The sequence below is a fragment of the Ranitomeya imitator genome, chromosome 3, assembly GCF_032444005.1.
Source record: "Ranitomeya imitator isolate aRanImi1 chromosome 3, aRanImi1.pri, whole genome shotgun sequence".
Taxonomy (NCBI): Eukaryota; Metazoa; Chordata; class Amphibia; order Anura; family Dendrobatidae; genus Ranitomeya; species Ranitomeya imitator.
In genome coordinates this window covers 451086644-451230822 of record NC_091284.1, presented here as the reverse complement: position 1 = coordinate 451230822, position 144179 = coordinate 451086644, and positions in this window count along the sequence as shown.

The following is a 144179-nucleotide window of genomic DNA, read 5'->3' as shown; positions in this document are numbered from 1 at the left end:
TAGAGATGGCTGTCAATACATCTTCAATAAATGCACAAGTTTATGTTGATATTTTGGACACTTTTCTTATCCTATCAATTGAAAGGATGTTTGGGGATGATGAAATCATTTTTCAAGATGATAATGCATCCTGCCATATAGCAAAAACTGTGAAAACATTCCTTGAAAAAAGACACATAAGGTCAATGTCATGGCCTGCAAATAGTCCGGATCTCAATCCAATTGAAAATCTTTGGTGGAAGTTGAAGAAAATAGTCCATGGCAAGGCTCCAACCTGCAAAGCTGATCTGGCAACAGCAAACAGAGAAAGTTGGAGCCAGATTGATGAAGAGTTCTGTTTGACACACATTAAGTTCATGCCTCAGAGACTGCAGGCTGTTTATAAAAGCCAGAGGTGGTGGATCAAAATACTTGTGATGTTTTGGAGTGTTTTTTTGTTTGTTTTTCATGATTCCATAATTTTTTCCTCAGAATTGAGTGATTCCATAATTTTTCTGACTACCACATTTTTTTGTTCTTGATTCTTGATTTCTTTTAGTGTTTCTTAAAGCCAGAAAGTTGCCATTTGAAATGAGTTTAGTTTTGTGCCATGTTTGTGAGCTGCTTTTTTTCTACAAAAATTAAACAACTGAATGAACATCATCCAAGGCCGGTGATTCCATAATTTGTGCCAGGGGTTGTATACATATAAATAAAGGTAATTTTATTTGAATTTTCAAGTTGTCCGATATATTTTCTTGGGTACTATGTTTTTGGGATATTCTTGTTTAGTCCAAACATAACAAAGTATACACTATTGCCAGGAGATCTAAAATATACTTTATTACTTTTTGTATTACAAAAAGTAAAGTAAATTGTGAATTTTTTTACCTATCACCTTTTAGGTTTGCATGATATTTTATGACTGCATAGAAAAAAAAGTTGCACTTCACCTCTATGAGCTCCATACCACTGAGGACCCCTGGAAAGCACAAAGCTGCCATTGTTTTGTCTCAAATTGGTCCTTTCATAATAAAACTGAGCCTCTAAAAATAATGTTCACAGCAGGGAATGGAATGGGTGCACAAACTGTATAGAGATGAGCAGCATTTCAATTTCCTTCTATGGGGAATAGATATGACCAGCGGAATAAAAGATTTGTGACTTATTTTTAGAACTTTCCATTTGATCTAAAATGTGCAGAATAAAACATTTAAATTGGCAGCCAGATTTCTTTTGTAGAAAATGTTCAGATAGCGTAAATGTGGAAATAAGCAAATGAAGTCAAACTAAAACGCATATGTCAAGCAGAAAAGTGATTTGAAAAACATATTTATGAAGTCCTAAAGTCCCTGCACCACTTTAAAATAACTGGGCAAGTTTTTTATGTCACCCAGTGTGTACCTCTAATCATTGCTAGAAAAGCTTCAGAAAACACTTCCAGGTCTGATTTTCCATTCATCAAGTGGGGCTTGTTGCTCATTTGCTGGAGTAATAATTGCATATTACAAAAATGTTCCTTATGTAAGTATTAAGGTTCACGCTATTAGAGACATTTAGCACTATTGGCACTTTATGAATGCATTTATGGTACTGTTAATATAATTCTGAATTTGTAAGCACTGGAGTTGAAATCAGAGTTTTGCATGTCCATGGTCCAGCAGTTACGTCAAAAGTCCATGCTAGAGCATTGCAAAGTTTCTTCTACCTGCAACTTTCCCTAGTCCTCTTCTGATTAGCAAGCCACAGTGATCTCATGTGTGCAACATGTGCAATTTAATTAAGTTGTGGCAGCCTACTTATCAGAAAAGAAGACCGGAGGGTTCATAGTGCTATTGTCTGGTGGCCATAGACTACAAAGTTAGCCTTTGGATCAGGGTCATGTGAATCCTTTAGCTCAATTCTAGTACTGTAAGTTTGGTCTAAAAATGTAATGTAAATGTAAATATATTAATACAGATGTCCTTAAAAATCAGATTTTATTTTATTTAACCGTTTAATTTTGTGGTAGTATTTACAGGGATTCTGTCATGCACTCTGCATGGTACTTACAGACTAGCCCGGTGCGAGTGCCCAGAATGAATGATTCTGGGGTCAGTTTAGGATGCCAGAGATGTGAAGCAGCAGTGGCGAAGAGATGTGCTTCAGGCAGACAGACGGAGCACCAGAGAGCTAGGTTACAATGGGGAAAGAAGGAGAGCTGTCAGACAGGTGGAGGTCTCAACCAGAAGACGACAGCTTTACCAGAGGAGACAATCAGGGATGTAATCAGGGCCATGCTGGGGTCAGAACCAGAGATATCATAGTGGTACCAGAGGGGAAAGAGAGCGGGTAGTCAAAAAGCCAGGCAAAAGTCAATATACCAAATGAGCAAGCAAACTGTACCGAGACAGAATAACAAATCATAAACAAAGGGGCAAACCGGGTCAGAGCCAAAAGATCAAGCACAAGAGCAGTCACAAAGCACAGGCACATGAGGGTCAACGCACTCAGCCGAGGGCGTAAGCATAACTGACAGGTAACCTAAGCCTGGTGTGGGTATATATGTCCCTCCCAGATCCAAAAGGAGGCCAAAGAAAATTAACCCTGTGAGGAATGGGAGAGAACCCAGACCACAACCATGACAGTACCCCCCTTTCAATGAGGTGCCACCGGACCCCCATGCTTCTCCGGATGCCTGGCATGAAAAGCCCAGAACAGTCGATCAGCATGCACTGAACTGGCCGGAACCCAAGACTGATCTTCAAGAGCATACCCCTTCCAATGTACCAAATACTGGAGATGCCGGTGCACTACCCAAGAATCAATAATGCTACCCACCTTATACTCCAGCTGCCCCTCCACCAATACTGGTGGAGTACCGGACAAGGGATCTTCCTCGACTGTCCCCACCGTTTTTAAGAGAGACCTATGAAAGACACCATAGGGTACCCAGCTTCATCGAGGGTACCTTGAGTTTGATATTGTGAGTGGACAACCACACCTTATCCCCCACAATGAATGCTGGACCTGACCCCCTCCTCCTATCTGCAAACCATTTGTATCTTTCCTAGTCCTGGGGGATGTTACTCTGAACTTCCCTCAAAAGAGTTCTCAAATGTTGAACCATACCCTCAGCCCCAGAACAACCAGAATCCATACGAGAAAATTCCACAAAATGTGGGTTGAACCCATAGTTGACCAGAAAGGGACATTTCCCCATAGACTGACACAAATTCTGACAGGGGTAATACCTCACACCAGTCCTCCTGTCTGGCAGAGGTTAGGCATTTTAGAATTTGCACCATGGACTGATTTGTGCCTTCAGTCTGTCCATTGGACTCCGGGTGATAGTAACCACATATATAACAGGAGCCTGAGCAAAATGCTGAAGACAGAAGCTAGGGAGAGGCAACCTTGAGAACACCTTGGAGCAGCAGACACCGTCTCTACAACCCAGAACCAACTTGTAGGCCTAATGCAGTGTCGTATCAACAACTCCTTAACAAGAGCTATAAGATAGAAGCTAGGGAGAGGCAACCTTGAGAACACCTTGGAGCGGCAGACACTATCTCTAGAACCCAGACCCAACTTGTAGGCCTAATGCAGTGTTGTTTCAACAACTACTTAACGAGAGCTTGAAGATAGAAGCTAGGGAGAGGCAACCTGGAGAACACCTTGGAGCGGCAGACACCGTCTCTAGAAACCAGACCCAACTTGTAGGCCTAAGGCAGTGTTGTTTCAACAACTACTTAACGAGAGCTTGAAGATAGAAGCTAGGGAGAGGCAACCTGGAGAACACCTTGGAGCGGCAGACACCGTCTCTAGAAACTAGACCCAACTTGTAGGCCTAATGCAGTGTTGTTTCAACAACTACTTAACGAGAGCTTGAAGATAGAAGCTAGGGAGAGGCAACCTGGGGAACACCTTGGAGCGGCGGACACCGTCTCTAGAACCCAGACCCAACTTGTAGGCCTAATGCAGTGTTGTTTCAACAACTACTTAATGAGAGCTTGAAGATAGAAGCTAGGGAGAGGCAACCTGGAGAACACCTTGGAGCGGCAGACACTGTCTCTAGAAACCAGACCCAACTTGTAGGCCTAATGCAGTGTTGTTTCAACAACTACTTAACGAGAGCTTGAAGACAGAAGCTAGGGAGAGGCAACCTTGAGAACACCTTGGAGCAGCAGACACCGTCTCTACAACCCAGAACCAACTTGTAGGCCTAATGCAGTGTCGTATCAACAACTCCTTAACAAGAGCTATAAGATAGAAGCTAGGGAGAGGCAACCTTGAGAACACCTTGGAGCGGCAGACACTATCTCTAGAACCCAGACCCAACTTGTATGCCTAATGCAGTGTTGTTTCAACAACTACTTAACGAGAGCTTGAAGATAGAAGCTAGGGAGAGGCAACCTGGAGAACACCTTGGAGCGGCAGACACCGTCTCTAGAAACCAGACCCAACTTGTAGGCCTAAGGCAGTGTTGTTTCAACAACTACTTAACGAGAGCTTGAAGATAGAAGCTAGGGAGAGGCAACCTGGAGAACACCTTGGAGCGGCAGACACCGTCTCTAGAACCCAGACCCAACTTGTAGGCCTAATGCAGTGTTGTTTCAACAACTACTTAACGAGAGCTTGAAGATAGAAGCTAGGGAGAGGCAACCTGGGGAACACCTTGGAGCGGCGGACACCGTCTCTAGAACCCAGAACCAACTTGTAGGCCTAATGCAGTGTCGTATCAACAACTACTTAACAAGAGAAGATATGGGAGGTATGTGTAACAGGGATGGATGCTCCCTGCAATGCAACCCGTAGTATTTTGACTTTAGTGCACGTGAGCACTAAGGACATAATTTATTGCACCTGGGTCTGGGTTGCGGGTAGCTATGAGAGATGGGAGGGTCTGGATACCAACATACCTCACTCTGAGTGGGGGTGCTCACTGTACCCTTTTCCCTGCAGGAGTTTGAGGACCTGCAGTGATGTCATAATCACGTTACAGTGCATGTGATGTTGCCTCACCTGTGGGTGTGGTTTTAGGCTACCTAATAGAAGTGTGTTTGGCACACGTTAGTGAGTGTTTGGGAGTCTGCCAGTGTGGACAGACTTCCATGTGTCCAGGCTGGACACTACAGAGTGGTCTGTATATTCAGAGGGAGAAGCCCTTCTGTGTCTGTGGCTTCAGATAGAGCCTGAGTGCTGGACATTGCACAGCCTGTGTGCCTTCAGGCCTGAGAAAGCAGAGCTCTTCTATGGACATTAATGCTGTGTCAGCCTGATGTACGGACAGTTTACCTTTTTGCTGCTGCCTTGGTGGTTTATGGAGCAAATAAACCCACATGGACATTGAAGAGAATGTGTCTCCTGTTTCCTCCTATGCATCTGAGTGAGTAGAATCCTTACAGTATGTATGGATGTAGTGTATTGCACGTATGTTGTATGTGTGTAGTATGTTGTGTGTAGTATGTATGTAGTATGTAGTATGTATGTATGTATGTAGTATGCATGTAGTATGTTGTATGTATGAATGTAGTATGTATGTAGTATGTAGTATGTATGTAGTATGTATGTATGTAGTATGTATGTAGTATGTAAGTTGTATGTATGTAGTATGTATGTATGTAGTATGTTGTATGTAGTATGTAGTATGCATGTAGTATGTATGTAGAATGCAGTTTTTTGTTTTTTTACATTCAACACATTAGCCGGATGATGGGACTACTACTGTCCCATCATTGGCTAATGTGTCAGTCACTGCTATTGTAGCAGGCATAGCCCAATGGGACTTGTAGTCCCATTGGACGATGCCTGCACACAAACACAAAGACCCCGGCAGGCCGCACAGACCCCCGAGAGGCCCGTACAGACCCCTGGCAGGCCGCACAGACCCTAAGAGGCCCGTACAGACCCTCAGCAGGCCGCACAGACCCCCGGCAGGCCGTACAGACCCCCGGCCATCCGCACAGACCCTTGAGAGGCCTGTACAGACCCCCGGCAGGCCGCACAGATCCCCGGCAGGCCGCACAGACCCCCGAGAGGCCCATACAGACCTCCGGCAGGCCCGCACAGACCCCACCACGGGCCCACACAGACACACAGTCTCCGCCCACGTACCTCCCACACTCTCCCCCCCCCCCGGAACAGGATGTACAATGAAAGAAAAGGCTTATTTTCATTCCGATATTTGTGTTCCATTGACTTGCATTGGTTTCCGGTATCGGTATCGGTATCGGCGATATCCGATATTTTTTGGATATCGGCCGATACAACCTGGTCCCGATATTTCCGAATATCGGAAGGTATCGCTCAACACTACGTATGGCCCTTAGTAACAGATATTAAATGTCTGCTGTCCAGCTCTTTTCTCTCCGCCGTCATCTCCTTTCTCATCTCCATTCTCTTGACCATAGTCCAGAGCTTGACCGCATCAAGTACGGAACTGACTGCAGTTTATAAAGTTGTCATCATCACGACCTTATGATGCGCAGTAAGCTCTAGTATGGAAGCAGTTGGAAGTACTGGCCTCTAATAAAGAGGTGGGAAATGTTATGCGCCCAGCTATGGATAAAAGAAGACAGGACATTAATGGTAAAATTAATCTATAATAATACTCACCTTTTTTGCCCTATTTTATCCACAGTCACATGCTGCATCTCCAAGGCTCCTAACCACGTTCAAACCACAGATGTCACTGCATGGCATAAGGATGATGACAAGCATGCAGATGAGCTTCCCTGAGACAGTTTCTGATAGTTTGTGCAGAAATTAATTGGTTCTTCAAAACGATACTATTGTTGCAGCATCAGTCCAGGTGGATGGTGTCAGAAGATCTTGGAGGTGAAGATGCTGGATATTTTAGAGTGGCCCTTAATTGTGGCCAGAATAATCGTGTGTCTAATCTGCTTCTTGACATGCCACACCTGTGAGATGGATAGATTATCTCGGCAAAGGGAAGTGCTCACTAACACAGTTTTAGACAAATTTTTGAACAATATTTGACAGAAAAAGGCCTTCTGCATTCTCAGAAAATGTCTTCGATGTTTTAGTTCAGCTCATGAAAAATGCGAAAAAATCAAATGTGTTGTTTTTATTTTTGTTCAATGTATTTGAAACTAGAAGTCTACATACCCTATATAAAAAAGATGCATATACACGTTTTTCTCAATATCTGACATGAAATCAGAATAAACCTTTCCCATTTTAGGTCAGTTAGGATTATTATAATTGTTAATATTTACCAAATGCCAGAATAATGAGAGAGAGAGAATGTTTACAGCATTTTTATTACCAACTACAAAATCAAAAGTTTACATACACTAAAATTACTATGCTTTTAAAAAATTTGGGACTGCCCATATGATGATGTCATGCGCTTGGAAGCTTCTAATTAGAGACACACCTGTGGATGTGTTTTAATGCACACCTGAAATGCACTGTTTCTTTGTGTAGCATCATGGGGAAGTCTAAAGAAATCAGTAAAGATATCAGAGAAAGAATTGTGGGCTTGCACAAGTCTGGCTTATCCTTGGGAACAATTTCAATATACCTGAAGGTGCTTCTTTCATCTGTAAAAACAATTATACACAAGTACAAACAATATGGTAATGTACAGTCATCATGCCAAACAGGAAGGAGATGGGTTCTCTATCCCAGAGATAAACGTGATTTTGTCTGACATGTGCATATCAAACCAAGGACAAAAGCAAAAGACCTTGTGTCGATGATGGGAGAAGCTGGATAAGATTTTGTCAATATCCACTCTGAAACAAGTACTGTATCAACATGGGCTGAAAGGCCACTTAGCAGGAAGAAGTGATGACTCCAAAAGTAACATAAAAAGCCAGATTATTGTTTGCAAATGCACACAGGAACAAAAACATTAATTTTGGGAGACATGTCCTGTGGTCTGAAATTGTGAAACTAAAATTGAATCGCTTGGGCATAATGACCATCTATACGTCTGAAGGAAAAAGGGAGACGCTTGGAAGCATAAGAACATCATCCCAACTGTGAAACACGGGTGTGGCAGTATCATGTTGTGGATTTATTTTGAAGCAGGAGTGACTGGTGCACTTCATAAAATAAATAACATCATGAGAAAAGAAGATTATGTGGCAATACTGAAGCAACATCTCAAGACATCAGCCAGGAAGTTAAATCCTGGGTGGAAATGGGTCTTCTACATGGACAGTGACCCAAATTATACTGCCAAAATGGTAACAAAGTGGCTTAAGGATAAGTGGAGTGACCATCACAAAGCCTGATCTTAATCCTATTGAAAATTTATGGGCAAAGCAGGTGCGAGCAAGGCAACCTACAAACTTGGATCAGTTACACCAAAATTCAGGCCCAAATTCCAACCAAGTGTTGTGAGAAGCTGGTGGAAGGGTATCCCAAACGTTTGACCAAAGTCATTCAGTTTAAGGGCAATGGTACCAAACACTAATGAAATGTATGTAAACTTTTAACTTTTCAGTAAGTAATTAAAATGCTTTAAAACATTCTTTCATTATTCTGGCATTTGGCAAATATTAATAATTAAGGTAATCCTAATTGACCTAAAACGGGAAAGGTTTTTTCTAATTTCATGTCAGATATTGAGAAAAACATGCATATGTGTCTGTTTATACAGTGTATGTATACTTCTAGCTTCAACTGTATATATACTGTATGCACTCACACAGACACCTGCACATAATTTATACTATATTACACATACACACTACATATATTATTTAAAGACAATATGTAATATGTACACACAATTTGCACTAGCTATGCACAATTTACATTACATATAAACAATATATACGTTATACATATCATTGTCACAACATAAAGACATTACATACTATATACACACAACTTTATCTTAGGCGTGTTGCCATCAGTTTGCACTTAAGTTATGTTTTTCTGATTCAATTGATTTTTCAAAAATGAACCTTTTGAAGGAGAACAATGCTGTGTTAGGATGGCATGCACATTTTAATATTGGACTTCCAGATAAAAAAAAGGTGTGCAAAAAATGTTTAACTACACTCACACTTTGAGGTAGACCGTTGATTTTAAAATTATGGATTCTAAAAATTTGTAGTTTGCTTTAAAAAAAATAAAAATAATAAATATATATATATGAAGAATAAAAAATATGCTTACATTGAGGTGCTGTTATTTCTTGACTTGTCCTCATCTTTTAATTTGGCTGTGATATTTTGTGTTGATTAGCTGTGGTAGACTGTGCGACCACTCTTGACTTCAATAGTCTTTTCTGCAACTCTTTAAAAGTGAGTTAAATAGTGGCGGCCTTTTTAACTTTGCCCGACCGGCTTTAGTCAAATTGAAAACTATTATTCGAATTCGGAAGGAACTGCAAATTTTGGCAAATTCGAATTAATACAGTTTTCCACGCATTAATTCAATCATCTGTTCTCTATTTATTAAGGGAATGGGCTTATAATGACAGAAAAAAATAGATCTCTGTTGGAAGGGATGATGCTTTGCTAATGAAAAGTGACTTTAACACTTTTCTTGTTAGTTCAATAAAATGTTCACTCTTTAATGAATATCATGACTAATTAATTAAACAGCTGTTTAATGACATTATGTAAGCAATAGCATATACACTGTATATATATTTGCTTGCCTGATTATTAATTCATTAGTCTTGTTGGTTTTAGAAATGTTACATCTTTGCAAACTAATTTTCCTTGCTTGTACTAAATACGATACAAATGAGCTTTGACAAAACAAATCTGGAGTTTTGCTCTTGAAGGACATTTATACTATTATTGGTTTTTACTGCATTGAATTAACTTTTTTTTTACTTTTTCTATGGTTTTACAAATCTAACATCTTATAAAAAACAGTAATTTGTTCCATTTACCCTATATACTGTAGGTCAGGGGTGTCAAAATGCATTCCTCGAGGGCCGCAAACCATGCGTGTTTTCAAGATTTCCCTAGCTTTGCACAAGGTGCTGGGATCCTTATGTGTGTAGGTGATTAAATTATCACCTGTGCAGTACAAGGAAATCCGACCTGTTTGGGGCCCTTGAGGAATGCAGTTTGACACCTCTGCTGTAGGTCACCAAGATAACAACACAGCTAGCAAAATTAGCAAAGTACTATTTAGCACTTCTATAATAACAGTGCAATCTAAGTCATCAGTGTATTCGGAAACAAAAATATATACTAAACTAAGACACATACATAAAGGATGACACTTTAAACCTTGAGCTGTCTTTTATTTATTATCTATTCATGTGTCCAAATGAGACTGGAGCCAATTTAGGGCCACAGTTGACTATCTCACCTCAGGTTAAAGTATCTCTTATGTTTTGGCAGCAGGGTAATGTCTCCTGGCTATCATATAGATAAGAAATGCATTGGCGAGCAATGCATCACTACTTTATGTGGAAAAAACTCTCAAGCATATAACACAGTATTGCTCTATTTTTATTATTATTTATTTATACAGCACCATTAATTCCATGGTGCTGTACATGAGAAAGGGGTTACATACAGAGTTATAGATATCGTTTACAATAAACGAATTTCAATGACAGACTGGTACAGAGGGGAGAGGACCCTGTCCTTGTGGACTTACATTCTATGGGATAATGGGCAAGAAGGTCAAGGGTGCAGCAGCTCTGGTGGTGGTGAGACGGCAGCTCGGGTGGTGGTGAGAGAGCAGAATGATTATTGCAAGCTGCAGGCTTTCCTGAACAGATGGGTTTTCAGGTTCTGTCTGAAGGATCCGAGGGTGGTGGATAGTCGGACGTGTTGAGGCATGGAATTCCAGAGGATGGGGATATTCAGGAGAAATCTTGGAGGCAGTAACATAATGTTCTAGCTGGACAATGACCAGAAGCATAAGTCGATAATGGAACAGGAATGATTTAATGACAGTAGAGGTGCTGGATTGGCCCCCATAGTCCCCAGTCCTCAACACAGAAAAAGGTCACACTATCAGTATTTGGTAAGTATTTTACATCAGTATTTGTAAGCCAAATCCCGGAGTGGGTGATAAATGCAGAAGTGGTGCATATGTTTCTATTATACTTTTCCTCTAATTGTTCCACTCCTGGTTTTGGCTTACAAATACTGATGTAAAATACTGACCAAATACTGATAGTGTGACGGCAGCCTTTTTCTGTGTTGAGGACTGGGAACTATGGGGGCCAATCCAGCACCTCTATTGTAATTAAATCATTCCTGTACCATTATCGACTTATGCTTCTGGTCATTGTCCAGCTAGAACATTATGTCGTCCTTTTCATACCCATAGTACTCCAGTGTGTGAAGTAAGTCTTCTGGTAGGATACTAACATATAGCTTAGCATTAAAGGGAACCTGTCACCCCAAAATTGAAGGTGAGCTAAGCCCACTGGCATCAGGGGCTTATCTACAGCATTCTGAAATGCTGTAGATAAGCCTCGATGTAACCTGAAAGATGAGAAAAAGAGGTTAGATTATACTCACCCAGGGGCGGTCCCGCTGTGGACTGGGTCCGATGGGTGTCGTGGTCCTGGTTCGGCGCCTCCCCTTTTCATAGGATGACGTCCTCTTCTTGTCTTCACGCTGCAGCTCCGGTGCAGGCATATTTTGTCTGCCCTTTTGAGTGCAGAGCAAAGTACTGCAGTCCGCAGGCGCCGGGCTTTTCTGACCTTTCCTGCTGACTGTGCACAGCAGTACTTTGCTCTGCTCTCAACAGGGCTAACAAAGTACATCTGTGCCGGAGCCGCAGCATGAAGACAAGAAGAGGACGTTATTGTAAGAAGATGGGAGGCCCTGGACCGGACTGCAATGCCCATCAGACACGGACTGCAGCGGGACCGACCCTGGGTGAGTATAATCTAACCTCTTTTTCTCATGTTTCAGGATACATCGGGGGCTTATCTAAAGCATTCCAGAATGCTGTAGACAAGCCCCTGATGCCGGTGGGCTTACCTCACCTTCGATTTTGGGGATGACAGGTCCCTTTAAGACCACCACCAATCCTGGTCAAGGATCCAACGCCTTGGCTGACAAACAACCACATATCATCAGGCTTCCTCCACCAAACTTGAAAGTTCCTTCACTTTCTCAATCTGTTAGCCTCTTTTTCCTTTGCTTATTCCAGACCTATTTGCACACATCAAAGCCTACTCTATTGACTTTTGTGTCAATGCCCCAAATCACTCATTTCCAATCTTCTACTGTCCACTTTTCATACATTTTTGCAAACTCCAGTCTACGCTTCTTATGACCAAATTGAAGTCAAGGCTTCTCCACTTTTTTTCGGGCAACTATTACAAACTTGTGTAAAGTGTGTATCGCAGCGCTTGCATGGATGTCTGTGATCTTATTATTACGAACAAATGAGCGAACTCCACTGCGGTGTTTGTCACACCAGAACTGATAGACCTTGTGATGAGTCGACTTGTTAACTCAGATATTTTGCTTTGGAAGTCAACCTCTTTGCTTTTAAATGGATGGACGGACTTCATTTTCTTTTCAACTTTCATAGCACTCATGTGATGCAGTTGGCAATTTTCTTGGTTGAGAGACCACTATCGATGAGCTGGATGATATGGTTTCTCTTTTCCTGTGATATCTTTTTCCTTGCTACTCCTCTATTCAAACCAGTGACCTTTGGGAATCAAACTAATAACATTTACTATTTTGGAATGTGAGAACAGGCTGTAATTTGTAGTATACAGGAAGAAAAAGATTTTTTCACCACCAGGAACAAAACAGTAACAATGGAGTGACATACAGTGGGCACAGAAAGTATTCAGACCCCATTCAATTTTCACTCCTTGTTTCATTGCAGCCATTTGGTAAATTCAAAAAAGTTTATTTTTTCACATTAATGTAAACTCTGTGGTAGGACTGGCGGAACGCACCAAGTTTAAGATGAAATAATATTAGGTGCGTTCGCAGTCCGGGCTCCATCGTGCAGGTGAAAACCTGCTGCTAGTAAATGGCAGCGCTATATGGCGGTGGAAGCGAACCCTGTTAAGTCACAGGACCGCAATACCGCACTTAAGAGCACAAGCTAAGGCTGCTGTCACACTTTCAGTATTTGGTCAGTATTTTACATCCGTATTTGTAAGCCAAAACCAGAAGTGGAACAAATAGAGGAAAAGTATAATAGAAACATATGCACCACTTCTGCATTTATCACCCACTCCTGGTTTTGGCTTACAAATACTGATGTAAAATACTGACCAAATACTGCTAGTGTGATAGCAGCCTAAGAGTCACCAAACTCAATCCCTAGACTCGGGGTTGAAGTCCGTACAGACTAATTACATACAACACCGCAACAGGGTGTATTAGGTAACTAATAGAAATAGTTTTGGAGAGCACCGAAGTCCGAACTGTGCCGTACTGGCAGACACCACCAAGCACACAGACGTGGGTTAGGAAGCGCACTACTGGTGCGTGGTGCCGCACTGGCGGTCACAGCAATGGACGCTGATTCGTGTGTATCACGTTGTGAGGATAGTCGGGTCTGGATAGCAGCCATACACCTTAGGCGGACAGTCATACAATAGGGTGGGTTATTTAAAGGATGACTTGCACTCATCAACACACACACGTATACAATAGTACACTAGCGCATGGCCGTGCGGTCATGCGAAGCTTATATAGCTGCTGTACGTATAGGACCTTCCAAAAAAGGACCAATGGGAACCGCAGCAGCATCTGAGCATGTGACCCTCGATCTCAAATGGAAGATCTCTGCCTGGGCATGCTCAGAAGGTAAAAAGCAGGACTTAGTCCCAAAAGCGTCTGCTCGCCGCTGCCCAGCACTGGCTTTAATGGCAAAAGCTGAAGAAGCAACAACAAGCCTAAGCACAGAGTGAGACTGAGCCAGACACAAGGACCGACATCTCCGCTGAGAAGGTTCCACTGCGGCAGGAGAAGAATGGGAGACCGCAGCAGAAACGGCCCGAGATTCCCCCTGTGCAGAAGCGGCAACTCGACCCCTAACACTCTGCACCCCATCTTGACTGAAAAAAGCAGAACTGTAGACATTTTTTGCAAATTTAATCAAAAAGAAAAACTCAAATATCACATGGTCATAAGTATTATGACCCTTTGCTCAGACACTCCTATTTAAGTCCCATGTTGTCCATTTCCTTGTGATCCTCATTAAGATGGTTCTACTCCTTCATTGGAGTCCAGCTGTGTTTAATTAAACTGATAGGACTTGATTTTGAAAGGCACACACCTGTCTATATAGGACCTCACAACTCACAGTGCATGTCAGACTAAATGAGAATCATGAGATCAAAGGAACTGGCCAAGGAGCTCAGAGACAGAATTGTGGCAAGGCACAGATCTGGCCAAGGTTACAAAAGAATTTCTGCAGTATTCAAGGTTCCTAAGAGCACAGTGGCCTCCATAATCCTTAAATGGAAGAAGTTTGGGACCACCAGAAGTCTTCCTAGACCTGGCCGTCCAGCCAAACTGAGCAATCGTGGGAGAAGAGCCTCGGTGAGAGAGGTAAAGAAGAACCCCAAGATCACTGTGGCTAAGCTCCAGAGATGCAGTAGGGAGATGGGAGAAAGTTCCACAAAGTCAACCATCACTCCAGTCGGGCCTTTATGGCAGAGTTGCCCTACGGAAGCCTCTCCTCAGTGCAAGACATATGAAAGCCTGCATAGAGTATGCTAAAAAACACAAGAAGGACTCCCAGACTATGAGAAATAAGATTTTCAGGTCTGATGAGATGAAGATAGACCTTTTTGATGATAGTTCACTGCTCATCACCTGCCCAATACAATCCCACCAGTGAAACAAGGTGGTGGCAGCATCATGGTATGGGGTGTTTTTCAGCTGCAGGGACAGAAAGAGTAGTTGTCATTGAAGGAAACATGAATGCGGCCCAGTACAGAGATATCCTGGATGAAAACCTCTTCCAGAGTGCTCTGGACCTCAAACTTAGCCAAAGGTTCACCTTCCAACAAGACATTGACTCTAAGCACACAGCTAAAATAGCAAAGGAGTGGCTTCAGAACAAATCTGTGACCATTCTTGACTGGCCCAGCCAGAGCCCTGACCTAAACCCAATTGAGCATCGCTGGAGAGACCTGAAAATGGTTGTCCATCAACATTCACCATCTAACCTGACGGAATTGGAGAGGATCTGCAAGGAAGAATGGCAGTGGATCCCCAAATCCAGGTGTGAACTTGTTGCTTCATTCCCAAGAAGACTCATGGCTGTACGAGCTCAAAAGGGTGCTTCTACTCAATACCGAGCAAAGGGTCTGGATATTTATGACCATGTGATAGTTCAGTTTTTCTTTTTTAATAAATATGCAAAAATTTCTACATTTCTGTTTTTTTCTCAGTCAAGATTGGGTGCAGAGTGTACATTAATGGGAAAAAAATAACTTTTTTGAATTTACCAAATGGCTGCAATGAAACGAAGAGTGAAACATTCAAAGGGGTCTGAATACTTTCCGTGCCCACTGTAACTAGAATCTGCACAACTAATCATATGCAAAATAGTAGCAAGTCAAATTTATTTATGAGATAGCGAAGATGATTGGTTATAAAATGATGGTAATCACATGTTTGAATCTGTAGTGGATGGGGAGATATGGAGCCTGACAGTTCAAAACATTGTTACCTTTTAACTCATCATTTTACATTTTTTCATTTTAATTTCTTCCTCCCCTTCTTCTAAGAGCCATAACATTTTTTTCAGTCAACCATAAAAAAGGGTATTTTGTCATTTTGATTTTTTTTCAGGCTATGCTGTTTACGGATCAGATGAATTCATTTTATATTTTGATAGACCAGACATTTCTGAATGCAGTGATACCAAATATGTGCATTTTTATTATTTTTTAATTTTCTTATTTTCAATGGGGCAAAAGAGGGGTGATTTGAACTTTTGTTTTATTTTTATTCATATTTTTTAAACTTTTTTTTACTTTTTACTTTATTTAATAGTCCTTTTAGAAGACTTGAAGCTGTGATTTTCAGATTGTCTATGTATAGCAGAAATCATGATGTCATATGAAAGTCGACAACGAGGCAGTATTCACAGGAGAGTCATAAGGACAGGCACGGCGATTTTAAGCACACCACTAGCTACCATGACCCGAGATCACCAGACAGGGGTGTCAATGGGCAGGATTAATGAAGCTCCACCCATGGCTGTTAAATGCACGAGTCATCATGTGAGTTGAAAAATGCAGACTCAGCATGTAAGCCTCCATCAAAGGCAGGGAAATGACATATGACATACGTCATATGTTGTGAAGGGGTTAAACATTTTTCATTATTTTTAGTATGGGTTGGAAAAGTATGGGCCCTTACAATATTCAGGCATGCCACACACTTGTCACATGGCTTACAATTACAACCCAAACTGGGTTTAAAACTGGATAAAAAGGAAGTGGAGTCATTTGTATAGTGGCTCTTAACAAGTTGATCACTTAGATTCTTGGACCTCCTAAATGTAATACTTGGTTTGGCCCCAATATATTGTGATACAATTAGGTCATCTTGTAGAATCGACCAAGAAATAAACGTATTAAGTGAGAATGCCCATGATATTGGGTAATGTATCTGACCAATTTCTTTGAGGTCGGTGGTTTGGTGGAATAAAGGGCTTGATGCTGGATAGTATGCCGGATTATCTCCATCTAAACATACATACCTCCTTTTTCTTATTATCTATTTATTAATTTCATGCCAAGTTTTTTCTTCCATCTAATTTATGTTATGTAGTTATGGTCCTTTCATAAGCGCAAGATCGAAAATACTCTAAGTATATTCCCATGGTTTCCCAGTACCATTACCTTATATGTTGCACATGTGTGTCCTGCGCTGTGAGCATGCACCTCCTGTGTCTCGTTTTGTGAATTCTGTGGCAGAGCTCCCTCCTGTGGTCACAAGTGGTACTTCGGCTGGTTCTCTCTGTGAGCTTCCGTTGGTGGAGGAAAGTGGTACTGCGGCTTCTGAGTTTCCTTCCTCAGGTGATGTGGTGAAGTCGTTAGGTGCTGCTCTATTTAACTCCACCTAGTGCTTTGATCCTGGCCTCCAGTCAATGTTCTAGTATTGGACCTGTTTCCTCCTGGATCGTTCCTGTGGCCTGCTGCTCTGCATAGCTAAGTTCCTCTTTGCTATTTGTTTGCTGTTTTTTTCTGTCCAGCTTGTCAATTTGTTTTTTTCTGCTTGCTGGAAGCTCTGGGACACAGAGGGTGTACCTCCGTGCCGTTAGTTCGGTACGGAGGGTCTTTTTGCCCCCTTTGCGTGGTTTTTGTAGGGTTTTGTGTTGACCGCAAAGTTACCTTTCCTATCCTCGCTCTGTTCAGAAAGTTAGGCCTCACTTTGCTAAATCTATTTCATCTCTACGTTTGTCTTTTCATCTTAACTCACAGTCATTATATGTGGGGGCTGCCTTTTCCTTTGGGGTATTTCTCTGAGGCAAGGTAGGCTTATTTTCTATCTTCAGGCTAGCTAGTTTCTCAGGCCGTGCCGAGTTGCATAGGGAGCGTTAGGCGCAATCCACGGCTGCCTTTAGTGTGGTTGGAGAGGATTAGGGATTGCGGTCAACAGAGTTCCCACGTCTCAGAGCTCGTTCTTGTTTTTTGGGTTATTGCCAGGTCACTGTATGTGCGCTGACCTCTATGTCCATTGTGGTACTGAATTACCTTTCATAACAGTACTGGAGGCCCAAAGTACTAATGATTCCCAATAGAGGGAAAAAAGAAGTTCTGAGACCATTTTTCTTTCTTTGCACTGTGTTTTGCCTTTTTTTTCCCCTAGACATTTGGGTGGTTCAGGACACAGGTGTAGCAATGGACATTAAAGGTCTGTCTTCATGTTTGGATCAGCTCACGGCAAGAGTACAAAGTATTCAAGACTTTGTGGTTCAGAATTCTATGTTAGAACCGAGAATTCCTATTCCTGATTTGTTTTTTGGAGATAGAACTAAATTTCTGAGTTTCAAAAATAATTGTAAACTATTTCTGGCTTTGAAACCTCGCTCCTCTGGTGACCCAGTTCAACAAGTTAGGATCGTTATTTCTTTTTGCGTGGCGACCCTCAGGACTGGGCATTTTCTCTTGCGTCAGGAGATCCTGCATTAAGTAATATCGATGCATTTTTCCTGGCGCTCGGATTGCTGTATGATGAGCCTAATTCTGTGGATCAGGCAGAGAAGAATTTGCTGGCTCTGTGTCAGGGTCAGGATGAAATAGAGGTATATTGTCAGAAATTTAGAAAGTGGTCCGTACTCACTCAGTGGAATGAAGGTGCGCTCGCAGCTATTTTCAGAAAAGGTCTCTCTGAAGCCCTTAAGGATGTCATGGTGGGATTTCCTATGCCTGCTGGTCTGAATGAGTCTGTGTCTTTGGCCATTCAGATCGGTCGACGCTTGCGCGAGCGTAAATCTGTGCACCATTTGGCGGTATTACCTGAGCTTAAACCTGAGCTTAAACCTGAGCCTATGCAGTGCGATAGGACTTTGACCAGAGTTGAACGGCAAGAACACAGACGTCTGAATGGGCTATGTTTCTACTGTGGTGATTCCACTCATGCTATCTCTGATTGTCCTAAGCGCACTAAGCGGTTCGCTAGGTCTGCATGGTGATGTCCCATTTCTGACTATTTCGTCATCCACCCCTTCTGAGGTTCCAGAGTTCTTGTCTGATTACCGGGATTTATTTGATGAGCCCAAGTCCGATACCCTACCTCCGCATAGGGATTGTGATTGTGCTATCGATTTGATTCCTGGTAGTAAATTCCCAAAAGGTTGACTGTTTAATTTATCTGTGCCTGAGCACGCCGCTATGCGGAGTTATGTGAAGGAGTCTTTGGAGAAGGGGCATATTCGCCCGTCATCGTCGCCGTTAGGAGCAGGGTTCTTTTTTGTAGCCAAGAAGGATGGTTCACTGAGACCTTGTATAGATTACCGCCTTCTAAATAAGATCACGGTTAAATTTCAGTACCCCTTGCCATTGTTATCTGATTTGTTTGCTCGGATTAAGGGGGCTAGTTGGTTCACCAAGATAGATCTTCGTGGTGCGTATAATCTTGTGCGTATTAAGCGAGGCGATGAGTAGAAAACTGCATTTAATACGCCCGAGGGCCATTTTGAGTATCTAGTAATGCCATTCGGACTTGCCAATGCTCCATCAGTGTTTCAGTCCTTTATGCATGACATCTTCCGAGAGTAACTGGATAAATTCCTGATTGTGTACTTAGATGACATTTTGATCTTCTCGGATGATTGGGAGTCTCATGTGAAGCAGGTCAGAACGGTGTTTCAGGTCCTGCGTGCTAATTCTTTGTTTGTGAAGGGATCAAAGTGTCTCTTTGGTGTTCAGAAGGTTTCATTTTTGGGGTTCATCTTTTCCCCTTCTACTACCAGGAGAAGGCTCAACGTTTCGCTAATCGCAGATGCTGTGTGGGTCCCCGAATTCGGGTTGGGGACTTGGTTTGGTTATCTTCTCGTCATATTCCTATGAAGGTTTCCTCTCCTAAGTTTAAACCTCGTTTTATTGGTCCGTATAGGATTTCTGAGGTTTTTACTCCTGTGTCTTTTCGTCTGACCCTTCCAGATTCTTTTTCCATACATAACGTATTCCATAGGTCATTGTTGCGGAGATACGTGGCACCTATGGTTCCATCTGTTGATCCTCCTGCCCCGGTTTTGGTGGAGGGGGAGTTGGAGTATATTGTGGAGAAGATTTTGGATTCTCGTGTTTCAAGGCGAAAACTCCAGTATCTGGTTAAGTGGAAGGGTTATGCTCAGGAAGATAATTCCTGGGTCTTTGCCTCTGATGTCCATGCTCCCGATCTTGTTCGTGCCCTTCATATGGCTCATCCTGGTCGTCCTGGGAGCTCTGGTGAGGGTTCGGTGACCCCTCCTCAAGGGGGGGCACTGTTGTGAATTCTGTGGCAGAGCTCCCTCCTGTGGTCACAAGTGGTACTTCGGCTGTTTCTCTCTGTGAGCTTCCGTTGGTGGAGGAAAGTGGTACTGCGGCTTCTGAGTTTCCTTCCTCAGGTGATGTGGTGAAGTCGTTAGGTGCTGCTCTATTTAACTCCACTTAGTGCTTTGATCCTGGCCTCCAGTCAATGTTCTAGTATTGGACCTGTTTCCTCCTGGATCGTTCCTGTGGCCTGCTGCTCTGCATAGCTAAGTTCCTCTTTGCTATTTGTTTGCTATTTTTTTCTGTCCAGCTTGTCAATTTGTTTTTTTTTGCTTGCTGGAAGCTCTGGGACGCAGAGGGTGTACCTCTGTGCCGTTAGTTCGGTACGGAGGGTCTTTTTGCCCCCTTTGCGTGGTTTTTGTAGGGTTTTGTGTTGACCGCAAAGTTACCTTTCCTATCCTCGCTCTGTTCAGAAAGTTGGGCCTCACTTTGCTAAATCTATTTCATCTCTACGTTTGTCTTTTCATCTTAACTCACAGTCATTATATGTGGGGGCTGCCTTTTCCTTTGGGGTATTTCTCTGAGGCAAGGTAGGCTTATTTTCTATCTTCAGGCTAGCTAGTTTCTCAGCAATCCACGGCTGCCTTTAGTGTGGTTGGAGAGGATTAGGGATTGCGGTCAACAGAGTTCTCACGTCTCAGAGCTCGTTCTTGTTTTTTGGGTTATTGCCAGGTCACTGTATGTGCGCTGACCTCTATGTCCATTGTGGTACTGAATTACCTTTCATAACAGTCTCGGCTCCTTGCTGCTTGTGTCCCGTGTCCTTGGTAACGTCGGGTACTCCGACCCCGTGTGTCTGTTCATGTGATGTGGCAGCTTGGATTTCCAGGTCCTCCTGGCAGCGCATGCGCAATGTGAGCCCTGGACACCATTATCGGTTTCACACATTCACCGTATATAAACCACTTGATTCTACACAGCTGACACCCCCTGACGAAGGAAGCAACTCCAAAACACGTGTTGGAGAGTGCTCAGTGCGGGCAATCAGACGGACCTTAAAGGTACTGTATATGCCATGGATATTGATCCCATTTGTGTGATATCCATTCCTTGACACTGTTTATTTTTACCAGCCTTTTGTATAGCACTACAAATTGAATTTCTAATTAGCACTATGACACTTTGTTTTTTGCTATTGTTGGGACCTCCTTATTCACTTTGCACTTGCATGTGTCCCTATTATATATTTTTTCACATTTCATCTTTTGAATTTTTAAATATTCAATACATATATAATTTAAGATTTTTTTTTTACCTGAATTAAATAACATGAGTGGTTGATTAATTCTTACTTCCTCGGTCCGTCATATAAGAATATTATATTTATCATATTTAATTTTTATTAACCCCTTCCCGACCCATGACGCCACGTAGGCGTCATGAAAGTCGGTGCCATTCCGACCCATGACGCCTATGCGGCGTCATGGAAAGATCGCGTCCCTGCAGATCGGGTGAAAGGGTTAACTCCCATTTCACCCGATCTGCAGGGACAGGGGGAGTGGTAGTTTAGCCCAGGGGGGGTGGCTTCACCCCCTCGTGGCTACGATCGCTCTGATTGGCTGTTGAAAGTGAAACTGCCAATCAGAGCGATTTGTAATATTTCACCCATTATAACGGGTGAAATATTACAATCCAGCCATGGCCGATGCTGAAATATCATCGGCCATGGCTGGAAATACTAGTGTGCCCCCACCCCACCCCTCCGATCGCCCCCCCACCCCCCCGATCTGGCCGGTACACTGCTCCGGCTCCCCTCCGCCCTGTGCTCCGCTCCCCCCCGTGCTCGTGTCCGCTCGCCCCGTGCTCCAATCACCCCCCCGTGCTCCAATCACCCCCCCTGCACTCCGATCCACCCCCCCGTGCTCCGTTCCACCCCCCCGTGCTCCGTTCCAGCCCCCCCGTGCTCCGTTCCACGCCCCCCGCGCTCCGTTCCACCCCTCCCGCGCTCCGATTCCCCCCCCCGTGCTCCGATCCCCCCCCCCGTGGTCCCCCCCCACCCTATCATACTTACCGATCCAGCCGGGGTCCCGTCCGTCTTCTCCCGGGCGCCGCCATCTTCCAAAATGGCGGGCGCATGCGCAGTGCGCCCGCCGAATCTGCCGGCCGGCAGATTCGTTCCAAAGTGCATTTTGATCACTGAGATATAATCTATCTCAGTGATCAAAATAAAAAAAATAATAAATGACCCCCCCCCTTTGTCACCCCCATAGGTAGGGACAATAAAAAAATAAAGAAATTTTTTTTTTCCCACTAATGTTAGAATAGGGTTAGGGTTAGGGGTAGGGGTAGGGTTAGGGTTAGGGGTAGGGTTAGGGGTAGGGTTAGGGTTAGGGGTAGGGGTAGGGTTAGGGTTAGGGGTAGGGTTAGGGTTAGGGGTAGGGCTAGGGTTAGGGCTAGGGTTAGGGTTAGGGTTAGGAATGTGCACACGTATTCTGGTCCTCTGCGGATTTTTCCGCTGCGGATTTGATAAATCCGCAGTGCTAAACCGCTGCGGATTTATGGCGGATTTACCGCGTTTTTTTCTGCGCATTTCACTGCGGTTTTACAATTGCGATTTTCTATTGGAGCAGTTGTAAAACCGCTGCGGAATCCGCACAAAGAAGTGACATGCTGCGGAATGTAAACCGCTGCGTTTCCGTGCAGTTTTTCCGCAGCATGTGTACAGCGATTTTTGTTTCCCGTAGGTTTACATTGAACTGTACACTCATGGGAAACTGCTGCGGATCCGCAGCGTTTTCCGCAGCGTGTGCACATACCTTTAGAATTAGGCTATGTGCACACGGTGCGGATTTGGCTGCGGATTCGCAGCAGTGTTCCATCAGGTTTACAGTACCATGTAAACATATGAAAAACCAAATCCGCTGTGCCCATGGTGCGGAAAATACCGCGCGGGAACGCTGCGTTGTATTTTCCGCAGCATGTCAATTCTTTGTGCGGATTCCGCAGCGTTTTACACCTGTTCCTCAATAGGAATCCGCAGGTGAAATCCGCACAAAAAACACTGGAAATCCGCGGAAAATCCGCAGGTAAAACGCAGTGCCTTTTACCCGCAGATTTTTCAAAAATGGTGCGGAAATATCTCACACGAATCCGCAACGTGGGCACATAGCCTTAGGGTTAGGGTTGGAATTAGGGTTGTGGTTAGGGTTAGGGGTGTGTTGGGGTTAGTGTTGTGGTTAGGGGTGTGTTGGGGTTAGGGTTGTGATTAGGGTTATGGCTACAGTTGGGATTAGGGTTAGGGGTGTGTTGGGGTTAGTGTTGGAGTTAGAATTGAGGGGTTACCACTGTTTAGGCACATCAGGGGTCTCCAAACGCAACATGGCGCCACCATTGATTCCAGCCAATCTCGTATTCAAAAAGTCAAATGGTGCTCCCTCACTTCCGAGCCCTGACGTGTGCCCAAACAGTGGTTTACCCCCACATATGGGGTACCAGCATACTCAGGACAAACTGCGCAACAATTACTGGGGTCCAATTTCTCCTGTTACCCTTGTGAAAATAAAAAAATGCTTGCTAAAACATAATTTTTGAGGAAAGAAAAATGATTTTTTATTTTCACGGCTCTGCGTTGTAAACGTCTGTGAAGCACTTGGAGGTTCAAAGTGCTCACCACATATCTAGATAAGTTCCTTGGGGGGTCTAGTTTCTAAAATGGGGTCACTTGTGGGGGGTTTCTACTGTTTAGGCACACCAGGGGCTCTGCAAACGCAACGTGACACCCGCAGACCATTCCATCAAAGTCTGCATTTCAAAAGTGACTACTTCCCTTCTGAGCCCCGACGTGTGCCCAAACAGTGGTTTACCCCCACATATGGGGTATCAGCGTACTCAGGAGAAACTGGACAACAACTTTTGGGGTCCAATTTCTCCTGTAACCCTTGGGAAAATAAAATATTCTGGGCTAAATAATTATTTTTGAGGAAAGAAAACGTATTTATTATTTTCACGGCTCTGCATTATAAACTTCTATGAAGCACTTGGGGGTTCAAAGTGCTCATCACACATCTAGATAAGTTCCTTTCAGGGTCTAGTTTCCAAAATGGGGTCACTTGTGGGGGGTTTCTACTGTTTAGGCACATCAGGGGCTCTGCAAACGCAACGTGACGCCCGCAGAGCATTCCATCAAAGTCTGCATTTCAAAACGTCACTACTTCAATTCCAAGCCCCGGCATGTGCCCAAACAGTAGTTTACCCCCACATATGGGGTATCACCGTACTCAGGAGAAACTGGACAACAAATATTGGGGTCAAATTTCTCCTGTTACCCTTGGGAAAATTAAAAAATTCTGGGCTAAATAATTATTTTTGAGGAAAGAAAACGTATTTATTATTTTCACGGCTCTGCATTATAAACTTCTATGAAGCACTTGGGGGTTCAAAGTGCTCACCACACATCTAGATAAGTTCCTTTGGGGGTCTAGTTTCCAAAATGGGGTCACTTGTGGGGGGTTTCTACTGTTAAGCCACATCAGGGGCTCTGCAAACGCAACGTGACGCCCACAGAGCATTCCATCAAAGTCTGCATTTCAAAACGTCACTACTTCACTTCCGAGCCCCGGCATGTGCCCAAACAGTGATTTACCCCCACATATGGGGTATCAGCGTACTCAGGAGAAACTGGAAAACAACTTTTGGGGTCAAATTTCTCCTGTTACCCTTGGGAAAATAAAAAATTGCAGGCTAAAAGATCATTTTTGAGAAAATAATTTTTTTTTTTATTTTCATGGCTCTGCGTTATAAACTTCTGTGAAGCACTTGGGGGTTCAAAGTCCTCACCACACATCTAGATTAGTTCCTTTGGTGGTCTAGTTTCTAAAATGGTGTCATTTCTGGGGGATCTCCAATGTTTAGGCACACAGGGGCTCTCCAAACGTGACATGGTGTCCGCTAATGATTGGAGCTAATTTTCCATTTAAAAAGCCAAATGGCGTGCCATCCCTTCCGAGCCCTGCCGTGCGCCCAAACAGTGGTTTACCCCCACATATGGGGTATCAGCGTACTCAGGACAAACTGGACAACAATATTTGGGGTCCAATTTCTCCTATTATCCTTGGCAAAATAGGAAATTCCAGGCTAAAAAATCATTTTTGAGGAAAGAAAAATTATTTTTTATTTTCATGGCTCTGCGTTATAAACTTCTGTGAAGCACCTGGGGGTTTAAAGTGCTCAATATGCATCTAGATAAGTTCCTTGGGGGGTCTAGTTTCCAAAATGGGGTCACTTGTGCGGGAGCTCCAATGTTTAGGCACACAGGGGCTCTCCAAACGCGACATGGTGTCCGCTAACAATTGGAGCTAATTTTCCATTCAAAAAGTCAAATGGCGCGCCTTCTCTTCCGAGCCCTGCCGAGTGCCCAAACAGTGGTTTACCCCCACATATGAGGTATCGGCGTACTCGGGAGAAATTGCCCAACAAATTTTATGATCCATTTTATCCTACTGCCCATGTGAAAATGAAAAAATTGAGGCGAAAAGAATTTTTTTGTGAAAAAAAATTACTTTTTCATTTTTACAGATCAATTTGTGAAGCACCTGAGGGTTTAAAGTGCTCACTAGGCATCTAAATTAGTTCCTTGGGGGGTCTAGTTTCCAAAATGGGGTCACTTGTGGGGGAGCGCCAATGTTTAGGCACACAGGAGCTATCCAAACGCGACATGGTGTCCGCTAACGATGGAAATAATTTTTCATTCAAAAAGTCAAATGGCGCTCCTTCCCTTCCGAGCCTTACCATGTGCCCAAACAGTGGTTTACCTCCACATGTGAGGTATTGGTGTACTCAGGAGAAATTGCCCAACTCATTTTAGGATCCATTTTATCCTGTTGCCCACGTGAAAATGAAAAAATTGAGGCTAAAAGAATTTTTTTGTGAAAAAAAAGTACTTTTTCATTTTTACGGATCAATTTGTGAAGCACCTGGGGGTTCAAAGTGCTCACTATGCATCTAGATAAGTTCCTTGGGGCGTCTAGTTTCCAAAATGGGGTCACTTGTGGGGGAGCTCCAATTTTTAGGCACACGGGGGCTCTCCAAACGTGACATGGTGTCCGCTAAAGAGTGGAGCCAATTTTTGATTCAAAAAGTCAAATGGCGCTCCTTCCCTTCCAAGCCCTGCCATGCGCCAAAACAGTGGTTTACCCCCACATATGAGGTATCAGCGTACTCAGGACAAATTGGACAACAACTTTCATGGTTCAGTTTCTCCTTTTACCATTGGGAAAATAAAAAAATTGTTGCTAAAAGATAATTTTTGTGACTAAAAAGTTAAATGTTCATTTTTTCCTTCCATGTTGCTTCTGCTGCTGTGAAGCACCTGAAGGGTTAATAAACTTCTTGAATGTGGTTTTGAGTACCTTGAGGGGTGCAGTTTTTAGAATGGTGTCACTTTTGGGTATTTTCAGCCATATAGACCCCTCAAACTGACTTCAAATGTGAGGTGGTCCCTAAAAAAAATGGTTTTGTAAATTTCGTTGTAAAAATGACAAATCGCTGGTCGAATTTTAACCCTTATAACTTCCTAACAAAAAAAAATTTTGTTTCCAAAATTGTGCTGATGTAAAGTAAACATGTGGGAAATGTTATTTATTAACTATTTTGTGTCACATATCTCTCTGGTTTAACAGAATAAAAATTCAAAATGTGAAAATTGCGAAATTTTCAAAATTTTCGCCAAATTTCCGTGTTTATCACAAATAAACGCAGAATTTATTGACCTAAATTTACCACTAACATGAAGCCCAATATGTCACGAAAAAACAATCTCAGAACCGCTAGGATCCGTTGAAGCGTTCCTGAGTTATTACCTCATAAAGGGACACTGGTCAGAATTGCAAAAAACGGCAAGGTCTTTAAGGTCAAAATAGGCTGGGTCTTGAAGGGGTTAAACTGTCTATCCGAGCACAGGCACTTGCTTTTAAAATGTAGTGCTACTGTTTGCCATATACAACCCCTGACAAAAATTATGGAATCACGAGCCTTGGAGCATGTTTATTCAGTTGTTTAATTTTGTAGATAAAAGCAGATCACAGATATGGCACAAAACTACTGTCATTTCAAATGGCAACTTTCTGGCTTTAAGAAACACTAAAAGAAATTAAGAACAAAAAATGTGCTAGTTAGTAATGGTTACTTTTTTTAAGCAAACACAGGGGAAAAATTATGGAATCACTCAATTCTGAGGAAAAAATTATGGAATCACCCTGTAAATTTTCATACCCAAAAATAACACCTGCATCCAATTAGATCTGCTCATTAGTCTGCAATCTAAAAAGGAGTCATCACACCTTGGAGAGCTGTTGCACCAAGTGGACTGACATGAATCATGGCTCCAACACGAGAGATGTCAATTGAATCAAAAGAGAGGATTATCAATCTCTAAGAGGGTAAATCATCACGCAATGTTGCAAAAGATGTTGGTTGTTCACAGTCAACTGTGTCTAAAATCTGGACCAAATACAAAAAGCATGGGAAGATTGTTAAAGGCAAACATACTGGTAGACCAAGGAAGACATCAAAGCATCAAGACCAGAAACTTAAAGCAATATGTCCCAAAACAGGAAATGCACAACAAAACAAATGAGGAACGAATGGGTGGAAACTGGAGTCAACATCTGTAACTGAACTGTAAGAAAACGCCTAAAGGAAATGGGATTTACATACAGAAAAGCTAAATAAAAGCCATCGTTAACACCTAAACAGAAAAAAAAACAAGGTTACCATTAGCTAAGGAAAAGGAATCGTGGACTGTGGATGACTGGATGAAAATCATATTCAGTGATAAATCACAAATCTGCATTGGGCAAGGTGATGATGCTGGAACTTTTGTTTGGTGCCATTCCAATGAAATTTATAAAGATGACTACCTGAAGAGAACATGCAAATTTCCACAGTGATTGATGATATGGGGCTGTATGTCAGGTAAAGGCATTGTAGAGATGGCTGTCAATACATCTTCAATAAATGCACAAGTTTATGTTGATATTTTGGACACTTTTCTTATCCTATCAATTGAAAGGATGTTTGGGGATGATGAAATCATTTTTCAAGATGATAATGCATCCTGCCATATAGCAAAAACTGTGAAAACATTCCTTGAAAAAAGACACATAAGGTCAATGTCATGGCCTGCAAATAGTCCGGATCTCAATCCAATTGAAAATCTTTGGTGGAAGTTGAAGAAAATAGTCCATGGCAAGGCTCCAACCTGCAAAGCTGATCTGGCAACAGCAAACAGAGAAAGTTGGAGCCAGATTGATGAAGAGTTCTGTTTGACACACATTAAGTTCATGCCTCAGAGACTGCAGGCTGTTTATAAAAGCCAGAGGTGGTGGATCAAAATACTTGTGATGTTTTGGAGTGTTTTTTTGTTTGTTTTTCATGATTCCATAATTTTTTCCTCAGAATTGAGTGATTCCATAATTTTTCTGACTACCACATTTTTTTGTTCTTGATTCTTGATTTCTTTTAGTGTTTCTTAAAGCCAGAAAGTTGCCATTTGAAATGAGTTTAGTTTTGTGCCATGTTTGTGAGCTGCTTTTTTTCTACAAAAATTAAACAACTGAATGAACATCATCCAAGGCCGGTGATTCCATAATTTGTGCCAGGGGTTGTATACATATAAATAAAGGTAATTTTATTTGAATTTTCAAGTTGTCCGATATATTTTCTTGGGTACTATGTTTTTGGGATATTCTTGTTTAGTCCAAACATAACAAAGTATACACTATTGCCAGGAGATCTAAAATATACTTTATTACTTTTTGTATTACAAAAAGTAAAGTAAATTGTGAATTTTTTTACCTATCACCTTTTAGGTTTGCATGATATTTTATGACTGCATAGAAAAAAAAGTTGCACTTCACCTCTATGAGCTCCATACCACTGAGGACCCCTGGAAAGCACAAAGCTGCCATTGTTTTGTCTCAAATTGGTCCTTTCATAATAAAACTGAGCCTCTAAAAATAATGTTCACAGCAGGGAATGGAATGGGTGCACAAACTGTATAGAGATGAGCAGCATTTCAATTTCCTTCTATGGGGAATAGATATGACCAGCGGAATAAAAGATTTGTGACTTATTTTTAGAACTTTCCATTTGATCTAAAATGTGCAGAATAAAACATTTAAATTGGCAGCCAGATTTCTTTTGTAGAAAATGTTCAGATAGCGTAAATGTGGAAATAAGCAAATGAAGTCAAACTAAAACGCATATGTCAAGCAGAAAAGTGATTTGAAAAACATATTTATGAAGTCCTAAAGTCCCTGCACCACTTTAAAATAACTGGGCAAGTTTTTTATGTCACCCAGTGTGTACCTCTAATCATTGCTAGAAAAGCTTCAGAAAACACTTCCAGGTCTGATTTTCCATTCATCAAGTGGGGCTTGTTGCTCATTTGCTGGAGTAATAATTGCATATTACAAAAATGTTCCTTATGTAAGTATTAAGGTTCACGCTATTAGAGACATTTAGCACTATTGGCACTTTATGAATGCATTTATGGTACTGTTAATATAATTCTGAATTTGTAAGCACTGGAGTTGAAATCAGAGTTTTGCATGTCCATGGTCCAGCAGTTACGTCAAAAGTCCATGCTAGAGCATTGCAAAGTTTCTTCTACCTGCAACTTTCCCTAGTCCTCTTCTGATTAGCAAGCCACAGTGATCTCATGTGTGCAACATGTGCAATTTAATTAAGTTGTGGCAGCCTACTTATCAGAAAAGAAGACCGGAGGGTTCATAGTGCTATTGTCTGGTGGCCATAGACTACAAAGTTAGCCTTTGGATCAGGGTCATGTGAATCCTTTAGCTCAATTCTAGTACTGTAAGTTTGGTCTAAAAATGTAATGTAAATGTAAATATATTAATACAGATGTCCTTAAAAATCAGATTTTATTTTATTTAACCGTTTAATTTTGTGGTAGTATTTACAGGGATTCTGTCATGCACTCTGCATGGTACTTACAGACTAGCCCGGTGCGAGTGCCCAGAATGAATGATTCTGGGGTCAGTTTAGGATGCCAGAGATGTGAAGCAGCAGTGGCGAAGAGATGTGCTTCAGGCAGACAGACGGAGCACCAGAGAGCTAGGTTACAATGGGGAAAGAAGGAGAGCTGTCAGACAGGTGGAGGTCTCAACCAGAAGACGACAGCTTTACCAGAGGAGACAATCAGGGATGTAATCAGGGCCATGCTGGGGTCAGAACCAGAGATATCATAGTGGTACCAGAGGGGAAAGAGAGCGGGTAGTCAAAAAGCCAGGCAAAAGTCAATATACCAAATGAGCAAGCAAACTGTACCGAGACAGAATAACAAATCATAAACAAAGGGGCAAACCGGGTCAGAGCCAAAAGATCAAGCACAAGAGCAGTCACAAAGCACAGGCACATGAGGGTCAACGCACTCAGCCGAGGGCGTAAGCATAACTGACAGGTAACCTAAGCCTGGTGTGGGTATATATGTCCCTCCCAGATCCAAAAGGAGGCCAAAGAAAATTAACCCTGTGAGGAATGGGAGAGAACCCAGACCACAACCATGACAGTACCCCCCTTTCAATGAGGTGCCACCGGACCCCCATGCTTCTCCGGATGCCTGGCATGAAAAGCCCAGAACAGTCGATCAGCATGCACTGAACTGGCCGGAACCCAAGACTGATCTTCAAGAGCATACCCCTTCCAATGTACCAAATACTGGAGATGCCGGTGCACTACCCAAGAATCAATAATGCTACCCACCTTATACTCCAGCTGCCCCTCCACCAATACTGGTGGAGTACCGGACAAGGGATCTTCCTCGACTGTCCCCACCGTTTTTAAGAGAGACCTATGAAAGACACCATAGGGTACCCAGCTTCATCGAGGGTACCTTGAGTTTGATATTGTGAGTGGACAACCACACCTTATCCCCCACAATGAATGCTGGACCTGACCCCCTCCTCCTATCTGCAAACCATTTGTATCTTTCCTAGTCCTGGGGGATGTTACTCTGAACTTCCCTCAAAAGAGTTCTCAAATGTTGAACCATACCCTCAGCCCCAGAACAACCAGAATCCATACGAGAAAATTCCACAAAATGTGGGTTGAACCCATAGTTGACCAGAAAGGGACATTTCCCCATAGACTGACACAAATTCTGACAGGGGTAATACCTCACACCAGTCCTCCTGTCTGGCAGAGGTTAGGCATTTTAGAATTTGCACCATGGACTGATTTGTGCCTTCAGTCTGTCCATTGGACTCCGGGTGATAGTAACCACATATATAACAGGAGCCTGAGCAAAATGCTGAAGACAGAAGCTAGGGAGAGGCAACCTTGAGAACACCTTGGAGCAGCAGACACCGTCTCTACAACCCAGAACCAACTTGTAGGCCTAATGCAGTGTCGTATCAACAACTCCTTAACAAGAGCTATAAGATAGAAGCTAGGGAGAGGCAACCTTGAGAACACCTTGGAGCGGCAGACACTATCTCTAGAACCCAGACCCAACTTGTAGGCCTAATGCAGTGTTGTTTCAACAACTACTTAACGAGAGCTTGAAGATAGAAGCTAGGGAGAGGCAACCTGGAGAACACCTTGGAGCGGCAGACACCGTCTCTAGAAACCAGACCCAACTTGTAGGCCTAAGGCAGTGTTGTTTCAACAACTACTTAACGAGAGCTTGAAGATAGAAGCTAGGGAGAGGCAACCTGGAGAACACCTTGGAGCGGCAGACACCGTCTCTAGAAACCAGACCCAACTTGTAGGCCTAATGCAGTGTTGTTTCAACAACTACTTAACGAGAGCTTGAAGATAGAAGCTAGGGAGAGGCAACCTGGGGAACACCTTGGAGCGGCGGACACCGTCTCTAGAACCCAGACCCAACTTGTAGGCCTAATGCAGTGTTGTTTCAACAACTACTTAATGAGAGCTTGAAGATAGAAGCTAGGGAGAGGCAACCTGGAGAACACCTTGGAGCGGCAGACACTGTCTCTAGAAACCAGACCCAACTTGTAGGCCTAATGCAGTGTTGTTTCAACAACTACTTAACGAGAGCTTGAAGACAGAAGCTAGGGAGAGGCAACCTTGAGAACACCTTGGAGCAGCAGACACCGTCTCTACAACCCAGAACCAACTTGTAGGCCTAATGCAGTGTCGTATCAACAACTCCTTAACAAGAGCTATAAGATAGAAGCTAGGGAGAGGCAACCTTGAGAACACCTTGGAGCGGCAGACACTATCTCTAGAACCCAGACCCAACTTGTATGCCTAATGCAGTGTTGTTTCAACAACTACTTAACGAGAGCTTGAAGATAGAAGCTAGGGAGAGGCAACCTGGAGAACACCTTGGAGCGGCAGACACCGTCTCTAGAAACCAGACCCAACTTGTAGGCCTAAGGCAGTGTTGTTTCAACAACTACTTAACGAGAGCTTGAAGATAGAAGCTAGGGAGAGGCAACCTGGAGAACACCTTGGAGCGGCAGACACCGTCTCTAGAACCCAGACCCAACTTGTAGGCCTAATGCAGTGTTGTTTCAACAACTACTTAACGAGAGCTTGAAGATAGAAGCTAGGGAGAGGCAACCTGGGGAACACCTTGGAGCGGCGGACACCGTCTCTAGAACCCAGAACCAACTTGTAGGCCTAATGCAGTGTCGTATCAACAACTACTTAACAAGAGAAGATATGGGAGGTATGTGTAACAGGGATGGATGCTCCCTGCAATGCAACCCGTAGTATTTTGACTTTAGTGCACGTGAGCACTAAGGACATAATTTATTGCACCTGGGTCTGGGTTGCGGGTAGCTATGAGAGATGGGAGGGTCTGGATACCAACATACCTCACTCTGAGTGGGGGTGCTCACTGTACCCTTTTCCCTGCAGGAGTTTGAGGACCTGCAGTGATGTCATAATCACGTTACAGTGCATGTGATGTTGCCTCACCTGTGGGTGTGGTTTTAGGCTACCTAATAGAAGTGTGTTTGGCACACGTTAGTGAGTGTTTGGGAGTCTGCCAGTGTGGACAGACTTCCATGTGTCCAGGCTGGACACTACAGAGTGGTCTGTATATTCAGAGGGAGAAGCCCTTCTGTGTCTGTGGCTTCAGATAGAGCCTGAGTGCTGGACATTGCACAGCCTGTGTGCCTTCAGGCCTGAGAAAGCAGAGCTCTTCTATGGACATTAATGCTGTGTCAGCCTGATGTACGGACAGTTTACCTTTTTGCTGCTGCCTTGGTGGTTTATGGAGCAAATAAACCCACATGGACATTGAAGAGAATGTGTCTCCTGTTTCCTCCTATGCATCTGAGTGAGTAGAATCCTTACAGTATGTATGGATGTAGTGTATTGCACGTATGTTGTATGTGTGTAGTATGTTGTGTGTAGTATGTATGTAGTATGTAGTATGTATGTATGTATGTAGTATGCATGTAGTATGTTGTATGTATGAATGTAGTATGTATGTAGTATGTAGTATGTATGTAGTATGTATGTATGTAGTATGTATGTAGTATGTAAGTTGTATGTATGTAGTATGTATGTATGTAGTATGTTGTATGTAGTATGTAGTATGCATGTAGTATGTATGTAGAATGCAGTTTTTTGTTTTTTTACATTCAACACATTAGCCGGATGATGGGACTACTACTGTCCCATCATTGGCTAATGTGTCAGTCACTGCTATTGTAGCAGGCATAGCCCAATGGGACTTGTAGTCCCATTGGACGATGCCTGCACACAAACACAAAGACCCCGGCAGGCCGCACAGACCCCCGAGAGGCCCGTACAGACCCCTGGCAGGCCGCACAGACCCTAAGAGGCCCGTACAGACCCTCAGCAGGCCGCACAGACCCCCGGCAGGCCGTACAGACCCCCGGCCATCCGCACAGACCCTTGAGAGGCCTGTACAGACCCCCGGCAGGCCGCACAGATCCCCGGCAGGCCGCACAGACCCCCGAGAGGCCCATACAGACCTCCGGCAGGCCCGCACAGACCCCACCACGGGCCCACACAGACACACAGTCTCCGCCCACGTACCTCCCACACTCTCCCCCCCCCTGGAACAGGATGTACAATGAAAGAAAAGGCTTATTTTCATTCCGATATTTGTGTTCCATTGACTTGCATTGGTTTCCGGTATCGGTATCGGTATCGGCGATATCCGATATTTTTTGGATATCGGCCGATACAACCTGGTCCCGATATTTCCGAATATCGGAAGGTATCGCTCAACACTACGTATGGCCCTTAGTAACAGATATTAAATGTCTGCTGTCCAGCTCTTTTCTCTCCGCCGTCATCTCCTTTCTCATCTCCATTCTCTTGACCATAGTCCAGAGCTTGACCGCATCAAGTACGGAACTGACTGCAGTTTATAAAGTTGTCATCATCACGACCTTATGATGCGCAGTAAGCTCTAGTATGGAAGCAGTTGGAAGTACTGGCCTCTAATAAAGAGGTGGGAAATGTTATGCGCCCAGCTATGGATAAAAGAAGACAGGACATTAATGGTAAAATTAATCTATAATAATACTCACCTTTTTTGCCCTATTTTATCCACAGTCACATGCTGCATCTCCAAGGCTCCTAACCACGTTCAAACCACAGATGTCACTGCATGGCATAAGGATGATGACAAGCATGCAGATGAGCTTCCCTGAGACAGTTTCTGATAGTTTGTGCAGAAATTAATTGGTTCTTCAAAACGATACTATTGTTGCAGCATCAGTCCAGGTGGATGGTGTCAGAAGATCTTGGAGGTGAAGATGCTGGATATTTTAGAGTGGCCCTTAATTGTGGCCAGAATAATCGTGTGTCTAATCTGCTTCTTGACATGCCACACCTGTGAGATGGATAGATTATCTCGGCAAAGGGAAGTGCTCACTAACACAGTTTTAGACAAATTTTTGAACAATATTTGACAGAAAAAGGCCTTCTGCATTCTCAGAAAATGTCTTCGATGTTTTAGTTCAGCTCATGAAAAATGCGAAAAAATCAAATGTGTTGTTTTTATTTTTGTTCAATGTATTTGAAACTAGAAGTCTACATACCCTATATAAAAAAGATGCATATACACGTTTTTCTCAATATCTGACATGAAATCAGAATAAACCTTTCCCATTTTAGGTCAGTTAGGATTATTATAATTGTTAATATTTACCAAATGCCAGAATAATGAGAGAGAGAGAATGTTTACAGCATTTTTATTACCAACTACAAAATCAAAAGTTTACATACACTAAAATTACTATGCTTTTAAAAAATTTGGGACTGCCCATATGATGATGTCATGCGCTTGGAAGCTTCTAATTAGAGACACACCTGTGGATGTGTTTTAATGCACACCTGAAATGCACTGTTTCTTTGTGTAGCATCATGGGGAAGTCTAAAGAAATCAGTAAAGATATCAGAGAAAGAATTGTGGGCTTGCACAAGTCTGGCTTATCCTTGGGAACAATTTCAATATACCTGAAGGTGCTTCTTTCATCTGTAAAAACAATTATACACAAGTACAAACAATATGGTAATGTACAGTCATCATGCCAAACAGGAAGGAGATGGGTTCTCTATCCCAGAGATAAACGTGATTTTGTCTGACATGTGCATATCAAACCAAGGACAAAAGCAAAAGACCTTGTGTCGATGATGGGAGAAGCTGGATAAGATTTTGTCAATATCCACTCTGAAACAAGTACTGTATCAACATGGGCTGAAAGGCCACTTAGCAGGAAGAAGTGATGACTCCAAAAGTAACATAAAAAGCCAGATTATTGTTTGCAAATGCACACAGGAACAAAAACATTAATTTTGGGAGACATGTCCTGTGGTCTGAAATTGTGAAACTAAAATTGAATCGCTTGGGCATAATGACCATCTATACGTCTGAAGGAAAAAGGGAGACGCTTGGAAGCATAAGAACATCATCCCAACTGTGAAACACGGGTGTGGCAGTATCATGTTGTGGATTTATTTTGAAGCAGGAGTGACTGGTGCACTTCATAAAATAAATAACATCATGAGAAAAGAAGATTATGTGGCAATACTGAAGCAACATCTCAAGACATCAGCCAGGAAGTTAAATCCTGGGTGGAAATGGGTCTTCTACATGGACAGTGACCCAAATTATACTGCCAAAATGGTAACAAAGTGGCTTAAGGATAAGTGGAGTGACCATCACAAAGCCTGATCTTAATCCTATTGAAAATTTATGGGCAAAGCAGGTGCGAGCAAGGCAACCTACAAACTTGGATCAGTTACACCAAAATTCAGGCCCAAATTCCAACCAAGTGTTGTGAGAAGCTGGTGGAAGGGTATCCCAAACGTTTGACCAAAGTCATTCAGTTTAAGGGCAATGGTACCAAACACTAATGAAATGTATGTAAACTTTTAACTTTTCAGTAAGTAATTAAAATGCTTTAAAACATTCTTTCATTATTCTGGCATTTGGCAAATATTAATAATTAAGGTAATCCTAATTGACCTAAAACGGGAAAGGTTTTTTCTAATTTCATGTCAGATATTGAGAAAAACATGCATATGTGTCTGTTTATACAGTGTATGTATACTTCTAGCTTCAACTGTATATATACTGTATGCACTCACACAGACACCTGCACATAATTTATACTATATTACACATACACACTACATATATTATTTAAAGACAATATGTAATATGTACACACAATTTGCACTAGCTATGCACAATTTACATTACATATAAACAATATATACGTTATACATATCATTGTCACAACATAAAGACATTACATACTATATACACACAACTTTATCTTAGGCGTGTTGCCATCAGTTTGCACTTAAGTTATGTTTTTCTGATTCAATTGATTTTTCAAAAATGAACCTTTTGAAGGAGAACAATGCTGTGTTAGGATGGCATGCACATTTTAATATTGGACTTCCAGATAAAAAAAAGGTGTGCAAAAAATGTTTAACTACACTCACACTTTGAGGTAGACCGTTGATTTTAAAATTATGGATTCTAAAAATTTGTAGTTTGCTTTAAAAAAAATAAAAATAATAAATATATATATATGAAGAATAAAAAATATGCTTACATTGAGGTGCTGTTATTTCTTGACTTGTCCTCATCTTTTAATTTGGCTGTGATATTTTGTGTTGATTAGCTGTGGTAGACTGTGCGACCACTCTTGACTTCAATAGTCTTTTCTGCAACTCTTTAAAAGTGAGTTAAATAGTGGCGGCCTTTTTAACTTTGCCCGACCGGCTTTAGTCAAATTGAAAACTATTATTCGAATTCGGAAGGAACTGCAAATTTTGGCAAATTCGAATTAATACAGTTTTCCACGCATTAATTCAATCATCTGTTCTCTATTTATTAAGGGAATGGGCTTATAATGACAGAAAAAAATAGATCTCTGTTGGAAGGGATGATGCTTTGCTAATGAAAAGTGACTTTAACACTTTTCTTGTTAGTTCAATAAAATGTTCACTCTTTAATGAATATCATGACTAATTAATTAAACAGCTGTTTAATGACATTATGTAAGCAATAGCATATACACTGTATATATATTTGCTTGCCTGATTATTAATTCATTAGTCTTGTTGGTTTTAGAAATGTTACATCTTTGCAAACTAATTTTCCTTGCTTGTACTAAATACGATACAAATGAGCTTTGACAAAACAAATCTGGAGTTTTGCTCTTGAAGGACATTTATACTATTATTGGTTTTTACTGCATTGAATTAACTTTTTTTTACTTTTTCTATGGTTTTACAAATCTAACATCTTATAAAAAACAGTAATTTGTTCCATTTACCCTATATACTGTAGGTCAGGGGTGTCAAAATGCATTCCTCGAGGGCCGCAAACCATGCGTGTTTTCAAGATTTCCCTAGCTTTGCACAAGGTGCTGGGATCCTTATGTGTGTAGGTGATTAAATTATCACCTGTGCAGTACAAGGAAATCCGACCTGTTTGGGGCCCTTGAGGAATGCAGTTTGACACCTCTGCTGTAGGTCACCAAGATAACAACACAGCTAGCAAAATTAGCAAAGTACTATTTAGCACTTCTATAATAACAGTGCAATCTAAGTCATCAGTGTATTCGGAAACAAAAATATATACTAAACTAAGACACATACATAAAAGATGACACTTTAAACCTTGAGCTGTCTTTTATTTATTATATCTATTCATGTGTCCAAATGAGACTGGAGCCAATTTAGGGCCACAGTTGACTATCTCACCTCAGGTTAAAGTATCTCTTATGTTTTGGCAGCAGGGTAATGTCTCCTGGCTATCATATAGATAAGAAATGCATTGGCGAGCAATGCATCACTACTTTATGTGGAAAAAACTCTCAAGCATATAACACAGTATTGCTCTATTTTTATTATTATTTATTTATACAGCACCATTAATTCCATGGTGCTGTACATGAGAAAGGGGTTACATACAGAGTTATAGATATCGTTTACAATAAACGAATTTCAATGACAGACTGGTACAGAGGGGAGAGGACCCTGTCCTTGTGGACTTACATTCTATGGGATAATGGGCAAGAAGGTCAAGGGTGCAGCAGCTCTGGTGGTGGTGAGACGGCAGCTCGGGTGGTGGTGAGAGAGCAGAATGATTATTGCAAGCTGCAGGCTTTCCTGAACAGATGGGTTTTCAGGTTCTGTCTGAAGGATCCGAGGGTGGTGGATAGTCGGACGTGTTGAGGCATGGAATTCCAGAGCATGGGGATATTCAGGAGAAATCTTGGAGGCAGTAACATAATGTTCTAGCTGGACAATGACCAGAAGCATAAGTCGATAATGGAACAGGAATGATTTAATGACAATAGAGGTGCTGGATTGGCCCCCATAGTCCCCAGTCCTCAACACAGAAAAAGGTCACACTATCAGTATTTGGTAAGTATTTTACATCAGTATTTGTAAGCCAATCCCGGAGTGGGTGATAAATGCAGAAGTGGTGCATATGTTTCTATTATACTTTTCCTCTAATTGTTCCACTCCTGGTTTTGGCTTACAAATACTGATGTAAAATACTGACCAAATACTGATAGTGTGACGGCAGCCTTTTTCTGTGTTGAGGACTGGGGACTATGGGGGCCAATCCAGCACCTCTATTGTAATTAAATCATTCCTGTACCATTATCGACTTATGCTTCTGGTCATTGTCCAGCTAGAACATTATGTCGTCCTTTTCATACCCATAGTACTCCAGTGTGTGAAGTAAGTCTTCTGGTAGGATACTAACATATAGCTTAGCATTAAAGGGAACCTGTCACCCCAAAATTGAAGGTGAGCTAAGCCCACTGGCATCAGGGGCTTATCTACAGCATTCTGAAATGCTGTAGATAAGCCTCGATGTAACCTGAAAGATGAGAAAAAGAGGTTAGATTATACTCACCTAGGGGCGGTCCCGCTGTGGACTGGGTCCGATGGGTGTCGTGGTCCTGGTTCGGTGCCTCCCCTTTTCATAGGATGACGTCCTCTTCTTGTCTTCACGCTGCAGCTCCGGTGCAGGCATATTTTGTCTGCCCTTTTGAGTGCAGAGCAAAGTACTGCAGTGCGCAGGCGCCGGGCTTTTCTGACCTTTCCTGCTGCCTGTGCACGGCAGTACTTTGCTCTGCTCTCAACAGGGCTAACAAAGTACATCTGTGCCGGAGCCGCAGCATGAAGACAAGAAGAGGACGTTATTGTAAGAAGATGGGAGGCCCTGGACCGGACTGCAATGCCCATCAGACACGGACTGCAGCGGGACCGACCCTGGGTGAGTATAATCTAACCTCTTTTTCTCATGTTTCAGGATACATCGGGGGCTTATCTAAAGCATTCCAGAATGCTGTAGACAAGCCCCTGATGCCGGTGGGCTTACCTCACCTTCGATTTTGGGGATGACAGGTCCCTTTAAGACCACCACCAATCCTGGTCAAGGATCCAACGCCTTGGCTGACAAACAACCACATATCATCAGGCGTCCTCCACCAAACTTGAAAGTTCCTTCACTTTCTCAATCTGTTAGCCTCTTTTTCCTTTGCTTATTCCAGACCTATTTGCACACATCAAAGCCTACTCTATTGACTTTTGTGTCAATGCCCCAAATCACTCATTTCCAATCTTCTACTGTCCACTTTTCATACATTTTTGCAAACTCCAGTCTACGCTTCTTATGACCAAATTGAAGTCAAGGCTTCTCCACTTTTTTCGGGCAACTATTACAAACTTGTGTAAAGTGTGTATCGCAGCGCTTGAATGGATGTCTGTGATCTTATTATTACGAACAAATGAGCGAACTCCACTGCGGTGTTTGTCACACCAGAACTGATAGACCTTGTGATGAATCGACTTGTTAACTCAGATATTTTGCTTTGGAAGTCAACCTCTTTGCTTTTAAATGGATGGACGGACTTCATTTTCTTTCCAACTTTCATAGCACTCATGTGATGCAGTTGGCAATTTTCTTGGCTGAGAGACCACTATCGATGAGCTGGATGATATGGTTTCTCTTTTCCTGTGAAATCTTTTTCCTTGCTACTCCTCTATTCAAACCAGTGACCTTTGGGAATCAAACTAATAACATTTACTATTTTGGAATGTGAGAACAGGCTGTAATTTGTAGTATACAGGAAGAAAAAGATTTTTCCACCACCAGGAACAAAACAGTAACAATGGAGTGACATACAGTGGGCACAGAAAGTATTCAGACCCCATTCAATTTTCACTCCTTGTTTCATTGCAGCCATTTGGTAAATTCAAAAAAGTTTATTTTTTCACATTAATCTAAAACTCTGTGGTAGGACTGGCGGAACGCACCAAGTTTAAGATGAAATAATATTAGGTGCGTTCGCAGTCCGGGCTCCATCGTGCAGGTGAAAACGTGCTGCTAGTAAATGGCAGCGCTATATGGCGGTGGAAGCGAACCCTGTTAAGTCACAGGACCGCAATACCGCACTTAAGAGCACAAGCTAAGGCTGCTGTCACACTATCAGTATTTGGTCAGTATTTTACATCCGTATTTGTAAGCCAAAACCAGAAGTGGAACAAATAGAGGAAAAGTATAATAGAAACATATGCACCACTTCTGCATTTATCACCCACTCCTGGTTTTGGCTTACAAATACTGATGTAAAATACTGACCAAATACTGCTAGTGTGATAGCAGCCTAAGAGTCACCAAACTCAATCCCTAGACTCGGGATTGAAGTCCGTACAGACTAATTACATACAACACCGCAACAGGGTGTATTAAGTAACTAATAGAAATAGTTTTGGAGAGCACCGAAGTCCGAACTGTGCCGTACTGGCAGACACCACCAAGCACACAGACGTGGGTTAGGAAGCGCACTACTGGTGCGTGGTGCCGCACTGGCGGTCACAGCAATGGACGCTGATTCGTGTGTATCACGTTGTGAGGATAGTCGGGTCTGGATAGCAGCCATACACCTTAGGCGGACAGTCATACAATAGGGTGGGTTATTTAAAGGATTACTTGCACTCATCAACACACACACGTATACAATAGTACACTGGCGCATGGCCGTGCGGTCATGCGAAGCTTATATAGCTGCTGTACGTATAGGACCTTCCAAAAAAGGACCAATGGGAACCGCAGCAGCATCTGAGCATGTGACCCTCGATCTCAAATGGAAGATCTCAGCCTGGGCATGCTCAGAAGGGAAAAAGCAGGACTTAGTCCCAAAAGCGTCTGCTCGCCGCTGCCCAGCACTGGCTTTAATGGCAAAAGCTGAAGAAGCAACAGCAAGCCTAAGCACAGAGTGAGACTGAGCCAGACGCAAGGACCGACATCTCCGCTGAGAAGGTTCCACTGCGGCAGGAGAAGAATGGGAGACCGCAGCAGAAACGGCCCGAGATTCCCCCTGTGCAGAAGCGGCAACTCGACCCCTAACACTCTGCACCCCATCTTGACTGAAAAAAGCAGAACTGTAGACATTTTTTGCAAATTTAATCAAAAAGAAAAACTTAAATATCACATGGTCATAAGTATTATGACCCTTTGCTCAGACACTCCTATTTAAGTCCCATGTTGTCCATTTCCTTGTGATCCTCATTAAGATGGTTCTACTCCTTCATTGGAGTCCAGCTGTGTTTAATTAAACTGATAGGACTTGATTTTGAAAGGCACACACCTGTCTATATAGGACCTCACAACTCACAGTGCATGTCAGACTAAATGAGAATCATGAGATCAAAGGAACTGGCCAAGGAGCTCAGAGACAGAATTGTGGCAAGGCACAGATCTGGCCAAGGTTACAAAAGAATTTCTGCAGTACTCAAGGTTCCTAAGAGCACAGTGGCCTCCATAATCCTTAAATGGAAGAAGTTTGGGACCACCAGAAGTCTTCCTAGACCTGGCCGTCCAGCCAAACTGAGCAATCGTGGGAGAAGAGCCTCGGTGAGAGAGGTAAAGAAGAACCCCAAGATCACTGTGGCTAAGCTCCAGAGATGCAGTAGGGAGATGGGAGAAAGTTCCACAAAGTCAACCATCACTCCAGTCGGGCCTTTATGGCAGAGTTGCCCTACGGAAGCCTCTCCTCAGTGCAAGACATATGAAAGCCTGCATAGAGTATGCTAAAAAACACAAGAAGGACTCCCAGACTATGAGAAATAAGATTTTCAGGTCTGATGAGATGAAGATAGACCTTTTTGATGATAGTTAACTGCTCATCACCTGCCCAATACAATCCCACCAGTGAAACAAGGTGGTGGCAGCATCATGCTATGGGGTGTTTTTCAGCTGCAGGGACAGAAAGAGTAGTTGTCATTGAAGGAAACATGAATGCGGCCCAGTACAGAGATATCCTGGATGAAAACCTCTTCCAGAGTGCTCTGGACCTCTAACTTAGCCAAAGGTTCACCTTCCAACAAGACATTGACTCTAAGCACACAGCTAAAATAGCAAAGGAGTGGCTTCAGAACAAATCTGTGACCATTCTTGACTGGCCCAGCCAGAGCCCTGACCTAAACCCAATTGAGCATCGCTGGAGAGACCTGAAAATGGTTGTCCATCAACATTCACCATCTAACCTGACAGAATTGGAGAGGATCTGCAAGGAAGAATGGCAGTGGATCCCGAAATCCAGGTGTGAACTTGTTGCTTCATTCCCAAGAAGACTCATGGCTGTACTAGCTCAAATGGGTGCTTCTACTCAATACCGAGCAAAGGGTCTGGATATTTATGACCATGTGATAGTTCAGTTTTTCTTTTTTAATAAATATGCAAAAATTTCTACATTTCTGTTTTTTTCTCAGTCAAGATTGGGTGCAGAGTGTACATTAATGGGAAAAAAATAACTTTTTTGAATTTACCAAATGGCTGCAATGAAACGAAGAGTGAAACATTCAAAGGGGTCTGAATACTTTCCGTGCCCACTGTAACTAGAATCTGCACAACTAATCATATGCAAAATAGTAGCAAGTCAAATTTATTTATGAGATAGCGAAGATGATTGGTTATAAAATGATGGTAATCACATGTTTGAATCTGTAGTGGATGGGGAGATATGGAGCCTGACAGTTCAAAACATTGTTACCTTTTAACTCATCATTTTACATTTTTTCATTTTCATTTCTTCCTCCCCTTCTTTTAAGAGCCATAACATTTTTTTCAGTCAACCATAAAAAAGGGTATTTTGTCATTTTGATTTTTTTTCAGGCTATGCTGTTTACGGATCAGATGAATTCATTTTATATTTTGATAGACCAGACATTTCTGAATGCAGTGATACCAAATATGTGCATTTTTATTATTTTTTAATTTTCTTATTTTCAATGGGGCAAAAGAGGGGTGATTTGAACTTTTGTTTTATTTTTATTCATATTTTTTAAACTTTTTTTTACTTTTTACTTTATTTAATAGTCCTTTTAGAAGACTTGAAGCTGTGATTTTCAGATTGTCTATGTATAGCAGAAATCATGATGTCATATGAAAGTCGACAACGAGGCAGTATTCACAGGAGAGTCATAAGGACAGGCACGGCGATTTTAAGCACACCACTAGCTACCATGACCCGAGATCACCAGACAGGGGTGTCAATGGGCAGGATTAATGAAGCTCCACCCATGGCTGTTAAATGCACGAGTCATCATGTGAGTTGAAAAATGCAGACTCAGCATGTAAGCCTCCATCAAAGGCAGGGAAATGACATATGACATACGTCATATGTTGTGAAGGGGTTAAACATTTTTCATTATTTTTAGTATGGGTTGGAAAAGTATGGGCCCTTACAATATTCAGGCATGCCACAGACTTGTCACATGGCTTACAATTACAACCCAAACTGGGTTTAAAACTGGATAAAAAGGAAGTGGAGTCATTTGTACAGTGGCTCTTAACAAGTTGATCACTTAGATTCTTGGACCTCCTAAATGTAATACTTGGTTTGGCCCCAATATATTGTGATACAATTAGGTCATCTTGTAGAATCGACCAAGAAATAAACGTATTAAGTGAGAATGCCCATGATATTGGGTAATGTATCTGACCAATTTCTTTGAGGTCGGTGGTTTGGTGGAATAAAGGGCTTGATGCTGGATAGTATGCTGGATTATCTCCATCTAAACATACATACCTCCTTTTTCTTATCTATTTATTAATTTCATGCCAAGTTTTTTCTTCCATCTAATTTATGTTATGTAGTTATGGTCCTTTCATAAGCGCAAGATCGAAAATACTCTAAGTATATTCCCATGGTTTCCCAGTACCATTACCTTATATGTTGCACATGTGTGTCCTGCGCTGTGAGCATGCACCTCCTGTGTCTCGTGTTGTGAATTCTGTGGCAGAGCTCCCTCCTGTGGTCACAAGTGGTACTTCGGCTGGTTCTCTCTGTGAGCTTCCGTTGGTGGAGGAAAGTGGTACTGCGGCTTCTGAGTTTCCTTCCTCAGGTGATGTGGTGAAGTCGTTAGGTGCTGCTCTATTTAACTCCACCTAGTGCTTTGATCCTGGCCTCCAGTCAATGTTCTAGTATTGGTCCTGTTTCCTCCTGGATCGTTCCTGTGGCCTGCTGCTCTGCATAGATAAGTTCCTCTTTGCTATTTGTTTGCTGTTTTTTTCTGTCCAGCTTGTCAATTTGTTTTTTTCTGCTTGCTGGAAGCTCTGGGACGCAGAGGGTGTATCTCCGTGCCGTTAGTTCGGTACGGAGGGTCTTTTTGACCCCTTTGCGTGGTTTTTGTAGGGTTTTGTGTTGACCGCAAAGTTACCTTTCCTATCCTCGCTCTGTTCAGAAAGTTGGGCCTCACTTTGCTAAATCTATTTCATCTCTACGTTTGTCTTTTCATCTTAACTCACAGTCATTATATGTGGGGGCTGCCTTTTCCTTTGGGGTATTTCTCTGAGGCAAGGTAGGCTTATTTTCTATCTTCAGGCTAGCTAGTTTCTCAGGCCATGCCGAGTTGCATAGGGAGCGTTAGGCGCAATCCACGGCTGCCTTTAGTGTGGTTGGAGAGGATTAGGGATTGCGGTCAACAAAGTTCCCACGTCTCAGAGCTCGTTCTTGTTTTTTGGGTTATTGCCAGGTCACTGTATGTGCGCTGACCTCTATGTCCATTGTGGTACTGAATTACCTTTCATAACAGTACTGGAGGCCCAAAGTACTAATGATTCCCAATAGAGGGAAAAAAGAAGTTCTGAAACCATTTTTTTTTCTTTGCACTGTGTTTTGCCTTTTTTTTCCCCTAGACATTTGGGTGGTTCAGGACACAGGTGTAGCAATGGACATTAAAGGTCTGTCTTCATGTTTGGATCAGCTCACGGCAAGAGTACAAAGTATTCAAGACTTTGTGGTTCAGAATTCTATGTTAGAACCGAGAATTCCTATTCCTGATTTGTTTTTTGGAGATAGAACTAAATTTCTGAGTTTCAAAAATAATTGTAAACTATTTCTGGCTTTGAAACCTCGCTCCTCTGGTAACCCAGTTCAACAAGTTAGGATCGTTATTTCTTTTTGCGTGGCGACCCTCAGGACTGGGCATTTTCTCTTGCGTCAGGAGATCCTGCATTAAGTAATATCGATGCATTTTTCCTGGCGCTCGAATTTGCTGGCTCTGTGTCAGGGTCAGGATGAAATAGAGGTATATTGTCAGAAATTTAGAAAGTGGTCCGTACTCACTCAGTGGAATGAAGGTGCGCTCGCAGCTATTTTCAGAAAAGGTCTCTCTGAAGCCCTTAAGGATGTCATGGTGGGATTTCCTATGCCTGCTGGTCTGAATGAGTCTATGTCTTTGGCCATTCAGATCGGTCGACGCTTGCGCGAGCGTAAATCTGTGCACCATTTGGCGGTATTACCTGAGCTTAAACCTGAGCCTATGCAGTGCGATAGGACTTTGACCAGAGTTGAACGGCAAGAACACAGACGTCTGAATGGGCTGTGTTTCTACTGTGGTGATTCCACTCATGCTATCTCTGATTGTCCTAAGCGCACTAAGCGGTTCGCTAGGTCTGCCACCATTAGTACGGTACAGTCAAAATTTCTTCTGTCTGTTACCTTGATCTGCTCTTTGTCATTGTATTCTGTCATGGCATTTGTGGACTCAGGCACTGCTCTGAATTTGATGGACTTGGAGTATGCTATGCGATGTGGGTTTTTCTTGGAGCCCTTGCAGTGTCCTATTCCATTGAGAGGAATTGATGCTACGCCTTTGGCCAAGAATAAGCCTCAGTACTGGACCCAGCTGACCATGTGCATGGCTCCTGCACATCAGGAGGTTATTCGCTTTCTGGTGTTGCATAATCTGCATGATGTGGTCGTGTTGGGGTTGCCATGGCTACAAGTCCATAATCCAGTATTAGATTGGAAATCCATGTCTGTGTCCAGCTGGGGTTGTCCTATGTACATGGTGATGTCCCATTTCTGACTATTTCGTCATCCACCCCTTCTGAGGTTCCTGAGTTCTTGTCTGATTACCGGGATTTATTTGATGAGCCCAAGTCCGATACCCTACCTCCGCATAGGGATTGTGATTGTGCTATCGATTTGATTCCTGGTAGTAAATTCCCAAAAGGTCGACTGTTTAATTTATCTGTGCCTGAGCACGCCGCTATGCGGAGTTATGTGAAGGAGTCTTTGGAGAAGGGGCATATTCACCCGTCATCGTCGCCATTAGGAGCAGGGTTCTTTTTTGTAGCCAAGAAGGATGGTTCACTGAGACCTTGTATAGATTACCGCCTTCTAAATAAGATCACGGTTAAATTTCAGTACCCCTTGCCATTGTTATCTGATTTGTTTGCTCGGATTAAGGGGGCTAGTTGGTTCACCAAGATAGATCTTCGTGGTGCGTATAATCTTGTGCGTATTAAGCGAGGCGATGAGTGGAAAACTGCATTTAATACGCCCGAGGGCCATTTTGAGTATCTAGTAATGCCATTCGGACTTGCCAATGCTCCATCAGTGTTTCAGTCCTTTATGCATGACATCTTCCGAGAGTACCTGGATAAATTCCTGATTGTGTACTTAGATGACATTTTGATCTTCTCGGATGATTGGGAGTCTCATGTGAAGCAGGTCAGAACGGTGTTTCAGGTCCTGCGTGCTAATTCTTTGTTTGTGAAGGGATCAAAGTGTCTCTTTGGTGTTCAGAAGGTTTCTCTTTTGGGGTTCATCTTTACCCCTTCTACTATCGAGATGGACCCTGTTAAGGTCCAAGCCATCCATAATTGGACTCAGCCGACATCTCTGAAAAGTCTGCAAAAGTTCCTGGGCTTTGCTAATTTTTATCGTCGCTTCATCTGCAATTTTTCTAGTATTGCTAAACCATTGACCGATTTGACCAAGAAAGGTGCTGATTTGGTCAATTGGTCTTCTGCTGCGGTGGAAGCTTTTCAAGAGTTGAAGCGTCGTTTTTCTTCTGCCCCTGTGTTGTGTCAACCAGATGTTTCGCTTCCGTTCCAGGTCGAGGTTGATGCTTCTGAGATTGGAGCAGGGGCTGTTTTGTTGCAGAGAAGTTCTGATTGCTCGGTGATGAAACCATGCACCTTCTTTTCCAGGAAGTTTTCGCCTGCTGAGCGAAATTATGATGTGGGCAATCGAGAGTTGCTGGCCATGAAGTGGGCATTCGAGGAGTGGCGTCATTGGCTTGAAGGAGCTAAGCATCGCGTGGTGGTCTTTACTGATCATAAGAACTTGACTTATCTCGAGTCCGCCAAGCGGTTGAATCCTAGACAAGCTCGTTGGTCGTTGTTTTTTGCCCGTTTTGACTTAGTGATTTCATACCTTCCGGGCTCTAAAAATGTGAAGGCGGATGCTCTGTCTAGGAGTTTTGTGCCCGACTCTCCGGGTGTATCTGAGCCGGCGGGTATCCTCAAAGAGGGAGTAATTGTGTCTGCCATCTCCCCTGATTTGCGGCGGGTGCTGCAAAAATTTCAGGCTAATAAACCTGATCGTTGCCCAGCGGAGAAACTGTTTGTCCCTGATAGGTGGACGAATAAAGTTATCTCTGAGGTTCATTGTTCGGTGTTGGCTGGTCATCCTGGAATCTTTGGTACCAGAGAGTTAGTGGCTAGATCCTTTTGGTGGCCATCTCTGTCGCGGGATGTGCGTACTTTTGTGCAGTCCTGTGGGATTTGTGCTCGGGCTAAGCCCTGCTGTTCTCGTGCCAGTGGGTTGCTTTTGCCCTTGCCGGTCCCGAAGAGGCCTTGGACACATATCTCTATGGATTTTATTTCAGATCTTCCCATCTCTCAAAAGATGTCAGTCATTTGGGAGGTCTGTGATCGCTTCTTTAAGATGGTCCATTTGGTACCCTTGTCTAAATTGCCTTCCTCCTCTGATTTGGTGCCATTGTTTTTCCAGCATGTGGTTCGTTTACATGGCATTCCAGAGAATATCGTTTCTGACAGAGGTTCCCAGTTTGTTTCGAGGTTTTGGCGAGCCTTTTGTGGTAGGATGGGCATTGACTTGTCTTTTTCCTCGGCTTTCCATCCTCAGACTAATGGCCAGACCGAATGAACCAAACAGACCTTGGAAAGATATCTGAGATGCTTTGTTTCTGCTGATCAGGATGACTGGGTGTCCTTTTTGCCTTTGGCTGAGTTCGCCCTTAATAATCGGGCCAGCTCGGCTACCTTGGTTTCACCGTTTTTCTGCAACTCTGGGTTCCATCCTCGTTTCTCTTCAGGGCAGGTTGAGTCTTCGGACTGTCCTGGTGTGGATACTGTGGTGGACAGGTTGCAGCAGATTTGGACTCATGTAGTGGACAATTTGACTTTGTCCCAGGAGAAGGCTCAACGTTTCGCTAATCGCAGATGCTGTGTGGGTCCCCGACTTCGGGTTGGGGACTTGGTTTGGTTATCTTCTCGTCATATTCCTATGAAGGTTTCCTCTCCTAAGTTTAAACCTCGTTTTATTGGTCCGTATAGGATTTCTGAGGTTCTTAATCCTGTGTCTTTTCGTCTGACCCTTCCAGATTCTTTTTCCATACATAACGTATTCCATAGGTCATTGTTGCGGAGATACGTGGCACCTATGGTTCCATCTGTTGATCCTCCTGCCCCGGTTTTGGTGGAGGGGGAGTTGGAGTATATTGTGGAGAAGATTTTGGATTCTCGTGTTTCAAGGCGAAAACTCCAGTATCTAGTTAAGTGGAAGGGTTATGCTCAGGAAGACAATTCCTGGGTCTTTGCCTCTGATGTCCATGCTCCCGATCTTGTTCGTGCCCTTCATATGGCTCATCCTGGTCGTCCTGGGAGCTCTGGTGAGGGTTCGGTGACCCCTCCTCAAGGGGGGGGTACTGTTGTGAATTCTGTGGCAGAGCTCCCTCTTGTGGTCACAAGTGGTACTTCGGCTGGTTCTCTCTGTGAGCTTCCGTTGGTGGAGGAAAGTGGTACTGCGGCTTCTGAGTTTCCTTCCTCAGGTGATGTGGTGAAGTCGTTAGGTGCTGCTCTATTTAACTCCACCTAGTGCTTTGATCCTGGCCTCCAGTCAATGTTCTAGTATTGGTCCTGTTTCCTCCTGGATCGTTCCTGTGGCCTGCTGCTCTGCATAGCTAAGTTCCTCTTTGCTATTTGTTTGCTTTTTTTTTCTGTCCAGCTTGTCAATTTGTTTTTTTCTGCTTGCTGGAAGCTCTGGGACGCAGAGGGTGTACCTCCGTGCCGTTAGTTCGGTATGGAGGGTCTTTTTGCCCCCTTGCGTGGTTTTTGTAGGGTTTTGTGTTGACCGCAAAGTTACCTTTCCTATCCTCGCTCTGTTCAGAAAGTTGGGCCTCACTTTGCTAAATCTATTTCATCTCTACGTTTGTCTTTTCATCTTAACTCACAGTCATTATATGTGGGGGCTGCCTTTTCCTTTGGGGTATTTCTCTGAGGCAAGGTAGGCTTATTTTCTATCTTCAGGCTAGCTAGTTTCTCAGGCCATGCCGAGTTGCATAGGGAGCGTTAGGCGCAATCCACGGCTGCCTTTAGTGTGGTTGGAGAGGATTAGGGATTGCGGTCAACAAAGTTCCCACGTCTCAGAGCTCGTTCTTGTTTTTTGGGTTATTGCCAGGTCACTGTATGTGCGCTGACCTCTATGTCCATTGTGGTACTGAATTACCTTTCATAACAGTACTGGAGGCCCAAAGTACTAATGATTCCCAATAGAGGGAAAAAAGAAGTTCTGAAACCATTTTTTTTTCTTTGCACTGTGTTTTGCCTTTTTTTTCCCCTAGACATTTGGGTGGTTCAGGACACAGGTGTAGCAATGGACATTAAAGGTCTGTCTTCATGTTTGGATCAGCTCACGGCAAGAGTACAAAGTATTCAAGACTTTGTGGTTCAGAATTCTATGTTAGAACCGAGAATTCCTATTCCTGATTTGTTTTTTGGAGATAGAACTAAATTTCTGAGTTTCAAAAATAATTGTAAACTATTTCTGGCTTTGAAACCTCGCTCCTCTGGTAACCCAGTTCAACAAGTTAGGATCGTTATTTCTTTTTGCGTGGCGACCCTCAGGACTGGGCATTTTCTCTTGCGTCAGGAGATCCTGCATTAAGTAATATCGATGCATTTTTCCTGGCGCTCGAATTTGCTGGCTCTGTGTCAGGGTCAGGATGAAATAGAGGTATATTGTCAGAAATTTAGAAAGTGGTCCGTACTCACTCAGTGGAATGAAGGTGCGCTCGCAGCTATTTTCAGAAAAGGTCTCTCTGAAGCCCTTAAGGATGTCATGGTGGGATTTCCTATGCCTGCTGGTCTGAATGAGTCTATGTCTTTGGCCATTCAGATCGGTCGACGCTTGCGCGAGCGTAAATCTGTGCACCATTTGGCGGTATTACCTGAGCTTAAACCTGAGCCTATGCAGTGCGATAGGACTTTGACCAGAGTTGAACGGCAAGAACACAGACGTCTGAATGGGCTGTGTTTCTACTGTGGTGATTCCACTCATGCTATCTCTGATTGTCCTAAGCGCACTAAGCGGTTCGCTAGGTCTGCCACCATTAGTACGGTACAGTCAAAATTTCTTCTGTCTGTTACCTTGATCTGCTCTTTGTCATTGTATTCTGTCATGGCATTTGTGGACTCAGGCACTGCTCTGAATTTGATGGACTTGGAGTATGCTATGCGATGTGGGTTTTTCTTGGAGCCCTTGCAGTGTCCTATTCCATTGAGAGGAATTGATGCTACGCCTTTGGCCAAGAATAAGCCTCAGTACTGGACCCAGCTGACCATGTGCATGGCTCCTGCACATCAGGAGGTTATTCGCTTTCTGGTGTTGCATAATCTGCATGATGTGGTCGTGTTGGGGTTGCCATGGCTACAAGTCCATAATCCAGTATTAGATTGGAAATCCATGTCTGTGTCCAGCTGGGGTTGTCCTATGTACATGGTGATGTCCCATTTCTGACTATTTCGTCATCCACCCCTTCTGAGGTTCCTGAGTTCTTGTCTGATTACCGGGATTTATTTGATGAGCCCAAGTCCGATACCCTACCTCCGCATAGGGATTGTGATTGTGCTATCGATTTGATTCCTGGTAGTAAATTCCCAAAAGGTCGACTGTTTAATTTATCTGTGCCTGAGCACGCCGCTATGCGGAGTTATGTGAAGGAGTCTTTGGAGAAGGGGCATATTCACCCGTCATCGTCGCCATTAGGAGCAGGGTTCTTTTTTGTAGCCAAGAAGGATGGTTCACTGAGACCTTGTATAGATTACCGCCTTCTAAATAAGATCACGGTTAAATTTCAGTACCCCTTGCCATTGTTATCTGATTTGTTTGCTCGGATTAAGGGGGCTAGTTGGTTCACCAAGATAGATCTTCGTGGTGCGTATAATCTTGTGCGTATTAAGCGAGGCGATGAGTGGAAAACTGCATTTAATACGCCCGAGGGCCATTTTGAGTATCTAGTAATGCCATTCGGACTTGCCAATGCTCCATCAGTGTTTCAGTCCTTTATGCATGACATCTTCCGAGAGTACCTGGATAAATTCCTGATTGTGTACTTAGATGACATTTTGATCTTCTCGGATGATTGGGAGTCTCATGTGAAGCAGGTCAGAACGGTGTTTCAGGTCCTGCGTGCTAATTCTTTGTTTGTGAAGGGATCAAAGTGTCTCTTTGGTGTTCAGAAGGTTTCTCTTTTGGGGTTCATCTTTACCCCTTCTACTATCGAGATGGACCCTGTTAAGGTCCAAGCCATCCATAATTGGACTCAGCCGACATCTCTGAAAAGTCTGCAAAAGTTCCTGGGCTTTGCTAATTTTTATCGTCGCTTCATCTGCAATTTTTCTAGTATTGCTAAACCATTGACCGATTTGACCAAGAAAGGTGCTGATTTGGTCAATTGGTCTTCTGCTGCGGTGGAAGCTTTTCAAGAGTTGAAGCGTCGTTTTTCTTCTGCCCCTGTGTTGTGTCAACCAGATGTTTCGCTTCCGTTCCAGGTCGAGGTTGATGCTTCTGAGATTGGAGCAGGGGCTGTTTTGTTGCAGAGAAGTTCTGATTGCTCGGTGATGAAACCATGCGCCTTCTTTTCCAGGAAGTTTTCGCCTGCTGAGCGAAATTATGATGTGGGCAATCGAGAGTTGCTGGCCATGAAGTGGGCATTCGAGGAGTGGCGTCATTGGCTTGAAGGAGCTAAGCATCGCGTGGTGGTCTTTACTGATCATAAGAACTTGACTTATCTCGAGTCCGCCAAGCGGTTGAATCCTAGACAAGCTCGTTGGTCGTTGTTTTTTGCCCGTTTTGACTTAGTGATTTCATACCTTCCGGGCTCTAAAAATGTGAAGGCGGATGCTCTGTCTAGGAGTTTTGTGCCCGACTCTCCGGGTGTATCTGAGCCGGCGGGTATCCTCAAAGAGGGAGTAATTGTGTCTGCCATCTCCCCTGATTTGCGGCGGGTGCTGCAAAAATTTCAGGCTAATAAACCTGATCGTTGCCCAGCGGAGAAACTGTTTGTCCCTGATAGGTGGACGAATAAAGTTATCTCTGAGGTTCATTGTTCGGTGTTGGCTGGTCATCCTGGAATCTTTGGTACCAGAGAGTTAGTGGCTAGATCCTTTTGGTGGCCATCTCTGTCGCGGGATGTGCGTACTTTTGTGCAGTCCTGTGGGATTTGTGCTCGGGCTAAGCCCTGCTGTTCTCGTGCCAGTGGGTTGCTTTTGCCCTTGCCGGTCCCGAAGAGGCCTTGGACACATATCTCTATGGATTTTATTTCAGATCTTCCCATCTCTCAAAAGATGTCAGTCATTTGGGAGGTCTGTGATCGCTTCTTTAAGATGGTCCATTTGGTACCCTTGTCTAAATTGCCTTCCTCCTCTGATTTGGTGCCATTGTTTTTCCAGCATGTGGTTCGTTTACATGGCATTCCAGAGAATATCGTTTCTGACAGAGGTTCCCAGTTTGTTTCGAGGTTTTGGCGAGCCTTTTGTGGTAGGATGGGCATTGACTTGTCTTTTTCCTCGGCTTTCCATCCTCAGACTAATGGCCAGACCGAATGAACCAAACAGACCTTGGAAAGATATCTGAGATGCTTTGTTTCTGCTGATCAGGATGACTGGGTGTCCTTTTTGCCTTTGGCTGAGTTCGCCCTTAATAATCGGGCCAGCTCGGCTACCTTGGTTTCACCGTTTTTCTGCAACTCTGGGTTCCATCCTCGTTTCTCTTCAGGGCAGGTTGAGTCTTCGGACTGTCCTGGTGTGGATACTGTGGTGGACAGGTTGCAGCAGATTTGGACTCATGTAGTGGACAATTTGACTTTGTCCCAGGAGAAGGCTCAACGTTTCGCTAATCGCAGATGCTGTGTGGGTCCCCGACTTCGGGTTGGGGACTTGGTTTGGTTATCTTCTCGTCATATTCCTATGAAGGTTTCCTCTCCTAAGTTTAAACCTCGTTTTATTGGTCCGTATAGGATTTCTGAGGTTCTTAATCCTGTGTCTTTTCGTCTGACCCTTCCAGATTCTTTTTCCATACATAACGTATTCCATAGGTCATTGTTGCGGAGATACGTGGCACCTATGGTTCCATCTGTTGATCCTCCTGCCCCGGTTTTGGTGGAGGGGGAGTTGGAGTATATTGTGGAGAAGATTTTGGATTCTCGTGTTTCAAGGCGAAAACTCCAGTATCTAGTTAAGTGGAAGGGTTATGCTCAGGAAGACAATTCCTGGGTCTTTGCCTCTGATGTCCATGCTCCCGATCTTGTTCGTGCCCTTCATATGGCTCATCCTGGTCGTCCTGGGAGCTCTGGTGAGGGTTCGGTGACCCCTCCTCAAGGGGGGGGTACTGTTGTGAATTCTGTGGCAGAGCTCCCTCTTGTGGTCACAAGTGGTACTTCGGCTGGTTCTCTCTGTGAGCTTCCGTTGGTGGAGGAAAGTGGTACTGCGGCTTCTGAGTTTCCTTCCTCAGGTGATGTGGTGAAGTCGTTAGGTGCTGCTCTATTTAACTCCACCTAGTGCTTTGATCCTGGCCTCCAGTCAATGTTCTAGTATTGGACCTGTTTCCTCCTGGATCGTTCCTGTGGCCTGCTGCTCTGCATAGCTAAGTTCCTCTTTGCTATTTGTTCGCTTTTTTTTTCTGTCCAGCTTGTCAATTTGTTTTTTTCTGCTTGCTGGAAGCTCTGGGACGCAGAGGGTGTACCTCCGTGCCGTTAGTTCGGTACGGAGGGTCTTTTTGCCCCCTTGCGTGGTTTTTGTAGGGTTTTGTGTTGACCGCAAAGTTACCTTTCCTATCCTCGCTCTGTTCAGAAAGTTGGGCCTCACTTTGCTAAATCTATTTCATCTCTACGTTTGTCTTTTCATCTTAACTCACAGTCATTATATGTGGGGGCTGCCTTTTCCTTTGGAGTATTTCTCTGAGGCAAGGTAGGCTTATTTTCTATCTTCAGGCTAGCTAGTTTCTCAGGCCGTGCCGAGTTGCATAGGGAGCGTTAGGCGCAATCCACGGCTGCCTTTAGTGTGGTTGGAGAGGATTAGGGATTGCGGTCAACAGAGTTCTCACGTCTCAGAGCTCGTTCTTGTTTTTTGGGTTATTGCCAGGTCACTGTATGTGCGCTGACCTCTATGTCCATTGTGGTACTGAATTACCTTTCATAACAGTCTCGGCTCCTTGCTGCTTGTGTCCCGTGTCCTTGGTAACGTCAGCTACTCCGACCCCGTGTGTCTGTTCATGTGATGTGGCAGCTTGGATTTCCAGGTCCTCCTGGCAGCGCATGCGCTATGTGAGCCCTGGACACCATTATCGGTTTCACACATTCACCGTATATAAACCACTTGATTCTACACAGCTGACACCCCCTGATGAAGTAAGCAACTCCAAAACATGTGTTGGAGAGTGCTCAGTGCGGGCAATCAGACGGACCTTAAAGGTACTGTATATGCCACGGATATTGATCCCATTTGTGTGATATCCATTCCTTGACACTGTTTATTTTTACCAGCCTTTTGTATAGCACTACAAATTGAATTTCTAATTAGCACTATGACACTTTCCTTTTTGCTATTGTTGGGACCTCCTTATTCACTTTGCACTTGCATGTGTCCCTATTATATATTTTTTCACATTTCATCTTTTGAATTTTTAAATACTCAATACATATATAATTTAAGATTTTTTTTTAACCTGAATTAAATAACATGAGTGGTTGATTAATTCTTACTTCCTCGGTCCGTCATATAAGAATATTATATTTATCATATTTAATTTTTATTAAACTGTCTATCCGAGCAGAGGCACTTGCTTTTAAAATGTAGTGCTACTGTTTGCCATATACAACCCCTGACAAAAATTATGGAATCACGAGCCTTGGAGCATGTTTATTCAGTTGTTTAATTTTGTAGATAAAAGCAGATCACAGATATGGCACAAAACTACTGTCATTTCAAATGGCAACTTTCTGGCTTTAAGAAACACTAAAAGAAATTAAGAACAAAAAATGTGCTAGTTAGTAATGGTTACTTTTTTTAAGCAAACACAGGGGAAAAATTATGGAATCACTCAATTCTGAGGAAAAAATTATGGAATCACCCTGTAAATTTTCATACCCAAAAATAACACCTGCATCCAATTAGATCTGCTCATTAGTCTGCAATCTAAAAAGGAGTCATCACACCTTGGAGAGCTGTTGCACCAAGTGGACTGACATGAATCATGGCTCAAACACGAGAGATGTCAATTGAATCAAAAGAGAGGATTATCAATCTCTAAGAGGGTAAATCATCACGCAATGTTGCAAAAGATGTTGGTTGTTCACAGTCAACTGTGTCTAAAATCTGGACCAAATACAAAAAGCATGGGAAGATTGTTAAAGGCAAACATACTGGTAGACCAAGGAAGACATCAAAGCATCAAGACCAGAAACTTAACGCAATATGTCCCAAAACAGGAAATGCACAACAAAACAAATGAGGAACGAATGGGTGGAAACTGGAGTCAACATCTGTAACTGAACTGTAAGAAAACGCCTAAAGGAAATGGGATTTACATACAGAAAAGCTAAATAAAAGCCATCGTTAACACCTAAACAGAAAAAAAAACAAGGTTACCATTAGCTAAGGAAAAGGAATCGTGGACTGTGGATGACTGGATGAAAATCATATTCAGTGATAAATCACAAATCTGCATTGGGCAAGGTGATGATGCTGGAACTTTTGTTTGGTGCCATTCCAATGAAATTTATAAAGATGACTACCTGAAGAGAACATGCAAATTTCCACAGTGATTGATGATATGGGGCTGTATGTCAGGTAAAGGCATTGTAGAGATGGCTGTCAATACATCTTCAATAAATGCACAAGTTTATGTTGATATTTTGGACACTTTTCTTATCCTATCAATTGAAAGGATGTTTGGGGATGATGAAATCATTTTTCAAGATGATAATGCATCCTGCCATATAGCAAAAACTGTGAAAACATTCCTTGAAAAAAGACGCATAAGGTCAATGTCATGGCCTGCAAATAGTCCGGATCTCAATCCAATTGAAAATCTTTGGTGGAAGTTGAAGAAAATAGTCCATGGCAAGGCTCCAACCTGCAAAGCTGATCTGGCAACAGCAAACAGAGAAAGTTGGAGCCAGATTGATGAAGAGTTCTGTTTGACACACATTAAGTTCATGCCTCAGAGACTGCAAGCTGTTTATAAAAGCCAGAGGTGGTGCATCAAAATACTTGTGATGTTTTGGAGTGTTTTTTTGTTTGTTTTTCATGATTCCATAATTTTTTCCTCAGAATTGAGTGATTCCATAATTTTTCTGACTACCACATTTTTTTGTTCTTGATTCTTGATTTCTTTTAGTGTTTCTTAAAGCCAGAAAGTTGCCATTTGAAATGAGTTTAGTTTTGTGCCATGTTTGTGAGCTGCTTTTTTTCTACAAAAATTAAACAACTGAATGAACATCATCCAAGGCCGGTGATTCCATAATTTGTGCCAGGGGTTGTATACATATAAATAAAGGTAATTTTATTTGAATTTTCAAGTTGTCCGATATATTTTCTTGGGTACTATGTTTTTGGGATATTCTCGTTTAGTCCAAACATAACAAAGTATACACTATTGCCAGGAGATCTAAAATATACTTTATTACTTTTTGTATTACAAAAAGTAAAGTAAATTGTGAATTTTTTTACCTATCACCTTTTAGGTTTGCATGATATTTTATGACTGCATAGAAAAAAAAGTTGCACTTCACCTCTATGAGCTCCATACCACTGAGGACCCCTGGAAAGCACAAAGCTGCCATTGTTTTGTCTCAAATTAGTCCTTTCGTAATAAAACTGAGCCTCTAAAAATAATGTTCACAGCAGGGAATGGAATGGGTGCACAAACTGTATAGAGATGAGCAGCATTTCAATTTCCTTCTATGGGGAATAGATATGACCAGCGGAATAAAAGATTTGTGACTTATTTTTAGAACTTTCCTTTTGATCTAAAATGTGCAGAATAAAACATTTAAATTGGCAGCCAGATTTCTTTTGTAGAAAATGTTCAGATAGCGTAAATGTGGAAATAAGCAAATGAAGTCAAACTAAAACGCATATGTCAAGCAGAAAAGTGATTTGAAAAACATATTTATGAAGTCCTAAAGTCCCTACACCACTTTAAAATAACTGGGCAAGTTTTTTATGTCACCCAGTGTGTACCTCTAATCATTGCTAGAAAAGCTTCAGAAAACACTTCCAGGTCTGATTTTCCATTCATCAAGTGGGGCTTGTTGCTCATTTGCTGGAGTAATAATTGCATATTACAAAAATGTTCCTTATGTAAGTATTAAGGTTCACGCTATTAGAGACATTTAGCACTATTGGCACTTTATAAATGCATTTATGGTACTGTCAATATAATTCTGAATTTGTAAGCACTGGAGTTGAAATCAAAGATTTGCATGTCCATGGTCCAGCAGTTACGTCAAAAGTCCATGCTAGAGCATTGCAAAGTTTCTTCTACCTGCAACTTTCCCTAGCCCTCTTCTGATTAGCAAGCCACAGTGATCTCATGTGTGCAACATGTGCAATTTAATTAAGTTGTGGCAGCCTACTTATCAGAAAAGAAGACCGCAGGGTTCATAGTGCTATTGTCTGGTGGCCATAGACTACAAAGTTAGCCTCTGGATCAGGGTTATGTGAATTCTTTAGCTCAATTCTAGTACTGTAAGTTTGGTCTAAAAATGTAATGTAAATGTAAATATATTAATACAGATGTCCTTAAAAATCAGATTTTATTTTATTTAACCGTTTAATTTTGTGGTAGTATTTACAGGGATACTGTCATGCACTCTGCATGGTACTTACAGACTAGCCTGGTGCGAGTGCCCAGAATGACAGATTCTGGGGTCAGTTTAGGATGCCAGAGATGTGAAGCAGCAGTGGCGAAGAGATGTGCTTCAGGCGGACAGACGGAGCACCAGAGAGCTAGGCTACAATGGGGAAAGAAGGAGAGCTGTCAGACAGGCGGAGGTCTCAACCAGAGGACGACAGCTTTACCAGAGGAGACAATCAGGGATGTAATCAGGGCCATGCTGGGGTCAGAAACAGAGATATCACAGTGGTACCAGAGGGGAAAGAGAGCGAGTAGTCAAAAAGCCAGGCAAAACTCAATATACCAAATGAGCAAGCAAACTGTACCGAGACAGAATAACAAATCATAAACAAAGGGGCAAACCGGGTCAGAGCCAAAAGATCAAGCACAAGAGCAGTCACAAAGCACAGGCACATGAGGGTCCACACACTCAGCCGAGGGAGTAAGCATAACTGACAGGGAACCTAAGCCTGGTGTGGGTATATATGTCCCTCCCAGATCCAAAAGGAGGCCAAAGAAAATTAACCCTGTGAGGAATGGGAGAGAACCCAGACCACAACCATGACAGTACCCCCCTTTCAATGAGGTGCCACCGGACCCCCATGCTTTTCCGGATGCCTGGGATGAAAAGCCCAGAACAGTCGATCAGCATGCACTGAACTGGCCGGAACCCAAGACTGATCTTCAAGAGCATACCCCTTCCAATGTACCAAATACTGGAGATGCCGGTGCACTACCCAAGAATCAATAATGCTACCCACCTTATACTCCAGCTGCCCCTCCACCAATACTGGTGGAGTACCGGACAAGGGATCTTACTCTACTGTCCCCACCGGTTTTAAGAGAGACCTATGAAAGACACCATAGGGTACCCAGCTTCATCGAGTGTACCTTGAGTTTGATATTGTGAGTGGACAACCACACCATATCCCCCACAATGAATGCTGGACCTGACCCCCTCCTCCTATCTGCAAACCATTTGTATCTTTCCTGGTCCTGGGGGATGTTACTCTGAACTTCCCTCAAAAGAGTTCTCAAATGTTGAACCATACCCTCAGCCCCAGAACAACCAGAATCCATACGAGAAAATTCCACAAAATGTGGGTTGAACCCATAGTTGACCAGAAAGGGACATTTCCCCATAGACTGACACAAATTCTGACAGGGGTAATACCTCACACCAGTCCTCCTGTCTGGCAGAGGTTAAGCATCTTGGACTGATATTGCACCATGGACTGATTTGTGCCTTCAGTCTGTCCATTGGACTCCGGGTGATAGTAACCACATATATAACAGGAGCCTGAGCAAAATGCTGAGACCAACGTCTGTGCTAAACAGCAGACCCAGTGGCTGGGCCTGAATGTGAGACCAGAGCAACAAACAATGACTGCAATACATCCCACCTGGCAGGGAAGCCCCAGCCTCTAACATTACCCTTCTGCTAAGATCTCCACTGTTGAAGTTTGCAAAGCTTGAAAGCCGCATGCTCCACATGCTGGGAGGCAGGGGAGAAGTTTTTCTTGATGGACAAAGCTTTCCTTTCCTCCAACTGTACTTCTGCCATAACTAGCCAGATCCTGGTGCTAGTGTACTGTTAGGTAGGCGGATTGCACAAAGAAAAATAAATAACAAATAAGGTGCCATCGCAACCCGGGGTCCACCGTGCAGAAAGCTGCTGCTAGTATGAACAAGACAGATTAAAAACTTGCATGAGTTCCTCCTTAACCACACTGAGTTAACTACACACAGTGTGAATGGAACACAGAAAACAAAACCCAAATACAACTCAGAGGCGCACAGGTATAGGAGCACCTACTCAGCTAACCACTGAAAGGTACAAGGACAGTAAGTACCAGCTCAGCTAACCACCGAGGGGTACAGGGAAGCTGAGTAGAGACCCAGCGGCCAGGCCAGAATGGGAGACCAGAGCAAGAAACAGCGCCTGCGATGCATCCCACCTGGCAGGGAAGTCCCGGCCTCTAACAACTACATGCATATTGTGAGCTAAGCAGTCAATGGGGCAGTCCAAATAAGTTTTTGACAGCTATCCACTTTTTGCAAAATAGCAAGTCTGTCAATCACAGACACGGCGGCACGGTGGCTCAGTGGATAGCACTGCAGCCTTGCAGCGCTGGAGTCCTGGGTTCAAACCCCACCAAGGACAACATCTGCAAAGAGTTTGTATGTTCTCTCCGTGTTTGCGTGGGTTTCCTCCGGGCACTCCGGTTTCCTCCCACATTCCAAAGACATACTGATAGGGAATTTAGATTGTGAGCCCTATCGGGGACAGTGATGATAATGTGTGCAAAATGTAAAGCGCTGCGGAATATGTTAGCGCTATATAAAAATAAAGATTATTATTTATTATTATTAAGACCACTCCCTTTGTTGCTACGCCCAGAATGAGAATTTAGTGTTCATTGCAAATGTTCAAATTGTCTTTTTTTAACATCGTAATTTAATAAAATAAGACTGCATTACATTATAGACCCAAATCTGAGGCTACCAGCAGATGCTCATGATATATAGAGTACACATTTCTAGACAGTAAAAAAAAATGAAAGAAGATTGTAGAAATTTGTACATATTACGTGGATGGCAATTTGAATCCAAGCAGACACATTGGAGCTTGAGACACAAGTAATTATAGATGTTAGATGTTGTGAGGAGCTGGCTACTTACTAAAGACTATTGGACAAATAGACGTAAAGTGAAGTCCACGGCTCTAAGGAATGTAGACTTTTCACAGATGTTTAAAAGGATGATATTAAATATTGATTACATATTTAATGTACATTAATTGACTTTTCAGAAAGTTCTTCTGGTGGGTATGCCATTAGATTTTTTTTGTCTTATGCACTTTCAGTTAATGAATATACTTGTAAATGACTGAAAATTTGTAATCTGTACGTATGCAGAATTCATGTCTCTAAATTCCTAGAATGAGGAGTTTAGGACCTGAGAATGACGTCGCGGCTTCTGATTCGTCGCGTGGCGGTCACATGAGCGGCACGCGACTAGTGTTGAGCATTCCGATACCGCAAGTATCGGGTATCGGCCGATATTTGCGGTATCGGAATTCCGATACCGAGATCCGATATTTTTGTGATATCGGGTATCGGTATCGAATCAATAGGGATGTGGAAAATAAAGAATTAAAATAAAAAATATTGATATGCTCACCTCTCCGGCGGCCCCTGAACTTCACGCTGCTATCCGGGAGGCTTCTTTGTTTAAAAAGCGCACCTTTCGGACTGGTGAATGACGTCCCGGCTTCTGATTGGTCGCGTGCTGCCCATGTGACCGGCACGCGACCAATCAGAGGCCGCGACGTCATTCGCAGGCCCTCAATTCCTATAATTAGCAGTTTTGTGAATGAGAATGACGTCGCGGCTTCTGATTGGTCGCGTGCCGCCCATGTGACCGGCACGCGGCCAATCAGAAGCCGCGACGTCATTCTCATTCACAAAACTGCTAATTATAGGAATTGAGGACCTGCAAATGACGTCGCGGCCTCTGATTGGTCGCGTGCCGGTCACATGGGCGGCACGCGACCAATCAGAAGCCGGGACGTCATTCACAGGTCCGAAAGGCGCGCTTTTTAAACAAAGAAGCCTCCCGGTTAGCAGCGTGAAGTCCAGGGGCCGCCGGAGAGGTGAGCATATCAATATTTTTTATTTTAATTCTTTATTTTCCACATCCCTATGGATCCCAGGGCCTGAAGGAGAGTTTCCTCTCCTTCAGACCCTGGGAACCATGAGAATACCTTCCGATACGTGATGTCCCATTGACTTGTATTGGTATCGGATATCGGTATCGGCGATATCCGATATTTTTCGGGTATCGGCCGATACTATCCGATACCGATACTTTCAAGTATCGGACGGTATCGCTCAACACTACACGCGACCAATCAGAAGCCGTGACATCATGGAAGTCCCTAAACGCGCTCATTTTAAACAAAGAAGGCTGCCGGTTACCAGCGGTGATGTCCAGGGGCCTCCGGAGAGGTGAGCATATCAATATTTTTTATTTTAATTCTTTATTTTACACATTAATATGGATCCGATACCGATTCCCGATACCACAAAAGTATCGGAACTCGGTATCGGAATTCCAATACCGCAAGTATCGGCCGATACACTAGAATTGTGGCAAAAATAACACTCTTTTGGCCTCCATTGGGTAAATGGGAGCCAATGACTACATTTGGCATATGCACAAATTACTATTCTGGTGCCTGTGCCGAGTGAGTTCAAAATGTAATTAACGAAAGCTCTACTCATATCACATTATGTGAAGTCTTTAAAAGCAATGCACAATGCATCAGTATTCAAGCATTAAGTGGTGTATTTGGTAGATTTATTATGTACCATCATAGCTGGGTTAACAAAAATTACATAATGCAGTTAAATTTAGGTTGCACATCATTGAATGCTGAATGTGGTTCTTCTCATCATAGAGTTTAGTGGAAGTACACTGTAGGCTATGATTATGTAACAAAGTACACATCTTCCGCTTATGAAGGGATCAGAAGCATGTGAATGAGCTTTTATTTAACCTTCAAGTGGCATAGCTTAAAAGAGCCTTAATGACAAATCATTTTTTTTTTATCTCTTCTCTTTTAGCAACCATATATATTTTTTATTTTAATTTTTTCTCTGACGTGGCTGCATTAGTCATGCTTTTATATAGGACAAATTGTATTATTTTTCCACTCTGTTCTGGTGTGCATATAAAATACTACAGAGGAAAATAGCTCTCCTTTGCGATAAATGGCACAGGCAGAGCTAATCTGCATCTGCTAGGACTCAGAATATTGGCTATGTTGGGGAGAGTGCTGTCGATTATATATTCTCCCAGCTCTAGAGCAGTATTGGCAGCTCAATGACGAGCTGAGATCTCAGTCCGCGCACGTGCCGACATTGAGCAGAGATCTAAATCCGGGTATGAGCAGTGTTTGGTAGCTATTTTCTTGAAGCCCACCACCGGGAAATTAGTTGGCAGAGGGGGGACTCTGCTCTTGCCTCACTGCCGACATCTTGTTGATGCCCAGGGCCCACAGCCTCCACCTCCGGGACAACCCCTCCATCTAGCCCATAGCCAGCAACCTCACCCCACCCCTGCAGCTTCCTGCAGCAGCGACCCTGCCTCCTCTGACCCTACTCTACCACCGCCGACATCCCCACCTTGGTAAGCTACATTAGGACAAAAGATGAGCGAATATTTCAATGTTCGTTTCTGATTGCGATCACAGAATTTACAATATTCGCCAATTAATTCGTTGAATATTCACCGAACATAAATGAATTTCCTTACAGTCAATGGAAGGCAAAAACGAATGCATGCACAACACCGTATAATCCCCCAAATGCTACCAAAACACATTAAATGAGGGACAGACACCAGGAAAGTGGCCTCAATTCACCCACAGTACAAATTTTAGCACGGCACTGCAGCAATCAGCCAAGCATGAAGTATCGGGGTCTGGGACCGCATTTAGAGCTTTCAATTGAGCGTCACAGTAAGACGAGGTAGGTGTACATCTCCTTTGCTGGGAGCTCTGATACCGCATGCAACACCACTACCTGCTTTCATGCTGAGCCACACTCGGAGGCCTACTGCTACAGGCATCAAACATGTTGTAGGACACTCCAAAAGATTCTATAGTACCAAAAAAAAGGCCAGAATTTTCTGTGCACTCACATCCGATGCCTGGGACAAAAAAAATGTTTTACATTGATAGATTTTCACGCTCTTGTATTGAAATGACCTGGCTGTAGTCTGCAGTGTGACCATGCAAATAACTGTAGAAAAAAGGGGGCCATGTATTGCTTTGTAATAAAATTAGCATGTATAAGGTGCAAAAAATACTAGCCACGGATACCTGCAGAAAGGTATATATAAAATACGCAGCAGCTGACAGTAATGGAGCCTTTTGATGTTTCCAGTAAGATCTATATACTTCAGCTCCTATCGCCTCCAGCTCAAAAATATCTCCGTCCTTTCCTCAACTGTCAATCTACTAAAATGTTTGTGCATGCCCTCATCATCTCCCGCCCTGACTACTGCAACATCCTTTTCTGTGGCCTCCCTGCTAACACCCTTGCACCTCTCCATTCCATCCTTAACTCTGCTGCCCGACTAATTCATCTCTCTCCTCGCTACTCCTCCGCTTCCCCCCTCTGAAAATCTCTTCACTGGCTCCCATTCCCTCAGTGCATACAGTTCAAATTTCTTATATTAACTTACAAAGCCATCCATAACCTGTCTCCTCCATATATCTCTGAACTAATCTCCCGATATCTTCCCTCACTTAATCTCCAATCCCCCCAAGACCTCCTTCTCTCCTCCACACTTTTGCTCCTCACCCAACTGCCTCCAAGACTTCTCCCAAATATCCCCCATCCTCTGCAATTCTTTGCCCCAACACGTTCTACTATCAACCACATTCGGATCCTTCAAACGGAACCTCAAAAACCCACCTCTTCAGGAAAGCTTACAGCCTGCACTGACCCTGCTGCCTCCTCACCACTATCGACGCTACCGCCTCACCAACACTGGAGCTCCTGCAACCCTCAACCTACTGTCTCCTTCCACACCATCCTGTAGAATGCAAGCCCGCAAGGGCAGGGTCCTCTCACCTCTGTACCAGTCTGTCATTGTTAGTTTGTTTACTGTAAGTGATATTTGTATTTTGATGTAACCCCTTCTCATGTACAGCACCATGGAATCAATGGTGCTATATAAAAAAATAATAATAACATACAGTACCTGCATGCCTTGCACTGATGTGTATATGCACACATAGACTCCCCTGCCTACCTAGCACTGCAATCTATGTACCCCCGAATTAGCCATAAAAAGGACTGTTGGTTTATCAGTGTTTGTGGATTGTACACTAGTAGACCCACACTAATAAAAGAACAAATCTGACCCTATCTCACCAGCAGCTCTCCCTTCACTAGCTGAGTTCAGAGCAGAATGCACCGAGTACGGTGGCGTCAGGTCTCTTATTGACCTGATGGTGATGTGTGTGTCCAACCAATCACTGGAATACCACAGCAAAGATGGCTGCGGTACTACAGTGCATGGCAGACAATCCCTGCATGTTCATTGGTGCTCTAAAAGTCACCAAAATTTAAAGGCCGTGACCCACTGCCAGGATCCGGAGCAGCATCTCTTTGCTGTTTCAGTGTCAAAATGGCACTAAAACAAGATGTCCGCTCTTTACATGGAAAGGAACATGTGATTTCAGCAGCCAATGACACAAGCCGTTGTGTCAGGACAATGTGGGTGTTTCCTGTGCCCTGATTGGCTAGACGCAATGTGCACCCATAAAGTTAGGGGAAAAAATTACTGTTTACAAGAACTCCACGCCTCTGAGCTCTGCAAACCCCCTTCCCTCATCAAACACATTCCAAACGCTGATGATATACCACCATTATCATTGCTAAAGTGCTGAAAATACTTTTGTAGCAACGCAAGTATTGTTCCCCACTTTTTACTGAATGTTACTGATTTTTTCCGATTTTATAAAATTTGGCTCGTGTTTCCGATCACGAATTCAAACGTGCCATATTTGTGCCGAATTTATGTTTGGTGAACGTTTTCTGAACAAATTCGCTCATCACTAGAAGTTACGACTATAAGATGCACCCCCACTTTCCTCCCAAACTTTGGAGTCAAAAGTGCTTTTAATAGTCTGAAAAATATTTTACTGTTCAAATGCAATTTTTTATTTTCATTTGAACACCAACATTTTACAGACCATTTTTGCGCATATCTGCAATAATGAATCATGGAATGATCTAATGTTGTTAGAGTTGGAAGGGACCTAAAGGGTCATTATGACTTACCACCTGCTCAGTTCAACACAGGTTTCACTAAACCATCTCTGACAGATGACCGTCCAGCCTCTGTCTGAAAACTTCCATTGAAGGAGAACTCACCACCTTTCATCCCAGCTTATTCCACTCATTGATCACCCTCACTGTCAAAAGTTTTTTTCTAATATCTAATCTGTACCTTCTCCCTTTCAGTCTCATTCCATTGCTCCTCGTGTTTCCATGTGCAAATGAGAATAAGGACGATCCCTCTACACTGTGACATCCCTTTAGATATTTGTAAAGAGCTATTAAGTCTCCTCTTAGCCATCTTTTTTTGCAAGCTAAACATTCCCAGATTCTTTAACAGTTCCTCATAGGACATACTTTGCAGTCCGCTCACCATTCTGGTATATCTTCTCTGAACTTGCTTCAGTTTTTTAAGATATTATATTGATATAGTATTCCAGATGAGGCATGACCAAGGGTGAGTAAAGGGGGATTACTTCACATTATCTAGTCTTTATGCTTCTCTTAATACATCTTAGAACTGTGTTTACTTTTATTGCTGCTGCATCACACTGTTGATTCATGTGCAGTCTATGATCTATTAGTATACCTAAATATTTTTCACAGGTGCCATTACTTAGTTCTATTCCTCCCATTCTGTAGATGTTATTTTCATTTTTTGGCCCAGATGTAGAATCTTTCATTTCTCCCTGTTAAATACCATCCTATTAGTCAATGCCCATTATTATCTAGATCCTACTGAATCCTTTATCTGTCATATCTATTGTTAGCTATCCCTCTTAGCTTTGCATCATCTGCAAACTTGATCAGTTTACTATCAGTTCCCTTATCTAGATCATTCATAAAAATGTTGAACAACACTGGGGCCAGGATAGAGCCTTGTGGTACCCCACTTGAAATACTGTTCCATTTGCATGTACAACCATTTATTACCACTCTTTGAGTATAATCACAGAGCCAGTTATAGATCCAACTTACCGTATCCTTTTCAATACTTTGTCATTTTTTCAATAAGGATAGTATGATATACTTTATCAAATACTTTGCTGAAGTCGAGATATACTGTATCTACCGCATTTCCCTTAACCACTGTATTTTTATCCAAGTACTTACATGCTGTTTAATAATTTGTTCATAAATCTTTCCTGGTAAGGCTCACTGGCCTGTAATTTCCTGTCTCCGTCTTTCCGTATTTGAAGAGGGGAAAAACATTTGACCTTTTCTAATCTTCTGGGACTTCCCAAGTTTTGCGGGATTTTTAAAATATTCTGGCTAGTGATTCTGTAGTTTCGTCTGCTAACTTTACAATTACTCTAGCATGTAATTCATCTGCACCAGGAGATTTAAATTCATTTAAATTAGTTAAGTGTTCCCTCACCATCTCTCTGTTTATAGATAGTGTGGGTTCTTTTTTTCCTTCAATAGCACCATGATAATCAGTTGATGTTACAATTGCCTACATAGAGAACACAGATGCAAAATAGGAAATTAAAACTTTGGCCTTCTCAACATAATTTTTTTCCAATTTATCCTGTAAAAATCCTATAATAGTATATCTTTTACATTTGTCCTGCATTCCCTGCAAACAAAACTGTACTCTACTTTAGATATGCTCCCCTCTTTCCATTTGATATGCATTTTTTTTTCCTTTTTAACAAGTTATTAAGTTCGGTGTTTATCCATTCTTGTCTCTTTCAAAATATTTAGAATTGAGAGTCCTCAGTGGTTGATACCTTTTAATGGCTAACTGAAAAGATGGTAACAAATTGCAAGCTTTCGAGACTACACAGGTCTCTTCATCAGGCAAAGACTAAAACAAATTCTGAAGAATCACATATTTATGGACAACATAGCACAGAGAAAAAAAAGGGGGGTACCAACATCAATCCCCAGGACAGAAAGGCCATCTTTGTACTCCAATATATCACACCAGGATGGATTAAATGCCTGCAAATTCTTCCTGGAAAACACATGGCCTGACGCATATTCTGTGGTGAAACTTATAAAATTCATCCTCACCCACAATTACTTTGAATTTGACAAGAAGATCTATCTACAGGAGACTGCACGGAAATTACAACCTTTACTACAAAAAGATGCCCGCTTACAATCCATTTTTTCAGACCCCCCACTACTGTGTTTTAGGCAGCCCCCAAATCTAAGAAGCATCATTGTCAAGAGCTCCCTGTCCTCTTCAACAGCTGCAGGTACCTTTCCTTGCAATCAGTAAAAATGTAAAACCTGTCCATTTATAATGACCACGGACAAGATAAAGATCCCCAATTCACATCAGGACTACAAGATCCCAGGTACTTTCAGCTGCGTCACTTCTAATGTGGTGTACCTAATTATTTGTACTAAATGTCCTACTGGGGGTCTGTATGTGGGGGAGACAGGGCAGAAACTGAGAACAAGGATGAACTCTCATCGCCATACAATAAGAGAAAAAAGAATGGGTCTACCTGTGGCAATACATTTTTGTCTCCCAAATCATAACATTATGGACATGAAATTACTTGTGTTAAAATGTAGCTTCAAATCTCAGAGAGACAGAAGAGTCTGGGAATATAAACTGATGACGACCTTTGACAGTCTTAATGCAGGAATGAATGTGTAGCACGGATTTATGTCTTTTTACATCAACGAAGGAACTTGCCCCTCAGACTATGAGGGGTCATCACAACAGAGACCCTAATCAGAGGACAATAAAACATTCCTTATCTAAGAGCTGGCCCAATATTTATGGACATAACTGTTTATCACTCATGGTAATTCTGCTTCATGTCACCTGTCTTATCCATGGTTCCCCCCCTTTTTTTCTGTGCTATGTTGTGCATAAATATGTGATTCTTCAGAATTTGTTTTAGTCTTTGCCTGATGAAGAGACCTGTGTAGTCTCGAAAGCTTGCAATTTGTTACCATCTTTTCAGTTAGCCATTAAAAGTTATCAACCACTGAGGACTCTCAATTCTAAATATCTATTGGCTAACACGGTACCAAGATATATCTTTCCTGTGTCTCTTTCAATTCATCCAGTTCTTATTTGAGGGTGACTGTCATCTATTGTGCCGTGAGAATTTCATTTAGCAAAATGTGCAATCGTTCTTGGACATTTCTGTCCTTTAGAACATCCAGCCACTCGAACTTTCTTACCTTTTTTGAGTCCATATGAACTGAAGTAAATATGGACAGCAGATAATTATAGGCTGCTTACATTTTGGTTTACTTTGAATAGCATTAACATGTTCTGACTTTAGCTGAGTGATATTTTGTTAAAAACAGTTGATACTAGGGAATGCTAAGTAAATTTATCCCTTCAATCTAGCAGTTAACAGCTGTTAAAGCTAAAATAGATTTACATTTTTCTACAAAACAGTATGTCAGAGTTGCCGAAGGGGGAGACCACAACCAGTTAGCATTGCTCAATATTTAGAACAAATGTACCATAAACACCACCCACATTGCAAAGTGGCAATTTACTACTATACTATGCGCTCTAGCATCATTGTTATTTGGGTATTGGCTCAAGTGTCAAAACAATTCTTTTTGACTTGTGTGGAAAAACTTCATTAAGTTTGACTTTTGATATGGGCTCCCACTCATTTGTATAGGCTACAGGTATAAGGCAGGAAACTCAATCTTTACTTTAGGCCACTTTCTCACGGTAATCTGCTGTGAAGACAACGAGCTTGAACTGTGGTGACCTCATCACTGACTTTTTCCCATGGTCCTGAGGTCACCGCAGTTCAGGCCGGCTGGGAACACAATCGGAGTGACGTCACTGAGGCTGCGCTTGCAGCATCTCATTCCCCAGTGATTTTCAGCCTGGATGGTCACATTTTGGCACCGTCCAGGTTAACCCCTTCATGACCCCGCCTATTTTGACCTTAATGACCTGGCCATTGTTTGCAATTCTGACCAGTGTCCCTTTATGAGGTAATAACTCAAGAACGCTTCAACGAATCCTAGCGATTCTGAGATGGTTTTTTCATGACATATTGAGCTTCATGTTAATGGTAAACTTAGGTCGATAATTTTTGTGTTTATATGTGAAAAAAATGGAAATTGGGCGAAAATTTTGAAAATTTCACAATTGTAAAATTTTTAATTTTTATTCTGTTAAACCAGAGAGTTACGTGACACAAAATAGTTAATAAATAACATTACTCACATGTCTACTTTACATCAACACAATTTTGGAAACACATTTTTTTTGCTAGGAAGTTATAAGGGTTAAAATGTGACCAGCGATTTCTCATTTTTACATCAAAATTTCCAAAACCATTTTTTTAGGGGCCACCTCACAATTGATGTCAGTTTGAGGGGTCTATATGGCTGAAAATACCCAAAAGAGACACCGTTCTAAAAACTGCACCCCTGAAGGTGCCCAAAACCACATTCAAGAAGTTTGTTAACCCTTCAGGTGTTTCACAGCAGCAGAAGCAACATGGAAGGAAAAAATGAACATTTAACTTTTTAGTCACAAAAAGGAAATTTTAGCAACAATTGTTTAATTTTCCCTAGGGTAAAAGGAGAAACTGGATGCCAAAAGTTGTTATACAAGTTGTCCTGACTGAGTACGCCGATACCACATATGTGGGAGGAAATCACTGTTTGGGCGCATGACAGGGCTTGGAAGGGAAGGAGCGCCATTTGACTTTTTGAATGAAAAATTGTCTTGAATCTTTAGCGGACACCATGTCTTGTTTGGAGAGCCCCTGTGTGACTAAAGTTTGGAGCTCCACCACAAGTGACCCCATTTTGGAAACTAGACCCCCCAAGGAACTTATCTAGATGCATAGTGAGCAGTTTCAACCCCCAGGTGCTTCACAATTTGATCCGTGAAAATGAAAAAGTACTTTTTTTCATAAAAAAATTATTTTAGCCTCAATTTTTTCGTTTTCACATGGGTAACAGGATAAAGTGGATCAAAAAAATTGTTTGACAATTTCTCCTGAGTACATTGATACCTCACATGTTGGGGTAAACCACTGTTTGGGCACATTGAAAGGCTCGGAAGGGAAGGAGCACCACTTTGAATGAAAAATTAGCTCCAATTTTTAGCGGACACCATTTCACGTTTGGAGAGCCCCTGTGTGCCTAAACATTGGAGATCCCCCACAAGTGACACCATTTTGGAAACTAGACCCCCCAAGGAACTTATCTAGATGCATAGTGAGCACTTTGAACCCCAAGTTGCTTCACAAATTGATCCGTAAAAGTGAAAAAGTACTTTTTATCACAAAAATTTATTTTAGCCTCAATTTTTTTCATTTTCACATGGTCTACAGGATAAAATGGATAATAAAATTTGTTGGGCAATTTCTCCTGAGTACACTGATACCGCAAATGTGTAGGTAAACCACTGTTTGGGCGCACAGCAGGGCTCGGAAGGGAAGGAGCGCCATTTGACTTTTAGAATGAATAATTAGCTCCAATCGTTAGCGGACACCATGTCGCGTTTGGAGAGCTCCTGTGTGCCTAAACATTAGTGGTCCCCCACAAGTGACCCCATTTTTGAAACTAGACCTCCCAGTGAACTAAACTAGATGTGCGGTGAGCACTTTGAACCCCCAAGTGCTTCACAGAAGTTTATAACGCAGAGCCGTGAAAATAAAAAAATCATTTTTCTTTCCTCAAAAAAAATTATTTTTAGCCCTCAATTTTTTATTTTCACAAGTGGGTAAAAGGACAAACTGGACCCCAATTATTGTTGTCCAGTTTGTCCTGAGTACGCTGATACCCCATATGTGGGGGTAAACCACTGTTTGGGCACACGTCGGGGCTCAGAATGGAAGTAGTGACGTTATGAAATGCAGACTTTGATGGAATGATCTGCGGGCGTCATGTTGCGTTTGCAGAGCCCCTGATGTGCCTAAACAGTAGAAATCCACCACAAGTGACCCCATTTTGGAAAATAGACCCCCAAGGAACTTATCTAGATGTGTGGTGAGCACTTTAAACCCCCAAGTGCTTCACAGAAGTTTATAACGTAGAGCCATGAAAATAAAAAAACTTTTTTTTCCTCTAAAATGATTTTTTAGTCCACTATTTTTTATTTTCACAAGGGTAACAGGAGAAATTGGACCCTCAAAATAGGGGGGAACCGACGCCAGGTTTTTCATTCATTTATTTTGTTAAATCACAGGCGGCGGCTGAGGAATACCCCGATAATCAGCTCCTGCTGTCACTGTTATTAGCGGCAGCGGGTGTCGGATGATGGAAGTCATAGTGCCAAAAGCCCCCACCTGCTGTCATCACTCAGATTTTAATGCAACTCTCATCATTTTGCTATCGCCAATCACCCCAGAGCAGGGGAGAGTGATGAGAGCCATCTTCAGCACCAACCGCCGGGGCACAGCGCTTACTGTAGCACTTTTCCCCGGCAGCCATCTGTGTGGTACTGATGCAGCACACAGGCGGCACATGGATGCCATACGTGTGCCGCATGTACTACACACACGGACACATGGACATGGATATCTCCGGTACCATTTTTTCCGGTACTGGAAATATTAGGACGTGTGAAACCAGCCTCATTTGAAGAAAAACCTAGATATTGCTTAATGTGGGTTAAAGGGAATTAGTCACCCTGTTTTTGCTGCTTTATCTGGGAGCAGCATTATGTAGGAAAAGAAACCCTGATTCCATTGACGTATCATTAATTTATTGGATACACCAGCTGTGACACAGTCACAGTTCTTATATGTAGAAGAGCTCAGAAACCTAAACCCATCCACACCATAGCTTTCTGTGTACATCACCTGTTGAGAGTAAGCTGCTTATCAGAGGAGGGTACGTGGTCGGACAACTACAGTGCAGGCAAAAGTATTCGGCCACCTGGAACTTTTCAACCTTTTCCCACATATCATGAGACTTGATTACACACAGGTGGATTATATTTATCGTCATTAGGCATTTAGGACAACATTGGATCATTCAGAGATCCACAATGAACTTCTGGAGTGAGTTTGCTGCACTGAAAGTAAAGGGACCGAATAATATTGCACGCCCCACTTTTCAGTTTTTGAATTTCCACAAAAAATAAAAATAACCAATAAATTTCGTTCAACTTCACAATTATGTTACACTTGTTGTTGATTCTTCACCAAAAATTTACATGTGGTATCTTTATGTTTGAAGCATGATATGTGGGAAAAGGTTGAAAAGTTCCAGGGGGCCGATTATTTTCACAAGGCACTGTAATATATAGTCATCAGTCCTGGTAGTGCTAATGTCCTGGTGACAAAACCTTCATTGTCTGAAAACAACAGACAACAGCATAGTAAATGACACATTGCAGAAATCTGTGTCTCAGACCCTACCTCATGCTGTCCTCAAATTACTTGATAAAATCTGCTGACAGATTCCCTTAATCCCCTTCCCGACATGCGTCGTACTGGTATGGTGCATCGATCGCGTGGCCTCACACTTCGCGGTGATCGGATGGGGGTGTCAGCTGTATGTGACAGCTGACACCCTGCAGCAATGCCCAAGATCAGTGCTATCACTGACTGCTGGCATTTAACCCCTCTGATGTGGCTGTCAGTAGTGACAGCGGTATAGAGAAGTTTTGCACAGGGAATCAGTTCCCTGCGCGCTTCCCTCAGGACAATGTGATGCAATTGCGTTGTCCTGAGGGTATCCATGGAGACCCCTGGCACCAAGATCACATTTTCCCTCCGGGTCCTGCAGGGAGGTGGCTTGTGATTGCCTGCTGAGAGCAGGACCTGAGAAGCCTCCTTCACTGCCTGTCAGATCGCTGATCTGATTCTAAGCAGTGCAAAGTGTCAGATCAGCGATTCTGACATTATGTAGTGATGTCGCATACTGGGACAATACAAAAACATTAAAAAAAATATTATAATGTGTAAAAATATATTTTTTTTAATTCCTAAATAAAAATATACATATTTTTCCAATAAATACATTTATTTATGTATATAAAAAAATAATAAAAGTACACATATTTGGTATCACCACATCCATAACAATTTGCTCTATAAAACTATCCTGCTAGTTAACCCCTTCAGTGAACACCATAAAAAAATAAATAAAAATCATGGCAAAAAGCAATGCTCTATCAACATACCGCCGAACAAAAAGTGCAACAAAATGCGATCAAAAAGATGGAGGTAAATAAATACCGCTAAAATTATAATCTTGTCCCACAAAAAACAAGCTGCCACACAGCTCCATCAGTAGAAAAATAAACAAGTGAAATAATAAAGATAATAATAAGGATAATAATAATAAATAATAGTAAAAATAATAAAGATAAACAATAAATAATAAAGAATAAAGTGATGTAAAAATATTTTTCTACAAAATATTTTGAACTGTGTAAAAGCGTCAAAACATAAAAAACGATATAACTGAGGTATCGCTGTAATTGCACTGACCCAAAGAATAAAGCTGCCTTACAAATTTCAACACATAAAGAACGGTATATAAAAAAAAAAAAAAATTCCTGAATTGCTGCTTTTTGTTCATTTTGTGCCCCAAAAATCAAAATAAAAAATGTCACGTGCCCGGAAATGGTACCAATAAAAATGTCAGCTCGTCACACAAAAAACAAGCCAAAGCATGACTCTGTTGGTCGAAATATGAAAAATAATATATTTCTCAAAATATAGGGATGCAAAAAATAGTTTTGCAATAAAAAGTGTCTTTTAGTGTGTGACAGCTGTCAAATGTAAAAACCCAATATAAATCTGGTATCGCTGCAATCGTACTGACCCTAAGAATAAAGTCGCCTAATCACTTATACCGCACGAGGAACGGTGCAAAAAATAAAAAAAGAACAATTCTTCACATGCTGTTAATTTTTTTCATTCGGCCTCCCAAAGATTGCAGTAAGGCTTGGGGCTCATTTATCCTGCGCTCTGCGCTGAGTGCTTGCATCGGGGTTTCTGTGTAAATCTCTGAAATACGTGATTCAGACAGAACCTCTGGTGGAAGATTCCATATAATGAGGCAGATGGAGGCAGTGTGGGCACCATAGGACCTGTGATCCTGGCATTGTCCGCCTTTTTAGGATTGTATAAAAGTGCCGCCGGCCATAGTTTTGTGCACTTCTGAAAAGGACACCGCTGATCAGAGGCCAGATGGAATCCAGAGTAAATTTGCAGCCTCATTATAGTGAATGGATCTCTCAGAGGTTTCATCTGTCACGTCACTCAGAGATTTAGATGGAAACCCCAAAGTGCTCAGCGTAGAGCGCCTGATAAATTTGATCCTTAACATTATGTAAAATGTTCCCAATAAAAGCTTCAACTTAATCCATAAAAAAGCAAGTCCCCACAAGGGCCCATCATCTGTTAATGGAAATATAGGGGTCTTCCACCTTACTAGTAGCACAAAGGCTGTGAAAAAGCAAAATGGCTTCACGCTCCCCAAAAGAAATACTTCTGATTCTTTCTGGAAAACACTCATGAAGTCAAAATCATCACTACATCAGTAGATACATTTCCAAAGGGTTATAATTTCCAAAATGTGGTCACTTGAAGGGAGTTTCCACTGTGTAGGCACCTCAGGGGCTCAAATGGTGCTCCTTCCCTTCCAAGCTCTGCCGTGCACCCTAACAGTAGTATTCCCCAACATATTGGGTATCGTTGTACTCAGGAGAAATTACACAACAAATATTTTGGGGCAATTTCACCTGCTACCCTTATGAAAATGCAAAATATGGAGCTAAAAACAGATTTATTTTGGAAAAATGTGATTTTTTTTATTTCCACGGCTCTATGTTATAAGCTTCTGTGAAGCACCTGGGGGTTCAAGGTGCTCAATACACATCTAAATAAGTTCCCTAAGGGGTATAGTTTCCAAAATAGTGTCAATTTAGGCACATCAAGGGGTCTCCACATGCGACATGGCAACCACTAATTATTACAGCATATTTTACATTCAAAAAGTCAAATGGCGCTCCTTCCCTTCCAAGCCATTCCATGCACCCAAATAGTTGTTTTCTCCCATATATTGGATATCAGCTCACTCAGGAGAAATTGTACAACAAATTGTATGGAGCAATTTTTCTTGTTACCCTTAAGATTTAGAGCTAAAAAAGATTTATCTGGGAAAAATTAGATTTTTTATTTTTATGGCTCTGCGTTATAAACTTTTGTGAAGCATCTGGGGTTTCAAGGTGCGCAATGCACATCTAGATAAGTTCCCTAAGGGGTCTAGTTTCCAAAATGGTGTCATGTGTGGGGGGTTTCCATTGTTTAGGCACATCAGGGGCTCTCCAAATGCGACATGGCGACTGCTAATTATGCCAGCAAATTTTACATAAAAAAAATGAAATGGTGCTCCTTCCTTCCGCATCCTTCCGTGTGCCCAAACAGTAGATTTCCCCCACATATGGGGTATCGGCATGCTCAGGAGAAATTAAACAATAAAATGTATCATCCATTTTCTCTTGTTACCCTTGCCAAAAAAAATAGGTCTAAAGAATTTTTTTGTGAAAGAAAAGTAAATCTTTATTTTTTTATTCCACATTCCAAAAATTCCCATCAATCACATGAAGGGTTAAAAAACTTTTTGAATGCAGTTTTGAGCACCTTGAGGTGTGCAGTTTTTAGAATGCTGTCATTTTTGGGTATTTCTGTGTCATATAGGCCCCTTAAAGTCACTTCAAATGTGAGATGGGCCCTAAAAAAATGGTTTTGCAAATTTTGTTGTAAAAATTAGACATCACTGGTCAAATTTTAACCCTTATAACTTTTATTTATTAACTATTTTGTGTGACACAACTCTCTGATTTAAGGGCATAAAAATAAAAAATTGAAAATTGCAAAATTATCAAAATTTTTGCAAAATTTCCATTTTTTTAACAAATAAATGCAAGTGATATCAAATAAATTTTAACATTATCGTAAAGTACAATATGTCATGAGAAAACATTCCCAGAATCAGCAGGATCCATTCAGGCGTTCTAGAGTTATGACCTCATAAAGTGACAATGGTCACAATTGTAAACATTGGCCTGGTCAGGAAGGTGAAAACAGGCTGTGTGGTAAAGGGGTTAATAAACATACATTTTTCAGTCCACATGTTGTTTTTAGGGCAGTCGATGTCCTGTTAACACCTTTTGATACACACATCCAATTGATTGGGAGATGCAGATACTTAGAAAATTGACCACTGCCCCACTTAAGTAGAAGAGAGAAATGTACTCAGGCAGGTTATTACTTATTTATATGCAAATGAATTCATTTAGTAAGCTATTTATGTGTACCTGTAGGGAGGTGTTATGATCTGGTGGCCTTGGAGCAGCATGAGGCGTACTCTGGAGAAGGTGGTACCTGTATAGACCGCAAACCCTGAACTTAACAGCGCAACTAGAAGTAGCTGTGGAGGGTACCTAACACTCCCTAGACCCCTCGACACAGCCTAAGAAATAACTACCCCTAAAGACAGAAACAGGAAACCTATCTTGCCTCAGAGAAAATCCCCAAAGGAAAGACAGCCCCCCACAAATATTCACTGTGAGGGGAGAGGGAAATAACATACGCAGAAATGAAATCAGGATTTAGCATAGGAGGCCATACTAGCTAAAAAGAAAGAATAGGACAGAGTACTATGCGGTCAGTATCAAAACACTAGAAAATATGAAGACCCACCTCTTCCGACAAGCCTACAACCTGCAGTAACCACCGATTGACCAAACCGCTGCACGGCCAGCTCTACCCTCACCTACTGTATCCTCACCCATCCCTTGTAGATTGTGAGCCCTCGCGGGCAGGGTCCTCTCTCCTCCTGTACCAGTTGTGACTTGTATTTTTCAAGATTATTGTACTTGTTTTATTATGTATACCCCTCCTCACATGTAAAGCGCCATGGAATAAATGGCGCTATAATAATAAATAATAATAATAATAATAATAAAATATCCACCACAGAAGATACAAAACACCACATCTGACTAAAGACATGGAGGGTATATCTGCATCTCCAGAGAAATAGCTAGGCTGCAAAAAATCCTTCACAGACAAAGCTGGACAAGACAAAAACATGAAAAGTCACAGAACTATAAGGTCCACAGCAGGTGGACAGCAAAAACAAAGCCAGGACTTATCTTTGAAGAAAAGCACAGCAAACAGGAGAGACCAGAAGGGATGAGAATCCTCCAAAAACAATGGACAACTGGCACTGACTAAAGGATCAAGCAAGGCTATATAGCCCAGCCCAAATTGCAAAAAATAGATACACCTGATAAATGCTGCGATCCAACTACCGCAGCACTACCACTCATAACCACTGGAGGGAGCCCAAGAGCAGAATTCACAACAGGGAGGAGAGCCAAGCTAACTATCTCTCCTGCTTGTCTGGGCCAGAACCGACGGGCTGTCACCAGTGTTTCAGGGGGAAGAGATTGCTGACCGAAGCAGTTCAGGGAATCTGACTGATGGGGCAGGTCCGACATATATAGCAGTTTGAGCGGGAAGACAGGACACTTGGTGGGGAATGAGGTTGTGAGCAGTGATACGGTTAACTCCCTCTCCACGGACCCACGCCTGCTAGCTTTGCCTATACCCCAGATAGCCAGACTGCCGACACATCCCACCCTTAGCCCAGAGCAGGGCTGAACTGGCACAAAAAAGCAGCCCTGCCACACAAACACCACCAGCCCACAAACTATAACACTCCTTATCCCGATCAGTGAATTTTACTTTACTTTGTCATGCCCCTCATTCTCCTAAAAGGAGATATTTGAAGAACCAGATGTGATTTCCGCCACAGTGCATATGATCGTCCACAGCTGCATTTACATGGTGCTCTACAGAGCTCCGATTTTCAGGATCATGGGGGTCCCAGCAGTCGGATCTCCAGCAATTGGAATGTTATCTCATCCCCAGAAGAGAGGGGATTACTTGGGATAATTCATTTAAAGAAGTTGTCCACTACTATAAAGTTTTTTTTTTTTTTTTCATAAATCTTGCTATTATGTGCCACTGAAAACATCTACTGTGTTTATTTTAGCAATATTACCTGTTATCATGCTGTAGCAGCACATCTTCAGTGCTGGATTCAGCTCTCATGAGGTTAATCGACAACTTCCTTATTGTGCCCTAATACTACAAGTTCCATGATGCTTTGCACTGCCACTAAGCCCGAACCTAGCACACCCACTCCAAAAACACACCAAAACCCCTCCCTCCTCTCCCTCCTCTCTCTTCAAAAAGATGTGTGGTGTCATTTCTGTCCAACTCCTCTTTTACATTTGTCCAACCCACACTCCATTACACAGAGATAGATAGGTAGATAGATAGATAGATAGATAGACAGATAGATAGATATTAGATAGATATGGGATAGATAGATAGATACATACAGATATATCTATATATCTATTTCCATAGATATGTCCATATCCATGTTTCTAAACCCCTTCACCCCTGGACCTTTTTTTGTTTATCGCTCCCCTTCTATATATAATGTTTCCGTCAATATGGCCATGTGAGGGCTTATCTTTTGCGGGACAAGTTCTACTTTTGAACGACACCATTGGTTTTACCATATCGTGTAGTAGAAAATGTGAAAAAAATTCAAAGTATGATGAAATTGCAAAAAAAGTGCAATCCCACACTTGTTTTTTGCTTGCCTTTTTGCTAGGTTCACTAAATGCTAAGACTGTGTGCACACGTTGCAGATTTGATTCCAGATCCGCAGCGTTTTTTGCAGTACGGAATTGCATTAAATCCACAGCGTTGTGCACAACCAATGCAAGTCTATGGGAGCCGCAGGCTTGTTCTGCACATGCTGCGGAAAAGGCCGCACCGAAACGCAGCTTTTTTTTTTCTCCGCAGCATGTCACTTCTTTTGTGCCGAACTGCAGCGTTTCTGCACCCTTAGGCCGGGATCACACTACAGCGAGATATGGCCGTGTCTCGCAGGTTAAAACCAAGCTCTGGCACCAGCACTCTGGAGCGGAGCATGCGGCCGCATAGCAATACATGGAGCTGCACGCTCCGCTCTGGAGTGCCGGTGCCAGAACTTGTATTTAACCTGCGAGACTCGGCCAAATCTCGCTGTAGTGTGACTCCGGCCTTAGACTTTCACTGAGATGTAACAAATATCTGCAGTTTTGGTGCGGATGTGGGCCCGAGAAATGCTGCAGTTCAGGAGGAGGGAAGTGTGTGGGCGGTGACCAGGGCCGGACTGGCCATCGGGCACTTCTGGCAAATGCTAGAAGGGCCGGTGCCAGTAGTGGGCCGCTGCACTCTTTCCCCCCTACTCCCGCCAGTGCCGCCGCCGCATTCAACTATACCGGCGTCTATGACGCCGGTATAGTTCAATGCAATGATGGAGGAGAGAGCGTCCGCTGACGCACCCTCTCCCATCATTCCCCGCTCTGCCTCTGACACTGCGGGTGCGCGATGACGTCATATCATCACAGACCTGCTGTGTCCCGGGCAGACTGCAGCCGCCGAGACAGGAGCAGCGTAGGCAAGAGGAAAGGCGAGGAGAGTGTGGAGCCATTATCGGGGGGATGAGATGTGGGTTGTGCTGTATATACCACTGTGTGGGCTGTGCTGTGTATGTACCACTGTGTGGGCTGTGCTGTGTATATACCACTGTGTGGGCTGTGCTGTGTATGTACCACTGTGTGGGCTGTGCTGTGTATATACCACTGTGTGGGCTGTGCTGTGTATATACCACTGTGTGGGCTGTGCTGTGTATACTACTCCGCGGGCTGTGCTGTATATACTACTACGCGTGTTGTGCTGTATATACTACGACCCGGGCTGTGCTGTATACTACTACACGGGCTGTGCTGTATACTACTACGCGGGCTGTGCTATATTATGTGGGCTGTGCTATATACTATGCAAGTTGTGCTATATTATATGCGGGCTTTGATATATACTATGGGAGGTATATTACATTCTATGGGGGAGGCCGTGTTATATACTATGTGGCTGTGTTATATACTATTGCGGGGGTATATTCTATTCTATGGGGGAGGCTGTCTTATATACTATGGGGAGTATATTATATTCTATGGAGGAGGCTGTCAGATATACTATGGGGGGCTGCATTATATTCTATGGGGGCTACATTATACTCTGGGGTGGCTGCATTATACTCAGCAAATTCAGATGTAAGGCTAAATTCACACTTGCGTCGGTACGGGGCCGTCGCAAACCTTCGGCCAAACGTACCGACGTGCTAAAGTTAGCATAACGTCCAACGTGGGCAGCGGATGCAGTTTTACAACGCATCCGCTGCCCATTGTGATGAGCGTGGAGGAGGGGGCGGAGTTCCAGCCACGCATGCGCGGTCGGAAATGGCAGACACGTCGCACAAAAAAAGTTACATTGAACTTTTTTTGTGCGTTGTGCCCGCCAAAACACGACGGATACGTTGCTAATACAAGTCTATGGGTACAAAACGCATCCTGCGAGCACATTTGCAGGATCGTTTTTTTTTTCGCCGGATCTTTTTTTTTCTGCCTGATCTTTTTTTTTCCGCCGTATCCGTTTTTTACCACCTGATCGTTTTTTTCCGCCAGATCCATTTTTTTCTCAGAGTTGTATTAGCGCCAGAGTGCGTCTGATGGCCACACGTTTCATCTGTTTTTTGCTAGATCAGTCGCTGTGCATTTATTCAACGTACCGAAAAACCGTTCCTCTGTATGTGTTTTCCGTCAGGTGGAAACAGCTTTTTTGACGGATCCTGCAAAAACGGATTAAACGTGTGGCCACCAGGCGCAATCCGGCGCTAATACAACTCTATGAGAAAAAACAGATCTGGCGGAAAAAAAACATCCGGTGGAATAAAATGGATCCGGCAGAAAAAAACGGATCCGGTTGAAAAAAACAGATCTGGCGGAAAAAACGATCCGGTGCAAATAAACGGATCCTGCAAATGTGCTCGCAGGATGCGTTTTACCCATAGACTTGTATTAGCGATGGATCGTGACGGATGGCCAGACATCGCCTCCGTCGTGCCACGGATCCGTCGTGTTTTGGCGGACCGTCGGCACAAAAAAACGTTCAATTGAAAATTTTTTTGGCCGGCTCACCCGCCATTTTCTACCGCGCATTTGCGGCAGAAACTCCGCCCCCTCCTCCCCGCACTTCAGAATGGGCAGCGGATGCGTTGAAAAACTGCATCCGCTGCCCACGTCGTGCACAAATTTCACAACGTGCGTCGATACGTCGGCCCGACGCATAGCGATGGACCCGTACCGACGCAAGAGTGAAAGAGGCCTTAATGAGCGATGAATTTAAAAAGAAAAAAAAAAAAGCGGAAAAAAACGGCGTGGGCTCCCGCGCAATTTTCTGCGCCAGAGGGGGAAAGCCGACGGCCGGGGCCAATATCTGTAGCCTGCTATGAATATCAGCCTGCAGCTGTCTGCGTAGCCTTTACTGGCTATTAAAAGAGGAAGACCCCCCCCAAAAAAAAATGACGTGGGGTCCCCCTATATTTTATAGCCAGAAAGGCTACGCAGACAGCTGCAGGCTGATATTCATAGCCTAGAGAGGGGCCATGGATATTGGTTCCCCCCGGCTACAAATACCAGTCCGCAGCCGCCCCAGAAATGGCGCATCTGTAAGATGTGCCAATTCCGGCACTTAGCCCCTCTCTTCCCACTCCCGAGTAGCGGTGGGATATGGGGTAATAAGGGGTTAATGTCACCTTGCTATTGTAAGGTGACATTAAGCCGGGTTAATAATGGAGAGGCGTCAATAAGACGCCTATCCATTACTAATCCAATAGTAAGAAAGGGTTAATAAAACACACACACATTTGGAAAAAAGTATTTTAATATTCTTCATTTAACCATACTTACCATACTTCAGCGCCTGCAAAAAAAGTAAAATAATAAACTGTATACTACCTTTCCGCCGTAGTCCAATTAATAACGAGTGTCCCAAGACGATTTCCCCTATAGAACAGTGACATCGGGTGATGTCACTGCTCTATAGGACCCTCAGTGACACACTGACAGGAGACAATGGCTCCTGCAGTGCATCACTGAGGTTACTCTAGTTCACTGGTCTCACTTTATGGCAATTGCTGCGTGGGAATATGTCTCACCCAGCAATGCCAATAGTGAGACTAGGGACTATTTTCTCACAGGGGCGTAGGAATACCTTGTGAGGAATACATGATGGAAGGATACCTTCCATCATTGTGTTCCTGGAGCCCCTGGAGAGTGGTCGCATCAACTGATGCTCCTGCTCTCCACGGGAGATTGTCGTGGGACACTCGTTTTAATTGGATTTCTGCGGACAGGGAGTATATTGTTTGTTTATTATTTTAATATTTTTTACAGGTGACAATGGCTTCGGGGAACAAAGTGACAAGTGATGGTGAGTATGTACTCTATGTTATATGTACTGTATGTCTGTAGTATGTATGTATGTACTGTATGTCGCATGTCGTTGCATGGTGCATGTCGTCGCATGGTGCATGTCGTCGCATGGTGCATGTTGCATGTCATCGCATGGTGCATGTCACATGGTGCATGTCGCCGCATGGTGCATGTAGCATGGTGCATGTCGTCGCATGGTGCACGTCGCATGTCGTCGCATGGTGCATGTAGCATGGTGCATGTCGTTGCATGGTGCATGTCGCATGTCGTCGCATGGTGCATGTCACATGGTGCTTGTTGCATGTCGTCGCATGGTGCATGTCGTCGCATGGTGCATGTCGTCGCATGGTGCATGTCGTCGCATGGTGAATGTCGCATGTTGTCGCATGGTGCATGCAGCATGTTGCATGTCACCGCATGCTGCATGTCGCATGTTGTCGCATGGTGCATGTCGCATGTTGTCGCATGGTGCATGCAGCATGTTGCATGTCACCGCATGGTGCATGTCGCATGTCGTCGCATGGTGCATGTCACATGGTGCATGTCGCATGTCGTCGCATGGTGCATGTCGTCGCATGCAGCATGTCGTCGCATGGTGCATGTTGCATGCCGTCGCATGGTGCATGTCACATGGTGCATGCAGCATGTCGTCGCATGGTGCATGTCGTCGCATGGTGCATGTAGTCGCATGGTGCATGTCGTTGCATGGTGCATGTCGTCACATGTAGCATATAAAGGCACAGATGATTGGCCTTTATAGCCTTTTTACTAGGCACTGCTCCTAATAGCCAGATTCCTACTCCACACTGATGAGGGGCAAAACCCCGAAACAGCTGTCTGTGGATGGATACCATGCTTGGCATAGGTGGCTTTCCTTCATAGGATGCTGCCCTTCCCGTGGTTGTTCCTTCCCGGGGAAAGGCCTGGCTATTCACTGCTTGCGTCGAGAAACACGTGATGGTGTCTCCGCAGCTTCTTTACATGCATCTGCATATTTCCCATAAGGGATGGGGGCAGTGTTCTGGAATCACTGCGTTGAGAAACACGTGATGGTGTCTCCGCGGTGTTGGATGTTTTGGTCTCGCCGAGGCCAATCATCTGTGCCTTTATAGCCTTTTTACTAGGCACTGCTCCTAATAGCCAGATTCCTACTCCACACTGATGAGGGGCAAAACCCTGAAACAGCTGTCTGTGGATGGATACCATGCTTGGCATAGGTGGCTTTCCTTCATAGGATGCTGCCCTTCCCGTGGTTGTTCCTTCCCGGGGAAAGGCCTGGCTATTCACTGCTTGCGTCGAGAAAAACGTGATGGTGTCTCCGCAGCTTCTTTACATGCAGTCACATGTAGCATGTCGCATGTTGTCGCATGGTGCATGCAGCATGTTGCATGTCACCGCATGGTGCATGTCGCCGCATCCAGCATGTCGTCGCATGGTGCATGTTGCATGTCGTTGCATGGTGCATGTCACATGGTGCATGCAGCATGTCGTCGCATGGTGCATGTCGTCGCATGGTGCATGTCATCGCATGGTGCATGTCGTCGCATGTAGCATGTCGCATGGTGGATGCAGCATGTCGCCGCATGGTGCATGTCACATGGTGCATGTCGCATGTCGTCGCATGGTGCATGTCGTCGCATGGTGCATGTTGCATGTCGTCGCATGGTGCATGTCGTCGAACGTCGCATGGCGCATGTCGTCGCATGGTGCATGTCGTCGCATGTCGCATGCAGCATGTCGTCGCATGGTGCATGTCGTCGCATGGTGTGGGTTGTATGTATGTACTGTGTATGTTTTTTTTTACATTCAACACATTAGCTGGATGATGGGACTACTACTGTCCCATCATTGGCTAATGTGTCACTTACTGTCAGTGTAGCAGACAGAGCCCGATGGGACTTGTAGTCCCATCGGACGATGCCTGCACACACACACACAGCGCCGGCACACACACATCGCCGGCACACACACACACATCGCCGGCACGCACACAAACACACACACATCGCCGGCACACACACACACACACACATGCCGGCGGGCAGACCCCCGCACACGCCGGCGGGCAGACCCCCGCAGACGCCGGCGGGCAGACCCCCGCACACGGGCAGACACCGGCGCCGGTCCACAAAAACACCGGCGCCGGCGGGCAGATCCCCGGCGACCGCAGCACAGCCCCGCCCGCACATCATGATCCCAGCAGCAGTGAGCACACACAGCCCCGCGCGCCCCCAGCACCGCCCACAGTCCAGTCACTCTTGCTGAGTGACTGCCTACTGTGGGGGCTGGTCACGCCTGCTGCTGACGTCACGTCAATTTCTAGAGTCTGGAAATTGATGTGACGTCGGCGGAAATGAGCGGCAGCTGCAGTCTGGGGTCACGTGACCCGGACTCAGCAGGCAGAATAGCGCCGCTCACAGGCGAAAACGGCAACGCAAGGTAATTGCCCAATTCATTAGGGGCCCCGGGGGGATACATTGGGGGGTTAGTAGTGGACAACCCCTTTAAGCTTTTCCAATATTTTATTTTTATTTGGCCATAGTAATATTGAAAATACTAAACCAATATTGACCCTCCCAAAGTCCAATATTGCCTCTTCAACAACAGGACAGGAGAAGTGGTACTGTGCAGTGTATACAGTGCCAGCTCAAGGTTTTTGTGAGACCTGGGGGAAAGAGTCTCAGTGGGCCCCTTTAACACATACCACAATTCATAATGCCCAGATACAGCAGAGGAATATAGGGATAGTACAATGCCAGAGATTTAACTTCTTACATTACTGAGTGATATCTATTGTACATTCTAAAATAGGTCGTAAAACAAACAGTATAGTCATCCATACAGTATTGTGGGCACCACATAGTCCACCATACAAAATAATATGCCCCATATATTGCTTGATACAGTATAATGAGCCCCATATATTACTCCATACAGTATTATGGGAACCACATAGTACTCCATACAGTATTGTGGGCACCACATAGCACTCCATACAGTATTCTGGGCACCACATAGCGCTCTATACAGTATTCTGGGCATCACATAGCACTCCATACAGAATAACATGCCCTATATATTGCTCCATACAGTTTAATGAGCCCAATATAATGCTCCATACAATATTAAGGGTACCACATAGTGCTCTATACAGTATAATGAGCCCCATGTATTGCTCCATACTGAATAATGAGCCCCATATATTGCTCCATACAGAATAATGAGCCCTATATCATGCTCCATGCAATATTATAGGTACCACATAGTGATCCATACAGTATAATGAGCCCCAGGTATTGCTCCATACTGAACAATGAGCCCCTTCTAACGCTCCATACAGAATAACGATCCCCATATATTGCTCCATGCAATATAATGAGCCCCATATAATGCTCAAAGCAGTATAATGTGCCCCATATAATGTTCAAAACAGTATAATGCGCCCCATATAATGCTGAAAACAGTATAATGTGCCCCATATAATGCTCCATAGAGTATAATGAGCCCCATACCTTGCTCCATACAGAATGGGCCCCATATAATGCTCCATACAGAATATGATGGGCCCCATATAATGCTCCAAACTCCAAATAGAATGGGCCCCTATATATAGGGAAAACCTACTCCCCACACCGTGTTTAAAAACATTGCAGAACATGTATAATGGTAATGGATGTCAAAAAGCATATGTTCGGCATGATAACCCTCTATAATTAATATTTGTGGATAAAGAATATCTCCTCATAAATCCCTGTAGCTAGGATTTTATAGCACCTGTTTTATCCATGTGCTCGATACACATCGCCGCACATGTCGGCGTGTTACAGACCTGAAATATCACAGTCAGAAGACGCAGTAGCAGAGAAAGGTTATATTATGGATCTGAAATGTTGCCACCTGGGCTAATAAATACTTTTTTCACAACTTATCAGAGTGACTATATATATATATATATATATATATATATATATATATATATATATATTTATATATATATAAACATGTATACATATATACTGTATATATATATATATATATATATATATATATATATATATATATGCATGTATATATATAGAGAGAGAGACACACACACACATAATAAGAGCAGATACTGAGAATTACACCATGTATACAAGGCAGGAGAAGTATACACAGCATACACAGCTCCACAACATATATTGTGTATATAGTCTATAGTTTAGAGATGTGCCAGTGTATATAGTGTGGATTCTACATTATACGCTACATACACAGCAAAACACTATATAAACATCTGTATATTATATACTATACATATATACAGTATATATATATATATATATTCCATATTTTCCGGCGTATAAGATGACTTTTTAACCCCTGAAAATCTTCTTAAAAGTCGGGGGTCGTTTTATACGCTGGGTGCAGACCAATGTGTATATGGTGGGTGGGGGGGAGTGCTCCCGATGACAAAGAGGGGGCGTCTCACAGGAAAGTGTGAGTGGAGTATCCCCCTATTACCTCATTGTAGCAGCGTGGGGTCTCTGTGCTGGGGAGCGGCGGTGGCTGGTCCTCTTTGTGCCGTGCGGGTGCTGTGCTGTGGGGCGGCGGCTCCTCTTCGTGCAGCATCAGGGCTCTGTGCTGTGGGGCGGCGTATCTTCGTGCAGAGTCGGGGCTCCTCTGGCATTTTCCAATTCCTCAAAGCCCGGAGGCACCAGCAGCTCCATTGCTGCGATGCGGTGGCCTCCGGGAAAATGGCCACTGGGGCGGCGCATGCTCAGATTCAGATCTCGTCCGCTGTGTATGCAATATCTAAGAATTTCATTCAACCCTATGGGTGTCCGAACAGAATTCACTCTGATCAGGGAGCTTGTTTCCTGGGAAAAGTAATGGATGAATTGCACCGTTTGCACCAGTTTGAAAAGTCCTGCACCACATCATACCACTCTCAAGGTAATGGTGCATGTGAACAATTCAAGCGTACATGGATTCAGATGTTAAGAACTCTAGAGGAAGATCGGAAGGCCCAGTGGCCAGAGCACGTTTCTGAACTGGTGTGGTTATATAATAATCGAATTTACAAAACCACAGGATATACACCTTACTCTCTTCTGTTCAGTCGAGAAGGAAAAGGAATCACCGATTTGGCATTAGACACAGCAAAGGACTACCCATGAACGGGGGTGTCCTCCTGGGTTTTAGAACATCGACATCACCTGCAGACCTGACTCCGGTTGGTCCAGACCAGATTACAGGAGCTAGAACATGCAGAGAGGACCTCGTCCGGAGCAACAGAGTTTCAAGCTGGAGACCGAGTCTTAGTGCGTGAGAAGCATCCTCGAGACAAGCTGGAAAATCATTGGGAAAAAGACCCATATCAGGCGAAGAGAAGAGTTAGTCCAGAGGGACCTGTCTGTGAAATCCAACCTGAAGGAAAAGAAGATGCCCCCACTCGAATTCTTCATCGTAATATGCTCCGACCCTGCTTGTCTAAGATCCCTGTTCGAGTAGATAAGGAGACCGAGGCTTCTGAGATGTCCATATGCTGGTAGAAGCAGAGGACGAAGAAGGTGGTGAAGGATCAAGCTCTGAGAGGTTAGAGCCAGAGGATGTAAGCTCCTCATGGCTCTTCCTCCACAGCCGGATTCGGCCCCATAAGAGAGCTCCACTACTCCTGATCTGAGACGCTCCAAACGAATAATAGCTTGCAAGCCTCCCAATCGCTATGACCAAGAGAATTTCATCTGGCAACAAATCACACTGAAAAGAGAAGATGGTCATACACTTCTCAAAAGCTCTCACCTGTGGAATGGCGAGGAAAAAGAGCGGCGAGTGTAGGGAGGAGAGCCAAGCTAACGGTCTCTCCTGCATGTCTGGGCCAGAACCATCAGAGCTGTCACCATAGTTTCAGGGGGAAGAGATTGCTGACCGGAGCAGTTCAAAGCACCTGACTGATGGGGGCGGGTCCGACATACATAGCAGTTTGAGCTAGAAGATGGGACACTTGGTGGGCAATGACCTTGTGAGTAGTGAGACGGTTAACTCCTTCTCCACGGACCCATGCCCTCTAGCTCTACCTATACCCCCAGCTAGCCAGACTGCCAGCACATCCTACTCTCAGCCCAGAGAGACTTTCACACTGGGTAGTAACCCGGATAAAGTAAGCATCTTGGCTCTGCTCACCACCGCAGAGGCATCACTTAGTCCCATCCTTGCGATGCCTGCTAAGGACCGGCCAATGCCTGTGTCCACTGGACTGTGTGCTTCTACTGCGGTCTTGCCTACTGAACTTTCCACTACTTGTTCTGTGCCACCGACCATCACCTATACTCCACCATGTGCACGGATCAAGAGATCACGTGCCGAAGAACCCGGAGGATTCATCGTTGCAAGGAGAAAGTGCATTGCTCATCTGCGGGACCGGAAAGGAGACATCTCGTGCCGCCTGCGGCGCCACTGAGGGATCTTCCAGCCACCTTCCTCCAGCGCACAGAGACTGGTAAGTTAACCTATAATATTCTATTGCATTTGATTTTCCCCCATCTTCCAATCACATCCTTTACCCCCCTGCTTGTACCATTACTATTCCTATAGATAAAGAACCTGTTAACCCATTCTCTGCCTCCCGTGTGTCCTCTGTGTCCTATGCATCTGCTAGCATCCTACATTCCCTTAGTAAAAGCACTGCACTGACTAGCAAAAACATGGTAATCCTTCTATATTATTTCAAAACACTCTTTTCGGTGATTCCTTTGTATCTCCGTTCATACTGCACTCACACACACAAATGATACACCATTTGAAAGGTAAACTTGCCACTTTCAGCAACAAAATAGCCAAACAAACCACACATCCACTATGTGATCACAAAATACATTTTAAACATTCATTTTCATAAAACTGCAGTAGAGAAAAATGACCTGTAGGTGGCATCACACTGCCCCAAAGCACAATACCACAAAGCTGAAACAAATCCTAACATTTGCCTTGGGGGCTTTCCAGCTTGCCGGACTCCTTGCCCAGCCGATTTCAGGCAGGTGGAGATAAAATATTTGCTACATATGTGGAATATATCTATTAAGTGCTTGTATCATCCATTATGGGAATTTTTTTTTTTTGACCAAGGACATCCCCCTCCACCAACTTAGTGTCTCCCAGCAGCTGGCTCAGAGTCACCATGTTGATACTGAGGATAGAGAAGACCCCTGATCCACATAGTACAGAATGGACCAGAACTGGCAAGCTCCAGTGATCCCACAGCCCAAGCCTCCCATAATAGCTAGGATTACAGGTGTGCGCCACAGCACCCAGCATGTGGAAGTAGAATAAAAGTAATACTTTACCTGTTTAAGACTTCAGCTTTAAAAGTGAAGATATAAATGAATGCAGCCTAAAAGGGACCTGACAGGTTCTGAACCATCAGATTTTCCGTATTATTGGAAAGTCTATCTTCTTTCTAAGGTTTCAGCTTATTGGTGACTTGGAGTCACCTCTGGATCCAAGTAAAAAAACTGCAGCGTTGACATAACTGTACATTGTTTCCCAATAAGAGAGATTGGTGGAAACAACCTTGCAAAAATTGAAAAAAAAAATCCAACCGTAGGGGAAAAAAAGGTAAAATAATCTGCAAATATTACTTTTTTTTTAAAGGGATGTTCTCAATTATTATACAATGGAGTAAACATGCTCAGTTATGGGGTCAATTCTCCATCATTTTTACTGTCTAATTGGCACTGCTGTACAGGGAGCTGCTCCGTTCACAAACATAGGGCTGTGTTGCACTTCCCTACACTGCAAATAGATGGCAGTGCTGCTGTAGAGGGGACAAAAATGATGCTGCCCCTGTTCTTTTGCAAGGTCCTAACAATCAGGCTTCTGATCAGTAAGTAAAATACCATTGTTTAATGTTGGGGGCTCTCCTTTAGGCTGAAGTCACACAAAACGTATAAAGAAATTGGTCCATTTTACTCGGACGAGAATCGCAGAAATGTTCCCTAAACAGTGATCCGTATGTCATCCGTGTGCAGTGCGAGAATGCGATTTTCTCGCATGTAAGCATCCGTGTGACATCCATATGACATCCGTATGGCGAGATTTTCTTGCAGGCTTGCAAAATGGACATAAAATGGATCCATGGGCTCAAATATTCATGAAAACACACACACACATATATACATATATGTCAGTGACACACATACCTCTCTGTATTCATCATCTCATTAACCCCTTTCTGACATATGACGTACTATCCCGTCGAGGTGGGGTGGGCCCGTATGACCACCGATGAGATAGTGCGTCATACGCGATCGGCCGCGCTCACGGGGGGAGCACGGCCGGGTGTCAGCTGCCTATCGCAGCTGACATCCGGCACTATGTGCCAGGAGCGGTCAGCCTGCACTGCTCTCAGACAGATCGGTGATCTGACAGAGTGCTGTGCAAACTGTCAGATCACCGATCTGTAATGTTCCCCCCTGGGACAAAGTAAAAAAGTTAAAAAAAAATTTCCAAATGTGTAACAAAAAAAAAATCCTAAATAATGAAAAAAAATATATATTATTCCCATAAATACATTTCTTTATCTTATTAAAAAAAAAACAATAAAAGTACACATATTTAGTATTGCCGCGTTCGTAACAACCTGACCTATAAAACTGGCCCACTAGTTAACCCCTTCAGTAAAACCCGTAAGAATAAAAAAAACGAGGCAAAAAACAACGCTTTATCATCATACCACCGAACAAAAAGTGGAATAACACGTGATCAAAAAGACGGATATAAATAACCATGGGACTGCTGAAAACGTCATCTTGTCCTGCAAAAAACGAGCCGCCACACAGCATCATCAGCAAAAAAATTAAAAAGTTATAGTCCTGAGAATAAAGCAATGCAAAAATAATTATTTTTTCTATAAAATAGTTTTTATCATATAAAAGCGCCAAAACATAAAAAAAATTATATAAATGAGGTATCGCTGTAATCGAACTGACCTGAAAAATAAAACTGCTTTATCAATTTTACCAAACGGGAACGGTATAAACGCCTCCCCCAAAAGAAATTCATGAATAGATGTTTTTTGGTCATTCTGCCTCACAAAAATTGTAATAAAAAGTGATCAAAAAATGTCACGTGCCCGAAAATGTTACCACTAAAAACGTCAACGTGTCCCGCAAAAAACAAGACCTCACATGACTCTATGGACCAAAATATGGAAAAATTATAGCTCTCAAAATGTGGTAACGCAAAAAATTTTTTTTGCAATAAAAAGCGTCTTTCAGTGTGTGACGGCTGCCAATTATTAAAATCCGCTAAAAAACCCACTATAAAAGTAAATCAAACCCACCTTCATCACCCCCTTAGTTAGGGAAAAATTAAAAAAATGTATTTATTTCCATTTTCCCATTAGGGCTAGGGTTAGGGTTAGGGCTAGGGTTAGGGTTAAGGCTAGGGTTAGGGATAGGGCTAGGGTTAGGGCTAGGGTTAGGGTTAGGGCTAGGGTTAGGGCTAGGGTTAGGGCTAGGGTTAGGGCTAGGGTTAGGGTTTGGGTTAGGACTAGGGTTAGGGTTAGGGCTAGGGTTAGGGTTAGGGCTAGGGTTAGGGTTAGGGCTAGGGTTAGGGTTAGGGCTAGGGTTAGGGCTAGGGTTTGGGCTAGGGTTAGGCTTAGGGTTAGGGCTAGGGTTAGGGCTAGGGTTATGGCTAGGGTTAGGGTTAGGGTTAGGGTTAGGGTTATGGCTAGGGTTAGGGTTAGGGCTAGGGTTAGGGCTAGGGTTAGGGTTGGGGCTAGGGTTAAGGCTTCAGTTAGGGTTTGGGCTAAAGTTAGGGTTAGGGTTCAGGCTAAAGTTACTGCAGCGCCCCAGAGATCTGGTCATTGCAGTATGACACTCTGCCGCTAAGGGGAGTGATGGTATGTCTGATGGCACTAAAGGAGTTCTGACCAGGTATCACAAACACACATGACACTTCACACTCCGGCCACCAGGGGGAGTGGTTCTATCTAGTAGATCACTCTTCGCACTCTGGTAAAACTGGGGGTTGGACAGGAAGTTAGACAGAAAGAGCCTGGGAGAGTTCGGGAGAGGACCTGTCAGGGGTGGGATCCTGACAGCGGTCTAGAAAGAGAACTGATCGTTACGGAGCACTACCTTGCGGCGGTATTCTAAGAAAGGACACGAAGCGAAGTTGATTGTGGAGAAGTGAGAAGCGGGGTCACAGTGTAAAGGAGATAGAGCCAGTAGGAGTCGTGCCGTGAGACCGAGGCAACATCCTTCTGAGGTGCATAACGGTGGCCGAGAAATTAAGAGACTTTACGCATTACTTCAACACGGCAGGACAGTTAATTATAGGTTGGCTGTCTCACCTAAATCACCTAAGCAAACAAAGGAGGCAACTGTGGGAGAGGGGCGTCTCTAGGGTCCCAGAATAACTCCAGACCTACCAGTCATACGGGTGCGTCCTAACTATATCATCCGGGGGACGAAGAGAGAGAGAAAGAACAACGAACACAGACACAACAGTTGTGAGGACTATCCCGTGGTGCTCAGCAGGGAAGGACTACAACACACAGGCGCTAGTGGGTAGGCACTGATTTCCACCTGCAAAGGAAACTCTGGATGTGCCTTCGGACCGGCAGGTCTCAGCCAGCCCTGTTAGCAGTGCTCTGGATTGCGGATCCCAAAGCCTTCAGTAAAGAGGTAAAGAGACTGCAACCCTGTGTCCTTGTTATTCATCGCGCCTCACACCACGCATCACACCATTACCTTTCATTGGGCGCCCCTTAGCAGGGTCACGGACCGGGTCTAGCCACCGTGATGACCCCAATACAGAGACTGAGGGGCCCGGTATCGAGAACCCGTGGCCCTGTGTCTGGGGGCGCTCCAACTTGGCGTCACGAACAGGATCTACTTAAGCCTGAAGGAATCAGGTCATGTGTGCCTTGGAACTGTGTTGAATTGTACTTGAACTGTGATCCCTTGGAAAGACTGGGTATTGCTAATTGCCGCCAAAATCCGCCATTGCCGCGCCGAGTGGGGCGCGAGGGGAGGAGCCATTGTTTCGTGGGCAGAGCCGGCCGAAAAGAGCGCGGAACGAAAAGGCGCAGTGAAGTGCCAATTACGGAAGTGGAACTCCGAACCCGGGGGGGTTAGCAGGAAGAAGGAATGGCCATGTCAGATCCAGGAGAAGCGGCGGCCACAGCCGCGGGGGCACTTCCAGACCCCGTAGTAGATGCAGCCGCGGGCCTGGTACCACCGCCAGAAGCAGTGGGGCCTGCCGCTCCCCTCGGCCAGCTGGACACTGCTGCAGCCACAACAGCCATAATGCCCTTCTCCATGCTGTACCTACCAGGAGCCACCTGGCTCCCATGATACTCCGGAGAAGCCCACACGTTCACTGACTTTAAAGAGGGGATTTGCAGCCTGCTCGAGTTTTATCCCCTGACAGAGCCTCAGAAGGTTCATATGATAACTGGACAGCTCTTTGGCGCGGCTTTGAGAGAAGCGAAGTCCTGGCCCGCCGCGGATAAGAAAACTGCACAGCAGGTCCTTGCAAAGCTAAAAACCACCTTTGACACCCGCACCGCTACGGAAATTAAATTGACATTCTATGGGTGCAAGCAGAGGCCACAGGATAGCTTACGGGACTATGCCCTCAATCTTCAGGAGGCACTGCGGGCCATCAAGCAAAGTGACCCCAGCAGCATGCAAGATGAAGATAAACTCCTGAAAGAGCGGTTCATCGAGGATCTCCTGTGCAGTAACCAAAGGGCTCAGTGATATTTCTTAGCCATGCAGAACCCAGACCTGACCTTTGCGCAATTCAAAGATAAAGCCATCCAAGCGCTCCCAGAGCGACAGCCCAGCCATGCTGTACTCCCCAGGCGCCAAGCCCTCACGTACCACCAGGAGGTGGTGCCAGATACACCCGTCTCTGCTGAGGCCGATGCCCAGACTCTGGATGACGACTCCCCTGCTGGACTACACCTCCAGATGCAAGAGCTGACCAAGAGCGTTGCTGCCCTAGCCCGGACCGTCCAGTCCCTACAGGAGGCCCCCAAGGAGAAGATCCAGCTGGCTTCCAGACCGGAGGATGTCCCCTGGCAGCGACCGAGGAGGATCCCATCGACCAGAGGCCGAGACGACGATCGCTTTCATCGGGATGGATGACCGATTTGCCGTCGCTGCCACCAAGTGGGCCATCTTGCAAGGTACTGTCCTTTAAACGAGCAACCCCTGGGGCAAAGGGCCGACCCCCAGGAATAGGACGATCAGGCCCGCAACATTGGAGAGCCAAATACGTCGGAGGGCGACCAGTTCTCCCCATCGTGATCGACGGTATCCCCATGAACACTCTGTTGGACACCGGCTCCCAGGTGACGACTATGCCCTACGTCCTCTATAAACACTATTGGGAGGACACCGACATTATCCGTGGCCCCGATGATGATTTCACCATCATAGCTAGTAATGGTCAACCACTGCCACAAGTATAAGGAGGTCACCATCAAAGTGGGGCGGGTAGAATTGGAGGCCCAGGGCATTGTTATCGTTGATATTGATCGACGTGAATGTAACCCCATGATGACTATCGGTACTAATGTTATTGAAAATTGTCTTGCAGAAGTTATTGTCTTGTTGCAGCAGGTAGCCGAAACAGCTGGTTACAGCGAACAGCGTGCCTTGCAGAAAGAGATCAGAGCTCTGATGCAGAGACAGCAGATGGAGTTGACTGGTGGTGAAATTGGCCAGGTCACAGTGAGTGATTCAAACCCCATTGCGATACCCCCCAGGAGTGAAATGTTAATATGGTGTCGGGCAGCCATAGGCCTTAGGGGTAAAAATTATAAGGACCTGGTAGAGCCGGTGTATTCAGATAACAGGCCTACTCTCCTGACAGCCAGAGGGGTGGTCGACGTCCGCCAAGGGAGGGTGCCAGTACGCGTCCTTAACTGTGGAGAGGAAGAAATCCACTTGACCAAATACGCCACACTTGCCAAGCTGTTCACTGTTAGTAATAATGTAATACGGGCACCTGGGCCCTTGGTTCCGTCCGAACCGGTGGAGGGCAATGGCTCTGCAGGACAGTCAAAAGATTGGTGCCGGGAATTGCACGTGGGCATTGACTCTACCCTGTCTCACCAGAAGCAGGGGGCCTACAGGGTGGTTCATGAGTATGAGCAGGTATTCAGCAAGCACCCTCTAGATTTCGGACAGGTAAAAGGGATTCAACATCACATCCCCACAGGAGATCACCCACCCATAAATGAGAGGTACCGTCCTGTGCCCCCAGCTCATTATCAGTGCGCCAAAGACATGTTGCGAGAGATGAAAGAGGCTGGAGTAGTGAGGGACAGCTGTAGCCCCTGGGCAGCCCCATTAGTTCTCGTTAAGAAGAAAGATGGCACCATGAGGATGTGTGTGGATTATAGGCAACTAAACCGCATTACATATAAGGATGCATATCACCTACCCAGGATAGAGGAGTCCTTGGCTGCCTTAGATCTTACCAGTGAGTACTGGCAGGTTCCCGTGGCGGAGGCAGACAAGGAAAAGACGGCCTTTACGACACCGATGGGCCTCTGCGAGTTCAACTACATGCCTTTCGGATTGTGTAATGCTCCGGGAACATTCCAGAGGATGATGGAGTGCTGTCTTGGGCATAAGAACTTTGAAACCGTGTTGCTATATCTGGACGATGTCATTGTCTTCTCCAAGACCTATGAAGACCACTTGAAGCACCTGGCCGAGGTGTCCAATTTTGGCTTAAAGGTGAAACCGTCCAAATGCCATCTGCTAAAACCCAAAGGGCAGTACCTGGGCCATGTGGTGAGTGCCGAAGGAGTGGCCCCAGACCCTGACAAAGTCACGGTGATCAAGAACTGGCCACAGCCCGGTAACCCCCATGAAGTCCGACAATTCCTCGGGGTGGGTTACTATCGGAGGTTTATCAAGGACTTCACCAAGAAGGCCGCGCCATTGCAAGACCTGTTGGTGGGCCACTCCAAGAAACCCAAGGGCAAAAATGCCCCATTCGACTGGAACGACGAACTGGAAGGATCGTTCACCTGCTTAAAGTCGGCGCTGACGGGAGAAGAGGTGCTGGCTTACCCTGAGTACGACCAGCCATTTGTATTGTATACGGATGCCAGCAATGTGGGACTGGGAGCCGTGCTATCCCAAGTCCAGAAGGGTAAGGAGAGAGTAATCGCTTATGCCAGCAGGAAACTTCACCCCACTGAAAGGAACCCTGACTAGGGTTGAGCGAAACGGGTCATTCATTTTCAAAAGTCGCCGACTTTTGGCAAAGTCGGGTTTCATGATACCCGATCCGACCCCTGTGCGGGGTCGGCCATGCGGTACGCGACTTTCGCGCCAAAGTCGCGTTTCAATGACGCGAAAAGCGCCATTTCTCAGCCAATGAAGGTAAACGCAGAGTGTGGGCAGCGTGATGACATAGGTCCTGGTCCCCACCATCTTAGAGAAGGGCATTGCAGTGATTGGCTTGCTGTCTGCGGCGTCACAGGGGCTATAAAGGGGTGTTCCCGCCGACCGCCATGTTACTGCTGCTGATCTGAGCTTAGGGAGAGGTTGCTGCCGCTTCGTCAGAAGCAGGGATAGCATTAGGCAGGGTCCATTAACCACCAAACCGCTTGTGCTGTAGCGATTTCCACTGCCCAACACCACCTTCGGTGTGCAGGGACAGTGGAAGCTACATTTTTTTTTTTTCCCCCTCAGCGCTGTAGCTCATTGGGCTGCCCTAGAAGGCTCCCTGATAGCTGCATTGCTGTGTGTACGCCGCTGTGCAAACCAACTGCTTTTTTCAAAGCACAAATCCTCTTGTTCCTTCCTTTCTGCACAGCTATCTTTTTGGTTTGTACAACCTTTTTATTTAATTTGTGCATCAGTCCACTCCTTATTGCTGCCTGCCATACCTGGCTGAGATTACTGCAGGGAGATAGTAATTGAAGGACACTCCCTGTTTTTTTTTTTTTTTTTTGTGGGAGATTAAGATTGACATTTCTGCTAGAGTGCCATCCCTGTCTGTGTCATCTCTCACTCAGTGGGCCATAGAAAGCCTATTTATTTTTTTGCTTGATTTGGGTTATTAAATCTACCTGAAAAAATCACTACATCAATCAGTGGGAGAAAAATATTGGCCTCAGGGCTTGTGTGCCACTCTTGACTCCTGTGTGCATCATCACTCACTCAGTGGGCCATAGAAAGCCTATTTATTTTTTTGCTTGATTTTGGTTCTAAAATCTACCTGAAAAAATCACTACATCAATCAGTGGGAGAAAAATATTGGCCTCAGGGCTTGTGTGCCACTCCTGACTCCTGTGTGCATCATCACTCACTCAGTGGGCCATAGAAAGCCCATTTTTTTTTTTTTTGCTTTATTTGGGTTCTAAATTCTACCTGAAAAAATCAATAAATCAATCAGTGGGAGATTAATATTGGCCTTTGGGCTTGTGTGCCAGTCCTAAGCGTGCCAACTCTCTCTCTCAGATAGTGGGCCATAGAAAGCCTATTTATTTATTTTTTTTTATTGGGTTTATAAATTTTCCCTGGAAAAAAAAAAAAAAAGTGGGAGATTAATGTTGGCCTCTGGGCTTGTGTGCCAGTCCTGAGCGTGCCATCTCTCTCACAAATAGTGGGCCATAGAAAGCCTATTTATTTATTTTTTTTTTGGTTTTATAAATTCTCCCTTAAAAAAAAAAGGGAGATTAATATTGGCCTTTGGGCTTGTGTGCCAGTCCTAAGCGTGCCATCTCTCTCTGTCTCTCAGATAGTGGGCCATAGAAAGCCTATTTATTATTTTTTTAATTGGGTTTATAAATTTTCCCTGGAACAAAAAAAAAAAAGTGGGAGATAAATATTGGCCTCTGGGCTTGTGTGCCACTCCTGACTCCTGTGTGCGTCATCTCTCACTCAGTGGGCCATAGAAAGCCTTTTTTTGTTTTATTTGTTTTCTAAATTCTCCCTGAAAAAATCATTTTATTTTATTTGGTTTCTAAATTCTTCCTGAAAAAATCATTTTATTCTATTTTTTTTTTCCTAAAGTCTCCCTGAAAAAAAAAAAAAAAAAAACAAATCAGTGGGAGATTAATATTGCCCTTTCTGCTTGTGTGCCAGTCTTGACTCCTGGGTGTGCCATCTCTCTCTCTCTCTCCAATTGTGGGCCATAGAAAGCCTATTATTTTTTTTAGCTTGATTTGGGTTCCAAAATCTACCTGAAAAAATCACTACATCAATCAGTGGGAGATAAATATTGGCCTCTGGGCTTGTGTGCCACTCCTGACTCCTGTGTGCGTCATCTCTCACTCAGTGGGCCATAGAAAGCCTTTTTTTGTTTTATTTGTTTTCTAAATTCTCCCTGAAAAAAATCATTTTATTTTCTTTGGTTTCTAAATTCTTCCTGAAAAAATCATTTTATTCTATTTTTTTTTTTCCTAAAGTCTCCCTGAAAAAAAAAAAAACAAATCAGTGGGAGATTAATATTGCCCTTTCCGCTTGTGTGCCAGTCTTGACTCCTGGGTGTGCCATCTCTCTCTCTCTCTCCAATTGTGGGCCATAGAAAGCCTATTATTTTTTTTAGCTTGATTTGGGTTCCAAAATCTACCTGAAAAAATCACTACATCAATCAGTGGGAGATAAATATTGGCCTCTGGGCTTGTGTGCCACTCCTGACTCCTGTGTGCGTCATCTCTCACTCAGTGGGCCATAGAAAGCCTTTTTTTGTTTTATTTGTTTTCTAAATTCTCCCTGAAAAAATCATTTTATTTTATTTGGTTTCTAAATTCTTCCTCAAAAAATCATTTTATTCTATTTTTTTTTCCTAAAGTCTCCCTGAAAAAACAAAAAACAAAAACAAATCAGTGGGAGATTAATATTGCCCTTTCTGCTTGTGTGCCAGTCTTGACTCCTGGGTGTGCCATCTCTCTCTCTCTCTCCAATTGTGGGCCATAGAAAGCCTATTATTTTTTTTAGCTTGATTTGGGTTCCAAAATCTACCTGAAAAAATCACTACATCAATCAGTGGGAGATAAATATTGGCCTCTGGGCTTGTGTGCCACTCCTGACTCCTGTGTGCGTCATCTCTCACTCAGTGGGCCATAGAAAGCCTTTTTTTGTTTTATTTGGTTTCTAAATTCTTCCTGAAAAAATCATTTTATTCTATTTTTTTTTTCCTAAAGTCTCCCTTAAAAAAAAAAAAAAATCAAATCAGTGGGAGATTAATATTTACATTTGTGCTTCAGTGACAGTCCTGCGTGTGTGGCATCTCTCTCATTTGTTGCCACCAACAACAGAGTGTGTAACATTGTGCCTGATTTTCGTTGTGGTCTCACTCACCTGTAAAGGGGTAGCTAAATCATACTGAAGTTATAGCTCACCGTGTAATTTGTGTGACAGCAACAAATACCGTTAGTTTGTTTACGTTTTTAAAACAATGAGGAAGTATGGTGGAAGAGGTCGTGGCCGGGGGCGTTCATTGTCAGCTGGTAATGAAGGTAGTGGTAGTGGTGGAGCATCAGCTGGTCGTGGGAAAAAAATATTGCACCTAAGTCTGGAGGTGCAAAAACCGCTTTTAAAGCCGGAGCAGAAAGAGCAAGTTTTGGCTTATCTTGCTGACTCAGCCTCTAGCTTTTTTGCCTCCTCTCGTGAAACTGGTAAATGTCAAAGCAGCGCGTCGTTAGTGGATGTTCACGGTCAGGGACAAGTCGCTTCCTTGTCCTCTTCAGCAAAAACAACAACAGAGAAGAATGCAGCAGGCGACACAACGGGTTACTCCATGGAGCTCTTTACAAATACCGTCCCTGGCTTAGAAAGTGAAGCAGTTAACAGTCCATGCCCATTACAAGTTGAATCTGACATGGAGTGCACTGATGCACAGCCACAGCCAGACTACTATGCTGGTCCTTTGACTCAGACCACAACATTGCCCTCGCAGGGTGCTGATCAAGAATCAGACCCTGATGAGACTATGTTGCCCCATCACGAACGCTATACCACCGACCGACACGGTGACACAGACGAAGTTGCACACGAGCTACAAGAAGAGGTAATAGATGACCCAGTTCTTGACCCCGATTGGCAGCCATTGGGGGAACAGGGTGCAGGCGGCAGCAGTTCTGAAGCGGAGGAGGAGGGGCCGCAGCAGGCATCAACATCGCAACAGGTTCCATCTGCCGGGCCCGTATCTTGCCCAAAACGCGTGGCAAAGCCAAAACCTGTTGGAGGACAGCGTGGCCATCCGGTTAAAGCTCAGTCTGCAATGCCTGAAAAGGTATCCGATGCTAGAAAGAGTGCAGTCTGGCATTTTTTTAAACAACATCCAATAGATCAGCGCAAAGTCATCTGTCAAAAATGTTCAACTACCTTAAGCAGAGGACAGAATCTGAAAAGTCTCAATACAAGTTGCATGCATAGACATTTAACCACCATGCATTTGCAAGCCTGGACTAACTACCAAACGTCCCTTAAGGTTGTAGCACCCTCGGCCAATGAAGCTAGTCAGCAACGCAACATCCCTTCCGGCAGTGTAGGGCCACCATTTTCCGCACCACCTGCAGTATCTGTGCAGGTTTCTTTGCCAGGCCAAAGCAGTCAGGGTCAGGGAATCACCAGTTTCGTAGTAGGAAACACTGCATCTAGGGCACCGGTGGCAACAATACCATCTCCCACCGTCTCTCAGTCTGCCATGTCCCCCGGCACCCCCGCTAGTTCCACGATCTCCAGCTCTCCAGTCCAGCTCACCCTACATGAGACTATGGTTAGAAAAAGGAAGTACTTAGCCTCGCATCCGCGTACACAGGGTTTGAACGCACACATAGCTAGACTAATCTCGTTAGAGATGATGCCCTACCGGTTAGTTGAAAGCGAAGCTTTCAAAGCCCTGATGGACTACGCTGTACCACGCTACGAGCTACCCAGTCGACACTTTTTTCCAGAAAAGCCATCCCAGCCCTCCACCAGCATGTTAAAGAGCGCATCGTCCATGCACTCAGGCAATCTGTGAGCACAAAGGTGCACCTGACAACAGATGCATGGACCAGTTGGCATGGCCAGGGACGTTACGTGTCCATCACGGCACACTGGGTAAATGTGGTGGATGCAGGGTCCACAGGGGACAGCAAGTTTGGGACAGTTCTGCCTAGCCCACGGTCTAGGAAACAATTGGCTGTAGCCGTTCGCACCCCCTCCTCCTCCTCTTCGTCCTCCTGCAGAAGCGAGAGCTCATCCACAGACCGCAGTCGCACAACCACTCCATCCGCAGCTGCCACTGTTGCACACCAGGTCTCCCATTATGGGGCAGCTACTGGCAAACGTCAGCAGGCTGTATTGGCTATGAAGTGTTTGGGCGACAACAGACACACCGCGGAAGTTCTGTCCGAGTTCTTGCAGAAAGAAACGCAGTCGTGGCTGGGCACTGTAGATCTTGAGGCAGGCAAGGTAGTGAGTCATAACGGAAGGAATTTCATGGCTGCCATCTCCCTTTCCCAACTGAAACACATTCCTTGCCTGGCTCACACCTTAAACCTGGTGGTGCAGTGCTTCCTGAAAAGTTATCCGGGGTTATCCGACCTGCTCCTCAAAGTGCGTGGACTTTGCTCACATATCCGCCGTTCGCCTGTACACTCCAGCCGTATGCAGACCTATCAGCGTTCTTTGAACCTTCCCCAGCATCGCCTAATCATAGACGTTGCAACAAGGTTAAACTCAACACTGCACATGCTTCAGAGACTGTGTGAACAGAGGTGGGCTGTTATGTTTTTGTGGGAGGATACACATACACGGGCAGGCAGTAGGATGGCAGACATGGAGTTGTCAGGTGTGCAGTGGTCGAAGATTCAAGACATGTGTCAAGTCCTTCAGTGTTTTGAGGAATGCACACGGCTGGTTAGTGCAGACAACGCCATAATAAGCATGAGCATCCCCCTAATGCGTCTGCTGATGCAAAGTTTGATGCACATAAAGGATCAGGCGTCTGCAGCTGAGGAAGAGGAAAGCCTTGATGACAGTCAGCCATTGTCTGGCCAGGGCAGTGTACAGGACGAGGTAGCGGGCGAAGAGGAGGAGGAGGACGAGGAGGATGATGGGGATGATTATATTTTTAATGAGGAAGCTTTTCCGGGGCCACTGGAAATTGGTGGCGCGGCAAGGCCGTGTTCTGGTTTTTTGAGGGACACAAGTGACGTGGATTTGCCTGAAACTGCCCCCTCAACCAAGCACAACCGCAGATTTGAGAACTGGAACTTTGGCCCACATGGCGGATTATGCCTTACGTATCCTCAAAAGGGACACACGCATAACTAAAATGATGAATGATGACGATTACTGGTTGGCCTGCCTCCTTGATCCTCGCTATAAAGGCAAATTGCAAAATATAATGCCACATGAGAACTTGGAACTAATATTAGCAACCAAACAATCAACTCTTGTTGACCGTTTGCTTCTGGCATTCCCTGCACACAGCGCACGTGATCGTTCTCACACGAGCTGCAGGGGCCAGCAGACCAGAGGAGTTAGAGGGGCAGAAATCAGAAGTGGCGTTGGCCAGAGGGGTTTTCTGACCAGGTTGTGGAGTGATTTTGCTATGACTGCAGACAGGACAGGTACTGCAGCATCAATTCAAAGTGACAGGAGACAACATTTGTCCAGTATGGTTACAAACTATTTTTCATCCCTTATCGATGTTCTCCCTCAACCGTCATTCCCATTTGATTACTGGGCATCAAAATTAGACACCTGGCCAGAATTGGCAGAATATGCATTGCAGGAGCTTGCTTGCCTGGCAGCTAGTGTCCTATCAGAAAGAGTATTCAGTGCTGCAGGTTCAATACTAACAGAAAAAAGGACTCGTCTGGCTACCCAAAATGTAGATGATCTAACCTTCATTAAAATGAACCACAACTGGATTTCGAAATCTTTTGCCCCACCTTGCCCGGCTGACACCTAGCTTTCCTATGAAAAGGTCTTGCCTGTGGACTATTCTGAATGCCTTTTCCAATCTCGTAATTTTATGCACCTGATTGTCCAGCATACGACATGTTTACACCTCACTAAATGGCCAAACTCCCCACACGGGGCCGTGGTATCGACACTTGGCGACAGCACCCGTGAGAGTGCAGTTTGTCTGAAGAGGTGGGTGAGCCCGCTTTTGGTCGACGGCACTGCCACTGGGTCCCTCCTAGTACAATAAAGTGTCTCTGGCGGTGGTGGTGCGCACCCAACGTCAGACACACCGTTGTAATATGAGGGGCCCTGGGCCTGTACCGCCGGCCACAAGACAGTTTCCCCCCACCCCAGCTCAAACAGTGCTCTACCACTTGCAAAATTATCTCACAGCTCCACCAATGTTTAGTCTATGCGCTGACATCCTTCAATGCCTGCCACTGACAATACCATTGTATTGACATTTTTGTTATGTTAGGCCTTCGATGCCTGTCTGTGGTCACTCCTTCCACTAGGCCTCCACTGACCACACCACTGCTGCCCGTGTACCCCTGTAACCAATTTAAAATTGCCTACAGCCATGTGTTATTATTTTAGGCCTTCGATGCCTGTCTGCGGTGACTCCTTCCACTAGGCCTCCACTGACCACACCACTGCTGCCCGTGTACCCCTGGAACCAATTTAAAATTGCCTACAGCCATGTGTTATTATTTTAGGCCTTCGATGCCTGTCTGTGGTCACTCCTTCCACTAGGCCTCCACTGACCACACCACTGCTGCCCGTGTACCCCTGTAACCAATTTAAAATTGCCTACAGCCATGTGTTATTATTTTAGGCCTTCGATGCCTGTCTGCGGTGACTCCTTCCACTAGGCCTCCACTGACCACACCACTGCTGCCCGTGTACCCCTGTAACCAATTTAAAATTGCCTACAGCCATGTGTTATTATTTTAGGCCTTCGATGCCTGTCTGCGGTCACTCCTTCCACTAGGCCTCCACTGACCACACCACTGCTGCCCGTGTACCCCTGGAACCAATTTAAAATTGCCTACAGCCATGTGTTATTATTTTAGGCCTTCGATGCCTGTCTGCGGTCACTCCTTCCACTAGGCCTCCACTGACCACACCACTGCTGCCCGTGTACCCCTGTAACCAATTTAAAATTGCCTACAGCCATGTGTTATTATTTTAGGCCTTCGATGCCTGTCTGCGGTGACTCCTTCCACTAGGCCTCCACTGACCACACCACTGCTGCCCGTGTACCCCTGGAACCAATTTAAAATTGCCTACAGCCATGTGTTATTATTTTAGGCCTTCGATGCCTGTCTGCGGTCACTCCTTCCACTAGGCCTCCACTGACCACACCACTGCTGCCCGTGTACCCCTGGAACCAATTTAAAATTGCCTACAGCCATGTGTTATTATTTTAGGCCTTCGATGCCTGTCTGCGGTCACTCCTTCCACTAGGCCTCCACTGACCACACCACTGCTGCCCGTGTACCCCTGTAACCAATTTAAAATTGCCTACAGCCATGTGTTATTATTTTAGGCCTTCGATGCCTGTCTGCGGTCACTCCTTCCACTAGGCCTCCACTGACCACACCACTGCTGCCCGTGTACCCCTGGAACCAATTTAAAATTGCCTACAGCCATGTGTTATTATTTTAGGCCTTCGATGCCTGTCTGCGGTCACTCCTTCCACTAGGCCTCCACTGACCACACCACTGCTGCCCGTGTACCCCTGGAACCAATTTAAAATTGCCTACAGCCATGTGTTATTATTTTAGGCCTTCGATGCCTGTCTGCGGTCACTCCTTCCACTAGGCCTCCACTGACCACACCACTGCTGCCCGTGTACCCCTGTAACCAATTTAAAATTGCCTACAGCCATGTGTTATTATTTTAGGCCTTCGATGCCTGTCTGCGGTGACTCCATCCACTAGGCCTCCACAGACCACACCACTGCTGCCCGTGTACCCCTGGAACCAATTTAAAATTGCCTACAGCCATGTGTTATTATTTTAGGCCTTCGATGCCTGTCTGCGGTCACTCCTTCCACTAGGCCTCCACTGACCACACCACTGCTGCCCGTGTACCCCTGGAACCAATTTAAAATTGCCTACAGCCATGTGTTATTATTTTAGGCCTTCGATGCCTGTCTGCGGTCACTCCTTCCACTAGGCCTCCACTGACCACACCACTGCTGCCCGTGTACCCCTGGAACCAACATCAGAAAATATAAAAATAAGTATTTTGCTTATAAAAAAGAAAATACTGGAGAGATATCAAATGCAGACATTTTAACATTAAAAACAAACACATACAACAAAAATCTGGTACAGTACTAAAAATGGCCACCAGCTACAATAACTTTCTCCTGCAAGTAGTTAACTGAAAGGTTTTTTCAATTTTAAACACAGATATGGCATCCACCGAGTGTTGTCCTGTCGCGTCTTCTTTATATTATTGCCAAGAAGATGCAAAACAATGAAAATAATAAAATCATTATTTACCAAAAAAATAGAGTAAGTCAAAACCACATTGCAAATAAACATTCATTACAAATAAAGAAGCAGGGCGCGTCCGAGGGTGAGTATATACCTAATAAGAATATAATCACCCTCGGACGCGCCCTGCTTCTTTCCGACAGCCTTCCTTCCTAAGAATCAGCCCTTCCGTGGTGTAGAGAGAGGGTTTGTTACACTCCAAGGTGTTCCCCAGGTAGCCTTTCCTGAGCTTCGATCTTCCGGCTCTCGTTTAGTAGTTGTTGGAAACTACGCTGCATTGGGCCTACAAATTGGGTATGGGGTGTAGAGAGATGGTGTGTTCCACTCCAAGGTGTTCCCCAGGTTGCCTTTCCTGAGCTTCGATCTTCCGGCTCTCGTTTAGTAGTTGTTGGAAACTACGCTGCATTAGGCCTACAAATTGGGAATGGGGTGTAGAGAGATGGTGTGTTCCACTGTAGAGAGATGGTGTGTTCCACTCCAAGGTGTTCCCCAGGTTTCCTCGCCAATGCTTCGATCATCATGCTCTCGTTTAGTAGTTGTTGGAAACTACGCTGCATTAGGCCTACAAATTGGGTATGGGGTGTAGAGAGATGGTGTGTTCCACTCTAAGTGTTCCCCAGGTTTCCTCTCCATTGCTTCGATCTTCATGCTCTCGTTTAGTAGTTGTTGGAAACTACGCTGCATTAGGCCTACAAATTGGGTATGGGGTGTAGAGAGATGGTGTGTTACACTCCAAGGTGTTCCCCAGGTTTCCTCTCCATTGCTTCGATCTTCCGGCTCTCGTTTAGTAGTTGTTGGAAACTACGCTGCATTGGGCCTACAAATTGGGTATGGGGTGTAGAGAGATGGTGTGTTCCACTCCAAGGTGTTCTCCAGGTTGCCTTTCCTGAGCTTCGATCTTCCGGCTCTCGTTTAGTAGTTGTTGGAAACTACGCTGCATTAGGCCTACAAATTGGGTATGGGGTGTAGAGAGATGGTGTGTTCCACTGTAGAGAGATGGTGTGTTCCACTCCAAGGTGTTCCCCAGGTTTCCTCGCCAATGCTTCGATCATCATGCTCTCGTTTAGTAGTTGTTGGAAACTACGCTGCATTAGGCCTACAAATTGGGTATGGGGTGTAGAGAGATGGTGTGTTCCACTCCAAGGTGTTCCCCAGGTTTCCTCGCCAATGCTTCGATCATCATGCTCTCGTTTAGTAGTTGTTGGAAACTACGCTGCATTAGACCTACAAATTGGGTATGGGGTGTAGAGAGATGGTGTGTTCCACTCCAAGGTGTTCTCCAGGTTGCCTTTCCTGAACTTCTATTTTCAGGCTCTCATTAAATTGTGGTTAAACGGAACAACTGCATTTGGCGTACTAGTTGGTTTGGGGCCTACTATCGGTGTCTGCCGCTCCTTGCCGTTCTCCTGGTTTCCTGTCCTGAAATTCCGTTTTCAGGCGCTCGTTAAGTAGTTGTTAATGTTAGACTGCATTTGGCCTACTAGTTGGGTTGGGGCCTACTATCGGTGTCTGCCACTCCTTGCTGTTCTCCTCCACTGAACAAAGCTGTGCCGCCTGTTTACTACTGTTGCCAATTTTGAACTGCATTTCGACTACTTACTGATTTGGGCCTACTCTCTGTGTCAGCCTCTCATTCCAGTTGTCCTCCACTGCAATGCCCCCTGATTAGCCTGTGTTACCAATTTTGAACTGCATTTAGCCCACTTTATTCTTTGGGCCTATATCTGTGTTTCCTCCTCATCCTGCCCATTGCCCAGCCAGTGATAGATGAGTCTGCTGGAACATTGACCCATAACGCAACATTTCCCGTGCACGCTACACTGCAAGATTGTGACCCTGCTGAAAGTCAGGTCCCCCTTCCCGCATACCATACCACCTTACACGGGGACAAACAGGAAGGTGCAGATGAAAGTGCAGGTTCCTTCATCAGGTGGGGGGAGGAATACTAGTTGGCGACGTCACTGGCACAGGGCCTCTCATGGTACGCAAAAGTGTTGCTGCCGGTGGGAGGCGCCCCCGCCGTGCAAACACACCGCTGTACTTTGAGGGGCCCTGTGCCAGTGCCAATGCCAACGAGTGGGCCCCCACTGCTTGCTCAGGTTCACAGCACTTGCAAAGTTGAAATACTTACCTCTCCCTGCTCCACTGCCGTGACGTGGTCCAGATTTCCTGGGCCCACTAATTACTTGAACCAGCCCTACCCACCACAACTTTAGCCAAATGACCCCCAATTTCAAATGCCTTCCAATTATTATAAGGTAAATTACGCTTGACAAGCATCATTAAGAAGAATGGATGGTTTTGACATTAAAATGGGCACTCTAGGTGTTTTCCTGGCCCCCACTCACTGCCGACTATGCTGCCCCATTGACTTGCATTGGGTTTCGTGTTTCGGTCGATCCCGACTTTACGTCATAATCGGCCGATTTCACTCGACCTGACTTTTGAGATAGTCGAGTTTCGCGAAACCCGGCTCGACTCTAAAAAGGTCAAGGTCGCTCAACTCTAACCCTGACAACTACAGTTCCTTTAAGCTGGAGTTCCTCGCCGTCGTTTGGGCCGTGACAGAGAGGTTCAAGCACTACCTGGCCTCCGCGAAATTCACTGTCTTCACGGATAATAACCCATTAATGCACCTGGACACAGCAAAACTTGGTGCCCTGGAGCAGCGGTGGATGGCCCGGTTGTCCAACTACGACTTCACCATCAAATACCGGGCAGGGCACAAGAATGCGAATGCCGATGCACTGTCACGCATGCCTCACTTGCCCGAAACGGAGGAAGACCCAGAAGCATTTGAAGAGGTGGAACTGCCCGCTTTCCATCGCCCCAAGGCGACTCAGTGTTCTCATCAGGTGGAGAATAGGTGTAAGAGTAAACAGGGCGCCCCGTTGAACCCCCTGCCCCAACATGGGTGGGCAGAGAACCAGGATGGTGACCCTGCGGTCCGTCGGGTGAAAGAGCTCCTGACGCAGGCAGGATTGCATCCCGGCCCGGATGATCCACCGGAGACATTACAGCTGTGGAAGGATAGGAGCAAGCTGTTTATTCACGATGGAAAGCTGTGCCAGAGGAACATCGACCCACGCACTCATGAAATGGTGTGGCAGATCGTGGTCCCAAGACAAGATGTGCCCATGGTCCTGGGGGCATACCACGACGGGACGGGGCACTTCGGATGGAAGAAGCTGGAGAGGCTACCCCGTGGGGGGTTCTACTGGTTTGGCATGAAGAAAGCCATTGAGAAGTGGTGTCGAGAGTGTGGCCCCTGTAGCCTACGCAGGAAGGATCGTGACAGCCAACGGGCGCCCTTGCAACCCATCGTCACCAAACGACCGCTCGAGTTGGTTGCGTTAGACCACGTGAAGTTGACGCCCAGCCGGTCAGGCTATACCTACGCTCTCCCCATCGTGGACCACTACTCCAGATTCCTGGTAGTCGTGCCGGTCAAGGATCTAATGGCTAGGACAGGTGCCAAAACCTTCCAGCAGTACTTCTGTAGACCCCATGGGTACCCGGAGAAGGTACTAACCGATCAGGGGCCAGCATTTGAGGCGGAGGTGTTCCAGGAGTTTTGTGATCTGTACGGGTGTAAGAAAATCAGAACCACGCCGTACCATCCACAAACCAACGGGATGTGTGAGAAGATGAACCAGGTAGTGATCGTCTTGCTGAAGACTGTACCTGTGGAGGAATGGAACTTGTGGCCCACAAAGTTGCCAGACCTGGTGGATATGTACAACCACATCCCAGTGAATTCCACCAATTGCACCCCAGCATACATGATGCGAGGGAGGTCTAGTAAGCTACCTGTGGACCTGGACATGGGGGTCCTGACCCCCGAAGATATCTCGCCCGATGCGGATTGGGATACGGAGAGGCAGCAAAAGTACCGCAAAGTACAGGAATGTGTGGAAAGAAGCCTTGCCCAAGCCAGACAGAAACAAAAAAGGGACTACAACCAGCATGCCACTGCGGCTCCCTTGTCCCCTGGAGAGCAAGTACTCAAACGGAAGAGGAGGCTACACAAGCTGGATGACCAATGGGAAGCGGAACCATTTACCATTCTGCCATCTGATTTCGACAATACAAAGGTCTGTCTCATCAGCAAAGATGGAGGGGAAACCTCAACGGCAATATCCAGGGACCACCTTAAGATATGCCCTGATAAACTGAGAGATGGGGAAGCCGACCCTGGGATGACTCCGACCGCGGAAGGAGAAAAGATGATACACACTGTTCTTGGTGACTTTCCCCAGTTTTGGACGCAAATAAATCAGGCCATCGTGGTACCTGTCCTGACGTTTCGCCAACTGACCCCGCCAGAACTAGATGTGGAGCCAGGTCATCCCGATCCACCATCACAACAGACCTCACCAGAAGATGCCATGCCAACTGCTGAACCGGCAAGTCTTCCCTCCGCTAATGGTGAATCTGCCATGCCCATCGGTAGTAGTAGCGGTTTTGAGAACTCCAACATGCCAGTACTGCCCAGACTCACTAGGAGTGTAGCTAGAAGACAGTGCACTACACCAGCGATAGCAAACTTAGCGGGCCCTGTTAGGCCCATAACAGCCCCTGCACTGCGGAGGTCCACACGTAGCACCCAAAATGAGACTCCCCTTCGCTACAATGCTTGGAGATACTAATGATAAGTGCTATTGTTTGTGTAAATATCTTTGTTACAAGTTTAAAAAAATGGGCAACGGGGTAATAGACAGTGAATTGCTCCAAAAACTTCACAGGGGCCCCTTTGTTTACCCGGGGTCCCTGCTGCTTTAAAGTGGCACACAACTGAACAGAGAGTCATGAACTGTGTGTGACCAAACTTTTGCAACGTTCAAGCGTCTTCACCTCCCATAAAGGGAAGTACTGTTATGTTAATTTGTTCATAATGTTTCACAAATTTTATGTTTTATGTTAACATGTATTGTTCTTCTTCTTCCCAGTCCAGGAGTACTGGATTTAACCGGGGGGGAGTGCAGCACCCCAGAGATCTGGTCATTGCAGTATGACACTCTGCCGCTAAGGGGAGTGCTGGTACGTCTGATGGCACTAAAGGAGTTCTGACCAGGTATCACAAACACACATGACACTTCACACTCCGGCCACCAGGGGGAGTGGTTCTATCTAGTAGACCACTCTTCACACTCTGGTAAAACTGGGGGTTGCACAGGAAGTTAGACAGAAAGAGCCCGGGAGAGTTCGGGAGAGGACCTGTCAGGGGTGGGATCCTGACAGCGGTCTAGAAAGAGAACAGATCGTTACGGGGCACTACCTTGCGGCGGTATTCTAAGAAAGGACACGAAGTGAAGTTGATTGTGGAGAAGTGAGAAGCGGGATCACAGTGTAAAGGAGATAGAGCCAGTAGGAGTCGTGCCGTGAGACCGAGGCAACATCCTTCTGAGGCGCATCGCGGTGGCCGGAGCACCGAGAAAGTAAGAGACTTTACGCATTACTTCAACACGGCAGGACAGTTAATTATAGGTTGGCTGTCTCACCTAGATCACCTAAGCAGACAAGGGAGGCAACTGTGGGAGAGGGGCGTCTCTAGGGTCCCAGAATAACTCCAGGCCTACCCGTCATACGGGTGCATCCTAACCATATCATCCGGGGGACGAAGAGAGAGAGAAAGAACAACGAACACAGACACAACAGTTGTGAGGACTATCCCGTGGTGCTCAGCAGGGAAGTACTACAACACACAGGTGCTAGTGGGTAGGCACTGATTTCCACCTGCAAAGGAAACTCTGGATGTGCCTTCGGACCGGCCGGTCTCAGCCAACCCTGTTAGCAGTGCTCTGGATTGCGGATCCCAAAGCCTTCAGTAAAGAGGTAAAGAGACTGCAACCCTGTGTCCTTGTTATTCATCGCGCCTCGCACCACGCATCACACCATCACCTTTCATTGGGCGCCCCTTAGCAGGGTCACGGACCGGGTCTAGCCACCGTGATGACCCCAATACAGAGATTGAGGGGCCCGGTATCGAGAACCCGTGGCCCTGTGTCTGGGGGCGCTCCATTACGGTTAGACTTTAGATTACATTTACGGTTGGGAATAGGGTTGGGATTAGGGTTAGGGGTGTGTCAGGGTTAGAGGTGTGGTTAGGGTTACTGTTGGGATTAGAGTTAGGGGTGTGTTTGGATTAGGGTTTCAGTTATAATTTGGGGGGTTTCCACTGTTTAGGCACATCAGGGGCTCTCCAAACGCGACATAGCGTCCGATCTCAATTCCAGCCAATTCTGCGTTAAAAAAGTAAAACAGTGCTCCTTCCCTTCCGAGCTCTCCCGTGTGCCCAAACAGGGGTTTACCCCAACATATAGGGTATCAGCGTACTCAGGACAAATAGGACAACAACTGTTGTGGTCCAATTTCTACTGTTACCCTTGGGAAAATACAAAACTGGGGGCTAAAAAATAACTTTTGTGGGAAAAAAAAAGATTTTTTTTATTTTCACGGCTCTGTGTTATAAACTGTAGTGAAACACTTGGGGGCTCAAAGTTCTCACAACACATCTAGATAAGTTCCTTGGGGGTCTAGTTTCCAATATGGGGTCACTTGTGGGGGGTTTCTACTGTTTAGGTACATTAGGGGCTCTTCAAACGCAGTGTGACGCCTGCAGACCATTCCATCTAAGTCTGCATTCCAAATGGCGCTCCTTCCCTTCCGAGCCCTCCCATGCGCACAAACGGTGGTTTCCCCCACATATGTGGTATCAGTGTACTCAGGATAAATGGGACAACAACTTTTGGGGTCGAATTTCTCCTCTTACCCTCGGGAAAATACAAAACTGGGGGCTAAAAAATAATTTGGGGGGGAAAGTTTTTTTTTTATTTTCACGGCTCTGCGTTATAAACTGGAGTGAAACACTTGGGGGTTCAAAGCTCTCACAACACATCTAGATGAGTTCCTTAGGGGGTCTACTTTCCAAAATGGTGTCACTTGTGGGGGGTTTCTACTGTTTAGGTACATTAGGGGCTCTACAAACGTAATGTGACGCCTGCAGACCATTCCATCTAAGTCTGCATTCCAAATGGCGCTCCTTCCCTTCCAAGCCCTCCCATGCATCCAAACGGTGGTTCCCCCCACATATGGGGTATCAGCGCACTCAGGAGAAATTGGACCACAAATTTTGGGGTCCAATTTCTCCTGTTACCCTCGGGAAAATACAAAACTGGGGGCTAAAAATAATTTTTTGGGGAAAAAATTTTTGTTTTATTTTTACGGCTCTGCATTATAAACTTCTGTGAAGCCATTGGTGGGTCAAAGCGCTCACCACACATCTAGATAAGTTCCTTGGGGGGTCTACTTTCCAAAATGGTGTCACTTGTGGGGGGGTTCAATGTTTAGGCACATCAGTGGCTCTCCAAACGCAACATGGCATCCCATCTCAATTCCTGTCAATTTTGCATTGAAAAGTCAAACGGCGCTCCTCTCCTTCGGAGCTCTCCCATGCGCCCAAACAGTGGTTTACCCCCACATATGGGGTATCAGCATACTCAGGACACAAATTGTACAACAACTTTTGGGGTCCAATTTCTTCTCTTATTCTTGGGAAAATAAAAAATTGGGGGCAAAAAGATAATTTTTGTGAAAAAATATGATTTTTTATTTTTACGGTTCTGCATTATAAGCTTCTGTAAAGCACCTGGTGGGTCAAAGTGCTCACCACACCTCTAGATGAGTTCCTTAGGGGGTCTACTTTCCAAAATGGTGTGCCTTGTGGGGGGTTTCAATGTTTAGGCACATCAGGGGCTCTCCAAATGCAACATGGTGTCCCATCTCGATTCCAGTCAATTTTGCATTGAAAAGTCAAATGGCGCTCCTTCGCTTCCGAGCTCTGTCATGCACCCAAACAGTGGTTTACCCCCACATATGGGGTATTGGTGTACTTAAGACAAATTGTACAACAACTTTTGGGGTCCATTTTCTCCTGTTACCCTTGGTAAAATAAAACAAATTGGAGCTGAAGTAAATTTTTTGTGAAAAAAAGTTAAATGTTCATTTTTATTTAAACATTCCAAAAATTCCTGTGAAGCACCAGAAGGGTTAATAAACTTCTTGAATATGGTTTTGAGCACCATGAGGGGTGCAGTTTTTAGAATGGTGTCACACTTGGGTATTTTCTATCATATAGACCCCTCAAAATGACTTCAAATGAGATGTGGTCCCTAAAACAAATGGTGTTGTAAAAATGAGAAGTTGCTGGTCAACTTTTAACCCTTATAACTCCCTAACAAAAAAATATTTTGGTTCCACAATTGTGCTGATGTAAAGTAGACATGTGGGAAATGTTACTTATTAAGTATTTTGTGTGACATATCTCTGTGATTTAATTGCATAAAAATTAAAATTTGGAAAATTGCTAAATTTTCAAAATTTTTGCCAAATTTCCGTTTTTTTTCACAAATAAACGCAGGTAATATCAAAGAAATTTTACCACGATCGTGAAGTACAATATGTCTCGAGAAAACAGTGTCAGAATCACTGGGATCCGTTGAAGCGTTCCAGAGTTATAACCTCATAAAGGGACAGTGGTCAGAATTGTAAAAATTGGCCCGGTCATTAACGTGCAAACCACCCTTGGGGGTAAAGGGTTTAAATATATTTACATTTGACCAGCTTGATTTTCCTGAAATTGCCTGCGCCCCCGACAACTAATGTGCGAAAATTTTGCACGGGCCAACTAGGAATAAGGAAAAGGAGAATCAAGTGAGCTGTAGTGGGTACATGAACATGCAATGCCAACGATTACTTCAGCATCATGCTCTTTATTTTCCACTGGTCACTTTGTGTTAAAATATGCAATGTGAGTTGTAGGCTTCTTGCTTTTACTCACAAAGCTGATATGCAAAGTGCCGTACTGTGATATAGAGCTGTTGACAGATGGTCAGCCTTTTATGTACTTTGAATTTCATGGAAAATCTGCTTTATACAGTAGGTGAAATATTTTCTCATGTAAATAAAACTTTCTGACTACTCTATTTGAACTAATGTAACAAGTCACATATCACATTTTTACATACAATATTCATCCATATGTGTTTAGAAACTCTGACAAAAAAGCAAACCTAAGGGCAAGTGCTGCCTGTTCACATTTAGAGATTGATGTGTAGATGTTTTGTCCCCAGAGACTTCTAACAAACCTGAATGAACAGAGAAAGGTTATGTAGAATACATCTAGAATTGCCTGATCTCTCCCCATGAGAATCAAGGGTGACACCAGAAGTACCTAGATAATCGACGCAGAACTAGAGAAGACAGTAAATAAAATAGGATTGTATGGTGTTTTTTGTCTTGAAATCTCCGTACTCCTGCTGGCTCCCTGACACTCGCCTCACAGTGTTATATAGGCTGCCATGTAGCTAAAAATTCCTTGCCGTCTGCAGTTTATCTCCTGAGTGTAAAAGTGATGTACATGGGATGTGAAAGATATGGAAGCTTGCAAGGAGTGATTCAGTTTTAAGAATTCGGGTGTACCCTTTGGACAAATTCACTATAGTTGCTACTGTCAGCATACCGAGGCCCAAAACAGCAGGGGAAAGATGGAGCGTAAAAGATGTGAATTGAAGCTGTGCACAGAGTACGGTTACAGTAATTATTATTTTTTTGTTTTTCAGTATGTTGCCAACATTTTCCACATATAGTTCTATAGCTAAAGGATAAAAAATAGGATATTAATGCAAGTAGTTCATAACTGTAAACAGGGTATTTTGGTGCCCTAGGCAGACAAGGAAAATGGCACCCCACTTCCACCACCAAAGCATACAAATCGTACACTATGGTTATGTGGTTATTTATTCATTTGAATGTTTAATCAGTTCGATTCTTTTTAAATAAATTATTTAATCACCGAAAGCTTTCATTAGGCTACACTCCTCTCAAACAAGTTCCTACATTCTGCTTGCCTTAGCCTCCCACTTTACCCCTACCTCAACTAAAAATGAAAGTTCTCACAGCTCGGCAATAAAGCTACACTCTCTCCCCACCTCACCACTTATTTCAGTGAATGCCCACATTACTGGTTAAAGGAAACCAGTCAGCAGGAGTGAGCACAGTAACCTACACACAGTGTCAGGTCGGCGCCGTTATACTGAATAATGATACCTTGGGTGATGAAATCCATCTTGTGATTGTTGTTTAATCTTTATTTTCAGTTTTGAGCTAATGGTATACTCGTGCTCTGGGGTGGGACTGCGGGGGGTCTTCATGTGGTGCTCTGCTTAGGTATTCATGTGTATGGCTTCTGACCGGTCACTGATCCCTCAATCACCTGCCAATAGTTTACATAATGAATATTATATTTATCATGGGGAAAAAAACCTTCTGCAGCAGGTACCAGCGGTGGCACCTGCGCTGCAGCCTGATCGCATATGTCATAAAAAAATCAGTTTGAAAATGGCGCTGGTCGAGAGCTACTATTGCGCAGGCGTCAGCAGTGTCTTCTTGCTAGGGATAAAAGTGTTTCCTACTCTAAGATGGTGCCGTTGGCACCTGCACAAAAGCAGCTCTCAGTGATTGCCAATAGCTGCTACTGCACAGGCACCACCAACACCATCTTGGAGGAGGAAACATTTTTTTTCTCGAGCAAGATGGTGCCGCCAGAGACTGCTCAATAGCAGCTCTAGGATCACCAATAGCTGCTACTGTGCAGGCCCTGCCGGTGCCATTTTCAAGCAAATTTTTTTTGACTATCAGGAGAACAGCAAACAAATTAATTATACACACAATGCATATGCGATCAGGCTGCAGCACAGGCGCTACCGCTGGTCCCTGACTGCAGAAGGGTTTTTTTTCCCCAAGATATACAGGCATATATACAGTAATATTCATTATGAGAACTAGGGAGCGAGTCACTGAGGGATCAGTGACCTGTCAGATGCCATACACATGAATACATAATCAGAGCACCACATGGAGACTTCCAACAGGCCCGCGTCGGAGCACGAGTATATCATTAACTCAAAACTGAAAATAAAGATTAAACAACAACCACAAGATGGATTTAATCAACTAAGGTATCATTTTAATCAGTATAAGTGCCTACCTGACGCTGTCTGTAGGTTACTGAGCACAATCCTGCTGACAGGTTAACTTTAAAGATTTATCATCTATCCTGTGATTAGGTGACAAATGTTGATCATGGGACAAACCTTTTAGATATTTACTCTTCAGCAAAAGAAAATAAAGGGGCCATAAAAAAACTGTTCATACCAAGAACACCACATGTAGGAGACACGACCCAAACAAAAACCATACCAAATGTTTTGCTTCCTTTGTCAGAAATAGTTTTTTATATTCAAAAATGCCAATGAGGCTCTCAGTGCACCTTTGGCATGACTGGGCTGCTCAGTGCACTTTTCAAATTACTAGTTCAACATCGATCTCCTCCTTCCTTTGGCTCCAGTAAAGCCAGGACAGTCAATTAAAAGAATAATCTCAAGTTTGGAAGTCATCCCGTATCCATGGAAAAGGGGATAAGGTCCTGATCGCTGAGACCCCACTGATCCCAAGAATAAGGGCTCTGAAGAGCCTCGTCTGTATGCAGCAATGGCCGATCATGCTCACTACTTCTTCAATCATTAGTATGGGAATGCCAAAGACCAGCTCAGTGCAGCACAGCATTTGCCTATCTCCAGCAGTCACATCACAATGAATGGAGCAAAAGTGAGCGGAACCACAGTTTTTGGGATTGCTGTGGGTCCCAGTGGTAAAATCCCAAGCAACCTGAAATGTATTTCCTATCTTGTAGAGAGGGGATAACTTCTAAACTTGAGAATATCCCTCTAAAGAAGAAGGTGCAGCGAAAGATGGAAAGCAAGTAGCAAAAACAGCACTAGATTTACACTAAAAGTACAATTTTATATTGAAGACAAGTCCCTGACAAGGTGCTGAAATTGGTTTGCACAGCCATTTTGTGCTGCAACAATGACTTTATGAAAGCAAAGGATATAACAATAAATTGTCAGCTTAATGACCCTGATTCAGTCTACTCTGCAGCTTCAGTGTAGTACACATTATTGTCATAGGAGTTGGAGATGACCATCTACACTGCGTGCAGAATTATTAAGCAAGTTGTTTTTTGGATCACATGATACTTTTTATAGATGTTGTCCTACTCCAGGCTGTTCAGGTTTGAGAGCCAACTACCAATTAAGTTAATCATGTGATGTGCATCTCTGTAATGAGGAGGGGTGTTGTCTAATGACACCAACCCTATATAAAAGGTGTGCGTAATTATTAGGCAACTTCCTTCCCTTTGGCAAAATGGGTTAGAAGAGAGATTTAACGGGCTCTGAAAAGTCCAAAATTGTGAGATGTCTTGCAGAGGGATGCAGCATTGTTGAAATTGCCAAACATTTAAAGCGTGATCACCAGACAATCAAGTGTTTCATGGCAAATAGCCAACAGGGTCGCAAGAAGCGTGTTGGGCATAAAAGGCGCAAAATAACTGCCCATGAATTGAGGAAAATCAAGGGTGAAGCTGCCAAGATGCCATTTGCCACCAGTTTTGCCATATTTCAGAGCTGCAACATTACTGGAGTATCAAAAAGCACAAGGTGTGCGATACTCAGTGACATGGCCAAGGTAAGGAAGGCTGAAAAATGACCACCTTTGAACAAGAAACCTAAGATAAAACGTCAAGACTGGGCCAAGAAATATCTTAAGACTGACTTTTCAAAGGTTTTATGGACTGATGAAATGAGTGACTCTTCATGGGCCAGATGGATGGGCCAGAGGCTGGATCAGTAAAGGGCAGAGAGCTCCACTCCGACTCAGACACCAGCAAGGTGGAGGTGGGGTACTGGTATGGGCTGGTATCAAAGACGAACTTGTGGGGCCTTTTCGGGTTGAGGATGGAGTGAAGCTCAACTCCCAGTTTCTGGAAGAACACTTCTTCAAGCAATGGTACAGGAAGAAGTCGGTATCGTTCAAGAAAAAACATGATTTTCATGCAGGATAATGCTCCATCACATGCCTCAAACTACTCCACAGCGTGGCTGGCCAGTAAAGGTCTCAAAGAAGAAAACATAATGACATGGCCCCCTTGTTCACCTGATATGAACCCCATAGAGAACCTGTGGTCCCTTATAAAATGATAGATCTACAGGGAGGGAAAACAGTACACCTCTCGGAACAGTGTCTGGGAAGCTGTGGTGGCTGCTGCACGCAATGTTGATCGTAAACAGATCAAGCAACTAACAGAATCTTTGGAGGGAAGGCTGTTGAGTGTCATCATAAAGAAAGGTGGCTATATCGGTCACTCATTTTTTGGGGTTTTGCTTTTGTATGTCAGAAATGTTTATTTCTAAATTTTTCTGCAGTTATATTAGTTTGCCTGGTGAAAATAAACAAGTGAGATGAGATTATATTTGGTTTTTATTAAATTGCCCAATAATTCTGCACAGTACTAGTTACCTGCACAAACAGATATCCTCCAAAAAAACACCACTCCAACTTCCAAAAATATTAAGCTTTGACATTTCTTTTGGGTTGATTGAGAATATAGTTGTTGATCAATAATTAAAATAATCCTCTAAAATACAACTTGCCTAATAATTCTGCACGCAGTGTAGTCCCAGTCGCACAGGGTCATATTTGTTTCTTCTGGAGCTCACCTAACTGTCTAGGCTTTACCTTATTCTGACACATCTACAGTCCCTGACATGGCCTCTAGGTACTCCAAACAGTAATGTCCACATTCCTCCACCACTTACAGTATGTGCTGTCTCTCAATCAGTAAAATCCCTGGTGAAATCTCTGGTGTAAGTACAGAGCGGAAATGGACATGTTGTACATGACAAATACATAAGGTTGGTCAATTTCCACTGCAGATCTTCTGCGTAGCATGTAGGTAAGATTTAGAAAAAAATTTCATCAACAACACTGGTATGATAATGTGAGTCGCCCGTCAGTGCAGTGGTGATACTCGATACTGAGTCTGGTCGCAATTAAAGGTGTGTTCAAGGTGGCAGCGACCCAGTCCGTGGCCCTGTGCACCCAAGTAAAAGAGACGGTCTTTAACGGGGTTGTGGAAATATTGAAAGTTTGTGACGCCTCCTGTGGCTTTCGGTCAGAGGTGACCGACGCTGCTTAAAGGGGTCCTCTGGGGACCATGGTGCTGCAGCAAAGATTGTGTTGCTTCCCACAGGTAAAGCGGGGTCCCCAAGCCTCCCGGTGTGTTTGGCAGGGATGGTGAATGCCGGGAAATAAATGGAGGACACAGTCTTTACCTGGTTTACTGGTGTTAAGCAGCCTCAGTCCAGGGTACTGGCAACAGGTGTAGATGGAGTCCAGGCAGCCTGAAAACAAGGGGAAATCCCTTTGACAGGTCAGTTTGGGAGCCTTCCACTATGCGCTGGTCTGTAGTCCCTTGCTGCCTGTAGTTGTCTAACAAAGTCCTCATTTTCTCCTGTCCAGGGACAATACCTGCACGGTAGGCAACTTGAGCCGTCTCTTTGGGGTCTCTGTCCACAGTGGCTCCGGGTTCTGATTGCTGCTGTACCTCAGGTATTATGTGGGTAATTCCCTTTTAGTTTCCTGCCCTCCGGTTCTGCCGTGGGCCCTGTAGTTCCTCACGACCTCGGGCTCCCGGTGCTCGATTTCTGCGCTCAGCTTAGAGAGGCCGAGTCGCAAGCCTCCTCTAGCTCCTAAGTCCTTCTGTTCTCCTTCACTGTCTGCTACCAACTGTCAACTGTCTGCTTGTCTCTACCAGACTAAATGACTCCTCCAGTCCAGGATGTATATAGGGAAGTTCCCCTTAAACCGGGTTTAGAGCTCCCCTTTCTGGCCTGTAGTCAGAAAGTGTTGCATGTAAGATCACCTGCCAAAGGTATCCCTCCTGTCTCCAGGCATGGCACTACCCTCCCCGAGAGGAAGGCAGCACCACTGTGGTACTCGAACTCCTGGGGTGCCACATTTACACAGCAAATTTTCCACCCACAAGCGCCTATTATTGGCGTACAATAGTCAGTACTGACCAATAGAGATGAGCAAACTTGTTTGGAAAATGGTTGCCAATTTCAAATTCGGGACTAACATAGCACATTCAGATTCATGTTCGGTTTCACAAGCATTTTTACTCAAAGTAGACATAATTCAATCACATTTCTGTCAATCATCATGTTTACACTAATGCTTTTGTTGTGACTTTGGCTAGGATAGTGGTGCTGTACAATTAGTAAAGGGGTGAAGGGGACCTGTTTGATGAGGGTAGTGGGTGTGGAGCAGTTAGAGGAGAAGCGATCTCTTTTTTATTTCCCTTAACTATGTGTGTGGAGATTCTGGCAGCCAATCAGGGCGCAAAATGTCCAGACACAAGGGCTTGTGTCATGTGCCTCTCCATATAAAGAGTGTTTTGGTGCCATTTTGTCAGTGTAGCAGAGCAGAGAGCAGCTCCTTGTGCTGCTACTGTATAGTTAAAAAGTTAATTTGGCGGTTGTCAGTCAGCAAGTTCAGATGCATAGGATCTTGTGTGGCTGTGAAATTGACCTTACAGAACATCAATCATTTTTGCTCATTGTGTTTGACACCAGGGCACATATCAGCATATAATTATTTTGTGCTTCTAATATTGTGCTTGAGCCAGGAGTCCACATGTGAGAATACAAATTGTTTATTCTAATAGCATGCTCCAGAAAGCAGGGGACATCTCAGTATCTAATAATTTTTTTCTCATATTTTTGGTCCGTCCATGAGTTCACATTTGAAAATCTAAATTGTTAGCCCTTCTCCCCCCTTATTCACACAAACATCATTAGACACATGGTAAAGCTTTAATACTAAAGGTTAGGACCATGCCAAGTAGGGTCACCGTGACGTGTTGAGATGGCTTTTATGTTTTTTTTATGAAAAATATGTTAACCAGGAATGTTATATTATTTTCATGCGCTGTTGCTATTTATTTATTTTCTGCAAGTTATTTATTCATTTTGTTTTTCTCTTGGATTTGGCCTCATTATAGTGAATGGATCCCCATGGGTTTCACCTGAATCACGTCACTTGGAGATTTAGATGGAAGCCACGCATCAAATCCCTAGCGTTTGAACTGCTTATCTGCTCTTTGGGCATGTGCACTGACTCTAGATGTACAGCACCAGCTTCATATCAGATGTGCTCCACTCTGCCCTTGGTGCATGCACACATCTAACATGAAGACTCGAAGCCTTATCATCATATCGCCAAGCAAAAAGTGGAGTAAAACATGGCCAAAATAATTAATGAAAAAAAATGGTATAGCTGAAAATATCCCTAAAAAAGCCACTTTACAGCTCAATCAACGGGAAAATAAAAAATGTATAGTTCTCAGAATAAAGCAATGCAAAAATAATTATTTTTTCTATAAAATAGTTTTTATTGTATAAAAGGGCCAAAACATAAAAAAATATAAATGTGGTATCGCTGTAATCGTTTATACAATGGGGTCTATTATGTGGGTTCTGCTGTTCTGACACCTTAGGGGCTCTGCCACTGTGACATGGCACCCTCAAACCAGTCCAGCAAAATCTGAACTCCAATATGACACTTTTTCCTTCTGAGCTGTGCACTGTACCTAAAAAGTATTTTTTGACCACATATGGGTTACTAGCATACTCAGGAGAAATTGCACAATAAATTTTGTGGTCCATTTTCTCCTGTTACCCTTGTGAAAATAAAAAAAAATGGGGCTAAAATAACATTTTTGTGGGAAAATGTGAATTTTTATTTTCCTGGCACAATGTTAAACTTCTGTGAAGCACCTGTGAGTTCAAAGTGATCACCACATATCTACATAATTTCCTTCAGGGGCATAGTTTCCAAAATGCGGTCACTAGTGCGGTCACTCATTGTTTAGGCACATCAGGGGCTCTACAAATCCGACATAGCGTCCACTCTTGCTTTAAACCATTTTGGGGTTCAAAAAGTCAAACAGTGCTCCATCCCTACCAAGACTTGTCTTGCACTCTAACAGTAGTCTCCCCCACATATTGGGTATTGGCATACTCAGGAGAAGTTGCAAAACAAACTTAGCTGTCAATTTTCTCCTTTTATCCTTGTGAGAATAAATAAATTGGGGCAAAAATAAAATGTTTTTTTAAAAAAATGTAAATTTTTCATTCTTTCCTTCCACATTGAATTCATTCCAGTGAAGCACCTGAAGGGTTAATAAACTTCTTGAATGTGGTTTTGAGGACGATGTAGAATGCAGTTTTTAGAATGGTGACATTTTGGGGTATTTTCTGTTAAATAGTCCCTCCAAAGTCACTTCAAATGTGATGTGGTCCCTTAAAAAAATCTTTTGTAAATGTTGCTGGAAAAATGAGAAATTGCTGACAAACTTTTAAGACAATGTAACTTCCTAACAAAAAAAAATATTTTTCAAAAATGATGCAGATGTAAAGTAGACAAGTGGTAAACGTTATTTATTAACTATTTTGTGTGGTATAACACATCATATATTTTTTTTACAAATTTCCGATATTTTCACAACTAAATGGAAGTCATATCAAATTTTAACAATATCCTGAATTACAATTTGTCTGAAGAAACCAATCTCAGAATCGTTGGGTTCCATGGAAGCGTTCCAGAGTAATTACCACATAAAGTTACGCTGGTCAGAATTGTAAAATTTGGCCTGGTCATGAAGGTGAAAACGGTCTTGGGGTTAAAGTGGGGTTATTCAACATAGATATATTATTCGTTCTGCTCTGCCTTGCTTTACATATCTATCACTAAGAACTAGAATATAAAGAACTGGGATATAAAGTATTTAGATGCACTCTGCTAAACCTGTAAGTGCTGCTATATTTATAACTTGCTTTTCAGTTGCCTTCACATATTTTATTTGATTTAAATGAACTGTAATAAAATATTTTTGACTTTTAACTTTCCAGCATTCCTTGGACATGAAACATGTTTTTTTTATTTACTGTGTATTAGAATAAAAAATTATACCAATAAATAATTTAGGTATAGTTATGGCTATTTGTATTCTGCATTACATTGCATGTGTATTCCGGATATTGCATGTGCACTATGTACAAAACATCCAAGTCTCAAGAAAGTCATTGTGGTACAGGATAGCTAAAGAAGGTGTTTGTTTTCGGTAATTTGTATTTGGTTCTAAAGTTAATTTCATTCTCAGTTTAATAATTTCTTGATTTTGTATTTAATTATTATTTAGATTTTTTTAAGCTCAGAAATTCCACTTATAGCTTATTTGTCCACATTTTTGTATCTACAACTGCTGTAAGCAAAAAGCAGTATATTATACAACCCATTACATTTACTGTGTCTGTCATATACTGTATACTCCATGTCAATCAAAACAAACAGTTAACTGTTCTGGAGGCCACTAGTTTGACAACAAGTTAATAGTATAAGATTTTATTATCATATGTGAATTCACAATTCCCAGTTCATTTTTTTTAAGTATAAAATTTGTTGAAGAACCTGAATGCTTAAAAAAAAAAATGTTGCGAGTGAGTGCAGAGATTAAATGCAGCAATAGCAGGTCACAGGGGAATACAAACAGTACAGGTAGACAGCTGCTTAAGATGGATTGATTCTGCTTGTGGATAGATGGACACACTTGAAATCTTTGATTTCTTTCCCAGTGCCAGTATAATGCAACCTGGGGTTTTAGGAATAGAAAAAGTCTGTATGCAACCAATGTTATATATCTGTCCACTTCCAGAGCTAGATACAATTTGAATTGCTTTCGTTCGTCAGCTGTATTTGTCTTACGTGTAGAAACATATTTTGTTTCTGAATCTAAAGCTGTGTGCAGTTGAATTATGTTTTGTTTTTTTACTACATACTGTCTACCATTTAATTAATTGCCAAAATAATTGTGGATTTAAAGAGAATCCTCCCGTCTGATTTAGTAGATGCTTCTTTTTCTTTATGCTCTGGGATTTATTACTCATAGTTCTTATAGCTTTACTCCACTTTTTAGTATTTTTTGTCACTATTTCAGAGAAATTTGAGATATTTAAGATTTTAAGATATTTAATGAGATTTCCCCTATGGCTGTAATTAAATCATGGCTTGCATTGCACAAAATTGATTTTTTGACAGAAGGATATGCCTTCACCAGTGTTTTTAAGATATCTCAGTTACGACATATTCTCTCAGATATCTTTACATTATGTCCACAGCGTACAATGTCTAATGTTGTGTAAATTCACTTTTTAGAAGGTTCTTTCTTTTGAACATACACAGCTGGAAAAGCTGGAGGATACAGACCTGTCCTCAAGCGAAGTTCATCACGGGTATTGGCTCTTAAGTCAAGCATCAAATACCCATAAGGTTCACAAGTGGCATCCTCAAAAGCTTCTAAGAAAAAGCGTGTTTTTCCTGGGTACATTTGTTGCACTAGTGTTACAATTTGTAATTTATCTCGAGGGTTATTAAAAAGTACCATGTATTTTGTGTTTAAATTTATTGCGCGACTTTTCTTTCCTTGACAAAATATGTTTTACACCAGGTAGAAAAAGCTGAGATTTCTGTAATGTACATAGTTGTTAGATGCTTTTTCTATTTCACTATTATCCCTAGCACTCTCCATGAGATCATCAACAATAGTCAAATTTAACTTTTCAGGAAGGAATAATTCATCATCTACGAATGTATGTGACAGACCCTCTACAAGTCTGATGCTGGGAAATGAAAGAGTAATTTCGCCATATAGTTTTTGCCAACACGAATAAAACCAAACAATATTATCAGGATTGTGAGAAAAATGAGTTTCAATATTATGTAACAGCTGTTTCACTAAATACCTTTTTCCAGATTTAAACGGTCCTGCTATCACAATCCGTAACTAATAACCAAAAGGGACGGTGGTAAAATTGTCTAACAGTAGACGTTTTGTGTAAACACACTTTTGTGTTTTGCTTTATGTTCTTGTTTCAATTTCCCAGTAATTCTTATTTTTCACAATGCCAGGCTGTTCAACGATAATACGCTTCTGGGTTTCGGAATTACGCGGATAGTTGAGTACTAGATCTTTTAGACTCTTGAAATTAATTGCATGCTACCAACATTTAGTGTTATGCCCTTCACTTTTAAAACAGTTTTACCAGTGTTGAGTTTGTAGCCATAAGTTATTGGACGTGCAGATACAAATTCAGTGATGCAAGTATCATCAGATATCTCACTGGTCAATTCCCCCAGGTAATCACCTAAAGGAGGACTCCACTCACTTCACTCTGCACAAAAATAATGGAATCTGTGTCGTGATAAAGACACCTTTCCTGCAGTTTGTCTGGCATGCACTGTAGTAAAGCAAGCTATAAAAATGTTTGTGTTTTTGTTGACAGTGTGGTGTCCTTCTGTATATTTCCAATCAATTGTTGCAGGTTTCATCATCAATAAAATGCAACATTGAAATGTCACAGTACGGTAAAAATAGATGCTGAAAAAGCTCTTCTGGATTACTAATAATGTTGGTACATGATAAATTAGATTTATGGGCTAACTTTCTCCATAAAGAATTTAAGAAAAGTTTAGAGATCTGTCTCTTAGCAGGATTCAATCCTATATTTTAAGGCCATATTTGTACACCTTCTTTTTCAATAAAGGCATCAATGTACTATTGTTTCTTGTTATCATCAGTGCACTAGCTAGGATAACCCAAGGCTTCCTGCTTATTCCTATGATGTAATTTAATGTACGTTGCAAACAGATCATCACTGGTACTTGGAAAATCCAATATTTCATAGATGTGGGCTATCCTATAACCTTTTTCTATGGCAATCTCAAGCTCTATAGCAAACCATGTAACTGTCAGAGAGCGCTCTTCATCACTATGTGTGCAAACCTCTGTGAATATACAGTGCATGTATAGCAAAGGGGGAACATTAATTTTTTGTTCAGCTTTACCGGAAAAACTGGAAAAACTAAATTCCTTGGTGGGTAGACCTTGACTTTGGCAATACCAAAATAATTTTTAATGAACCCAAATCCCTTATAGATAATATGAGAATGACCTACAGGGTATGTTTTAGTTTTGTTTTACAAAGGGATAGAGACTGGAGAAATCATAGTAATATGGGAACTCTCCAGATTTCAGGCTATGATAGAGTTTAAGGGTATTAATACGTCCTCCGTAAAGTGCATCGCGGGGATCTAATGGCTTGGGGAATTCCATTTGGAGGAGAAATGTTTGAATATTCGAGTCTTTTTCAACAATATCATTCCACTTATGTTCCCATATAACTCTCACTGTGTAACTACACCACTGCATGAAATGCTTTTTAGCTAAAATGATGTAATATAACTGACCATAGGAAGTGTTTGTGACCTTAGTTGCATCATTTTCATTATAGCCTACAGGGCACCTGTGGTAAAAACATCCCTGAAATTCAAAGGCAATGTGTGTTAGGCATCGAGATCCCACTGCTGCACAGGGGGAGTCTCAAGCCATGCTTTAGCAGTCTCCCATTCCTTCTCAGCAACATATCATCCTGCTCAGCAGACACATCGGTCCCAGCATCTTGCTCAGGCTAATGCGGTGCATCTGGTTGCTGCTGCCTCCCCAGGTCCAGCTATAGCAACCAGCATTAGTCAGCATCGAGCAGACGCTCCAGGGGCTAAGTCCTGCTTTTGACTTTCTGAGCATGCCTGTGAGACGTCCACTCATTGGTGGTCGGAGATCACATGCCCAGGTCCTCAAGCAGCTCAGATTGGTCCAGTAGCAGGGTCCCGGAAGACTGCAGCTATAAAAGGATTGCAAGGTTGCATGGCGCTGCATAGCACACCATAGTTAGTGTCTGTTAGTGGCATTTGCCAGTGAGACGCCGTGCGCACTCTGTGCACTAAATCCGCTAGTTAGTGTGGTTAGTGGCGATTGCTAGTGCGATGCCGCATGCATAGTGGGTCTAGATAGACTCTCACCCCCATGTTCTAGGGGCTGAGTCTTGTGACATCACTTGTGCTGTTTCTGCTGTGCCCTATGACTGCTAACAGGGCACGGAGTCCGTATACTATGGTACAGTGCTTCTGTGATGTAACGGAGCTCACTGTAGTACACACCGGGTGATGGTTAACCAGTGTGTGTTCGGTGCGATACTGTCATTTTGTGTCCGCCGTTGCTGAGCAGCAGTTACCATCTGCACGGTGGACCCCAGGTTGAGAGCGCACCTTATTGTTATAATTATATTTATTTGATGCGTCCCACCAACCCTAACATTATACTAGTGCCAGGGTCTGGCTAGTAATGGTGGACGAGCAGTGACTGCAGTAGTACATCCCGCAGCTGCAGAACAGGTTCTCCGCTCTTGAGCATACAACTTCAGCTGTGGATGTTACTACAGTTGCAGTTAAGGCAACTAGTGAGGCTGCATCCCGTATGTCCACTCCCATCCCTGTTCCGACCTTACCCCACCTCCCACTGCCTGACAAATACTCAGGCAATAGCAAGTCGTTTAGAGGATTTGTGAACCAGTGTGTGATACACCTTAAGCTGCTGGCTGCACGTTTCTCCTCGGAGTGGGCTAAAGTGGGGTTATAATTTCACTTCTGTCATACAGGGCGTCGGAGTGGACTACACTGCTGTAAGAGCGCGACAATCATGTGGTGTAGAGTGCATCACAGTTTCTGAGCACTCTGCAGCAGGCCTTTGTGGGACCATGGGTCACGCATGATGCGTCGTTGCAACTGCTGGCATTGACACAGGGCTTTTCCATGGTCAGTCACGTTGCCGTCCACCTCCGGACTTTAGCATCTGAGCTGGAGTGGTCAGATAAAGTCCCAGTCTTTTGGGGGGGGAATGGCTGACCATGTGAAGAACGCTCTGGCCACTGGGGAGATTCCGGCCACACTGGAGGAGTTAATATCTGTCTCTATTCATATCAACCTCTGGTTCTCCGAGCAGAAGTTAGAACGAACCCAGTGTCGGCAGAGCTTTCGGCTGGCACCTAACTTCGCCAGATCTCTGGAATCTCTGGACCAGACGTCTGAGGCTCAAGAGGCCATGGAGGTTTCTCGAGTGGAACCTAAGTTCTGGACCGCTTGTGTATCCATGATCTGTCATGTCTGCCGGCAGTCGGGACATTTTGCCAACAAATGTCCCCTGCGGTCAGGATACGACTGCGCCTAGTGGTCATAGGGGGAGGCTCACTAGACACAGGCAGCATTTTCCTCCAAATTGTCCTTTAAGGGGACACTCATGATAGGCCTGTCTACTTATGCGGTGGGGGATTGTGTGGATTCCAGAGTGGAGGGCAACTTCATGTCTTCAGCCTTTGCCCAATGGCATGCAATACCTTTGGTGATGCTCACCAAGCCAGTGACTGTTTGAGTGGTAAATGGGTCGACATTTCCATCACAGATTACTCACCAGACCATCCCACTCACTTTCATCTTGTCTCCAGCACATCAGGAGATAATCTCCCTATTAACCATACCCGAGGGTATTAACGCGGTCCTACTAGGGGTACCTTGGTTACGCCATCATTCCCCCCATATTGAATGGTCATCTGGGAGAATATTGGGATGGAGTGAGTCTAGTGAGGGTAGATGTCAGAGGGAGTGTGTTCAGGTGTCCACTACAGGAGTGCCCGCAGATCTTTCCTCTCTCCCCAAACACTATTGGTCTTATGCAGACATATTCTCCAAGAGAGCTGCAGAGACCCTTCCGCCTCATCGCTCCTATGACTGTTCTATTGACCTCTTGCTAGGCGCAGAGCCTCCCAAGGGTCATGTTTATCTGTTATCTGTCCCGGAGATGGAGGCAATGTCCCAGTACATCAAGGAGAATCTGGCGAGAGGGTTCATTAGGAAGTCAGTATCACCTGCAGGGGCTGTTTTCTTCTTCGTGCAGAAGAAGAATGGGGAGTTACATCCATGCATAGAGTACAGGGGTCTAAAAACTGTCAAAAATAAATACTTTCTACGTCTAATCTCTCTGCTCTTCTATGGGTTGCAGGGAGCGAGGGTATTTACTAAACTGGATCTGGTGCCTCTAACCTGATACACATTTGCGAGGGGGATGAGTGGAAGATGGCATTTAACACTAGGGATGGTCACTACAAGTACCTGGTGATGCCCTTTGGGCTCTGTAATGCCCCTGCCATTTTCCAAGACTTTGTGAATGACATCTTCCGGGATCTTTTATCCACCTCAGTTGTAGTTTATCTGGATGACATTCTCACCTACTCACCAGATATAGACTCCCACTGGAGAGATGTCTGCAAAGTCTTCAACCTCCTACGGGCTAACTCCCTCTACGCAAAGCTTGAGAAATGCGTGTTTGAGTAGGAGTCCTTGCCGTTCCTGGGTTATATCATCTCACCCCAGGGATTGGCCAAGGATCCTGCCAAACTGGAGGCCGTGATGAATTGGCAAGAACCCCGTTCTCTTAAAGCGGTGCAGCTCTTTATGGGGTTCATTAATTACTCTCGCCAGTTCATTCCCTACTTCTCAACCTGGTAGCTCCTTTGGTTGCCTTCACCAAGAAAGGAGCTAATCCCAAGTTGTGGTCGCAGGAGGTCTCCAAGGCCTTTCTTTCCATAAAGTCACACTTCGCTAGCGCTCCCATTTTACATCACCCCAATGTTGATAAGCCGTTTATCATGGAGGTTGATGCCTCTCCTGTCGGTGCTGGAGCCGTCCACTTTTAGAAGGATGCTCAAGGTTGGAAACATCCTTGTTTCTTCTTCTCCAAGACCTTCTCACCGGCGGAGAGGAATTATTCCATCAGGGACAGGGAGTTGCTAGCTATGAAGTAGGCCTTTTCAGAGTGGAGACATCTCCTGGAGGGGGCCCATTACCCCTTCCAAGTTTACACCGACCACAAAAACCTCCTTTATTTACAAATGGTCCAGTGGCTGAACTCTTGCCAGGCCAAATGGTTCCTTTTCTTCTCCCTGTTAAACTTCACACTCCATTTTCTTTCCAGGGAGATGATCTCTTGTGCCAATACACACTGAATGGGAAACCACTGGGTAAATCTGACAGGGAGAAAGACTTGGGGATCCTAGTTAATGATAAACTTACCTGGAGCAGCCAGTGCCAGGCAGCAGCTGCCAAGGCAAACAGGATCATGGGGTGCATTAAAAGAGGTCTGGATACACATGATGAGAGCATTATACTGCCTCTGTACAAATCCCTAGTTAGACCGCACATGGAGTACTGTGTCCAGTTTTGGGCACCGGTGCTCATGAAGGATATAATGGAACTAGAGAGAGTACAAAGGAGGGCAACAAAATTAATAAAGGGGATGGGAGAACTACAATACCCAGATAGATTAGCGAAATTAGGATTATTTAGTCTAGAAAAAAGACGACTGAGGGGCGATCTAATAACAATGTATAAGTATATAAGGGGACAATACAAATATCTCGCTGAGGATCTGTTTATACCAAGGAAGGTGACGGGCACAAGGGGGCATTCTTTGCGTCTGGAGGAGAGAGGGTTTTCCACCAACATAGAAGAGGATTCTTTACTGTTAGGGCAGTGAGAATCTGGAATTGCTTGCCTGAGGAGGTGGTGATGGCGAACTCAGTCGAGGGGTTCAAGAGAGGCCTGGATGTCTTCCTGGAGCAGAACAATATTGTATCATACAATTATTAGGTTCTGTAGAAGGACGTAGATCTGGGGATTTATTATGATGGAATATAGGCTGAACTGGATGGACAAATGTCTTTTTTCGGCCTTACTAACTATGTTACTATGTTACTATGTAATGCTCTCTCCCATTCTGTAGTCTCATTTGAAGGGAGAGAGGAGCCTCGGCTTATTGTCCCTTCGGAGAGTCTTAGAACTGTGGCCCCGTTTTTGCTAGAGTCTGTGCCCCAGGCAAAACTTTTGTTCCATCTAATCTGCGACCAGAGGTTCTCTCTTGGGCTCTTTTGTCTAGGGTGGGTGGACATTTTGGGACTAAGAGGACATCTGAGCTCCTGCTGAGGTCGTATTGGTGGCCGCATATGGCTCGTGACGTCGGAGACTATATTTGGGCATGTGTCTCCTGTGCCAAAAATCGGTCTTCACAGCAGCAGCCTGTGGGTCTACTGTATCCCCTGCCAGTGGCAGATAGGCCCTGTGAGATGGTCGGGATGGACTTTGTTGAGGGTCTACCCAAATCCCGCAACTGTACCATTATCTGGGTGGTCACCGAACATTTCTCTAAGATGGTGCACTTGGTGCCTCTTGCACAGGTACCTTCGACACAGGCTTTGGTGACACTGTTTTCTAGCATGTTTTCTGTCTACATGGTATGCTTGACAAAATTGTTGGTGACCGCCTCCCAGTTCGCTTCTCGGGTCTGGAAATAGCTTGGTCATTTGCTCAGCATTGAGCTAAACCTCTCTTTAGCTTACCATCCTGAAACAAACAGGTTGGTAGAGAGAGCCAACCAGACCCTGGTCACATATTTGTGACATTTTGTTTCTGCCAGGCAGGATGACTGGGCTCATTGCTACCAAGGGCGGAGTTTGCACTTAACAACGCCGTTGCCGACTCCACTGGGCAGACCCCTTTCCTCCTTAATTACGGCCAGCATCGGCATGTCCCTGTGCCCATGGCCATGTTATCCACCAACTCTAGGGTGGCAGACTCAGTGGAGAAGGCTCGTGACATTTGAGACCGCACACAGGATGCCATCCGGGCCTCTAAGGAGAGAATGAGGGTCTCTGCTGTTGCACATTGGCACCCTGCTCCGACTTTTGCCCCTGGCGACTTAGTGTGACTCTCTGTAAGTAACATCAGGCTGTGAGTTGAGTCCACCAAGTTCATTCCTCGCTTCATTAGTCCCTTCAAGGTCCAGGAACAGGTCATCCCTGTGGTCTATCATCTGGCCCTTCCTCTGTGCCTTGATATCACCAATACATTTCATGTACCCCTCTTAAAACCCGTTCGCATGTCCCGGTTTTCTGAGTCATCTGCTGATTCATTGTGCTCATCAACGAACGACTATGAGGTGAATGCTATTGTCACATGCCCAGGTCCTCAAGCAGCTTGGATTGGTCCCAGAAGAATGCAGCTATAAAAGGATCGCACGGCCGTGCGCTAGTTTATCCAAATATCGTGGTGTGTGTAGCGTGTATGTCTCTGGTGGCAGCTCCTAATTATCTCCTTCCCTCATGTTGTGAATGAGTTTGGGTGTTTGGAGCAGGAGACAGCGCCTAATAGTGGCATTGCCAGTGCGCCGCCATGAGCTCAGTCTGTACATCAAAGTTAAAAATCACCAGCAGGTACGGCACCCACCAGCTACATTCATTTGCAACGGCCTACAGATGCATGTCTCGGCGTGTCAAGCTCCAACCTTTCCCTCTCCCCCCTCCTCTCTTTCTTGAATGAACACATCAAAGTTAGCGTCTGTTCGTGCCGTTCTCCAATGCGATGCCATGTGCACTCTGTGCGCTAAATCCGCTAGTTAGCATGGTTAGCGTGGTTAGTGGTGATCGCTAGTGTGACACCATGCGCATAGTTTGTCTACATAGACTCTCACCTCCGCTTCCTAGGGACTGAGTCTTGTGACCTCACTTGCGCTGTTTCTGCTGTGCCCTGTGACTGCTAACAGTGTACGGAGTCCGTATACTACAGTACAGCTATTCTGTGAAGTAACGGAGCTTGCTGTAGTAGTATACACCGGGTGACTGTTAACCCACGTGTGTTTGATGCGATACCGCCATTTTGTGTCCGCCATTGCAGAGCAGCAGTTACCATCTCTGCACGGTGGACCCCCGGTTGCGAAAGTACCTTATTGTTATATTATATTTATTTGATGCATTCTGCCAACACTAACAATGTGTCTTGTTAACATAGGCATAAAAATCTAAAAAATATTTACCAACTTGTTTTTCCCCCCTCTCAATGAATGTTGAATGACTATGTTCTCTATGTGGCCTTCATATATGAGCCACTGTATAGAGGGTGATGAGAAGCATTTTTTTGTCTTGTGATAATTATCATGAGTAAAATAGCAATGGTCTTTTTGTGGTAGAAATTTAAACCTTTCACATTGTCATACATACAGATGCCAGGGTAACGATTTGAAAAGGATCAATGCATCTGGACACTTTAATTTTTTCCTTTTCTCATTTACAGTATATTTTAACATTTTTCTGCATCATTTCCATAACACGCTCCCTATAGAGATCACATGAGCATCTCAGAATCTCACCATCTTGTTTGCAATAAGTTTAAAGTCAATAGTTGTATTTACCTGGGTCTCATACCACTCCATGAATTCCCCTTTCTCACGAGGTCTCATGTACCCCACCCCATAATATTTTAAAGCAGGTAGGGAACCCTCATAGTTTTGATTTTCTTCAGTGATAAAAAAGTGGTGAAAATGACCTTTTGAACCTGAAAATCCCATAGCCTGTGGTAATTTACTAAGTTTCATGGGGATTAAATTCAGTGAGTCTATAAATCTTATTTCCAAATCAGACAGTGTCACACACAAGAGAAGACCACCTTGAGATGTCAATTTCACCCAGAGTTTTTCAGAAATCAGTTCCTTAACAATAACGTATGAGTCATATCTTCCAGCATTGTGGGCAATAAATGTATGACCTGAAATTTTACCACTTGTAAAGAACTGTACATAGTCATGAGTGCATGATTTGCCTTTAAGCTCCCAGGAAGGCATGCCATACAGCGTTATAGCACAAATCTAATTTGGAATGTGCACACCAGTCTCCTGCATACATTCAAAGTCATAAAATATATATTGATCAGTTTCCTCCTTTGGTACATACAGCCACATGCTCATCAAATCCATTTAGGCGTATATGACAAACAGGACAACACATCCCTTTACATTTATGCTATGTTTCATTGTCTACTGCCACAAAATGATGACATTTATCACAAAATGTTTTATGCCTGCAGAATGATGGGTTATCTGCAGCTAAATGTTTGTGGGGAACTAATCACTCGCTCGAGCGACAAAACACCCGACAAATAGGATAGCGAGGTGGTTGTTGTACGTCAGTGCTCTCCACACAACTCTCTCACTTTGACAAGCTTAACAAAAATATTGACAGGAATGATTAAATTTGTGATGGAACAACGAATGGCATCTTTTACAAAAGTAATCAACCTCGATAAATCCCTTCATATTTTTGATGACAAGACTGGGGAGTTCCACCACTCCTCTTGGGCTATCTGCACAAAAGCTGTTCTACCCTGTATGCACACATGGATTTTTCCTCTCTGAACCCTGTTCACACAGGTTATATACAGATGATCAGGTTTTTAAATACATCAGATAGGGATTGCATACATTAGTTAGGACTGCTCTGATAAGGGTATACCGTGAAGATTGGTAGAGCAGCTTAGTATACATTTTTTGCAAAAAACGTATCAACCAAATACCCTGTTTTTTACATCTTTTACTAGCTCTTGCGGATTACTGCAACATTTTTTCAAACTGAGTGTTTTTGGTTTTACTATTCTCTTTTGTGTCTTCAGGTTTCTTGGTGGTGTGTGAACATGATCATACAGACTTGTTCACTGTGCAAGTAGCCCATGTGTTCCTGTTTCCATAATTGTTCTCTTGTGTCTACAAGACTGGGGAGTTCCACCACTCCTCTTGGGCTATCTGCACAAAAGCTGTTCTACCCTGTATGCACACATGGATTTTTCCTCTCTGAACCCTGTTCACACAGGTTATATACAGATGATCAGGTTTTTAAATACATCAGATAGGGATTGCATACATTAGTTAGGACTGCTCTGATAAGGGTATACCGTGAAGATTGGTAGAGCAGCTTAGTATACATTTTTTGCAAAAAACGTATCAACCAAATACCCTGTTTTTTACATCTTTTACTAGCACTTGCGGATTACTGCAACATTTTTTCAAACTGAGTGTTTTTGGTTTCACTATTCTCTTTTGTGTCTTCAGGTTTCTTGGTGGTGTGTGAACATGATCATACAGACTTGTTCACTGTGCAAGTAGCCCATGTGTTCCTGTTTCCATAATTGTTCTCTTGTGTCTACAAGACTGGGGAGTTCCACCACTCCTCTTGGGCTATCTGCACAAAAGCTGTTCTACCCTGTATGCACACATGGATTTTTCCTCTCTGAACCCTGTTCACACAGGTTATATACAGATGATCAGGTTTTTAAATACATCAGATAGGGATTGCATACATTAGTTAGGACTGCTCTGATAAGGGTATACCGTGAAGATTGGTAGAGCAGCTTAGTATACATTTTTTGCAAAAAACGTATCAACCAAATACCCTGTTTTTTACATCTTTTACTAGCACTTGCGGATTACTGCAACATTTTTTCAAACTGAGTGTTTTTGGTTTCACTATTCTCTTTTGTGTCTTCAGGTTTCTTGGTGGTGTGTGAACATGATCATACAGACTTGTTCACTGTGCAAGTAGCCCATGTGTTCCTGTTTCCATATTTTTGATACGTAGCAGTGACGATCATGATGCAAAATGAAAATGGTTTTAGAGTCAGCTGTATTATTGTCTCTTTTGTTTAATGATTTGACTACTTGTTATAGATTTCAAACGTATTTTTAAACCTCCGTGTCTGTTTTTAACCCCTTTCTGACATCAGACGTACTATCCCGTCGAGGTGGGGTGGGCCAGTATGACCACCGACGGGATAGTACGTCATACCCTTTTATGCGACGTCATGGTGATCGCATTAAAATTCCGACACCATCTTACCTTACAGAAGATGGCCTCGGCATCTTGGGGTATGGCGCCTCTCCCCCGGCCTCCCGATCGCTGTGATTGGCTGTTCAATTCTGAACAGCCAATCACAGCCTTTCTCATTGTTTCAGCCAATCAGATTGGCTGAAACAGTGAGGTCCCAGGCTAGGATCGAGTACCGATGTACTCGATCCGGGGTCCGGTGCCTGGCAATGCCAGGCATCGGCCAAAACCCCACGGATTGGCGCGATCGACGATCACATCGATCGCGCCAATCGCAGGGCACAGCGGCGGTGTTACCGCGCTGTGCCCTGCCTGTAACTACCTGCTCCGGAGCCTGCAGTGCCTGCCTCCTGTGCCCTTCCTGCTCTGACCTGCTTCGGAACCTGCAGCTCTGATTGGCGCGATCGATGTGATCGTCGATCATTCCAATCACAGGGCACAGCAGCGGTGTGACCGCGCTGTGTCCTGATGGTGACCTGCCGGTGACCTACCTGTCACCTGCTGGTGATCTGCCGGTGACCTGCCTATGATCGGAGCTGTGAGCTCCGATCATAGGCTGGTGCCTAGCCACACCGGCATCACCAGGGCCTCCTCTGATTGGTGGGATTAATGTGATCATTCGATCCCACCAATGACAGGCCACAGCAGCGGTATGACTGCTCTGTGACCTGTCTCAATTCTCCCTGACCGGTTTGACTGCTCTGCAGGAATCCTCACACTTGTTGAGGGTTCCTGCAGAGCGGTCACACTGACAGATCCCCTCCTGTGCTGAGACTTGTGGTGCCACAGTAGCCTGAGACACCACAATTCTTGCTAAAAAAAAAGAAAGAAGACAGAAGAAATTAGACAGAAGAAAGAGGAGACACTACAAACGTAAGTGTTCATCCCCGATCCCGGCCCAATCTTTCTTCACCCCCACATCCTCCCTTACCCCCCCCCATGTCGTCTTCCCCCTCCACCCCCACTTTGCACCGCGTCCGTCCGTGCCCAAATTTAGCAGCCGACGAGCGTTGATTGGTGATGCAGTTCACCGATCAACACTCGTGCTCACTTTTCTTTTTCACCCCCCTTAGCGCTGCCAAGCATTGATTGGTGACGCAGTTCACCAATCAACACTCGTGCTCACTTTTCTTTTACACATCCCCTTGCGTGCACCCAGCGGCCGCGTCAAAACCCATGCTTTTCGTTTCTTTTTTTTTCCACATCCCAGTCTGCGCACCCAGCCGCCGTGTCTAAACCCATGCCCTTCGTTTCTTTTTTTTCCCACATCCCCGTCCGCGCACCCAGCCGCTGCGTCTAAACCCATGCCTTTCATTTCTTTTTTTCCACATCCCCTTGCACGTACCCAGCTGCCACGTCTAAACCCGTGCCTTTCTTTTCTTTTTTTTCCACATCCCCGTGCACGCACCCAGCCGCTGCGTCCAAACCCATGCCTTTCTTTTCTTTTTTTTTCCACATCCCCGTCCGCGCACCCAGCTGCTGCGTCTAAACCCGTGCCTTTTGTTTCTTTTTTTTTCCACATCCCCTTGCGTGCACCCAGATGCCGCGTCTAAACCCGTGCCTTTCTTTTCATTTCTTTTTTTCCACATCCCCATGCACGCACTCAGCCGCTGCGTCTAAACTCGTGCCTTTCGCTTCTTTTCTATTTTCCTCCACATCCCGTGTGCACACCCAGCGGCCGCTGCCGAACTTTGATAAGTGACGCTGTTCACTTATCAGAGCTCTCGTGCCTGCCCTTTTTTTCACATCCCCGTTCGTGCACCCAGCCGCCGTGTCTAAACCTGTGCCTTTCGTTTCTTTTATTATTATTTTTATTATTATTTTTTTCCCACATCCCTGTCCACGCACCTAGTCGGTGCGTCTAAACCCGTGCCTTTCTTTTCTTTTTTTTCCACATCCCTGTGCATGCACCAGCCGCCGCGTCTAAACTCGTGCCTTTCACTTCTTTTCTATTTTCCTCCACATCCCGTGCGCACACCCAGCCGCCGCTGCCGAACTTTGATAAGTGACGCGGTTCACTTATCAGAGCTCTCGTGCCTGCCCTTTTTTTTTCATATCCCCGTTCACACACCCAGCAGCTGCCGAACTTTGATAAGTGACGCAGTTCACTTATCAGAGCTGGGCCTGCTGTTTTAGACTTTTCCTTTCACAGGTATTTTTTTCTCCCTATTTGCTTTTTTCCTTTAGCTTTTTCTTTTCAGAATAGTTTGCACCAAACACTACCCCCCACACGTTCACATAGTTACCAATAAATTACACCCAAGCACCATACTCACAAAAAAAAATGTCCCATTCGTCCCATTCGTCCCAGCAGCGCTATTCAGCGGAGGAGGCATATTCTTTCCATGCCTCTTACACTGATGGCGAGGGAGAGGATCCCACATTCCTTTACTCTTCAGATTCTTCATCCTCTTCCTCCTCCTCATCTTCCTCCTTGGGTCCTGCAGAACCGCCACGCAGATGCCCCAGTACAGAAGATGAGGCAGCGCCCACTCCTGAAGATGAACCAGCACACCCCTCTTCAGACCCCATATGGACCTCGCCCCCCGAAAATTATGAGCCACTGATTCTTGATTTTGTGGCAGAATCAGGAATCAAGTTTGACACCACCAGCCTCACAGAAATAGACTTTTTTAAAGACTTTTTCTGTGAGGATTTTGTTAACTTCATGGTGGAGCAAACTAATTTGTATGCTCAGCAATTTTTGGAGCAAAACCCCGGTTCATCATTTTCTAACTGGTCTCCTGTAGACGCAGTTGAAATGATGCAGTTTTGGGGCCTGGTCCTCCACATGGGGATCCTGAAAAAGCCAGAAATTCGGCAATATTGGAGTGTTGATATTTTATATAACACTTCAGTGTTCCGAATGGTCAAGGATTGGATGCGTTTTGAGGCCATCCATAAGTTCCTGCATTACAACAATAGTGCATGGTGTCCCGCACGAAATGACCCCAATTTTGATCGTCTGTTCAAAGTTAGGCCGGTCATCGAACACTTCAGCAAAAAGTTTGCTGAAGTGTACGTCCCCCAAAGGGACATCTGCGTGGATGAGTCCTTGGTTCATTTTAAGGGGCGGCTCAGATTCCATCAATACCTGCCCAACATGAGGGCCAGGTACAGAATCAAACTGTCACACAGCTTGTAGAGTACCTCAGGGTACACCTACAGCTTTAAAGTCTACGAATGGAAGTACACCAGGATTGAACCGCCTGAGTGTCCTTCTATCCTGGGAGTGAGTGGGAAAATTGTGTGGGATTTGGTGCACCCACTGCTGGATAAAGGTTATCACCTCTACACCGATAACTTTTATTCCAGCATCCCACTCTACAAATCCCTCTCTGCGCGAGGTACCGCAGCCTTCGGTACTATCTGCAAAATCAGAGAGGCCTCCTGAAGACGCTATTTGGGCAGTTGCTCAGAAAAGGTGAGAGCAAAGCCCAATGTAGCGACCACCTGCTGGTGGTCAAGTACAAGGACAAGAGGGATGTCCTTCTCTTGACCACCATACACGGTGATGGCAGTGCCCTCAGCAGTGTACAGGGTACCTCTACACAGGTCAGCAAACTGGACTGTGTACTGGGGTACAACAAAAACATGGGGGGCGTTAATCTCTCCGATCAACTCCTCCAACCATACAGTGCTTTGAGAAAGGCCAAGGTGTGGTACAAAAAGCTGTCTGTGTACATCGTACAAATGGCAATGCTCAACGCTTTCCTGCTGTCACGATGTGAACAACACACTGATATGCCATACCTTTAGTTCCAGGAGGTAGTGAGGTAGTAGTTAAGGCCCTGATATTTGGCAGGAGGAAAGGAGTGGGCCCCAGTACTTCCGGAACTGAGGGTGATCGAATAGTACCAGGTCAGCATTTTCAGGGGTGGTCCTGCCAACTGATAGAAAAGGTAAGCCGCAAAAAAGGTGCCGAGTGTGCTACAAAAGAGGAATACGCAAGAACACCATCAATCAATGCGACACCTGCCCCGACAAACCTGGCCTGTTTATGAAGGATTGCTTTAAATTGTACCACACCTCCATGCATTACTAATTTACTTTACAGGAAACAGTATATTACTTCCAAAGAGGAGGCACATCTAAGTAAGGTCTTAGTGGGTCTAGGTTCCAAAATGTTGTCACTTGTCAGTTTTTTTTACTGTTTAGGCACATCAGGGGCTCTGCAAATGGAGAGACCAGTCCTTCAAAGTCTGCATTCCAAATCGTCACTGCTTCCCTTCTGATTAAGTAAATAAGGCAGCACACTGCAGCGCTAAAACACACAAGCATGAAATACGAAAATTGAACTGCATTACTGCACTAGAAATATGAAAAATGAGAGCGTTTAGTGCATAAAAATGGCCAATTTTATGTGTACCTGGTAGCAACATTAGGGCATCTCTCTTATACCAGGTCCTAAACTTGCCTTTGCCTTTCGTATTTCATGCTTGTATGTTTTAGCGCTGCAGTGTTCTGCCTTATTTACTTAACTATAGTTGGCAACTTTAGGTTCAGCACCTGTTCACACTTAGTCTATGTTTGGATGTGACGGTCAGGTTTTTGAAATGCTTCCCTTCTGAGTCCCGAAGTGCCCAAAAAGTTTTTTCCCACATATGGGGTAACATCGTACTCAGAACAAATAGGACAGCAACTGTTGGGGTCCAATTTCTCCTGTTACCCGTGGAAAAATAAAATATTGGGGACTCAAAAATCATTTTTGTGGGAAAAAAATAGAATTTTTTATTTTCACGCCGAGCGTCATAAACTTTAATGAAGCACTTGAGGGTTTAAAATTCTCACCACACACCTAGATAAGTTCCTTAGGGGTCAAGTTTCCAAAATGGGGTCACTTGTGGGGAGTTTCTACTGTTTAGGCACATCAGGGGCTCACCAAATGGAACATGATGCCGGCAGACCATTCCATCAAAGTCTGCATTCCAAAACATCACAACTTCCCTTCCGTGCCCCGAAGTGTGCCCAAACAGTAGGTTTCTCCCACATATGGGGTACCAGCATACTCAGGACAGATTGTACAACAACTATTGGGGTCCAATTTCTCGTGTTACCCTTGGGAAAATAAAAAATTGGGGACTGAAAGATCATTTTTGTGGGAAAAAAAAAGATTTTTTTATTTTCACGCCGAGCGTCATAAACTTTAGTGAAGCACTTGGGGGTTCAAAATGCTCACCACACACCTAGATAAGTTCCTCAGGGGGTCATATGTCCAAAATGGGGTCACTTGTGGGGGGGTTTCTACTGTTTAGGCACATTAGCGGCTTGCCAATCGTGACATGGCGTCCAATCTCAATTCCAGCCAATTTTAAATTTTAGCTTGAAAATGTCAAACAGCGCTCCTTTCCTTCTGAGCCCTGCCATGCGCCCAAATAAAGGTTCCCCCCCACATATGGGGTATCAGCGTACTCAGGACAAATTGGACAACAACTTTTGGGTGTCCAATTTCTCCTGTTACCTTTGGAAAATAAAAAAATTGGGGACTAAATGATCATGTTTGTGGAAAACTTCTGTGAAGCACTTGGGGTTCAAAGTGCTCAACACACACCTAGATTATGGGGTCTAGTTTCCAAAATGGGGTCACTTGTGAGTGGTTTCTACTGTTTAGGCACATCAGAGGCTTGTTAAAAGCGACATGGCGTCCGATCTCAATTCCAGCCAATTTTAGCTTGAAAATGTCAAACAGCGCTTCTTTCCTTCTGAGCCCTGCCATGCGCTCAAACAGTGGTTCCCCCCCCACATATGGAGTATAAGCATACTCAGGACATATTGGACAACAGCTTTATGGGTCCAATTTCTCCTGTTACCCTTGGGAAAATAAAAACGACGCTGGTCACCGCAGTGATCGCAGTGTTCCAGTGGCATAGGGAAGCATC